The sequence below is a fragment of the Rhinolophus ferrumequinum genome, chromosome 16, assembly GCF_004115265.2.
Source record: "Rhinolophus ferrumequinum isolate MPI-CBG mRhiFer1 chromosome 16, mRhiFer1_v1.p, whole genome shotgun sequence".
NCBI lineage: Eukaryota > Metazoa > Chordata > Mammalia > Chiroptera > Rhinolophidae > Rhinolophus > Rhinolophus ferrumequinum.
Genome location: NC_046299.1, coordinates 56,134,513 through 56,248,400, shown reverse-complemented (window position 1 = coordinate 56,248,400; position 113,888 = coordinate 56,134,513). Strand labels below are relative to the sequence as shown.

At 46.3% G+C, this 113,888-nt stretch overlaps 5 protein-coding genes across 9 annotated transcripts; 4 read left to right on the top strand and 1 right to left on the bottom strand.

The window, feature by feature from the left end:
• The first annotated feature begins 7,364 nt into the window (after positions 1–7,364).
• Positions 7,365–24,559, top strand: MAT1A (methionine adenosyltransferase 1A). The gene is made up of 11 exons (XM_033130984.1): positions 7,365–7,601; positions 7,814–8,046; positions 11,227–11,304; positions 12,101–12,223; positions 15,050–15,162; positions 15,598–15,741; positions 19,901–20,119; positions 21,186–21,368; positions 21,709–21,842; positions 22,463–23,762; positions 23,863–24,559. The coding sequence occupies exons 2-10, from the start codon at positions 7,953–7,955 to the stop codon at positions 22,563–22,565; spliced, it is 1,191 nt and encodes a 396-aa protein (XP_032986875.1). The 5' UTR covers positions 7,365–7,601; positions 7,814–7,952; the 3' UTR covers positions 22,566–23,762; positions 23,863–24,559.
• Positions 24,560–33,734: 9,175 nt separating this feature from the next.
• Positions 33,735–40,119, top strand: LOC117036194 (pulmonary surfactant-associated protein A). 2 transcript variants are annotated; one of them, XM_033130926.1, is made up of 6 exons: positions 33,735–33,820; positions 35,995–36,213; positions 37,036–37,230; positions 37,519–37,638; positions 38,385–38,462; positions 39,661–40,119. In XM_033130926.1, the coding sequence occupies exons 2-6, from the start codon at positions 36,054–36,056 to the stop codon at positions 40,035–40,037; spliced, it is 930 nt and encodes a 309-aa protein (XP_032986817.1). In that variant the 5' UTR covers positions 33,735–33,820; positions 35,995–36,053; the 3' UTR covers positions 40,038–40,119. The 2 variants fall into 2 exon arrangements, with proteins under 2 accessions (XP_032986817.1, XP_032986818.1); XM_033130927.1 differs by having other exon boundaries at positions 33,756–33,830.
• Positions 40,120–47,080: 6,961 nt separating this feature from the next.
• LOC117035873 (mannose-binding protein A-like) lies at positions 47,081–51,489 on the top strand. The gene is given in 7 exon segments (XM_033129978.1): positions 47,081–47,146; positions 47,149–47,211; positions 47,213–47,357; positions 48,774–48,947; positions 49,359–49,475; positions 50,373–50,447; positions 51,104–51,489. Coding segments are annotated over 7 exon segments (1,014 nt in total). The 3' UTR covers positions 51,478–51,489.
• A 12,494-nt stretch (positions 51,490–63,983) lies between these two features.
• On the bottom strand, positions 63,984–78,617 carry SFTPD (surfactant protein D). 2 transcript variants are annotated; one of them, XM_033130755.1, is made up of 8 exons: positions 78,443–78,617; positions 74,825–75,026; positions 68,870–68,986; positions 68,481–68,597; positions 68,036–68,152; positions 67,525–67,641; positions 66,848–66,931; positions 63,984–64,511 (listed from the first exon to the last, which is right to left on the bottom strand). In XM_033130755.1, the coding sequence occupies exons 2-8, from the start codon at positions 75,021–75,023 to the stop codon at positions 64,141–64,143; spliced, it is 1,122 nt and encodes a 373-aa protein (XP_032986646.1). In that variant the 5' UTR covers positions 75,024–75,026; positions 78,443–78,617; the 3' UTR covers positions 63,984–64,140. The 2 variants fall into 2 exon arrangements, with proteins under 2 accessions (XP_032986646.1, XP_032986645.1); XM_033130754.1 differs by lacking the exon at positions 78,443–78,617 and adding an exon at positions 78,029–78,167.
• A 16,725-nt stretch (positions 78,618–95,342) lies between these two features.
• Positions 95,343–102,414, top strand: TMEM254 (transmembrane protein 254). Of its 3 annotated transcripts, none has more exons than XM_033131208.1 (4): positions 95,343–95,506; positions 97,383–97,486; positions 97,684–97,743; positions 101,889–102,414. In XM_033131208.1, exons 1-4 carry the CDS (start codon positions 95,417–95,419, stop codon positions 102,007–102,009), a joined length of 375 nt encoding a protein of 124 aa, XP_032987099.1. In that variant the 5' UTR covers positions 95,343–95,416; the 3' UTR covers positions 102,010–102,414. The 3 variants fall into 3 exon arrangements, with proteins under 3 accessions (XP_032987099.1, XP_032987097.1, XP_032987098.1); XM_033131207.1 differs by lacking the exon at positions 95,343–95,506 and adding an exon at positions 95,515–95,873; XM_033131206.1 differs by lacking the exon at positions 101,889–102,414 and having other exon boundaries at positions 97,684–98,255.
• The last annotated feature ends 11,474 nt before the right edge of the window (positions 102,415–113,888 follow it).

Genomic DNA, 113,888 nt, shown 5'->3' with positions numbered 1-113,888 from the left:
CCTTGACTATTTTGTAACTATCAGTTTGTACTTCTTAATCCCTTCACTTTTTCCCCCTACCCCTAACCCCCTCTCATCTATCAACCCAACAAATCTAGTAACCATCTGCACCATACATAGTTACTACAATATTATTGACTGTATTCCTTATGCTATACCCTACATCCCCATGATTACTGGGTAACAACTAATTTGTACTTCCCAGTCCCTTCCCCTTTTTCACTCACTCCCAACCCCCCTCCCAGCTGCCAACCATCAATATGTTCTCTGTATGTATCAGTTTTTTCCTGTTTTGTCTGTTTATTTTTTTCTTTAGATTCCACATATAAGCGAAATCGCATTGCATCTGTCTTTCTCTAACACTCCACTCAGTGCAATACCCTCTAGGTCTATCCATGCCATATGGCAAGAACCCATTTCCTTCCCTGGCTGAGCAATATTACATTGTATATATGTACTACCTTCTCTTTATCCATTCTTCCTTCGATAGACAACCAGGACGCCACCACATCTTGGCCATTGTAAACAATGCTGCAGTGAACATATGGATGCACTTGTCCCCTCAAAGTAGCATTTGGGTTTCTTCAGGTGAATACCCAGAATTGGATTACTGGGTCCTTCTTTGTCTCTTGTTATAGCCTTTGTTTTAAAGTCTATTGTGTCTAGTATAAGTATTGCTACCCCAGATTTTTTGTTTTTCATTTCATTTTCATGAAATATCTTTTTCCGTCCCTTTACTTTCTATCCGTGTCTGTCTTTCTATCTAAAGTGAATCTCTTGTAGGCAGCATTGTAGGGTCTTGTTTTCTATCCATTCAGCCCTCCTTAATGCATTTAATCCATTTACATCGAAAGTAATTTTTGATAGCTATGTATCTATTGCCATTTTATTATTTATAATTTTGATATCTCTATCTCTCTGTCTCTCTGTCTCTCTGTCTCTCTGTCTCTCTGTCTCTCTCTCCCCCCCCCCCCCCGCTCTCTTTTCATCTTAAAGAAGTCCCTCTGACGTTCCTTGTAATACTGGTTTGGTGCTGATGAACTCCTTTAGTTTTTTCTTGTCTGGGAAGCTCTTTATCTGTCCTTTGATTCTAAATGATAGCCTTGCTGGGTAGAGTAATCTTGGTTGTAGGTCCTTGCTTTTCATCACTTTTAATATTTTGTGTCAATCCCTTCTGGCCTGCAACATTTCTGTTGAGAAATTAGCTGACAGGCTTATGGGAGCCCCGTTGCAGGTAACTGCTTTTCTCTTGCTGCTTTTAGGATTCTCTCTTTGTCTTTAACCTTTGCCAATTTAGTTATGATATGTCTTGGTGTGGGCCTCTTTGGATTCATCTTTTTTGGTACTCTCTGCACTTTCTGGATTTGTATGTCAATTTTTTGTCAGGTTAGGAAAGTTTTCAGTCACTATTTCTTCAAGTAGATTCTCAATCCCTTGCTTTTTCTCTTCTCCTTCTGGTACTCCTATGATGTGAATTTTGTTATGCTTGATGTTGTCCCAGAGGTCTCTTAAACTATCCTCATTTTTTTGGATTCTTTTTTTCTTTTTGCTGTTCTGGTTGAGTATTTTCTGCCACCTTGTCTTCCAAATCACTGATTCGATCCTCTGTTTCATCTAGTCTGTTGGTGATTTCCTTCTAGTGCATTCTTCATTTCAGTAACTGTATTCTTCACTTCTGACTGGTTCTTTTTTATGGTTTTTATGCTTGCTATCTTTGTTGAAGTTCTTACTAAGTTTCTTGAGCATCCTTATAACCATTGTTTTGAACTCTGTATCTGGTAGGTTGCTTCTCTCCATCTTATTTAGTGCTCTTTCTGGAGTTTTCTCCTGTTCTTTCACTTGGGATGTATTTCTTTGTTTCCTCATTTTGGCTGCCTCTCTGTTTCTATGCACAAGTATTAGGTCTGCTACATCCCCCAGTCTTGGCCGGGTGGCCTTATGTAGCAGGTGCCCTGTGGGGCCCAGTGGCACAGTCTTTCTGGTCACCTGCATCAGGTGCTCCAGGAGTATTTTTTGTGTGGGTTGTATGTGCCCTTTTGTTATAGTTGAGCCTCAGTTGCTATTGGCACGTCAGTAGGTGGGATTGACCCTCAGGCTAATTTGTTGTGGGGTTTGGCCACATCCACAGCTTACAGGCTTCTGTGCAGGAGGCTAACCCTACTGAATGGGATTGGCCCCAGCAGGTTCTGGTGACTGTGAGACTGCCCTTTGTGTGTGCTACTTGTGGGGCTAATTTGGTGGTGCTCTTCTGTGGTCTGAAGTCAACCTCCAAGTATGTAGGTTCTGCGGCCTCTTGTGAGAGGCTCCAGTGCAGATCCAAGTCTCCCACTGCCTGTGACTGGCCAGGACTACCTGGTAGGAGCTACAAAGTGATCCATGGTTTGTTCGCTGCCTGTGCTAACCCTGGAGTTGTGTGGGAGAGACCATGCTGGTAACTGAGGATGTCTGCAACCAGTATCAGGCCTAGGGTAGCTCAGCAAATGCCAGGACACCCCAAGGCCTTCTGCCACCTGCCAGTTCCTTTAAGGTTTAGCCACTGATAAAACCTTGTGCAGTACACAAGTCAGGTGAAGCAGGGTTAGGGAGTCACTAAAGTGGGAAGAGTTGTGGTCACCAGGTTAGTTTAAATTCTGGTTTGGTGCCAGCACTGAGCCTGAAATTACTCAGCAAAAGTCTCAGAGCCACACCGAAGCCAGTTGTTGCCCAGCTGGGGTCTGTAGGACTCTGATAGTTTTGCAATGCAGGTGGGACTGGCTGCTCTTGAAAAAAGTGCCTCGGGGGTTGGGGGAGTTGCATGGAGAGGTCCCAGTGAGTCAGCTGGGTGGAGCTGCGGAGTTCACCAGACCAATCAGATTCAGATTTGGCTGTGCTGGGGGTCCGCTCAACACAAGAAAGATGGTGCCCATCTGCCGGCTGCACAGGAGGAGGTCCCCCTCACAGGGAAATGGCGACTGTTTTCCTGCCTTCCACCCAAAGCAACACAACTCAGTCTGCCCCTTCCCACATATGTCTCTGACACCCCCTGATTTACTGTTCCTCCACTGGAGGTCAAGATGAGTTCTTGCGTGTGAGAGAATCTGTGCATGGGCCCTTTAAGAGGATGTCTGAGTTTCCTGCTATCTTCTGTCCCATACAGATGGTCGGAATTCCCACTGTTTTTCACAGCCAGGTGTTGTGAGGGCTCTTCTTCCTGGCACCAGTACTCTGGGCTGGGGAGGCTGGTGTGGGGCTGGGGTCCCCCGCTCCTCCGGGGGATGTCCTTCCTGATTTCAGTCGCCACACGAAGGTTTGGGAATAGCCAGTTCTGCATCTCCACCCCTTCTACCAGTCTTGATGTGGCTTCTTCTTTATATCCTTAGCTATAAATTTTCTGTTCAGCCAGTTTTCAGATGGTTCTCCAGGCTGATTGTTCTATTATTTAGTTGTAATGTTCTGTAATTTAGTTCATGAAGGAAAGAGGCACAGTATCTACTCAGCCATCTTGGATCTCCTGATTTCTCTTTTAATACTTTAAATATGTCATTCCATTGCCTTCTGGTTATGTTGGTGTGGGAGGCTGAACCCTAACTCATATGTGAGATGACAAGGAGGGGTGCACACGTGACTATCTGTGGACGTGGAAATGGAGGGGAGAATTCCAAGGCACCACTGATAAGGAATTGAGGACAGGCTTTGTGGGAAATTTGATATGGATGGTAAAGGATCAGAAATTGAAATAACCTCCAGGATGTCAAGCCTTGGAAGTCAGGTTATGTGTGTCTGGGGGAAGGGATGATTCGAATAAGTAAAGCTTTGGAAAATGACAATGCATCAAAGGATTTGCTATAGCGTGTGAGCATCTCAGAGTCTGTTCCTCTTCCGGTTATTCTAGGAGCAAGGCAGGAGCTTTAACTTCTCTCTGGTTTTGGAATCTTCTTCTGATGTAGCTTGGATTTTCCTGTCAGACAGAAACTCTGCAGGGCTGTGTACTGCTCTGGGTCCCAGCTCCTGGCTTGTCTGGCTTCTCAGCCCTCCACCTCCCTGTGTAGTTATCCCCGCACCCTGCACCGAGCCTCCCTGTCTCCCTGCTGCCTTTCAAGATTCTGTAATTCCTTTGGGCCCAGCTCCAGTTCTGCTTTTTCCATGAAGCCTTTTCATGTTTCTTTCTTCCTTTTCAGGACAGCTATTATAGATGGGATGCTATTTGGACTTTTTATTGAATGAGGATCACATATTGCTGAAATTACCTAAAATTTTTAAAGTGTACAGTCGGAATCGATTTTATATTTCTTTCATAAATAAATCATGTTCCAGGATGACATATAGGGGAAAGTCTGTGCTTAAATTAATGAGGGCAAAGAAGTAAGTCTTTAAAATAATCCATGTGGTTGTTACGCCATTTAAGTTAGGGAAGCTTCTCACCAAAGTTTAGAAAAGTGTGCAGTTAAACAGCATTTAAGAGGTGGATGCACACGCCACTTCTGCATCCAGAGTCTTAGGTCATCAAAACTGCCCTATCTTCTGCTTGTGGCATAGCAATCAGGCATGGCAATGCGGGCGCTGGAGAAAGGTGCCATCCAGCCAGGTGCTTCCCACTAGTTCTGCTGCCTCATGGTGTTACCTGGGATCAGGTACCCTCAGAGCTCCCTCATGAAACTGCTCAGTGTGGCTTACATACACTGTCTTTTGGAAACATAATCTTCCATCTGGTAATCTACATTCAGAAACCCATCAGAGGTAAATCTGACTGAAAGTGATTTATTTTCAAAGCCAAGTTTCTCCAAAGGTTTGTCAGTGAATATTCAGAGTCAAAGGTTGCTACGTGGAAGTGAGGTCAATTGCAGGCCTTTGACCATTGAATTGGACTGAGGTAGTCAGTGGGGCTGGCCGGTGGCTTAGGACAACTTACGCGTGAGGGAGAGTAGTCTGTGCGTAAGGGAGACTTTGAGTTTAGGATGGCAAATTAGGACAACAAAGTTCTTGTGTGCTCAACTCTCCCAGTCCATCTTTGCCAAGATCTGCCAGTCCTTTCTGAAGGGGTAGAGGGAAGCTATGATGCTCTTTCTTTTATCTAACTGGTAAAAATTTGTTACAAAATGCAAATCTTTTGGCTAGTTCAGCATTGTCAGGGCCTTGCATTTTATCTTTTCACAGAAGCGTGCCCATGACTAAGCATCTTCACTGCAGCGTGATAGTGATATTAAACAGAGAAGTTGAAAAGAGACATCAGGGAATGAATGGTTCAATAATTTATGGTGCATCCTAGTGTAGAATATTGTTTAAACACTAAAAAATGAGGTCTATTTGTATGTAGAGATGTGTAAAGAGGACTGGAGCATACTGTAAGGAAAAGGGCAAGATGCAAAATAACATATACAAGCAAACCTTGTTCTGTTATGTTTTGCTTTGTTGTGCTTCACCGTACACTGAGTTTTTTACAAACGGAAGGCAAGACCCTCCACCAGCAAAAAACATTAGGGCTCACTTTATTGTGGTGGTCTGGGGCTGAACCCACAATATCTCCCGGTCTGCCTGTATACTATGAGCTATTTTTGTTCAGAAAAAAAAATCATGTATATGTACATAGAATATGCTTAATAATGATAATAGCTGAGATTCATTAAACTCTTATTTTGTGCTGCCGCTATGCTTCTTACTCACATATCCAAATGATCTCATTTAGTCCTCACAACGATGGCTATGACGTAGGTACGCATTTGTTTAATTGCTTCACAGATGAGGAAACAATAGCCGGAAGAGGTTATAAACCTACCCCAGGGTGCACAGTAGATTAGACCCAAAACTGGGACTCCAGCCTGAAGCCTGCATCCAGCCGCTAGGTTTCGTGTGTTTCTTGTTAACAAGCCTCTGCTAAAGGAATATAAGGTGGCCTAGGATTTATTTAGTAGGGATGTCATATGAGACTCATACACAAGATCGGTACTGAACTAGGTGTCTGTCTTCCCAATCCTTCCCTCTCTCTGAATTTGTGTTTCTGAAAGTGCCACTTCTCTGTATAGGACACCCCCTCCCCCACCCAAGATGCTGCCATTCATTTTGGAATTCAGAGGGCAGTTAGGCTGCTTTGTTTTCCAACTTTTTGCTAGCTCTCTGAACCTTGACAAGTACTTGGTACTTAAACTTCACCTTGCTCTTGAAGCGAATTTAGAACATAAAGGCTACATACAGTCCTAACTGCTAGGGTAACCTAGGTCTGCAGTTCACATTAAACATTACCTCATACTGCCTCCAGGTTAGGAACCAATGTACCCAGAAGAAATTTATAAAGACACAGAGATGTTGAAATATTTTCAGTGCAAACAGGATTCCTGTGTGCTGGCAAGGACTCGGCTATATCGTCTAAAGTCCCTATTTGATTCCTTGTATTGCATCCCTTCCCAGGGGGCTTTTCCTCTAGGAATTTTCAGCAGTGTGTATCTGAGCATTCCAGCTCACTCGTAGTTAAATGCCACTGATTAAATACGTATATGTAAAATCTCTAACATTATCCCAGAAGAGGTCACTTCAATATAGCTTAATTGCGGAAGGAACAGTGCTGCTATGCTGATCAACTTGCAAAACACAAGATTTGGAGCCGCAGAAAAACATTTTAAATGTTCATGTTATAAGTACAGGGGGGATTTGGTCACCAGAATTGTTCACTGGGGCTATTACATCCTACCTTTTGCTTCCCACAGTCCAGTCTTTGATTCACCAGGTTTTGGTTGATTACTTTTTATTGCTTTCTAGTGGGAACTGGTTTCTCCACCCATTCTCATTCTCTGTGATCTCAATTCCCTATTGTTCCTTGGGCCTAAGGATGCAGCTAGATCTGGGAGTGGGAGAGAATGAAGTGCGAGTTACTGTCATTTAGTGCAGGAATTGGTTAAAGATATAATCCTGTCTACTTCTTTGCATGGTCAAAGCACAAATAATGCAGGAGTTATGTGAGCGGGATGTTTATCAAGTATATAGGACTGAATATGTACAAGTTTAATTTATCATCTGGAAGCTTTGGGAAAGTGAGCTCTGACAATTTCCCTGTAATGAATCTGTCTCTCAAGAGTCCTTTTCCAAAAAAACATTGTTCTCTGTAATCTTTCCAGGCACTTTTTTTTTTTTTTTAAACATTTTGCTTCTTAATGTGACTGCCAATGTCTTAGAGAAGTTGACAGTTTAGGTGATTTCTATTAGCAGAAAAATATGGACTCAAAAGCTTTTCCTCCACGAAGAATCTGTTGTGTAACATGTAAGTTGACTCAGAGTACATACAGGTACATAGTCTGACCGGGAGGGTGATAGAAGGGGAAAAGCAAATCCAGACAGCGTGTGGGCAGGGAGGGGGCGCCCAACAGCAGAGGCCACTCTGTGTTGCAATCTCAGCCCCAGCATCTTTCTGGAAAAGAGTTTTTTGCTGCCTGTTTATATTCCTGGGTAACCATCGCCCCCCTCACCCCCCATCGTAGGATGTTAACCTTGGAACAATATGGAGATTAGCTACAGAGCTGAAGCAAAAATCCCAACGGAGCTTCAGTTTCGCAGTCTATATAGCCTTCTTTCCCATACACTGACCAGATGCTTAGGGCTCGGGAAATCACAACTAAGGAGTAGAATTCCTCAAGGTAAGAAGACACTCCCCCTCACCCCCCAGCCCCCCACCCCACCCCCGCGAAATGGACTCCTCCAATTTTCTCACATGATTGTGCAGGCACTTTCACTTTTGCATATATAGGAGTCACTCAGGAGCAAGCTCTGACCAGTCAGAGGGAGTGACACATCTAGGTTCAGTCCCTCCCTTCTCACCCATCCTCACCTTACTCTTGAATGCTCACAGGCAGTTCGGCAGAAGTGATCCCTGTGGTTCTGCCAAAGACAAGCCTGTTGGGTTTAAAGAAAAAAGAACAAAAAAACAACGTGAAGTCCCAACATTAAAATTATTGCCTTGAAGAAACTGAGTGGAGAAGTGTGAAAAGATGAATGGACCCGTGGATGGCTTGTGTGACCATTCTCTAAGTGAAGATGGAGACTTCATGTTCACATCGGAATCGGTAGGAGAGGGGCACCCAGGTAAGTCCTGGCTCCATGGCGACCTGCGCCGAGGGAGTCACTTTTTCTAGACGTCTTAAAACAGTTTGTGTCCGTTACTGTAAGGGATCTCTGGAGGAACAGTGTGAAGTATTTTTTAGTCTATGTGTAGCTTTGTAGAACAATCTCTCATTATGCAAATGATAAATTGTAAGTTACTGAAGCCAAGGGTCCATGCTGCTGCCACCAGAGGGATCTCAGCATGGTGGGGCTGCAAAGAGAACATGCAACTGGTTGGCTGAATAGACCACGCATATAAAATGTGTCATCAGATACAAACATTTTATATATATTTTTTTTTTTGAGTAAAACTTTTATTTATTATCAATGAACAACTTAAGTCAACAGAGAATGTTCCCTCAAGACTGTGTGGGTCAGTAAGTTTTGCATGTAAAGTATGTATAGTTTAGAAATGGACAGCAGGACATTCTAATAGGTGCTGAGATGGATCTCTAGGTCCTGGAGGTCTCAGAAATGCTGTCTAAGAGATGACTTCCTGAGGAGATAGAAAAGGCAAGCACTTTTTTGGTACACTGTGATATGGGGAAATGAGAGAGGCTTCCGTGGTGACATGATCAGAACCTCAAGTTCTAGGACAGTGGTTCTCAGGCTTCAGGGTAAAACAGAGTGGTGGGCTCCACCCAAGCCCTAAGAATTTGCATTTTTAATAAGTTCCAGGAGCCACTGCTGCTACTCGTGTGGAAACCACATTTTGGGAACCACTGTTCTAGGAAAACCCTGGGGGCTAGTCACACTGGTTTATGTATTTAAAACCACTTCTTCAAAACTCATTTGAGTATTTGAAGTTTTGGGTAACTTATCACCAAGTCTACTGTTTTTCCACTGTCCTCATCCTTGTTCTTCTTCAAAGAGATTTAACTTTCATACCTTGTGACTCAGCGTTAGACAACACCAGGCACTATACCTTCCATATGCTTTAGCCAGTGGTTCTCAACTGGGGACGATTTTTCCCCTTTCCCCCAAAGGCATTTCATAATGTGTGGAGACATTTTTGTTTTCACAACTGGTGGGAAGGGGGTGGGTGGTGATACTGACGTTCAGTGGATAGGGGCCAGGCATGCTTCTCAACATCCTGAATACACAAGACCATCCATCTGCATCAAAGAATTTTCCAGTCCCAAATGTCAATAGTGCTGCTGTTGAGAAACCTTGGCTTAACCTGGATTTGTGTGTGACTTAACCCAATTCAATGTAAACCACCTCTTTCATTGTGCATAACTTTGTAAAGGTTCTAGGTTTACTGTACTTGTAATCTCAGATCCTTTGCTATGTCTGGAACATTCTGAAAAGCTCCATGGCTTATGAAGGCCATCTATAGGTTAGGATTTGCTCCACCTGGAGGAAGTGGGTACTTTGAGACACAGCAGCCAATAGACCCATGATACACACAGCAGTGAGCTCAATGGACAGAGCGTGGGCATTCCAGCCAATCAGTTGGATGTTTTGTCTACTTAATGGCAGACCTTCAGATTCTCCTTTCACTTCCACTGTAAATTAATTGTCCCAGTAAGTCAGTCAGTTTCCAATAAGGCTTTCTCCTTGTCACTTAAGGGCTGAATTCCTGTCCACCAGAAAGATAAAATTAATGCTTCTTTTTCAACTTCCAAGAAAACCAACTATTGGCGATCTTACGGCTACTAAGTGATCACGATAGAAATTTCGAAAACCTAAAGAAACAGTTCCGGAAGGGCCTTGTTAGATATTGTTGGAGTCTGCTGAGCAATCTTAATACCCTTGCTCAACTCCAGCTTCATCCCCAATATCTCTTATTCCATTTCCCTGTGTTGAGAACACGTGACGTGTGTCCTTTAACTAAGCAGAGTCATCCACAGTCAGAGCCTAATGTGGATATTGGAGCCGCAGGAGGCCTTCTTTGGGAGGGTTGTGCAGAGGCAACGGACGCACACAACGCATTTACAACCAGGCCTGCCGCTGGCAGGAGGAGCGATGGAAAAACTCAGATACGCGTTTAACAGCAGTTTCTGAAGGAAAGATTGAGGAGTTCACCTTTAAGGACGGATTAACATTTTTAACTACAGAACTTAATATGCACTTTTGAGAGCAAAACTGCTTGATTCTGGATCTGGATTCTTAATCCTAAAACTTAAAAAAAAATAAGAGGGACACAAGGAACCTTTTGGAGGTGACAGATATGTTTATTACCCTTATTTTTATTTTTGTGGTGATGGTAACACGAGTGTATACATATGTCCAAACTCACCAAATTGTGTGCATTACTTATAGGTAGATTGTTTTGTTTACCAATTATATCTCAATAAACTAGAAAAAAAACCTTTATTAACCTACTAAGAACAGACTCTCGGGATATTTTGAACACTACATAAAATATAATATGTGTACATAGATGTCACTTTTATTTCTGAATTTGCGAGCATTGACAGTTCCCATAACCCCAAAGCAAGAGTGGATTTTCCCACAATGACATGAATTGGTCCACGTGCACAACCGTGTAGAGTTTTTAAAGCAATATAGAATAAGGTCAAATGCCAGGTCATATTGAACTCTTGTCAGGCCCACCTTGACCGAGGAGGTCAAAATAGAACATCTAACCTTCAGGAGGCCGAGTGACTGCGGGATTCTCTGGGAGCTGCTTATGGAGATGTCCTGCAAACCAGCGATGATGTGTGGAGATTCCTAGAGAATCCTCTGGGCGGGGTCGTGGGACTGGGTGTGGTGTTTTATACACCCTGCACCTTGTGGAAGCTGCAGGACAATGCATCCTTTTGTCCCTTCTGATTTCACGTCTTGGCACCTAATCTTACTGACATTATTAGCTATTTTAACTTCTATATCCAGGACTTTTCTAGATATTAGGTTTAAAGGGAATATGTTGAGGAATGAGAGACTTTTTAGTTAGGAGAGAGAAAAATTGTTCTATACTCTTAGAACTGGTTTTGCAATATATTGCTTTTTTTAGGGACTTGTGTGACTTTATACAGCATCCAAAATGAGACAGAAGCAGGAAGAAATAAAATTTTCTAACTTCTTATATTTAAAAAAGTGTCTCTAATTGTTAGGTAGATTTGATATGTAAACTGACAAAATATCTAATTATTTTAACATTTCAGTTTGTTATACCTAATATCTCTGTGATTCTTACACATGTTTATTTTTGTCCAGATAAGATCTGTGACCAGATCAGTGACGCGGTGCTGGATGCCCATCTCAAGCAGGACCCCAATGCCAAGGTGGCCTGTGGTAAGAAACTCCCAAGCCCTTCCTACAGGAGACCTAAGCGGGCTGAGTTGAACCCTTTTCCTGTGTTGCAGCCCTCAGCACAGAAGAGGTGATTAGGTCTAGCTCTCTCACTTCACTGAGGGCTTCCTGGGTGCCGCTGAATCAGGGCCTTCGCCAAGGTCATGGGGTAGGGGTGCGTCCCTATTCTCACTGTCGGTACCCTGTCCTGTCTACTGCACAGACCAATCTTTTCCTCTCCAGTGGCACCCTAACGCCTGTATTGAGGACTATGGGGGCCCTTGCCCCCCTGAGGGTAGATGTCACCCTGAAATCTTTGTAAATAGCTGGAGAGAAGGTTGGCTTGCCTTGATTCTTTGTTCAGGACCGCGCTCCCGAAAGCCTCCAGTGGAGTTTCAGCAATAGGGGATGGGAGAGCTTCACATATGTTGACTGCACTCTTTGTGATAACTACCTACAACTGTTGTCTCATTTAATCTGGTCTCATTATTATCTTCATCTAACATTTGAGGAAACAGACAGAGGCTAAATAAGTTGTTCAAGATCACACAAGTAGTAAGTACTTGGTGTGAAAATTCAGGTGTGACTGGTTCTTTCCAAAGCGTAGTTCTCCAAGCAGCATTTGAAGGTGACCAGCAACTGTGCTGGAATTTACTCTTTTTATTAGCTTATTAGTTTCTGCCTGGAATCCATTCCTGGTAAGGTTCCTATGAGTCTCTTTACCGGCCCTGGGAGAGGTGTAGCCGTTGAGCTTCCCTGTGCTGGTGCGTGGCCACTGCCTTTTCTCCTTCCCTTCCAGAGACGGTGTGTAAGACAGGTATGGTGCTGCTGTGTGGGGAGATCACCTCCATGGCCATGGTGGACTACCAGCGGGTGGTGAGAGACACCATCAAGCACATTGGCTACGACGACTCTGCCAAGGGTGAGGGCTGGGCCCCGGGCCGGAAACGCATGCTGGTGTCCTGAGAGGGCCCTCAGTGCTGGGTCCCACCTGAGGCTCTCGGTCTTCTGGAAGCACTGGGGGCTGGGGGGGGAGGGGCATTCCCAGGCCCACCTATCAGGGACCAGGCGTCAAAGTCTCTGGAAACAGCATGGCAGCCCATATGACAGTGCCCGCTGCAACTGCCGGTCCATCCGTTGTTGACTCTGGTCTTAATTTAAAGTCCTGCCTTCCTGGTGCTTTGCAGATAAAGAAGCCGAGTAAAAGGAGCTACCCTCTGTTGGGGACATGTCCTCTGCCAGGCACTGGTGCTGGTCTCTTTGTTATGTGTCTTCTTCATCGGTTAAGGAACTCTGTTGTACTTATGCGGATGAGGAAATTGAGGCTTAGAGATGTAAATAATTTACATAAGGTGACACAGTCAGTAAGTGGCCCCTCCTTTTGGGACTCTTATGCTTTCTGCTCAACAGTGCTGCTTCCCATTGCAGACTAAAGGAGGACTCAGTCCAGAACCGGTAGCAGGTGACGGAGGCGGTCTGGCCCTGGTTCACCCCAGTGGCGGGCAATGTGGGAGCTTAGAACCCAGGGAAGGGGCGCAGGCCCTGGCAGGATTGCGGAGCATTGTGCTCAGGTGGGGGAGAGAGCTGGAAAGAACTGAGGGCCTGACATTGCAGGATTGTGTAACTTTCACGCAATCGTAATGTGCTGGCTGTGTGATATTTGTGCTATCGTCACACGTTTGCCGTAGGATGTTGGCACAATGGTCACGTGGTGCTTTGAGACATTGCCGCCAACGTCACATGCCAAGCTGATCCGTGTGCCTGTGCCAAAAGGCTCACCGTGCGCTGCGATGGCCGCAGTAGCAAGGACTCCAGCTCACCACTGCGCACTGCTCTTTGCTGTACACCTGAATTCACTGCCCTTTCCAAGCCCTGCCTCTCCCCGTAGTCCCCTAAACTCCATTTTTCCAAATCACTTGAAGCCCTTGATTGACTTTCAGCACTAAGAAGATTCATTATTTAGACAGGGTGATTAGGCAAAATGCAAAATGTTTAATGCAAAATGGGTGAGTCCTTGGCAACTGTCCAAAGATTGTTCATTGGTTTGTGCGTGTACAGGCGGTAGAGGACAGAGGTGACCTGATGCTCCTGGAGTAGGGTCATTTCCTGGCATCAAATGATGCAGCATGAGGTGCCCAACAGGGAGTTGGTGGCATAGTGTATAAAGAAGAGCTGCGGGATGGTCCAGGAACACTTACTGAAAGGGTCGGCTTGGAGTGTGGAGAAGAGGAGTCAGAGGAGGAGCTAGTAGGCAGAGACTTAGTGGAGGGAGAAGAGCATGTCACGTTTAAGGCCAAACCCAAGTTCTCATTGGCTGAAGGAGTCCAGCTCGCAGGGGCTGGGTGAAACTGAGGAGCTCAGTTTTGCTTCGTTTGGCTGTAGGACCCCACTTGAAGCATGTATGTAAACAATAGATTACATCTGGGTTTGTTTGCTCTGTTTGCTGTAGGAAGCCCACTCTGGCAGCACGGGTAAGAGAATAGACTAGAAGGAAGATGACAGTCAGCATGACAGTCATACTTGACCTTGTGAGGGGGATCTCTGTGCACTTTGGCTTCTTATTCACACAGTGCCTGCAGCTGAGCCCTGCACAGTTGGAGGACCGACAGGGAGAAGAATGTGCTCTCTGCGTAGCACTACCTCCTGGGACAACTTGGGCTGAGCTGCTGCGAGCCCAGATGCCCTAGCTGGTCCCCGGCCTGCTCCCCGGCCTGGGAGCACCAGCCTCCACCTGTGTGCCTGAGCTATGGGGATGGCAGCCCGGCGGTGGCCTCCAGAGCTCTGGCTTTTCCCTTTGGCTCCAGGCCCTCAGGATCACATCCCAGGAGCAGAGGACTCTGGCCTTGGGGGCCTCTCTGGATAGTTCGTGTTCAGTACATTTAGTACACAGGTTCCTTGACTTATGATGGGGTTACGTCCCCATAAGCCCATCATAAGCTGAAAGTATCCTAAGTCGAAAATGACTTAGTCCACCTGACCTACAAACACCACAGCTTCGCCTGGCCACTTAAACGTGACCACAACACTCACATTAGCCTGCAGTTGGCTAAAATCACCTCATACAGTGAATCCACGGTAGAGTATGTGTTGTTTACCCTCGTGACCGCGTAGCTGACCGGGAGCTGCGGCTCGCTGATGCTGCCCAGGATCACAAGAGAGGACCGACCATACTGAGTATCGATAGCCCAGGAAAAGAGCAAAATTCAAAATCTGAAATACAGTTTCTACTGAATGTGTATCACTTAGGCACCATTGTGAAGTCAAAAAGTCCTGAGTCAGACCATCGTGAGTTTGGTGCCGTCTGTACTTGGATTAGGCTGCCCCGGGGCTTCTGAATGGCAGTGTTAGAAGGACCCTGGGTTTTCAGTGCAGTGATTTTCAACCTGGCTGTTGGGAGGTGCCTCTGGGAGGGCCAAGAGTCACCCACCTGCTCTTCAGCCAGAGCAGCCATCCTGTTACCTGGTTTCTAGGCTGCAGTTCTGTGTAGGCTGTATATTTCTAATCAAGGTATAATGTAATACAGTGAAATGCGCGATGGAGGATTTTCTTTGACTGAAGAGTTCCAGATGGTGGTAAGGATGCATGGCATCCTGGGCCTGAGCTCTGGGTCCAGACAGAGCCCAGCTGGTTAGAGATCACGCACGCCACCACTAAATGCCATGTCAGGAATGAACAGGCCCCCAGGTAGCTCGCAGCCACCTCTGTCCTACATGTGCACCCACTCAGGCCTGCTTTCCCTTTTCCCTAGGATTTGACTTCAAGACTTGCAATGTGTTGGTGGCTCTGGAGCAGCAGTCCCCAGATATAGCACAGGGTGTCCATCTAGACAGAAACGAAACGGATGTTGGTGCTGGAGATCAGGTGCGTGGACACTAAGCATGGACGCTGGGCCCGGGCGCCAGTGCGGTGCCTCCTGGCTCTGACGTGCGCTGAGGAGCTAGCTGGGGCGGCACCTGAACAATGACTGAACCACACTGGAGGTGGCCCCTCCTCCTAGAGGAACGCCGGGGAGGGGGGGTGGTCGGGGTACGTACCAGAAGTGAGCCAGGTATCCCTGCTTCAGGGCAGCGACTTAGGGCTGTGGAAGGCTGTGGTCCTGATGCCAGTTTGGGCTCGTCTGCCCCTCCTGGAGCGTTGGGCGTGAGGGACCATGTCTTCCCTTCCACAAGTACCCAGCGCAAATGTTGCACGCAAGAGGCACCCAGTAAGGTTGGAGAGCAGCAGAGTTTTAGATCTGCAGAGCGTTGCCTGTGTCTAAAGCGGATGTTGCTCCCTCGGCCCTCTGCCCCGCTCCAGGGTTTGATGTTCGGCTACGCCACCGACGAGACAGAAGAGTGCATGCCCCTCACCATCATCCTCGCCCACAAGCTCAACGCCCGCATGGCGGACCTGAGACGCTCCGGGGCCCTCCCCTGGCTGAGGCCGGACTCGAAGACTCAGGTCAGCCTCTTGCTTTGCCCTCCTGTGTCTGGGAGCTGCAGGCACACGCTGTGAGCACCCCCAGATGCTCTTCGTCCTTGTTAGTGTCGAGATCGAAACGTTCAATCTGGGCACTCAAAGAATTGTTCATTTTGAAAAAAACTATTTATTTTAAAAATCTTCAGCTCTAGATGTTTTCTGCCCCCATTTTGTTATGAAAAATTTCAAAAATACCAAAAACTGGGAAGAACAGTTCTGGATTTTTTTTTTTTTTTTTGGCTTCCTTTGCATGTGTTGATGCTGGTAATGCGATTCCCCAATTCCTGCCACAAACTTACTTCTTAACTGGCCTCAGACTTTTGGTCACTGCCTTGCTGCATCCTGAGCACCGCGTAAACATGGACCATCTGCCTCTCAGCGGGGCCCTTCTTTGCTTCTCATGAACCCACTTTATCTATCCTGTTTCTGCCTCTCTGTCCCCTTGGGCCCTGACCTCTCTGCTCCCTGCGGTGTGGAAAGGCCGGCCGTGATGCAAGTGTTAGCACACCTGGGGTCCTGTCCGCCTTCACTGCCCACTGCCTGCCCTGTTTAATCCTGACTCTCTGATGGCCCCTTTCCTTGGGGCTTCCATCCCTGGCTCCTCTTCCACTCCTAACAGGTTCTTGGCACTTCTCAACACTCTGTCCCCTTCTATCCACGCTGGTGGATCCAGTTTTCACCTCCGCTCACGCAGCTCCCAAACTTTCCCCCTGCGGGCCTCTCCGGATCACCAGCCCCATTTCTCATTCACCCTACAAACAAGAGCCCACTGTGTGCCGCCCACTGTCACCTCCTCCTGGGCTGAAGGGAGTGTGCTGGAGTGCCACCTTTCACCCCGTCCCGCTCAGTGCCCCTGTCTCCACTCTGCCTGTGCCCCCCCCATGGAGCATCCCTCTGTTCCAACCCATTTCCCAGGCCAGGGCCAGGATCAGTGCCAGTCCCACGCAAGGGTTTTCCCTGTCGGGAAACTCCAGTTAATCCCTTTGGGCTTTACTTCTAATTTTCTAACGTCCGCACAGAATTTTCTGTAACTTTCTGCTTCCTGGGGGGCAGGGGAAGGAACCTCACTTGTGATTCTGGCATTCAGAGCCTTTTATGGTCTTCCAGCATTACCTTCCCCTGCCTCCCCTCCCTCAGGCTTTGCTTAATCTGTATTAGTTCGCTCGTGTTCCCCTTGTTTCTTGGTGCTTTGCCCCTGTGCTTACACCCTGAACCTCACTCGCACTCTCTCTGGTTCCTACCTGTCCATCAGTGGTCGGGGAAGTCCCCACCTCCTCATGGTTTCCTGGACACCACTGAAAAGGGCCTTCTTTGTCCCTGAACAGTGACAGTTCTGCTCATGTGGTTTTATAGCTCAGCACAATGCACGTGACTCATCCCTTGCCGCAGCCGCAGACATGCACCCTCCTCACCCCAAGTGTGAGGCCACACAGGGCGGAGTGTCCATGGTGGCTGAACCAGGGGCAAGGAAGCACACCTGTGGCCTGAAGGAAACCATTCCTTGGGGCTTCTGGTGTCATCCACGTGCCCCACACTGGGGTGGAATTGGCAGCATTCCTCAGCTGTTCTTTGAGGTCGTGGGGCAGGAGAGCTCAAACACAAAGGTTGTGACGGTGCCAGATCAAAGGGGCACGCAGATGTTGGCATGCCCTGCCCATCCTGTATCCAAGCTGTGCTGTGGGGCAGAGATTCACAGAAAAGGAAATCCCAGACAGAACAGGGATGGGAGAAAGTGATGGAGTGATTGAGCTTTTCTTTTCCTTCTGTGAGATGAGGACTGGAACCCACCTGTTGGCCCAGCTGAAACAGGAAAGATTCTCTTTTTGCTCTGTAATAGGTTTCCCAGTCTAAACGCAGCTAGGGGTGGGGTCGGCTCGCTCAGGGTTTCCCTTTCTGCAAGGATACACTGAATTCTCTTAAAAATGCTACTTTGGAGACCAGAGTCAGCCTCGCTCCCCTGCCACAGGTGGCCCTGAGCCGGCTGGCACAGCAGCAGAGAGGGTGAGAGGGTACGGGAGTGGGTCTGCTGACACACCCCTCGCAGCGCCTCCGCAGAGCAGCTCACTGTGGGAACAGGGGGCACCGTGCCAGGAGCAGCTGCTACGCCTTCTCTGCACCCTATTGGTAAAGGATTTTCCTCATCTAACCAGTGTTGACTGTGAACAGGATGAGTCTTTCCACCTGAACAAATTCTTGCTGCTGATATGGAGACCTGAGTGGCAGCACGATGGCTATTTTTGTACCTGGTCAGAGTTATGTTTTCTGTGGTATATTTTGCCCCATATTTTGCTGACACAATAAGATAAGAGTGATGCTTGGAGCCCCTGCTCGCCACAGCTCTGTGGTTCTGCATGGATGCTCCTTGGGCTTTGTGGCAGAGTGGGAGGTGAGGGAGCAGGGGGCGGTGCAGACGGGCCTCAGCAGCGGCTCAGAACGGGCAACCTTCCCCTGAGGCCTCACAGAGCAAATCTGGTCCTAGAGCCAGCCACAGGGCCGCAGCTCCCGCTCAAACAGCCCGGCCGTAAGGGTTGTTCTCAGTCCACAGATGTCGGTGTGCATCTGCCCGTCTCACTAGGACCAGGCACCATGTGGGCAGGGTTCTTTCCCCTCCTTCTCCTGACCCCACCCTGTTGCTCTTTGGACGAGGAAGTACACACAGTAGGAATTCTTACACAACTCCAGTGTTTGATGGCTATCTGAGGGGCCTTGGGCAGGCAGAGACCCTGCTGTAGGCACAGCTCCAGGAAGGCACGGCTTGCTGCCCTGTGGTCCTGTCGAGGCCCTGGGGTAGGGGGCAGTGCAGTGCCTGCCAGCCAGGGTCCCCACCAGGGCCACCAGCATGGCTGCACTCCTGCAGGCCCCACACACCCCATAGCCCCTCCAGGCGCTGCTCTTGTGGGTCCACACTGCCTTGAGTAGCAATGGGGCCCGTGGCTCCAGCATAGCCCTGAGGGTTTTAAGTGACAGCCTGCCGCTGGGCAGAGCCCCAGCTACCAGGCCACACAGCTCCAGGTCAGCCCAGCTTTACCGGCTATGTGACCTTGAGCAAGGCATTTATGTTCTCGAACTTCAGTCTCTCGTCTTTAACATGGGGGCAGTAACAGCTTCTCATAGCTTTTGGCCTGGTTTCTAGCATATAGCACTCAAGCAGTCAGTTTCTTTTCCCAGCCTCGCCTTCCTTCCTTCCCGTCTCCTTCCCCCTCACAATGCAAGCCCAGGGTGCCTAGGCTGCCCTTTTATGTTACAATCAGACCAGGCTGTGACATCGGGCTCTTACACTCATGGAGGTGTCAGTAAACGATGGGGGAGAAGCATTTTGTCTGTGCTGCTGTGGGAATGACACAAACTTTTGCATCAGGCAGAGCAGGGTTTGGCCCTTTGGCTTTTCACTGACCAGTTTGTGACTTCAGACAAGTTGTTTCTCTTCTCCTAGACTTGCTTTTCTCATTTATAAAGGTGGAGATTATAATACCTATCTTGCTGGGGTGGCTTAAACATTAATTGGCCGTGCATAGAATGGACACAGAACTTAACCCACGCTGGTGGAAATGATATTAGATCTGTCCCTGTAGCCTGATCTGCCAGGGTACTGCGGGCAGGTTCGAGCCCTCAAGATTCTCTCTGCTTTTCTTTCATTTACCAAAACTCCCAGAACTGGCAGCTCCCTCCCTCTCAGCCACCCTTGTCTCTGTCCTCTCACGCTGTCCCTATAGCCAGCAGGTCCTCTGGCCCAATGTGCTTCTAAACTCCTCCACTGAGGGGCTGGGACAGCTGGCATGTAGCCTGTAGACTCCTGGGTCCTTGGTAGGAGCCAGGATAGTTTGGCCCTGGGCCATAGAAGGTCAAAGGGGGCTTTGGCCAGGGGAGAAGGAGAGGAGTCTGGTGGGTCACAGAGAGAAAACCCCGAGGTTCGACGTGGCACTAATGGTGGTCACAGGTGGGAACAGCTTGTGTCATGCCCAGCTATCCCGTGGCACTGGACAACTATGCAAATACCAAAATGTCTCCGATTAACTTTCCTGAAGGCCCTTGGAGGACGCCTCCCCAACCCCGCAACTCCCCCACCCCCTGCCGGCCTCCTGGGTGTCTGTGACGGCAGCTCGGGGCAGGGCCTCACGGCATCTCCTCCGGCCTCTGACAGGTGACAGTTCAGTACATGCAGAACAATGGCGCTGTCATCCCCGTTCGTATCCACACCATCGTCATCTCCGTGCAGCACGACGAGGACGTGACACTGGAGGACATGCGGCAGGCCCTGAAGGAGCAGGTGATCAAGTCCGTGGTGCCGGCCAAGTACCTGGACGAACACACCATTTACCACCTGCAGCCCAGCGGGCGCTTTGTCATTGGCGGTCCCCAGGTACGCCCTGACCTCCTCTAGCACAAAGACTGCAGGAGGTGGCTTTGTGTGACTCAGCCATGTCTGGCCCTAGGTGACACGTGAAGTCAGCTCACTCTCTTTTGGGCCTGCTGTGTATCCGTCAGTCCCTGAGGAATTGGGGACATGCGCCCAGGATTCTCCCACTAGGGCTGCCTGGCCCTCCCACTCCAGACAGCTCACACTGGACGGCAGACTTGCCCAAGCAGCTGCTGCCTTACCATCGCAAATGCCTGACCTTCACCAGGCGGCGCTTACCAGGTCTTTGCCACAGGTTACCTTCAAGCCCTGTAGGCACCTGCTGCCCTTGCCCCTGTGCCACAGGAGTGAGGAAGTGGAGACTGGCATAGCACCTCTGAGAGGCTGCTGACCACTGCCAGGGGACCTCAGCTGTGTTGCCACAAAGCAAAGCCCCATAACAGGTCCTGTAACCAAATGTAGCACGGAAACACTGGATGAAGCAAAGGTCAAGCTTATTGTATTTTCTTGCAGGACCTCTTAAAGGCTGGACACATGAGTGTGAATTGTGAATCTCTAAACAGGGGTCTATACTATGCACTTTCCTCAAATCATTTAACATAGAGCCCCTGCCCCCGTTTAAAACATCTTTATTGACTGGTACTGCACAGACCAGACCCTTGAGGAAAAGGGCAATGTGGCGTTTCCTGGGTGGCACCAGTAAGGGCCACAGCTCAGGGAATATTGATCACAGTGCCGTTTCTTCCTGGAGTTGGATTTCCCTATTATGATTGACTCATAAAAACAAAGGCATTAGGAGCAGCTATGACCCCAGCTGGCCAGTCATTTGCACTTTCTGATGAGGCTCTGACAGGTTACCTGACTTCTGTAACTGGTCAATGATTGAACTGGGATTAGAGCTGACTCCTAGCCAAAGAGCCTTTGAAACATGTCCTCAGGCAGCTTCAGGGTACGTTTTCTAAGTAGTTGTCCAGCAGCCATCACAGTGCTTCAGCTGGCACCTCCTCCCAGCCCTGGGGTGAGGGGGCTCTGGTTTCCATCTCCCCACTCTGTTCCTTTCCCTCGGCAGGGGGATGCGGGCGTCACTGGCCGTAAGATCATCGTGGACACGTACGGCGGCTGGGGGGCGCACGGTGGTGGGGCCTTCTCCGGGAAGGACTACACCAAGGTGGACCGCTCTGCGGCTTACGCTGCCCGCTGGGTGGCCAAGTCCCTGGTGAAAGCAGGGCTCTGCCGGAGAGTGCTTGTGCAGGTGGGTGGGCCCCCACCCCCCACCCCACTCTGACCCCACCAGCGCTGCTGGCCAGGCCACGCACTTTGCCAAAGGATGTGACTCCGTATGTGTCGTGTTGGGAACGGTGGCCCTGGAAACCTGAGAGAGGGAAAACAAAATCCTTCCGGGAGAAGGGCATGTACAGAGACTGCCCACGACGACGACGACGACGGCAGGGATTTCTAGGCAGACAGGTGGGGGAGGGTGATGGGCAAGAGAAGGGTGGGTCCAGCTGCCCTTCCTGAGGATGTGAAGGTTTCTGTGAGGGGCAGAGCCCTGCACAGTGGCTTCAGTCCCTGACTCTGGTCTCTTCTGGAAGGTTTCCTACGCCATTGGTGTGGCTAAGCCCCTGTCCATTTCCATCTTCACTTACGGAACCTCTCAGAAGACAGAGCGAGAGCTGCTAGATGTGGTGCATAAAAACTTTGACCTTCGGCCTGGCGTCATTGTCAGGTAAAAGTAGGCAGAACATCCTTCCTCCCTCACCCCGATGCTCAGCCGAACGCAAGGGAAACAGGAAGGATTTTCAGCCTCCCTGAAGCACGAGGGTCTGCAAACTCTGGGCCCAGCACAGGGCACGCCCCAAATGCAGGATTCCAGTTTTCAGGTTGAAGGGGCTGCGTACTATCCCTGCTGGCCCAGCAGATGCTAACTCCAGGTGGGAAGGAAAATAATGATAAGGCCGAATGGCTGAGAATTGAGTCGGCAAGTCCACTCCCATTTCTTCTTGTTTCTAACACCATCTCTGCTTCCTGGAGCCTGGCCACTTGACGTTGGTCTGGGCCAGGTCCGTGGAATACAGAGGAGAAAGGCACCTCAAGTATAGAGTGCAGTCCTGGTTCCTGGTTTCTGTGTGATTAGGCTGTCCCTGAACCTCTGAGCCTGCATCACAAGAGCCAGTGATGGTCAACTTCTAAGACATGGTGTGGTATAGGCAGGAAATCTGGGGGAAAGTGATGACATTCCACATAGAAACGATCACAGTCTGTTAATTACTCCTGTGCCCAAAATTACAGATAAAAACTCAGCTCCTTTTCCATTAACAATGACCCTTTCTTCTGTTGGACACGCAGGGATTTGGATTTGAAGAAGCCAATGTACCAGAAGACGGCGTGCTATGGCCATTTCGGAAGAAGCGAGTTCCCGTGGGAGGTTCCCAAGAAGCTTGTGTTTTAGAGCTGGTGGAGCTGGGCCCGGCCTTGCCCCAGGGGCACCTGCGTGGCCACATCCCTCTTCCCCAGGATCCCAACTCTCTGCTCCCACAGACCCCAGGCTGCTGACGGCCCTCAGGGGCATGCCTTCTCCCCCACCCCCTAACCCCCTCCCACCCCAGGCAAAGCCGTCTGATTTAGCCCTCTGCTGTTGTCATCGTGAATGGCAGGAGGCAGGTGGCTTCCTGGTGCTGAGGGTCTGATCTCCTGAGGACAGTCACTGTGTCCCTCTGCCTCTCCCTTAGACCAAGGGATGTTAATGTGGTGGAAAAACCACCTGTCAGGAGTAAATCCCCTTACCTCCCCCATAGCCCGGACCCTGACCAGCTCCCCCCCGCCCCCCCCGTCCCTAGGCATGTGCCAAGGTCAGCGCGTCTCACAGATGTCAGGGTCTCACAGGGTCCCAGCCAGAGCCCTGAGCCAACGCCTTCACAAAGCCGCCCAGGCTGGGCTTCTGGCAAGGATAAGCACAGGGGCTTTCGTGGCCTAAGCATCCACAACGAGCGAGGGACAGAGCTAATCACTGATGTCATTTCTTCTTCACACAACATGCTGAGGTAACACCTTTGTTGTCCCCGTTTATAAATGGGAAGACTGAGGCACAGACCATCTAGGTAACGTCCACAGGGTCCTAGAGCCACATGTACTGGGGCCTAGACGTGAATCAAGGAGCTTTGACTCAGGAACCCAGACACCTCCCCCTTCCCCCTATCTCGTGCCAGAAACAAATCTGTGCCATGACAAAGCAGACTGAAGGGCGGCTGTGGCCTCTCTCCTAAAGACCTGAGGTTGCTTTGAATTAGGGGACTAACCCACCCGCTCTCGGTGAGCCCTAGGCAGTGAGCTGCAGCCAGGACAGAACCAAAGGGTTGTTCCATTTGCCTCATTTATTTCAGAAGACAGTTCAGGGTGACATGGCTCTCCTGGCTGGGCTGGAGTTTGGAATTCAGAAGCAACCATATAACCCTAGCCCCTGCCCACTCAGGCACATGCATGGCTAGGGTGTGGGGGCCTCTGGAGTAAGTGGTCCAAGTCTGGTCCATCTGGGCTTCCTGGAGCAGCTCATCCTAGCACAGGTGGCCAGCCCCTTAAACAAGGGACTGGAAGCCTGGTCCTTCAAGTCTCTCTCGCTCTTTGTCCCCTCTGTCCCCCCGTAGTCTGTGTGCTGTGGGACTGGCCTCTCTGGACAGGGATCTGAGGGGCTCACCTACTTTTTCCAACAGCATAATAAGTAGGTGAGCCCCTCAGATCCCTGTCCAGAGAGGCCAGTCCTAAGACATGATCTCTAATGTTCAGTGGTGACCCCGGTGGCAGGGCTTGACGCCCGCCTTTGCCGGGTGGCTTCTGCGGGACGGGTCTACTCCGGAGGGGCCTGAGGCATCCTCAGTGTGCCAGGGTCTCAGAAGCTGTACATCCGTCTGCCTTCCCATCCGTGTCCGGCACCACCTACCTCACCTGTCCTCAGCCTGGGCCTCTGACGGCAGCATCTCTACCTTCTCTCCTGCTCCCCAGACACAGGCTCAGGTGGGGGCCTCCATGGGCCTTGGAGAGCAGGGGGACTGGACTTCTTTGTGGGGCACATGGTGTTGGTTCTGGCTGGGACAGGAAGCTTCACCTGGGAGCAGAGCCTGCATCCGGGCTCTAGGCCTGAAGCACAGAGACCCTAGGGCTCCTCTTTCGATCAGGGGTGGAAAAAGAAGCCCAAATTACCATATGCTGTGGAAGCTCTGCTCTCTCCGGTTACCCAGGAAGTCTCAGGTTATTTTCAGGAGAGGTAGGCACAGCTTTCAGGTGGCTGAGTTCCTCTAACGCGGGCTATATTCTAAGTGAAAATTCAGAATTTAATACTTTCCCCACTCCTTGAGAAACGAGATCTTTTTTCTGTCCACATTGTTTGTATAGAGCCTTTATTGATTAATAGTTCCTGCTAGGACAGTGAATAAAGACTCAAGTTGCAAATCTCTGCGCTTTGTTTTTGTCTGCAAACCCTCTGAAACCTTCCCTCTGAGTGGTCTCACCTGGTTCTCCCTTCCTCCAGCAAAGTAGGTGTCCTCCCCTCAGCGGTCCCCCAAACGGGGGCCTTCTGTTCCCGTCCACATGGGGCCCACCCAGCATGGATTGAGGTTTTCTTCTACCAGCTGCTGTGCTGTCACTGCATTACCGTATTCATTCCTCACCATGCTCCATGCTCCGCTGAGGCAGACAGTCCTAGGAAGCCCCTGTGACGTGGAGAACCTGAGGCCCAAAGAGGCCAAGGAACGTGACCAAGGGCACCTGGCTGCCAAGCGTCTTCAGAGTGTGCTCTCTCGATCCCCATGCATGTTGCCCTCAGTCCACATCTATGTTTCATTCTTCTGCCCCGTCCTGTATATTCTCTGCAGTAAGACTGGCACGAGGTGGACGCTGAGGGAGTTGTTTGTCAAATGGCTGAGTAAGTGAAGTGAGTGAATAAAGGGGTTGGTGTGCAGAGAGATGAGCCAAGCCTTTGAATAGGTGCACACTTCTCTTTCACATGGTGGGGAAAGGCGTCAGCTCTGGAGGAATGGCCCCATCCAGGCTGAGGGCAAAGCCCGGGCAAGGAGGCTTTGGTGAGACCCTGACCCGAGAGGCTGACCTGAGGTGCCAGGGAGGGCAGGTGTATAGCAAAAAGCTTGGAAGGTGGCAAAGGGAAGAGGAGAGACCAAAGGCTGCAGGATCCTACAGTCTTGTTTGAGACAGAATCTACGCCTTGGCAAGCCACTACATGAACTGTGCAATGGGATATTTTTCCTAGAAAATAATACATATTTTGCAAGAACACATACAAACAAAAAGACACCCGTGAAACACTTTGGAATGCTTGCCTTTGGGGGAAGGTGGTGAACGGGTGGGTTCAGGTTTGGTGCTGGGTGGAACCCTGGTCTCCCCAGTGCCGTGGCCCAGCTGCCATGGGGGCCACAGGGTGCTTCACCAGCCTGGGGATCTAGGCTGTTACAGCAGTGAACCCAGAGGATGCTGCAGTTTAAGGCCAAGAACTTGACGATGTGAGACCAAGTTTCACTCTGGATTTCAATGGGGAGGTGGTGGAGGGTATCGTGGTAGGTGTCGTGGCCATAGTTCTCTTGTTTTTCATGGATGGGTTCAACCAGTGAAAGAAAGACATTCTACACGGTGAGACAAGGAACATGCCAGTAGCAGTTCAGCACCAGTTCTAGAGAACTGTAAAGCTCTCGTCGAACTTCTTCCTGGGATGGAAGAAGAAAAACGCCCAGAATTGCCCAATGACCCGGATATTGGATCTTTGCAAAGGGCAATGTCCTGGACAATGTCCAAAATGGATCTGCAGCTACAGAAAGTGATTCAAAGATCTTGAAGGAAGTCTAGAAAGAACTGTTTCTTCTCAGAACCAGATTCTGTCCCTTGAACTAAAAGTTCATGATTATTGGTTGAGGGTTCAGGAGGCTGAAACTACCTCACCTCCAGACAGGAGGTACAGGAGGTACAGGCCTGAGACAATAACAGAAACAGTGATTAAACCAGAGCTTCTGGACATGGATTCTCCCTCATGCGGCTGTGATCCAGATGGCGGATTTGTCAGGAAGCATGCGCTCCCCTCTGCTTCTCCCCAACTTGGCTGCCAGGCTCCCCGCCCCCGCCCCGCCCCTTCCTCCCCTCCATTCCCAAAGGCTGTTTCTCCAGTGAATCCAGATGTGAAGTTGTCACACCTGTAAGGGCAGTCACCACATTCCAGTCTCTTCCTGAAAGTCAAGGGGACATTAACCCCTGGGCAGGAGCCTATGTCCCTGCTGTTCCTGCGTGGTACTTGTGACATAATCGGGGAACAAAGTACTGACGCACAGGTTCAGATAGGGTAACAGCTTTATTTGGGAACAAGTGTTCCTCCAGAGGCCAATGCTCTGGTAAGCACAGAAGGTTACACAGAATGGAATTTATTAACGAACCAAGTCCCAGAGTCAATGAAGGTGGAAAAGGTCCCTGGTCCGGGAGAGACGACTGGGCCCACGCCGGGTCTGAGGCCAGCTGGTCTTGCAGGGAAGAGCTTCGGAGAGTCCCGGAGTATCGCGGCTTGCCCCTCGCAGGGGACTCTGTCGGATCGCCCAGACAAACGGACCCGGACGACCGTTCTGGAGTGTCTCCCTCAGAGCCTCGCAGGGGGTCTTAGCCGAGCCCCCAGTCAGACCACTCACAGCACTGCTCTGGAGTTCTGCTTCTTTCCTCTTTTTCTTGGGCTTGTTTACTTCTTAGGTGAGAACCAAAGTTGTTCTAGTGAACGAGTTTATCACTCAGTTTTGTTATGCTCAGTTTCCCACAAAAACATGTTTTTTACTTCACTCTTATCAGTCTCACACATGTGCGGCCATAGTCCTGTCCCTACAAGTAAACAACTTGTTTTGCAAACCTCAATCCAGCATCTATAATACATTTTATATGCTCTATACAGAAGTTCGTGGCAGGCAGATGTTCTCTTCCTCCAGGAAGCCTGGGGGAGCCCTGAGCTGGCGTCCCATGAAAGGGCCGTTGCCTTCTCCTCCCTCAGGGGCTGGGGTTTCCCTGGACAGCCTCATCCAGAAGATGGAAACGAGTGGCCTCCTGGCTCCTGCTAGTCCAAATCCCAAATCACCCCAAGGCCCAATGTAATCTCTCCTTTTGTTCAAACATGTTTTTGAGTTATCTATATGTTTTTAGTTTAAAAATCTTTCACAGAAGTGTTTTACTTTTTCTGATTTTCTCAGATTTTACTTTTTCTCAGTAATATAAAATTCTGGATAGCATTTAGTAAATAATGGTTAAATTATTATATTATAATTTCTAGAAAACTTAAATAGTTTAATTTGATGACACAATTCACTATTTCTTAAACAACATTCTATCATCTGGGAGCAGTTCAAACACCAGAGATATTAGAAATATCAGAACACTTCCTCTCTGCGGATGCTTCTCTGTTGCTTAGTGATAAGAGAACAGTGGAGGTTGCTTCATGGTCTCCGTGAACAGTGGTTGATTAAAGCATGGCTGGGCTCTGCTGATTGCATGAAGGGCAGGTATGTAGAATGAGGGGCCCCGGGGTGTCCTGGTAGTCTGGGCCCAGCAGAGCTGCTGCCGTCTGGTTGTCAGGTCTCTGGCCACGGCTGGACTGAGCTCAGCTACTCAGGGCAGGAGAAGGCAAGTACAGGCTGGGATTCTCAGCTCTGCTCCCCACCTTACCAGGGTATCTGGTCCATTGGGGCCCTCAGTCTCTTCATCTAGAGTGAAGAGCCTGCCCCAGTGTCACCCTTGTCTGTACACAATGCATGTGCCAAGGGCCTTGGGGCAGCCTGTGCCAAGCTCTGGCGCATCTGCAGCCTTGGGACTGGGGGTTGAAGTGTGAATCACTGTGCCCAACCATCCAGCTGAGCCAAGATCGATCGTGTCCAGGGCTGGATATGGGTTACAGCCAAAGAGCAAGGCTTGAGCTTCTGGGTGATAGATGGCAAGCAATCCTGGGACCTGAGACTTAAAAGAGGTCCAGCTTGCAGAGTGACGGCCTGGGAGGAGCCTTCCAGGACTTGACCCATGGCTGTGGGCATTGTGGGCAGAAAATGCACTGGGCTCTTCAGGGAAACTATGCCTAAGATACTCGGGGTCAGCTGGAAAAAGGTTTGAACCAGGTTCTGGCGCCTGCAGCCTGTGCCACCTTTGCTAAGTTGTGGAACCTCAGTGAGTCTCTGTTACAAGGGAGTAAGTCTCCCTGTGAGTCTGGGAGAGAGATGGTAGACGTAAAGGAGATGGCTAGTGCCTGGTACCCGGCAGGGGCTCAGGAATGGAGAGTGGTTAACATTAGGCTTCTCCAGGGGTAACACTGAGCCAGCCTCTGTAGACAAACAGGGATGGGACAATTAGTCAAAAGAGCCCTGACAAGGGGAGGCACATAGGGCAGACTGTATCTATCAGACTAGTCATGCTTGAGCAGGAGAAGCAGGGGGAGATTCTTGTGGATACAGCCTTTGGGGGGGGCACGATTTCAGACGATTAAACTGTGTCTCCTCTCCTATCATGGCACCTGATGAGAGGAGCCCTCATGAAGGTGGAATGAATGAATGAACAGGGAGGGTGATGTGTCACCTTCCACGGCACAGCCCCTCAGGTGGCTGCAGTTTTTTGTGCAGCCACCAGAGGGCAGAACTGACACACACATTCCCTGCGGAATAGAGGGGCTCCCTTTTGGGAGTTCTGCGTGCTCCACTGGGATGATGATGAGCCTCAGAGCTCAGGGACCCCCATCCCTCATCATGGGTACAAGAGGCCATTCAGAGCCCCTGAAAAGTCAGGACTCATTCCCCAATATTCCATCTCTTCGGAACAGGAAAGTACAGTTAAGACAAATGTTCACATATCAGTCTGACCAGATTTCTCAGCGTTTTGTGAGCCTGCGCCCCCTCTTGTTCCAGGAGTGCTCCCTCTTTCTCCTTTATTAGGGGAGTACTTTTCTCAGGGGGGAAGGATCATGTACATGAATGCTGTCCCATGAGGTCCTTTGCAGCCAGTGTCTATCAGCTAGGAGCTGTCCTTATGCCCATATTACAGGTGTAAAAACTGAGGCCCATTGAGGGTCACTGCTATCAATGAGGAGCAAAGCCCCAGTTGAGCATGGAGTGGAATTTGTTGTGTATGTGCATTCTCTGTGCACCCCTCACCCTGGTGTGATAATGGCTGGTGCCCTTGATGGCAGAGGGGGAGGATGGCTGGGTTTCTCTGGGGTAAGGAGAAGAGGTGGCTGGCATCAGGCTCTACTGGCCTGGGAAAAGGTATTTTTGAGTCTAAAATAATCCTCTTGTGGGGAAGGGTTGCAGGTTTGGGAAGCAATCCTTGCGTGGGGCCCAAGACCCTTTGGCTTGAGGTGCCAACCCATGTCCCCACCACGGCATGGCTTCTCACTTTTCAGGGCTCTGTAATCTTCAGTTCAGGACTGACCTGTCCACTTTGATCACAGTGGGCTGACAGGTGGATGTGGTCCCTATGACACATACGGCAAGGCTGCCACTGCTCTCTCGTTTGCTCCTGGGCACGGGAGGCTCAGAGTAGCCAGGTGGCACCACTTTCCCAACGCTAGCGGCCCTCCCTAGCAAACTGACCCCTACACACACACACACACACACACACACACACACACACACTTGGATAGGACACACATCCAGACACTCCTATATTGACACAGGCAGAGACGCATGTGGACACACACAGAGGTGATATACACACATGCTGCCCACCCATCCCCTCCTCCCAGACACGAAAGTCGCACAGGCATCAACAGACCTGTCGATGGGACATGTCCCAGGGACAGTGCAGCTGGGTTGCCTGGACAAGGCTTTTTGGTAGAAGCAGTCGTGGCTAGTGGCCACTGTCTCTGCATCCCTATAGTAGTCACCTGCCATCGTTGCACTCCTGAAGGCTCTGCCGGCTCTGGAAGACCCTCCAGGCCTGGCTCCTGACCTTGGGCAATGTGGGGTCCGTGGCCCAGTGTGTCCCCTCATGTCTCGAGCAGGGACGTGGCCATGGCTGGCTGTCTCTATCCCTGATTCTCTCTTTCTCTGTCTCTCTCCACGAGGGAATAGTGGGCTCTGCAGGGATGCAGTCAAGATGCTGGGACTCTGACTGGAGAGGAGGCTGGTGGTGGCGGGAGGACAGTCTGTGTGCCTGGGAGATGCTGCACCTCCGTCTCAGGGAGGCAGAGGGCACCTCAGACTGCACTGCAGTGCTCTCCATTGTGAAGAGTTTGGCAGATGAGGGAGAACCAGGAGACCAGGAGGCTAAGAAGGCATGGCCAGTGGGCAGGAGGATCAGGGAGAGTCTGGTGCCCTGGATGAAGTGAGGACAGAGTTTCCAGAAAAGAGGGGCCTGGGGCCCAATGTGAAATGATGCTCGTGGTCCTTGATGGGCGGCCTGGACGTGGCCCGTTGGATTCATCAGTGGGACGTCACTGATGACCTGGGAAGGAGTGGAGCCGTGAAAAATGGGTGTAAATCTGATCACTCTCATATCTGATACAATAAACTCAGGGTTTGTTTGTTTGTTTTTTCAGAATAACATTCATGGCCTCATATGCCTGCCCAGTGCCCATGTCTCCACTCTCATTCTGGGTTCCTTTGCCCCTCACTTACCACACTCAAGCCTCCTTGGTCTTCTTTTGTCCTGTTCCAGGACCTTTGCACACGTCGTTCTGTTTGCCCGTGAAGTTCATCTGCTCTCTCCAAATGGCTGCCTCCCTCTCATCCTGCAGGTCTCAGTTAAAATATCACCTGTGCTGAGGGGACTCCTTTCCAGGCACCCTTCCTACAATTGGTCCCTTAGGGTTATTTTCTTCCCCAGGACATTTAGCTTCTTCCTGAGCGGCCAACACAACCTGGGCCAAGGCTTGCTCGACAGACCTGTGCTGTTCAGCCCTGTAGCCACCAACCACTTGTGCTGAGGGAGGACTTGAAACATGGCTCCTCCAAACCAAGATGAGCTACAGGTGTGACATACACCCCATATCTTGAAGACCTAGTAAGAAAAAAATGAATGAAAAAACTAGGTAACAAATGCTTTTATAATGATGACATGCTAAAGTGATATTTTGAATAGGTTGGGTTAAATATCATTAAAATAAATTTCACCTGTTTTTTTTTTTTTAATTTTAATGTGGATACCAGCAAAATGTAAATTATATGCATGGCTTGTGTTTTATTTCTAATAGTGATGCCCAAAAATCTAGGTAGCCCTGGGCATCTGCTGCCTGCGGAGCGTGGGTGGTCCTACTGCATCTCAGCCGAGGATGGGAGCAGCCTCCTTGCCGAGGTCAGGAACCTCATGCCTGTGGTCCAGCCGCCCGTCAGGATGCCGGAGTGAGTGGTGCCGGGACCACCTGCTCTGCCCTGTTGTTCAGCCCCTTTAAGCTGAAAGCTCCAGAGGACTTCCTCTCTTCTTGGTCATTCAGGTCATTTAGAAAATGAAACCCGGACTGTAGCCAATATTAGGCCCCAAATCTCAGCGTAAGGAGATAGTGCTGCAACATCCCAGAATATGGGGGCTGAGCATTATAGGCCTGTATGAAGAGAGGCTTTTGTCCCTTCTGAAATGCCATCAATCAAAAGTCCAGGAAGAATGCACTCAGGTATTATTCTGTAATCTGTGTTAATTACATACAGGATGCACAGAAGGGCACAGCACACAGAAGGAATGGAACATATCCAGGACATAGGACCAGGAAGAGCAAGCCTCTCTAGAAAGTTCTGTGGAGACTCACACAGCTGACTCAATGGCGTTGAGGGCCCTCACACCCCCCGACCCCCAAGCTGGATGGGCCTCTCCGTTCTCTGAGTCATCTGTCCCCACTGCCATAGCCACTCGCACTCACACCTGAGGACAGGGCCTCTGGGCCAGTCCCCTTCTGGTCCTCCCAGCTCCAAGCCCAGAGCTGCACCACAGCGGGAGCCAGTGGGCGAGGATGTGGGAGGGACTGAGCTAGGGACCCCTACTTCCCGCACCCCGGGAATTACTTCCTCCTGCGTGCTCCTCCCCCTGCGACTGGAACTCTCCTGGACTTTCTCTGTGGCCTTCTCTCTTATCCCGTCTGCCACGAAGCCTTCAGTGAGGATGATGAGTCGGAAGCGACATGGTGGCTGCAGAAAACCAAACCCTTGTGAACACAGGAAGATTTGTCTTTTTCCTTAGTGGAAACAGGAAACTCTGGAAGGATATTTGACTTCAAGCCTGACCTTGTCGTATTTTTTTCAGAGAATGATCACATTCCTTGATACACCAAAGATGGGCTTGAGGACAGCAGAGCTGGGTGTGAGTGACTGCCCAGGGCAGCCGAACTAGTCTAATGGTCCAGGGAAGGAAGTGAAAACAGGGTCTCAAACAAACATCTACACTCCCATGTTCACTGCAGCATGATTCACGATAGACAAGCTATGGAAACAACCTAAATGTCTGTCTCTGTGGGAATGGATAAAGAAGATGTGACATATACACAATTATTCAGCCACGAGAAAGAAGGCACTCTTGCCATTTGCAACAACATGAATGGACCTGGAGGGCATTATGCTACATGAAATGAGTCAGACAGAGAAAGACAAATATCATATGATCTCACTTACATGTGGAATCTAAAAAAAATCCCGAAACGTAGAAACAGAGTAGTGGTTACCAGGGCCTAGGAGACGGGGCACAGGGGGAGAGGCTTGTCAAACAGTACAAACAAACCTCCAGTTAAAAGATAAATAAGTTCTGGGGACGTAACGTACGGCATGGTGACTATAGTTAACAGCACTGCATTATACACCTGAAAATTGCTGAGAGAGTAGATCTTAACTGTTTTCACCACAAAAAAGAAATGGTAATTATGTGCGGCGATGGACCTGTTAACTAATGCTACTGTGTTATCATATGTATTAAGTCGACACGTTGTACGCCTTAAACCTACACAACGTTATGTCAAGTATACGTCAATAAAGGTTAAAAGAAAAAGCCTACTGCTTCTCTGGAGTGTGGAAGGCACGCAGTGTTAGTATTGAAAATGCTGAGGCGGAGAGAAAGATAAGAGGGCTATGTTGGTAAAAAAAAAAATTAAAAGGAAAACCAGTGACGTGAATTTTTAAACAAATTGTCATGCTTCGGTAATAAAAATAGATTTATTTATTATGTGAGTCTTTTTTTAATGACATGACATTTATTGGAGAGGCACCGACGTCATACGTATTTATTTATTGAATGTGTTCACTGCATCAGGGAATAACAGGCTCAATTCTCTCTTTTCCTTCATGTTGTTGAGCTGCCCCCGAGATTCCTGAAATTAGACCTGGATCTATGAATACGTAGAAAATTGACTTGTTTATCCCTTTGTCTTTGGGTACAAGTAGAATGAGCACTCGTCTATGACTGTGGGAATATTAATTATGGTAGAGAATTTAAAGTGGATTGCAGGAGACCTGGATAATTATTCTCTCTCTCTCTCTCTCTCTCTCTCTCTCTCTCTCTCTCTCTCTCTCTCTCTCTCTCTCTCCCTGCCTCCGTCTCCCTCTTTCTTTTTCTTTTTTTCTGTGGCAGAAAGGACAGTCAGAACACTCCAGACAAAAGAAAACTCATGATAAAAAAAAAAAGAGAGAGACATGAAAAGCACCACTCAGTTCTGTGTGCTTGGATCATTCTCTTTTTCGAGGTTGCAGAGGGAGAGTGGTGGGACCCAGGATGCAGAAGGCGGTAAGGCCAGGTAGCTAATGGCATAGTTATTTTATTAGAATTTCACATGACACGTTGTTATATATTGCCATTAAGCTACACGAGCGCCTTAAATGATTAGATAAACAGGTGACTTAAGGGAATAATAAAATACCTCATGATACTCCATCACTTTTTAATAAAGATAATATCAGAATCAGAGCTAATGTCTTGGGTTTTAGCATACTGTGCTTGTATAGAACAATAAATTTGTGTAAAAGATAAATTTCAGTATTTGGAGTGATAGAGTATCATGTTGGCAACCTACTCTCACAAGGTTCAGAAAAAATCTGCACTGTACTTGCAACCTTTCTATAAGTTTGATGTTGCTTCCAAATAATAATAAAAAGAGAAAACCAAGGCTGAAAAGATTACCTGATCTGACCAAGGCCGCGTGGATAATAAGTGTCAGCGAGACACTGCAACTTGGGAGTGTCTGACTCCTAAATCCACACCCTCCCCACAAGCCACATGGCCCTGGACATCCGAGGTGGTGGCCTCCCCTCCCCCACCACCCTTCAAAATCTGCCCAAGAACACCTCTGTTCCTGCTCCTTCGTCTGCTGACCGGGCCTCCCTCCCTCCCCTAAGCCAAGCTGAAGTCCCTTTGATGGAACTGCTCCCTGACTTACCCCAGCCCTGCCCTGGCCCTGGCCCTGGCACCCCAATCCCGCCGGGCCCAACACCCACATCAGACCACGTGGCAGGCAGCAGCAGGGCAGCTGAAAGCACTCAGCACGCCAAGTAGGCTCTGGCTGGCTTCCTGCTCCTCAAAGTGGGGTTCCATCCGCTGAGCTCACATTCCCCCCCACCCCAAATCCCCCCACACTTCCTAAGGATCTCAAGATTTTTCAAACCTCTTACAGGTAAGCATGGCAATGTTTTCTTGTCTTGGTTCCCCGTTGTTACCATGCCTACAGCTTGAGATTCCCTCCTAATCAAGTGCTTGAACAGGGGATCTCATCTATTAGAGGCGCATACGAAAGTCTGACAATTAAGTTCACGAACTTGCTGCAACGACGTTGCTAACCTTTTTTGATATCAGAGGGATTATTCATGATGAATTTGTACCAACTGGACAAACAGTTAACCAAGTTTACTATTTGGAAGTGCTGAAAAGGCTGCATGAAAAAGTTCAACAACCTGAACTTTTTGCCAACAATTCATGGCTCTTGCATCACGACAATGCACCAGCTCACACAGCACTGTCTGTGAGGGAGTTTTTAGCCAGTAAACAAATAACTGTATTAGAACACCGTCCCTACTCACCTGATCTGGCCCCAGTGACTTCCTTCTTTACCCGAAGATAAAGGAAATATTGAAAGGAAGACATTTTGATGACATTCAGGACATCAAGGGAAATACGATGACAGCTCTGATGGCCATTCCAGAAAAAGAGTTCCAAAGTTGCTTTGAAGGGTGAACTAGGCACTGGTGTTGGTGCATAGCTTCCCAAGGGGAGTACTTCAAATAGTGATATTCAGCAATGAAGTATGTAGCACTTTTTCTAGGATGAGTTCACGAACTTAATTGTCAGACGTCACCCAGGCCAAAGACAGAAACTGCTGCTTTCCTGCGACATTCCAGGCCCGGCCCTGCCTTCCCACAGCTGAGTCCACTGTGCAGAGCAAAGGGGGACATGCATTGCCTGTCCACAGTCATTACCTGTGACTCTGAGCCATGTGCCCACCCAACTCTGCGGCAAGCTCCAGAAGCAGGAGCTGGGAAGCCAGGGGGCTCAGTGCTGAGGTATATCCCATGATCCCATGAGAGACAGTTTGTTCCAGATCAACCTGACCACCCTCAGCTTGAGCCAGGGCCTCTGCACTGTGTGAAACCACATGGACCCTTTCAAGAGCTAAAGAGGCTCTGCAGCTGGAATGGAAGGAGTCACGTGGACATATCTCTCTATGTTGCTGATCTGTCTCTTTGCTCTCCTGGGAAAAGAGTCCCTGCCTTCATATGTTCTCTCCTGGTGGTGGGCGTTTGGGGTTGGTGGCCCTGGACTGAGAATGTGCCACCAGCCAGGACTAGGGGCCGAGGCCTAGAAAGGGAAGGATTCCCCTGCCAGGTCCCTCCATGGGGCCCTGCACTGCTTGGGAAGCTGGTTGGGGACAGTGGGAGACATTCAGCCCACAGGAAATTTCTCTTCCGCAGGTTTGCTAAGTGCCCCTCCAGCCTGAGTGCTCTGTGAGGAAACCTGCTGTGTAAACAAGATGGCTGCTTCCTGCCTGGAACTCCTCGGAGCAGAGGTCCTCGTGACAGGAGCCTCTCCAGGGTGGAGAGGGAGCCTGGTAGCCTGCATTCATATAAATGGTGCTGTCCTCCTCTCCACTCTGACCCGGACGCAGACATCCATAGGCTCTGTTTGTATGGGTGAGTTTAGCCCCAGCCCCTGGGTCTTCCCCAGTGCGTGAGTTGCAGACAGGGAGAACCAACCCCGCGGTCACAGGCTTAACTAAGGGCCAGACTGGGAAGGAGGGGGCCTCCCCACCCACCACTGAGAGTTGTTCCATAGTCTCATAACTATGGGTGCAGGCAAGTGGGCTTGAAAATATCCTCATGCTTTGCTGGGCTCCTTGGCCAGGTCCATTCCCACCAGGAACTCAGCAGGGCCTGCCAGGGGAAGGGAACAACTGACCAATGAGAAGGGAACACCCCAGCAGGGGCAGGGGTCTCCCCATCATTGACCACCTTGGAGTGGCCAGGCTCTGGACCCTGGTTATCTTCATCCACCCTCAGGAACATGATTGCTTAGAGCCTGAAAAGAGGGTGGCTGAGAGTATGAGGGACAGATGGAGTGAGTGAGTGACCACATCCCTCGTCCCAACAGCCTGGGGAACGGGTCAGGATTGTCTCCAGGGCACAGAAGTTACAGCTGAAGTTAAGAGTGGTGAAGTTAGTACCCCCCGGTCACACAAACAGAGGCTCTACTAGAAAGGTCCTCTGACTCTCCAGAGCTCTTTCCTCCATACTCTTCACTTGCCTCAAGCTAGAGCGATGGGGCATGAGAACACGTTAGACGCCAGGTGATGCCAGAAGTTTCCCAGGATAGTTTGGGTCTTTCTAGAGTTCTCATCTGTGCTGTCACTGGCCTTCAGGCCCTGCTATGTGCCTGAATCTTGACAAAGCACAGCAAACGGAAGGGAAGACTTTTGCAAAAGCTTCAGTTGGGCTGACAGCCCTTCCTTTCTGCAGGAGGAGCAGCTGGAGTAAGAGCCATGTTGCTGTGCTCTCTGGTCCTCACCCTCATCCTGCTGATGGTCTCTGGCATGGAGTGCGATGTGAAGGAAGTTTGTGTTGGAAGCGCAGGCATCCCTGGTACTCCGGGATCCCACGGCCTGCCAGGCAGAGATGGGAGAGATGGTGTCAAAGGAGACCCTGGACCTCCAGGTACTGGCTGGGAGACCCTACCCTCAGCTGAGGGACAGTGACCTGTTTTCAGAAGACCCATGTGTTCAGGGCTCTGGTCTGGGCCCAAGGGTCAGCTGGATGGTGGGACAGGGCAGGAGTTTCCGGGGGCCTTAGCCTTCTGGGGGAGCAGCATTGGAGGGTCACTCCTCAAAGTGCCCATGAAGTGACAGATGAGTCAGCCCAGCTGGCAATACAGGTCCAGTCACATGAGTCTAATCCAGTTGTGAGTGATAGATACCATACATCCATGTCCCCTTCTCTCTGCAGGCCCCATGGGCCCCCCCGGAGGAATGCCAGGTCTCCCTGGGCGTGATGGGCTGACTGGAGCCCCTGGAACCCCTGGTGAACGTGGAGATAAAGGAGAACCTGGAGAGAGGGGCCCTCCAGGTGAGCAGGGTACGGCAGGTGGGCAGTGGCAACACAGGCATTGCTACATGAGGGATGATGGGGACCAGATAAATCCGTGGAGGCCAAAAGGGGCGTATTGCTCAACCTAAGTAGAATATGAGGTTGAGCAGAAATCAAAAAGGTCTGGGTAGTAAGCCACATTGCAGGGACTGATGGGTATTAAAAGTGCTCCACGTATCACGGCGGCTGTGGGGAGACACAGGGTGTCAGAGGTAGGAAACAAAGCAGCATGGGGAGACAGGGCAGGCCCTTCTAAGGGCTGAAGTGCTGGAAGCGTTCAGAAATGTGTACGGGCTTATGTGAACCAAGGATCCAGGCAGACGTTTGATTGGGAGCCCCACAAGCAGAGGCTCCGAGTAGTGAACAAGGTCCATCAGGAGAGTGCCGAGAGAACCACACTTGGCCTTGGGCGCGGGTGAAAGAGGGGGCCCTGCCCAGAAACCAGCAAACCCCACAGAAATGGGCAGACAGAGCCAGTAAAACATATGGCAGGAGAGGAAAGTAGGGAAGGGCTCAGCAAGTGCTAGGCTCTGTGAAAGGACAAGGGTGGGAAGATCTAGAAACACACTCCAATATCATGGACCCTTACCACGTGGGGCGTGGGCAGTGGGTGTGGGCAAGTAGAGGGCAGAATGTCAGGCTTGCGGCTCCCATCACATCTGCGTGGCAGGAAGTGGGAGTCTCTGTTGGTTTTCCCCTTATCCTGCCTGCGGTTCTCTCTACAGGGCTTCCAGCTCATCTAGATGAGGAGCTCCAAAACATATTCCATGACTCCAGACGTCAAATCTTGCAGTCATTGGGAGGTAAGGGAACCTCTTAGGACATTATAGGATAGGGGATCACCCATATATTCTCCTCATCCTTAGTACCAGGCCCCAGGACCTAGAGACTTGACAAACAGGTGTGGACAAGCAGGTCTTGGGGTAACGAATAAGTGCTTCCCTTTTCTGATGACACTGATGGCCAAGAGACGACAGAGGAGACGCAGACTAGCATTCTATGTCATGGGAAAGCAAGTTCTCTGCCTGTCTTGCTTTCTTTAGAATCCCAGGAAATTGCAGATTCTGGCACATACTAAGACAGTTAATAGATAGTTGTTAAATGGATGAATGAATTAATAGAATTTAGAAAGATAACACTGGAAGAGGGAGGGAAGACACACAGAGAGGCGGAGATGAAGAGATTGGAGAGAGCATAAAGGCTGAGAGCGCAAGTGAGGTAAAGGGACTTAGAGAATAAACGTGTGCCTGGCTCTCACCCTTCTCTTGAGGGCGCTCTAGGTTTACAGGAGGGTGGGAGAGAACAAACATTTGTGAACACTTATTGTATAGCAAGGCCTGTGCTAGATTGGCACTTTCTCATAATATAGTTTCATTCAATCTCTCACCAACACTATGTGTGCGTATTATACCTATTTTATTTACAGATGAGTGAACACAGGTCCAGGAATTGTAGATATTCACTCATTGGCACACAGCTGGCAAGTAGCAGGGGAAGCATTGCATGCCGGTCTGCTGGCTCCAGAATCTTTGCTCCTTTCTCAGCATCCACTGTTCTCAGATGGTTGTCCGTACCTCTTTCTTGTCCTGGTGCCAAGCCTGAAGTGGGGCCCAAGCATGTTTCCCTATGTCCACCTGCACTGGGACAGTGGGTCACAGATGATTGTTTTGAGGCTGGGATGTCCCGGGAAAGGCCAGGCTCTCCTTCAGGGCCTTGCTCGACAGCAGACGAGTGCTTCCTTACTAGGAGCGGGCCTCAGGTGGTTGAGCAGGGGCTGTTTTCCAGAGCCCTCAGTTCCCAGACAAGGGTGTTTTTCCTACTGCCCTGAGCTGGGATCCAAGCCAAGTCAACCTCACCCACCATTTGTGATTTCAATGCTAACCTTCTGCTTAGGCCGAAAGTCTGGGAAGAGGCTATGAGCAATGGGGAAAGGCATCATAAAAGGATGCCTTTCACCTGCCAAAGAGGTCAGTGGCCTGAGCCGCATTCCTCTGCTCTCAGTTCTCAGTTTGCAGGGCTCCATGCTGGTAGTGGGAGAGAAGGTCTTCTCCACCAATGGGCAGTCGGTCAACTTTGATGCCATTAGAGAGTCATGTGCCAGAGCAGGAGGCCACATTGCTGTCCCGAAGAGTCCAGAGGAGAATGAGGCCATTGCAAGCATCGTGAAGAAGCACAACACTTATGCCTACCTGGGCCTGGCCGAGGGCCCCACCCCAGGAGACTTCTACTACCTGGATGGGGCCCCTGTGAATTACACCAACTGGTACAAAGGGGAGCCCAGGGGTCGGGGCAAAGAGAAGTGTGTGGAGATGTACACAGATGGGCAGTGGAATGACAGGAACTGCCTGCAGTACCGATTGGCCATCTGTGAGTTTTGAACAGGCGCCAAGGCCACAGGGTCGATATGGTCCTGCCTTGCCTTTCAGCCTCCCAATAAATGCAGATCCACCCGATCTGTGAAATACTATCATTGCTTTCAACCAAATTTATTTCTGGCTGTTCCAGTTGGAGGCATTCTCAGCCACTCCGCTCCCAAAAGGGCCCTGACGCCTTTGCCTGATGTCTCATTCGTCTGACACGCCTCCTGGAGCCCCTTCTCAGCACTGTTCTCTAGGCAGCCACTTCTACCTTTGCCCTTTGCCAAGACATGAAGACTTCCTTCTTCCTCTTATTGTCCAGTTCCTTCATTTATAGCTGGCAACAGTGAGGTTCTGGGATTGAAGGTCCCTCCCTAATCACACACAGGGTGCCGGTTTCCAGGAGCCCTCTACTTTTTCTTTGCAACCCTCTGCCTCCCCAGTCTCATCAAGACATAGCAGTTCTGGCCAAGCAAAATGATAGAAGCAGGCAAACTTCTGGGAAATTCCAAATGTATGAAGCTAAGGGAGCATTTGCGATTATCTGGCAACCCTGGTCAGTCTCCCCCTATGAGATCAGAGGGCAGCTTGTGCCCCAACCTGGTAGAGACCAACCCAACCACAATGACTGGCATGCATTACTCACTTCCTTGAGTCTTGGGTGGCCAAATAACTCCCAGACCTAAAAGCAGCTAGCTTATTCCTCTGGGGATGATCCCACCCACCCACCCCAGAAATAACTCAAGTAACTTCCTGCTGGTGGCCGTATATCCCCATACCACGTCAGATCTCAGTGATGTGTTCACACCCCTGACTATTTATTGAGCACATACTATGTACCAGGCACCTTGACAAGCACTTCTAATACATCTTATAAAATATGATTTTATCTTTACACAATGCCAAGGAACCAACCAGCATGACTTTCCCTGGTTTTCATATGAGAACATTGAAACTTAGAGCAGTTCATTGTTTGAGTTTTAGTACATGAAGAAGTGGCGGAGACTGGACTCAAACCCCTCTGAACCTCACCCTGAAGCTTACACTCATGCCCACCCTACCATCTAGCTGAACAGGAATGATTTAAGGGTAATAAATCGTGAATGTGCTAACGTCAGTTTCCATTGCTTTGATTCCAAGAAACATCACATTTCTGTAATTGTGTGCATATGCTGAATCCTAGCTCGGAGCGCTCACTTACCTAAAAAAAGGAAAATTCAATCTCAGATTGTGCTTCCTTTTTTCATGGAAGGGACTGCCTGCCCTTCACCCTCAGATTGCATAGGCAAATGGGGAGCTACAGACAACATCTAGAAGAACATATGGAAGAACATCCGTGTTGATAGCTGGCATTAATACACTCCTGCTCCAAGTCCACGTGGTCCATTTATGGGTGGTGATGTCATGCCTGCCACTCCCCACTCAGCCACCTGGATGTTTTCCATAATCAGGGCTCTGTCGAAGGCCTCTGTGAACCATCTCAGTCTCAGGTCTGCATGGAATGGGACCGTGCCCCCATGCCCCAGGGCTCTGTGGAAATCAGATCATGTTCCTACTTGCACGAGGAGGCAACCACATATTTGTCCCATCTGCAGAAAAGTCCCCACTTCTCTCAACTTCACGTCTTTGAACGCTCTTCCACAATGCATATAATCCTTTTGTTGGACAAGAGTAGACTGTGGATTAAAACCCATAAATCCAGATGGGAATGAGCAGAAATACTCATTCTTTCACGAATGGTAATTTTTAATCTGATCCCTTGCCATATGTGTTTAGGGTCCAGCACAGAAATTATTCATCCTTCCCCAAAACTCAAAACAGCAAGAAGGAGAAGCATCTTTTCCCCGTTTTGTAGATGAACAGTCAAAGCCTCCAAAAATGGATGTTTTCTCATTTCTTGATAGGTTTATTTTTACTTACTTTATAGTTTTATTTGCTATTATTACTATATTATTTTATCACACTTAAATTAATTATAGCTGATTTATAAGAAAACTATTGATTATTTTTTGTTGAGCTCACATCCAGCCATCTTTTTGGAATCTCATTTATGGCCTAATATTTCTAATATAATTGATTCTCTTATGTTTTATAAATATATGATTATATTTACATAATGACAGAAATTGTTGAACACACTCAATAATTCATGTCTTTTGGGGGCTCTGAATGTATAGTGGGAAGACTTCTAATAATTCACCATTGAAAATGTTGCTTGTTTTAGGTTTCTGATAGATACCTTCTTTTTTTTGTAGGGGAACAGGACTTTTTTGGGGAACACTGTGTATTTCCAGGACTTTTATTCCAAGTCAAGTTGTTGTCCTTTCAATCTTAGTTGTGGAGGGTGCAGCTCAGCTCCAGGTCCAGTTGCCATTGCTAGTTGCAGAGGGCACAGCCCACCATCCCTTGCGGGACTCGAGGAATTGAACCGGCAACCTTGTAATTGAGAGCCCACTGGCCCATGTGGGAATCGAACCGGCAACCTTCGGAATTAGGAGTACGGAGCTCCAACCGCCTGAGCCACCAGGCCGGCCCCTCTGATAGATACCTTTTATCAAGGTAAAGAAGTTCCCCCTCTTTCCTAGTCTGCTGAGATTCATTTTAATCATAAATCTGTAATGAAATTTATCCGACGATTTTTTTTTAATTTCCTTAGTCTGTTTACCCCAAAATGGTGTCAAATGTGGATTGAGTCATTAGCATTCCTGGGTGCTGGCATCTGGAGCCCACAGGAGAGAACAAGAGGCTTTAAGTGCCTTATCTTTTAAGATTGGAGAAATGCTGCAGAGACCCCACCATGGAACCTGCAAGGAGCGGACTGTTCAGCATGAGTGGTCTAATAATTCCCACGCCTTTGGTCAGTATAAGGAGGATGGAAGAGGAGAAAGGAGACTGAAGCGCGTGGGTAGAAATGATCCCTTCCTCTCCTCTCCCTGTGGGGTGGGAGAGGAGGCTGGTCTATTCCCCGCGTAAACTCTGCAGGTGGGAATACCCCAGCTACTTTGCCTTTCCCATTAAGTGCCCCAATGCAGGAATAGGGGGATTGTCTCTGTTCTGTAATTGCTGAGGTACCTAACCAGCAGAGGGCCTGATCTTGTTGAGGCATGGGGACATGGAGAAAGGGGAGAATACGACTGGGGGCAGGAATGTTTTGAGGGCTGTGTGGATCTCCAACACGTGCATGGAGTTTCCCAAGGTCTGTATAAATGTCATTGTCATGGAAGCTAGCTGGGATTTAAAGCCTACTCATGAGCAGGTTGCTCCCTGGAACACAGGGACTCGAAGAACGAGAGACTAAGAACTGAAATGTCCACTGACGTGATGTTGAGGGTAAGGGATGTGCAGCTGAAGGCTTTTACAGAGTCCCTTGTCTGAAGAACCAGCTTCTGAGAGGGACTGTCAGTTGTAATCAGTCATACAAAGGGCCCCAACAACCTGTCCAGGGGGGCTGAGAAGCAGCAGTGTCCTCGCTGACGTGTGGTTCCTCCTGTGAGCAGGTACGGTCCACCCTTGGCGCCATCATTATTTCTACCCCCACATATGCACATAAGTAAGAGAGAAGGCCTCTGCCCTCCCTGCGCTTCAAGAAGACACCACTCTATGGCCAAGGTGGTGATGAATCAGAGATGAAGCTGAGATCTCAGTGACAAACAAAGGAGGACAATAATTATTCATTTGGGCTATGTTTTTATTCAACCCTAGAAAGTTTGCATCGCAGTGGTCTTGGAAGAAAATATATGAACAACTTTAAGACCATGTTTAGTTTTGAGAACAGGGTGAGTTTCAAGATTGCATATGTCTGCATTCATACTTTTAAACTTTTATATATTAAATTAGTTAATTACACAAGTTTGTTTGCTGTTTTTTTGTGTGTTTTTTTTTTCCATATTGAAGCATCTTTGCATTCCCGGGATATACCCTTCTTGGTCTAATGGCTGATACTCTCATCACACTTACTGTGCAGCAGGCACTATACTTGTATTAACTCATGTTATCCTCGTTAACCCTATTATGTAGATGCTATAATTATCCCCAACCTACAAATAAGAATATCCATGCAGGGGCCGGCCCGGTGGCTCAGGCGGTTAGAGCTCCATGCTCCTAACTCCGAAGGCTGCCGGTTCGATTCCCACATGGGCCAGTGGGCTCTCAACAACAAGGTTGCCGGTTCAATTCCTCGACTCCCTCAAGGGATGGTGGGCAGCGCCCCCTGCAACTAAGATTGAACACGACACCTTGGGCTGAGCTGCCGCTGAGCTCCCGGATGGCTCAGTTGGTTGGAGTGCGTCCTCTCAACCACAAGCCTGCCTGTTCGACTCCTGCAAGGGATGGTGAGCTGCGCCCCCCGCAATTACCTGCAATTAGCAACGGCAACTGGACCTGCAGCTGAGCTGCGCCCTTCACAACTAAGATTGAAAGGACAACAATTTGACTTGGAAAAAAGTCCTGGAAGTGCACACTGTTCCTCAATAAAGTTCTGTTCCCCTACCCCAATAAAATCTTAAAAAAAAAAAAAAAAGAATATCGATGCAAATAGAATTAGAGTATTGGTCAAAGTTCAAGCAGCCATTTGATCGTAGAACTGTGCTGTGAATACAGGAAGTCGGATTCCAGAGACTGTTATTAACCATTAATGCATGGCTGGACTTTAATAGCTATTTGTTACTTCAGGCTTTCAGGTGGGTGAATGTGAGGTCCACGTCATATACTTATTCTGATGTTAGTGGTTGCCAGGAACATAGCCTTCCCATGATTGGAAAAAGACAAGAAGAGGCCAGATTAAACCTGCAAGTACGTTTAAAGCGGCCGCTCCCCGCATGTCTCTTCACTGCCACACGGCCAAGCCAAATATAAAAGGAGTTGGGGTGTTTACTCCATATACTCTAGTGCAAAATTCTGCAAAGTATCATGGCAAAGGCCTTGGATGTAAAATTCTATGAAAAGGAGAAGTTAAAATGAGGAAACTAATTCAAACTATCATGGTCGTATTTGCCAAATTTATTATTTTTGGCAAAGAACCAGTTTTTTAAAATTATTATTAGCTCTATAGTTATTTCCTTACTCATTTCATTATGTAATTTTTATTTTATTTATATATTATTTCATTTCCTTGTTTGTTTATTTATTTCTTCCTTATTTATACTACCTTTTGAAAATATCAATTTATCTGTTTTGTAGTGTCAACAGTATTGAAAGTCTGTTTTTGAGGCTTCTCATATCAGTCAATTTTCCCTCCGCTTATTTCCTCCTGGGTTTAGTAATTTTACAAGGTGAACTTTGATTGATCTCCATCTGAGCAAATCCTGAGATGCCTGGGAAAAGAATAAGGTCCTCCGTTGCTTTTACGTCCCCACAGTGTACTACGTTGCAATGATCTGGGACACTTCAAAAACAATTTTGTATCGTGGCATAAACAGCAAAATGTATCAGTAATAATCACAGTAAATCATAATAATAGCATACATTCAGACCCCAGATCTATGAGAAGACAGACTTGCAGACATGCCTGCTCAAGGGAGGGTCTTTTCCCCGCCAGAGTCCAGGCTTTCTTATAGGCGCTTTGCTCACCGTGCACAACTCTTCCTCCTTCTGCCTTATCCTCTCCCTCCATCCCAGCCACTCTTCCTCTAAATCTGAGCATATATAGGGTCCTGGTTTTATGTACATCACTCACTTTCAGATGTCCACCTTTCTGGGAACTCTGCCCATTTGCTGTATGGGTTGAATTCCCTTGTCCTCTGAGCCTATGGGTCCTTGAAAGTTGTGTTGATGGCATCAGAAAAGAGAGCCTGAGAGGTATCTTCTTTACAAGGGGCCCCTCATGGTGCCTGGCAAGCCCTTTCTCAACAGGAACCTGGGAGGGCTGCTGAGCAGGACATGGGAACTTGAATACACAGGACTGAAAACCTTTGAGAAGTCAAAACACCAATCACACAGCAGAGTGAAAGACAAGTGGCCCGGTATTCACTCCCCACCAGGGAAAAAGCAAACCTCTTGAGTTGCTGGATGAGACCAAGTGTTTCAAAGAGTGAGTGTAAGTTATGAGGAGGACAGGATTCAAAAGCCACGTCAGGGACTTGAAAAAGGTCACTTGATCAGGCTCTGACGGTAAGAACTGGACAACCCTGGAAACCCAGGCTTGGAGGAGCCACAGACTGCTCTGGTATTTGCCCAACTCATGGTCTCTGCTTCTCTCTGCACTCTGTCAGTGGGTCCTTCCCCTGTGCCCAGCCCTGGGTTGCACCCTGAAAACAAGGTGGTGAGTCAAACGCAGCTCCTGCCCTGGAAAAGTAAAAACACTGGGCAAGTGGGTCCAGATGTTCGCTCTAGCTGGAGACAAATCAAGAAGGCTGCTTAGAGAAATGACGCTGGAGGAGTCGTTTGTTCCATTAATGTCTATTGAGCTTTGACTCTGTTTCCAGCCACTCTTCTCGGTGGGGATACAATAAGTGGGGAACAAGACCTCTGTTCTGATGAAGTTCTGTTCTAAAGGAGTGGGTTGGTCAATAAGTATGCAATCAAATAAAGAAGACATTGTCACATAGAGATCTATTATAGGCAGAGAATTCAGACAGAGAACTCCCATTTCATGATAGAGTGGCTGCTGAAAATTAAATGGTTAGAGGAAGCGCTTTTGCCAGAGATAACATTCCAGCTGAAAAGTGAATGACAACAAACAACGATGCAGAAACAGAGGGGCATGTCTCAGTTGGTGCAAATGACCACATTCAGCCTTGAATGTAAGATATCTACAAATACTTCTCCTGGTGCCTCGCTAGCCCTGTGACATGCCCAAAGAAGACATTTGAGAAAAGTTCTGAATGAGAAGGAGGAATGAGGTGACTTCGGGTTGTCAGTGTTGCGTTGAATCAACTACACGATAATAGAGGGGTGAACTAGTCAGAACTATGGATACAGAAGTGGGTCCTATGCATAGATCTATGTGGGAGTGTGTGTGACCTGTGTTTTCTGGTAGAATGTCTATACATTTCTCTTCTAGAAATAAATATCTGCAGAGACCTGAGAATCTGTGATTCTGGAGGATCAAGGGCCTGTCGCTAGAGATGGATGCACAGACGGAGGCAGTAGAAGGAGGAGTCCAGAGCATTAAAGTTGAGAGCTGCCCAGTGCTATGCTGGAGAGCCCACCAGCAGCCAGGGAGAACTGCCTCGCAGACAGCAGTTCCAAAGATGGTGGGTTGTTCATTAACCTGGGGTTAAAGGCCAGTCCAGCACTGCCCCTGGTCCCACATTGCTGAGGAATCTGCCAGAGGCCTGGGCTGGAGGACAGCTTCCCTGCTACAGCTTCTGTGCTCTGAGGAGGCCCTAGTAAGCCATTTCTGGAGGACAGAAATGGGTTACTGGGCCAAAACTCTGGTTACTTGGCTTGATCCTGGTGAGGTCCACGCAAGGGCTTTGGTGGGCTTGTCAGGCCCACTTAGGACCTCCGTATCTCTTTGACCTGTGACATTTGCATCCTTCCTTGACCCGCTTGACCATCTGAAAACTGAAGGGTGGTCGTTTTAGCCGCAGAGAAGTATAGCAGTGGGGTGTGTATGCCAGCAACAAGTTCAAGTTTGACCTTGGACTCAAGCATAATCAGAGAAGGGGAAAGGAAGAAGGAGAAGGAGGAGGACATAGAAAGAGGAAAAGTGGAGAAGATAGTGATCCGGAAAGTTCCCCTCCAACTTACTACTTCCCACTGAGTCCTGGAGAATGGGAGTGATTAAGGGAGCTGAGAGGCCAGGGTAGGCAAGGGCAGATGAGTAGTTACGCAACAAGGGCCAATGACATTGGGATTAGTGGCCAGAGAAAAGCACAGGAAGAGGCCCATGGGGGCTGGGCTGCCAGGGCTTCCTGGAAGAGGGACCAGCTTGAGCAAAGGCTGGAGAGGAATCTGACAGCTGGTTGGGGGCACAGAGCTGGGGAAGCCTCTAGGCAGTGTGCAGAGAATCCTGTCAGAGAAGAAGCATGAGCTGAAATCCTGCCAGGCCCAGATGGAACAGATTTTTAGGAGCTTGGGTTCTGGCTGGCAGAAATGGCCTCTCAGTGGAAAATCGCAAACTAAGGGTAGGAGGCAAATTTAAGTGTCACGTGGCCAGGATCGATGACCAAAGAGGTCCCATTTGAGGGTCAGAGCCCTGCCTCAGGGCACTCTGGGTCGTAAGTGCCTGTCACAAAGTAGAGACTTTATACAAAATGGCTGACAGGCTCTCAGGGAAACAGCTGTGGCTCTGATGGTGGTTGGAGCCCCAGAGTATGAAACAGGGATTTTTATGTCAAACGAGTGAATGGATGTCATAAACTAGGTCCCACCAACAAATGGGCCTTTGGGGACATGAGGTCACCTCCTAGAGCTTGAGTCTAGCTCTAGGGCCCAGAGGAAGGGAAAGAAAGGGGAAACTGAGGCTCACTTGGCCTTCAAGAAATGGAGGTGAGAAAGGGAGGATGAAAGCTCACATTGGCAATGAGCTTGTCTTTGTTCCAGGCCACCAGGAAAAGGCCTAGTTTGTCATTTCCAGACCCTGTGGGCTGTCATGCATAGGGTCTGCCTAGCCCCCTAAGCCTTGTCCCCACAGGGGCACTGGAGGCCCCAGGAGAACGGGCCCCTATTACAGTCCTCCTGTGAATTCCCCCCTGTGTGCACTGTCCTGAGCACAGGGTACAACACACTAGAGGTGGTAGAAATGTTGACTAAACAAGATGAGATGGAATTATTTTCCTTGACTTTCTTCACTTTAAGGTAAGAACCATGTCCGGTTTTCACTGCTTCCTGTCCTTCTGTGTGTGGTGACAGTGTCCTGCTCAGAAATGAAAACCTGTGACGATGCCCAGAAGACCTGTTCTGTGATTACCTGTGGCATCCCTGTCACCAATGGCACCCCAGGCAGAGATGGGAGAGATGGACCCAAGGGAGAAAAGGGAGAACCAGGTACAGGACAGGCTGGTCTGCCTTCTTGGATCTTTTTACCCCCAAGAGGAGACTGTTCCCTATAAGAAATCTAGCACAGAGCCATGAGCAGGCTCACCTTTCGTTATGATGGGTGGTGAATCTCAAACTAATTTTTGTATGCGTATATGTCATTCTCTGAAAAACAAAGATGCTTCTGTGGTTCTTCAGGATCCCACATTTCCACACAGGAATTGATGATGTGTGGTTGTCCACAGAGTGGGAGCTGGCCCTTGGGACAGGCTGTCCCTTGGGATGCAGGAAGATCTTTCTTCTCTGGGTCACCCGTAGTTCACTGGTGGTTTCTGGGGTCAATGTGAATCGCGTATTGAGCTTTTGGAGAAAGAGAACGATCGATAGACACTGGGTCACATTTCTTCCGTCTTTCAACAGGACAAGGGCTCAGAGGTATGCAGGGCCCTCCAGGGAAATTGGGGCCTCCAGGAAATGCATGTCCTCGTGGGTTGCATGGACCAAAGGGCCAAAAAGGAGATCGCGGAGACAGTTCAGGTAAGGCCCTCCCCCCAGCATGGTGTGGGCTGAGGGGACCGAGGGCCCTGAGCACTCTAGGGCCAGGTGAAAGGCGACCCTTCTCCTGCTGCCCCACTGCCAGACGCTCACCTCCGCCTCCTGCCCTAGCACTCTTGTTCCTCTCAGTCTTACCTGGGGCCTGAGGGGACTCCCACGGGTACCTGAGTGCAGACTTCCCAACCCTGCCGGGGCACCCCCTCCACAGGCCTCTGCAGGAGATGGGCCCCTCTTCAACTGGAACAGTCCAATGTGAGGTCCCAGGCTGCAGGCAGGAAATGGAATGGGTCCTCTCGGGTGTCGGGTATTGTGTATTGTCACAAGAGTGGCATGAAAAAGGTCTGCCTCATAGAACCTCTGGATAACGCTGACCATCATAGCAATTTATTCAGGGTGAAATGAAGTAATTCAGTAACAACAAAAGAAAAATGGTGACCTCATATTAATATTTGTCCACTGGCCCAACAAAAAAAATGGAAACATTAAAGAGGTCGTCTAGAATAAGAAGTGAAAGAGAATGATGAAGGAAATTTTTCAAGAAGGGAAAAATGACTCGAGCCCATTCTCATAAATAATTACAATATTTCAATATTTAAGCAGTATGTGAAGAAAAGGATCCAGAACTATAGTTTACAAGTCATTATTATTATTATTAATATTGTTATTATTATTAGTTTCAGAGTTATAATTCACAAGAGTTATGAAGTATATCTGGGAAGGGAGAAATAAGGTTGTAGTTTTTTTGTTTTTGCTTCTTTTTGTTTTCTTATTTTTCTGGCATAAGTATACTTTTTAGTAAGCTATATTTTTTTCAAAATACCATGTCTCCTGTTTGGGGTCTTCTTCTCAATAAACGTCTTTCTCCCTATTGCTTTGTAGTAGCTGAGACTAAGCTGGCTAACTTAGAGAGAGAAATAAGGAGTTTGAAGTCAGAACTGGACCACACCAAAAAGTGTAAGCCTTCTTTCTGTCCCATGTACACCTGGCTCTCACCCTTTTCTTCAGGGCGCTCTAGGTTTACAGGAGGGTGGGAGAGAACAAACATTTGTGAACACTTATTGTATAGCAAGGCCTGTGCTAGATTGGCACTTTCTCATAATATAGTTTCATTCAATCTCTCACCAACACTATGTGTGGGTATTATACCTATTTTATTTACAGGTGAGTGAACACAGGTCCAGGAATTGTAGATATTCACTCATTGGCACACAGCTGGCAAGTAGCAGGGGAAGCATTGCATGCCGGTCTGCTGGCTCCAGAATCTTTGCTCCTTTCTCAGCATCCACTGTTCTCAGATGGTTGTCCGTACCTATTTCTTGTCCTGGTGCCAAGCCTGAAGTGGGGCCCAAGCATGTTTCCCTATGTCCACCTGCACTGGGACAGTGGGTCACAGATGATTGTTTTGAGACTGGGATGTCCCGGGAAAGGCCAGGCTCTCCCTCAGGGCCTTGCTCGACAGCAGACGAGTGCTTCCTTACTAGCAGCGGGCCTCAGGTGGTTGAGCAGGGGCTGTTTTCCAGAGCCCTCAGTTCCCAGACAAGGGTGTTTTTCCTACTGCCCTGAGCTGGGATCCAAGCCAAGTCAATCTCACCCACCATTTGTGATTTCAGTGCTAACCTTCTCCTTGGGCAGAAAGTCTGGGAAGAAGCTGTATGTGACCAATGGTGAAAAGATGCCGTTTTCCAAAGTGAAGGCTCTGTGTACTGAGCTCCAGGCCACCGTGGCCACCCCCAAGAATGCCGAAGAGAACAAAGCCATCCAAGATGTGGCCAAGGACGATGCTTTCCTGGGCATTACAGCTGAGGTGACTGAAGGCACATTTGAGTATGTGACAGGAGGGAGACTGGCCTACAGTAACTGGAAGAAGAGTGAGCCTAATGACTATGACTCAAAGGAGGATTGTGTGAGCCTTCCAAAGGAAGGGCCCTGGAATGAGGTCTCCTGCTCTTCCTCCTACCTGGCCGTCTGTGAATTCCCAGCCTGAAGAAGTAGGCTCCTCAGCCCGTTCCTTGACTCTCCGCTGAGCTCTCTGCTACTCTTAAAGAGAAGTCAATGATGCTGTCCCTATGCCCAGTGTTGTCTCATTCCTTCATGGGAATCAGAGAAAAACGAAGGGGATGTGTTTGATTGTGGGATGAAGACGTGAGAAGAGGCCGATGGTGGGGCATGAGGGTTTCGGGTCCAGTTCATCTCAAAGGACATGCTCTGTCTTGCATAAGAGCATAGCATGGGCTACAGTCAACCCTGGACAGGGCCAAGTCAAGCCCTTTCCTTTTTCAGTGAGGAGAGGACACTGCAGCCCACCGGAGGGACCAGTGGGGGGCCATTTCTGTGTCAGAGTTGGCAGCAGGTCTCAGCCTCCAAAAGAGCCAATTCCTTTTTGTTCAAGCATTGCCACTACATGATGCTGAATTCTCCTGCCCTCAATTCCTTCCCGTGGTTAGCCCAGCCCTGTTTATGGCATGGAGATTGTGTTTAGTTGTTCATAAGCCTCACCAGAAAAACCTTTCACCAACTGACTGTAACACCTGGCGATACCTAATGTTGATGTTAGAACGTCCAAACCAGTAGAGAATTTTTATAAAAATTTATTCAAGCCAAACTGAGGATACACCTGAGAGCAAAGTCTCAACAGACAGAGAAAGCGCTTCTCAGAAAGACAGTTGCAGCTTCTTTTATGCATTTGGAATTCAGGGAATGTAGGGAAGATTACATAAAGGTGGAAGAAAGCAAGGGGAGGGGATGGATTACAGGATAGTGAACAAGATAATGTGCTCTCTTAGTGTGGTTTCTCTTGAGGGGTCTGAAAAGAGGCATTTCAAAGATACATAAACTAAATGCCCAGAAACAATGGACAGGCCTTGCTTAAGGCAAAGATAAACTTTTTACAGAAGAAGTTATAGGCCTGGAGCACGACTACCCACCACGACCTGCCCAGTTAGGAATTTATGAGCAGATCACCCTGTGAAGTTACTTTCTGTAGAACTCTTTTTTGTCCACACAAGCACAGGTAACAATGATTAATCCTAGGAATCCCCTCACCCTGCCCAAGTGGCTGTGGCCTCCTGAGAGTCACTGAGGTGATCTTGAGACGAAGGGCAGCTGTGGGGACAGAGCCCCAAAAAGCAGTTTCCAGGCACTCAGCCTCACATAGAAAGGTGCTGGCTCAGGTAGATGGCCATCGACTGTGATCAAATGGCCATCAGCTGTGGCTAGTTGGCCGTCAGCTGTAACCAGTGAGCCATTGGCCACTAATATAACTGCCGTGCCTAGGCTAGCAGCAAATGGGGGCTAGCAAGAAGATGGTGGCTGAGCCTGCAAGCGGCACAGTGAGGGTTGAGAATTGTGTTGCTCCTGGTTCCTGTGTCTCCAACCCAGCCGCCAGTGAGAATATAGTGGTGTGACTCCCCTACCTATGGCTCCGTGGGTGTTCCTTTTTGGCCTCACCATGTCCTGCGTTCTTGTGTGGGGAGCGGGAGCAGAGACCCCGCCTAACACCCCGCACGACAGCAGCCTTTCCTTCCTGCGCGCTTTTAGCAGACTGATTTGATTCTGTGGCACATGCCAGCACCGCTGGGAAAAGCAAACGGTCAGGCAGGCTCCTGACCTCCCTCTCTGGAGGACACCAGTGGACTCAGTCCCTCCATGTTTCATATCCCCTTCCTTTTGTGACATCCTTATCCCATCATAGGTCAACGGGTCCATTACTGGTAGAGGCAAGAGGAAAAGCTCCCCAAAGGTGAGTTTCACACCCTTTGGGGCAAATTACGCAGCGTCATCCAGTCAGCAAATCACACCTCCCTCTGAACAGAGTTCGGATGCTGTGTTGGCCCACAGTCTTGTCCACAACTGGGCATGATTTTTAGCCATCTCAGGGTCGGTGGAGCTGAGATTCTATAGGGCCCTTGCAGCAAACTGGGAGAAGAGAGTGAATGCCAGCTCCAACTCTATGCCATTCACAAAATGAGATTGGAAAATATTTCGTGAATGGACCAAGGGCCACTTTAACTTAATGAAGTATTTTTGTGAAAATCAATTTTTTGTTGTATTTTTCTTTGTATCTGAACTACCAGAGCGAGCACTTCATACTTAGTGCTTGATGAGTATTTGCTGAATGGGTACACCAAAATAATTCCCAAATGGCTGAGTAGGTTGTATACTGAGAAATGAATATAGGGAAGAGCTCTCTCCCAGGTGAGCTCCTTCTGCTGGACCGTCAGGGCAGGGCTGACAGTTGGGCTGGGACATGCTAAAGGCATTGGGGCTGGTAGGGTGAGGGTGACAGGACCTTTGTCCTCGGTCTCCTGCACACCTAGACTGTCACATCACTGACCTTTCAATCCCACGTGGCTCTTATTTAAGCACTGCCCTTGGGGGCAATGCAAAGAGTATTTTTGTGATGTAGAGCAGGACAATTCACTATTTTCAATTCAAATCCAGATTGCTTGCCAAAGGAGCAGGAAACTGCTTAAAATTTAGAGGCACATATGAAACCCTAAGTTATGGCAAGTAGAAAAAGGAAAGACCAGAAACTTCAGAAGAAAAGAAGATACACATGAGATGACTCAAAACAAAACAATTACTGTAACCAAGCATGAAAGTTACGCCTGAATTTTCTCAAAGCCAAGTCAACCATGAGAAAATGAACAGGTAACCATTATATAACTCTTTCTATTTTATGTAAGAGGGGCAGGGATCATGGTCTACCCTGAGAGGTATGTCTCCTTTGTTTATATGGTGCACAAAGGACAGTATCTTTAGCTGTAAAACTGAAGAAGACAAAGTCATGTGCTTCACCTGGATTGTTTCCCAGTATGTAATGATTGCCCCTCATCAGGAAAACATAATAAAAACCTACAGGACAAGCTCAGATTCTTCCATTCCCCTCTCCAGCTTCTCCTTTGCTTGTTCTTCCCCGATCTCATACCTGATCATCTTTTCAGAGCTCCTCTAGCTGGACCCATTTGACACCATTCTTCCCTCGATCTAGAATTGAGGCCACCTCCTTCCTACATTCACTTCCTGATTCTGATCAGCAGGCAGTGGGGCCTACGTAAGTGAGCTTAAGAGAAGGAGGCGTTAATCTAAAGATACAGGATTCTCCTGAGAGATAAGAAGATAGAAAGAGAGAAACTGCAGTTCATCCAGGCTGTCCAAGACCTGAAACAAAAGGCAAATTATAGATTCAAGGTCACTCTCCGGATAGTCTCTCACTCTCTCAAGAACTGAGGGCAGGCAGTTTCCTTCAATCAATGGACACACGACGATTGCCATCTCTTGCACAGGGGACCTTATGAAGCTAGGGGCTCCCAGGACAGACCTTTGGGACCTCAGGCAGCACATTCCCCTTGGCACTTCAGGAATGGGGATGACTCTGAGTGACCTCTTGAGCCATATCATTTCCCAGGATGTCTTTTGGAACAGAAACTGGCAGACATATCTGAGCTGCAATCTTCCTTTGCTGCCTCCTGCGAAGAGTGAGAACCTGAAGGTCATACCTCGGAGCATTGCTGGAAAGGCAGCTGGTGTTTAGACCTCTGTGGAGCCCAGGCTCTGACTCCAGGGTTCTGCCCAGGGGAGAACAAGGTCCAGGGCTGTGTGTGCCATGTGAGGGCTGACAGAGAGGCAGGTTGGTGGGTGGGAAATTCAGGATTTGGAAGCGTCTCCCTGACTAATACACTGAGTGACAGGCGGACCCCCTGGGCCTCCATCTCCCTATCTGTAAATTGGTCTGCCAAGTCTTCCCCCTTCTAAAGCTGGATGACTCAATGGTCTCACACAGATTCAGACCTGCAGGGCCCATTTCAGGAGCAAAAGCTGCAGGATCTCAGAACTGCTTTCAGGTTTTGTTACCAGTTTTTGTTTTCAGTTTTGTCAATTTTGTCCAAGGTAATTGTGGCCTCAACACTTGTCACCTGTCTTCCAAGTCCGTAGAAAGCCCGTCTGACTGAGTTAGAATGGCAAATGCACCTTGCTCTCCAGGTGGGAATTTTGAATTTAAATTGCGTCTGTAAGTCAACAGTCTCCTGTAGGAGTATAGACACAGCCAATGTGATTTGCTTCCTCTGCCAGAGTGAACACAGGTACCAAAGCTCGCAACATTCAAAGCCCAGGCTCCAGCCTGGGTTCTGGATCCTGGAATTGCAGGGCCTTGTTCCTGCAGGACAATCTTCCTTTGGAGTCCTGCAGCTCTGCTAGTGTCACTTTTAGCCATGCCCGATCCAGAATCTGGGGGCTTCGGGTACCAGCTGAAGGCCTGGTATTCACATCCCTCATCCTCCTTCCTCCCAGGACCAGCCTGCCTCCCTTCCCTGTGGCTGCCAGAGATCACCCAGCACCAGGGGACACAGTCAGACCCTGAACTACGAATATGTGCGTAACAGAGAGCCTCTGACCTGGAAGGTTGTTTGCTCACAATTGTGTAACTGACCTGTGCTTTGGAACCTGCCAGGAATCAGGGATTTTTTGATTTTTCATTAACCAGGAAGTCATCAAATGTCATCCTGGGGCCTGGGCTGGAAATGTCAGGAAGTAGACTTTGTAATGTTGTCCTAGTAACCCTGGGTGGCTGAAGGAGTGCTGGGAAGAGAGGAGGAGGAGCTCAGGGCAGGGGTCCATCTGGGAAGACATGCTTCCAACCCTGGTGGCCACCTGTGTACGGAGGAGACAGTGTCTCCAGCCATGGACCAGTGGTTTGTCCAGGTCAACACACGTGTCACGCTCAATAGAAGCTGGGTGCAAGTAGCCATTTATTAGTTAAATAAATGCCTTGGGTTAAGCTAGCCATTGCCAACCCAAGGTCCTGCCTGCCGTGTCCTGCCAAGCAGAGTGTTTGTGCCACCTTGTGTGGCTCTTCAGAGTAGTGACCAGCAGAATTGCCTGGAAAGTTGGACAAAATCATAGGATCTTGATTCCACACTGGACCCAGTGCATCAAAATATCAGAAATCTGTCATCTTTGGGAGCCTCCTAGGTGATCGGATGTTGGGCCAGTTTTGGAAACCACTGTTCCAAAAACTAGTCACCATAGCTGCTTTCTGCCTGCTTCTCACTTCTGCAGGGAGGCCCTGGAGCCAGAAAGCCACAGCTTCTCCAACGTTGTAGGCCCTTGAGGTCAAGGCGGTCCTGCTTAACTCTGTAGTAGCCGACCCCAAATAATCTCCTTCAGCTGATCAGTGCCCCTGCGAGTAAAAAGCAACTGCTAGCCCAAATTCTTCCCTCTGCATTTGCAGGGTCTTACTGTCTCCTGTGACTTCAGGCCAGGGGTCTGGGCCTGGTACAGCTCTGGGGAGTGTCAGAGAAGATGAGGCCCTGGACAGGGGAGCCCCTGAGTGGGGAGTTGTGTATACATGGATTTGAGGGTCTCTGTACAGGTGTGACTATGTGACTTTCTGTAGACCCAGTGCTTGAAATTCCCAGCACCCTGTGTTAGGGAGCTCGGCGCCTATCTTTCCCCAGCCTGTGTCCAGGCCTCTCTCTCTGCACATCCCTCACTGAGCAGCACTGGATTCGGGTGGTTCCAAGGGCTCTGGTATGTGGGTGCTTGGTCATGGACAAAAGGGTCCACAAGTGGCCCTGAGCTGTGTGCTGAGACCCCTAGGGCTCAACAGAGATTGAGTGATAGATAATATGATACCCTCCTGTGCCAGGTCTTGGCTCATATGTCACCATTTTCCTTCCTTCTAAAGTCCACTGACCACTGAATCTAAGGTTGCCCCAACCCTCGTCACCATCACAAAATCCTGTTTTATTGTCTTATTAGCAGTTATCGTCATCGGAAATCATCTTGACCATTCACTTGTTTAAGTTATGTCAGTGTGGCAAAGTCCTTAAGAGGACTCCAGAGCCAGACTGGCTCCACCACTTTGCAGCTGTGTGGCCCTAAGCAATTCACACACACTATCTGTGCTTTAGTCCCCTTCTTGGTAAAATTGGGCCACTCACAGTGCCCACCTCAAAGGACTGATACAAGTAAGGCACTTGGGACAGCGCCGGCCTGCAGTAAGTGCCATGCAGGCATTCGCTCTCGCTGTCGTTGTGATTAGGATGACAGGACCATGCCATTCACCTCTGCAGTCCCTAGAAAAGGACTGGGAATCACTTCACATTGAATAACTGGTGAATGAATGAATGAATGGATGAATGAATGAATGAATGAATGACAGTCCCCTCCAAAATGTGTGACCTGACTCCATTCAGCTCCAAGCTGGATTCAAGAGAGAAGCAGCTAGACTTATTTTGGAGCATGGCTCTAGGTACAGCCTCTTTTCTTCGGTAATTGGGTTTAGTTGTGCGGCCGGAGCCGTGGCCTCATGCTGCCCTCTGCTGGCTGTCTCTGAGGAAAGGCAAACTCAGACTCACAGTGACCGCCAGGGGGGCGGTGGTGTCCCATGAGCCCCTTGTCTGCAGCTTCAGCTGTTCCTGCTTTCCTCCTCTCCCCTTCTGCTCTGGTTGTACACTCACTTGGAATGCCTTTCCTAAATGTCCCTACCCTGTCAAGCCAGATCCAGACTCACGCTCCCACCGGGTGATCAGACAGCCCTCACTGTCCAGCAAGCCCTGGTACTAGCAGAATTCTCTGCTCCTTATCTGTGTGTCTGTCTCATTTCCAAACCCTCACTCTGAGCTCTTCAGGGCAAGACCCACGTGCCACCGCCCCACACACACTTTGTCTGCCCCTCCTCAGATCTCTGTGTCCAGGACAATTTCAGAATCCCTACAAGGACAGGACTGGGCCTGTGGAAGCCGGTGTGTGGGCATCTCCTTGGGCTCCCCTCTGTGCACTTTTGGGGTCTCTCTCTGAAGTCCAATCAGAATCAAGCCCCAGCCCCCTGCGTCCCCCGACACTCTGTCCCTCAGCAGGGACAGATTCTGGACTTTTCTCTGAATCAGTTTACTGTTTACTTGTGATCTTTGTGGTGACCCTACATTGTCTCAAAAGTTCAGGCTGAGGGCCTGCTCGAGAGACTGCCTTGGAACCCATGAAGGCACCAGGAGAGGGCCCAGGCCACAGAAGGATAGAGGACCCCTTCCAGTCTCAAATGGAGATGACATTGTTGTCCCACCAGCTGTCGATCTATTATAACTCTGCCCTTGGGCTTCCTGTAAGCTCAGCTGATGGAAGCGCCAGGATTCTTGCAGAGGTCCCAGAAGGTACCTTCACGCGGTTCACTGAGGAAGCTCAGGGGGCCTCCGGGTTGGGTTCCCGCAGGTCCCACACGGCAGTGCCCTCGTAAGCCCAGAACGGCAAACACTAGCTCACATGTTGCCCCTTTTGCCCCCACATCACTTGCAGACAAAGCTAATCGACTACCTCCTACCCAGACTGGATGAGACCCTGGGAGCCATTTAACTCTGCAGGTATAACCAAGGGATTTGAGACGATGTGCGGAAACAATCTTATTGTCCAACCCTGCCTGGTTCTTCGACAAGTGCAGCTTCCTGTTCATATAAGGACCCATGGCCTCGGCAATCATGGAAGTCTTATCAGATCCCATATGGAGAGCTGCACACGTGACCCTTTTCCCCAGCGAGAACATCCTCTGGAGAGCAAAGCTTGCCCACCTGAGCTGACACTTTCCCAGTTCCTGGGCGATCATCTCCCCTGACACTAATGAGGTCTGATTCCCGAGCACCCCAAGGGCAGGAATCAGAAAAGGGGGTGTGCAGTTTGGATTCACTATGTAAAAGGGATCTGCAGAGTCCAGAGGTGGAACCACTCACTGGGTCTGAGATGCAGGATGGATGGCTGCATCGGAGATGGCTTAGCACCACACTCGATGCTCATGCTTTTATTTTATTTTTTAATTTTAAATAATGAAAGTAAAGTATATTTTGCTTTGAGAATGGTTTTAATTCTAGCCCATAGATTTTGGGATATTTATTGCTGTTTAACTTGAGTTTCTTTAATTACTATTAAGACTGTACATTTTTCATCTTTCAATACTATTTCTTATAAATTTTCTGGCCATCAGTTTCCTTATAAATTTTCTCTTCTCATTCTTATCCCATTTTTCCTTAGACATTCATCATTTTCTTATTGATTTATCTGTTATGTACTTTGCAAATAAATCAGTATTTTAATTTTAATCGTATGCTGTTTTACTTTTTGGCAGAGAAGTTTTACATATTTGTGTGTGTCTGTGTAGTCAAATGTATCAATATTACTGTTTTCGGTTTTCTTCTCTGATATTATTCTTTGGTAGCTCTTTTCTCCTCCAAAGCTACATAAATCGTTACTTATATTTTCTTCTGATTTTGCATTTTATGTGTAACGAAAAGAATCTGGTGTTATTTTTCCTCTAAACGCCTAACCATTTAACTGAGCATTATTAATTGAACAATTCATTATTTTCCTATAATCTTGGTAATCCATTTTTACCATGCATGTGTGATGTATATTGTATATATACATACTTGGGCCTGTTTTTGGTGGCTTTTACATTGTACTGTCTATTCCTGTAATACACTATTATAATTATGTTAGTTGTATAAAACTCTTTAACACGAGATGGCCAAGTCCATTCTCATTATGCTTTTTAAAGTAATTTTTCTGACTGTTCTAGGCTGTTTTTCATAAAATCTTCTGATGAGGTCTTCACAGCCTCACTCATTTGGGGGATTGAGTTTCTGGGGATTTCACATCCCTCTCATCCTCTTCCTATCCTGTCAAGTCCTCTGTAGCCAGGGCCAGGCATCCCAGGCTTGCTCAAAACCCAGAACCAAGGGTACCTTTCCTTTCCTGCCCTGATCCAGCTCTCTGGTCACATAATGTATTTGCTTGACCTGAAGTTGTCATCTGACTTTTCAGCCCTGGCCTGGCCCCAGCTACTTACACCTGAAATGAAGTATTCAGGAAATTAATAAAAGTGCAGAAAGGCTAGCAGTGAGGTCACAGTGCTATTTCCTCAGATCTAAGGACCTGGAAACATCTTGAAAACACTTTATTCAGCCCTACAAACAGACTTAGAAGTAGAAATTAAGGATTTAATTCACTCAACTCTTTCATGTATTCACTCTATCTACTTACTAAATAAATATGGAAAGTGCCATTTTGCTCAGGTAGGGCCCTCATCAGTCCCCCTGTAGCTCAAAGTTGTTTGAGCCAAGCAGCCTGAGAGAGACTGTATTGCTTAAGTAAATGGAATTCAAACAGGTTAATATTCAAAATGTATCTAGTAAGGATGGGCTAAATATGCTGCAGAGATAAGCCCCAAATCTCACTCAAGGTTCCAGGTAGACCCATCCACGTGATCGCCAAAGGCAGTTGTTTGTCATGCATTTGCTCAGCTTTCCAGAATGCTGGATTATACAATAACTCTGTATCCACCAAAGCTTCTGTTATCACCATGACAGCAGAAAAGAGGGCATTTCAGAAATGCAATGACCCTTACCTGCTCCCACCCAGAAGTGACACAGGTCGCAGGTCTGCCTTCATAAGGTCTCTCTTATTGAAATATTGACAAAAAACAGTAATATCTAGCACAAGATACCTGCTATTAGCCATGGAGAGGACTAATTGTCACAATTAGCTTGAACAATAATGTGTGTCTTGGTTTCTGAGTAGCTTGGTGATTGCACAAGGAGATGGATCTCTATTCTCCTGGTTAAAAGATTTTATAATCATCTGCTCATTCTGAGTCTACTTGTTGATCACCTCTATAGTGTGCAGGAACATAATTCTACAGTTTATCTCTAGGAACATGTATCGCTGTAGCATCTATGAGGGCACAACCAGTCGTTTCCACTTTATCTGGTGCCCGGATAAAGACTCGACTTATGAATTAATATTTTGTTCCCTGTAATAGATACTGCTTTCTTGGCTCTAGTATATAAAACAAAGGTAACTTGAAAAGGTCAAGCACACCATTAAACTTGAATTAAGGACATCCGGAAGGTAAGAGGGATTGAGAATGCCCTGAACTTAAGCAACTTAGTTGTCAGTGTTTTATATCAAGGGAATTCAGAGCAAAGACAGACTCCTAAAAGAGCAAACATCAGAGGGCTCCTCGCTGTCTGTTCATTTTGGGATGTGGGCTGGGTTAGTGGTAGGAGGGTTGAGAACCAGGAGGTACTTTAAGAATATACTGGTAAAATGAACAGGGGCTTCCCTATAAAATCGCTATGGTCGTCACCCTCCAGACATGGAAGGATCCCAATCTGCTCTCATGATGTCACCTAGCATTGTGAGAGTCATAACATCTGAGAATGTTAGAGTCACACAATCCTGGCTTCACTTGGCACCAAGGCCCCCAAACTAGAGGCCATAGCTACTATGGTTGGGGTGGGGCTGACAGTGTTTAATATCTGTGTTGACCTGAGCTCATGAATGTTAGTACAGTAGAGGCCGCCATGCTGAAGAATGGGGTGAGACCTGAATTTTCTGAACTACTTGCCTCAGTCCCCTGCTTTAGTCGGACTGCGTCTACAGAGGCCACATGACCTTCCTTACTGGTTTCTGTGCTGGAGAGCAAACCAGATCCCATGACGCAGGTAGATCTGAAGCTCCTTCCTCGGGCTTGGGGGCTCAACATTCCCAGTCTTCAACACCCCAGGAGATGTTTGTTCTTCCTACTGACTCACATAGGCTGCCACTCTTTCCTTCCGTCTCGTCAAGAAACAGGCTTGACTTAAGTACTGGTATGGCTGGTGGTCACTTTTAGAGGGTCTGCCAAGACCACCATGATCTTGCATGGGTCCCAGTGGCCACACTGTCCTATATGGTCAACCCCCCAGGTTTAGTTGATTGGACCAGAGATGTATCTTGGGGATGCACTGAGACAGCTAGATTCGTTTCTACAGGAATTTTGAATTGATATCAAGCAAGAGTTTTTGATCTTTGTGTGACACATAATTCCCTATGCTCAGGCCCTCAAGAAACCGGAAGGAGAAGAAGGTGGTGTGTAGAAGAGGAGAAGAGGTGAGGATACACAGATGTAGAAGCAGGGAGACAGCACTGTGTTGCCTGTGCAACCCATCTTTCTTGAGCCAATTCATAACTTTGTTCTTAGAAAAAAATGCTTCTATTTGGCTTAAACTAGATCCAGTTTTGTTTTGTTTTGTTTTGTTTTCTTGTAGTGAAAAAGTCCTTTCTAAGCTCCCTGGTTGAGTAAGTCCATGTGTGGCCTCTGTACTGAAGACTGTTTGCTCACTATTGCATAACAACCTTATATTTCAGAAGCTTCCGGAAATTGGGGATTTTTTTTTTTCAGTTAATAGGAAAAAGATCATAGCAGAGAGCTGGAGCTGTGTGTGGCTTTTTGTTTTCAGACGTGCTGTCCTATATATGAGGTGTAGCTGCAGGACTGTTGGGAAGAGGGCTGGGGTTTGTGGGTTCTATTCAGGAGGAGCCAGAAAGGGCAGTCCTCCTCGTCCCTGGGAAAAAAGGAAAGAGAGGTAGGTTTCTTGTCTGGGGGAGGCATATGTGTTGCTCCCTCCTATGAGCCTGTGGTTCATTCAGGTGTCATTCCGATTTCTTAAGCACAGGTGCGATTCAAATCATTTTTGCCTCAGTATGTCAATAAAACCAAGTAACATACAGAGGCCTTTAGCCTAAAAATGTATAGGCCAAAAGTATAAACTTTGGGGTCAGGTGACCTTTTCCATGACAGAGCTGCTGCACTGATACCACCCATGGTCTTGGGCAAGTCCCCTCCCCTCTCTGTATCTTGGTTTCCATATCTGTAAAATGAGGAGGATTCGACTCGATTATCGCTGAGGCAGAGTGGGGAGTAAACATTGCTGGCAAGAGGAGGGTTGGGGATGGATTTGAGCACGGCTGGACACCCTCTGTGCCTGAGGTTTCAGATGGAATTAGGATTGTGAAGACGGTACTCCCTCCCATGAGCCAAGAGACAGTCATATTGATGTGGTTAGAAAGAGACCCTGAGTGTGCGAGGATGAGGTGTCTGCTGGCCATGAAGCCACACAGTCTGGCTGGGGAGGCAGGTGACCTGCCAGGTCATCCCACTCTGCTGTGCAGCATCCAGGGCTCAGGCAGCACTGAGGCCTCCCAGCGCTGGGGCTCCAGCTGCAACGGCTAGAGGAGTCTGAGGCTCAGGGAGAGGTCCTGAGCAGGGATATACAGGTGGGAGCCACCGGTAGAAGGAATCTGAAGCCGTGGACAGAATGAGCTCACCCTGTAATGAGGTGAGACGAGAAGGGGACCGAGAGTGAAGGCTTGAGCACATAGCCATTAAGTGGTCAAGAAGAGAAGGAGGAACCAGCAAATGGAGCTGAGGAGCAGCCATAGGATAAAACCAGCAAGATTGTCCTGGGGCAAGAAGAGGATTGATGAAGAGGGAGCTTACTAGCTGAATCAAATGTGGCTGAGAAGGGCTGAGGAAGAGCCATTGGATTTTTGAAACAGGGAGGTCTTGGAGGCCTAATTGGATCCTTTGCAACTGGGGAAACAGGCTGGCCCCTTTCTCCTCCGACAGGTCTGCCAGTGCGTGAAGCTAGTTCTGCATTTTATTCTGAGAGAGGCATTCCATAGGAGCGCTAGCTCTGTCCTCAGCCCTCGGCTCTGTGGAGAAGCCTTGGGCAGCAGAGGTGTCAGCTTTTTATTGTGATGTTGGCAGTACACAGGTGTGGGCCCAGGCTCGCTGGCCAGGCTCCTGGGTCACGATTGCCCTGCCCACCGAGGGGGCTCAGAACTCGCAGACCACAAGGCGGTTTTCACCGCACTTCTTGTCGTTCCACTTGCCGTTGGTGTAGAGCTCCACACATTGCTCTGCCCCACTATCGTTGTTGGGCTCCCCTGGGGCCCAGTTTGAGTAGACCAGGGGCTGCCCCGTGGGGTAGGTGAACTTGCCATTTGTGTAGGTCATGCCTAGGAACACATTCTTGTTCTGAGCTATGGCCAGCTGTTGCACGGCCGCGTTCTCAGCTGCAGAGCGTGGGGAGGCCATCTCTCCCCCAGCCTGTCGGCATATCTGCTGTGCCTCCGCAAAAGTTTTTTCAAAGCCTCCTGTCTTGAAGATCTTCTCCCCAACACTTCGGCCGTCAGGGAACATCTCCACTAGGAGAAGAGGAGAGTCAGGTTGTGGTTGTGGCATTACCTGGCCAAAACTTAGGGGCTCTGACACCTTTGTCCTCCAACTGGAGCCCCCAGGCCTCCCGTACTGGGTATGGTGGCACGCGATAGGACAAAAGCGGGACACTTGGTTCCAGAGCGGCCCCAGCTCCACGACGCACCCTGTGAGGTGGTACTGAGGTCTCTAGTTACAGATGAGAACACTGGACTCAGAGAAGTTAAGAGGCCCAACGTCACGTAATTATCAAATGTAGAGTTAGCAACTAAACCTTGTTTGATCTGACACTGAAGTTTGGACACGCTCTGTCTATTTCACCCTCGTTGCCTACCAGAATCAGTTTTCCAATTACGGGGTAGAATTGCACTGAATTTGGCCAGGGAAAGGGCACTGTGCAGGCTGGGACAGTCTCCGAGAGTAGGGACAGCACAGCCCCGGGCCCATTCTGATCTCACTCTGACCCCTTCATAACAGCAGGGTGTGTGGGGTTGTCAGAGAGGATCTGTGCTGTGTGTGGGGTGAGAGAAAGGGGAGGAGAGGGTGGGCCACCTGAGAGCAAGATGTGCTGATCTCTGCACTGGGTACAGCCCAATGCTGGCCTCTCGGTGTACATGTGGGGAGGGCAACAGCAGTCATCCTCCCCCAGAGTGCTAGGTGAGAACATAAAGGTGTGCAGGGGAATGGTGGGCAGGGGCGGGATCAGTGCTGGACAGAGCCCTGTCTGTCAATCAAGCCCCATCCTAGTAGGGACAGTCCAGGTGGGCCAGGGAAAGTCACTTCTCTTTTCAGATTTTCCAATTCCTCATTTCTAAAGTGGGGTACACTTTATAAAAGCATCACATGTGTGACATGTCAACTATCTCTTTTTATTCCATCTCATTCCCCATTCTTTTGATTTCAGGGCTCATGCATGGAAACTTTCAGGGCTCCATAGAGGGCTCTAGCCTCACAGGGCTAGTTAGGAGCCCAGGCTGCACCCTGACTCACTTCTTTTCTCCTCTCAGCTTCAATAAGGGCTCAGAAGGCAGATTCTCCACAGGCCCAGGCTGGCACTCAGAGCAGACCTGGACAAGGTCAGTGCAAGAGTCCATGTGCCATTACTGGGCTTGTGGCCATGCATCTGAGACGGTACACATGTGCACACATGAACATGTCCATGTGTCCATCTGAAGGTACAGGGAGTACTTGAAGTCCATCTGGATGTGTGTGAATATTTTGTATGTGCCTGCATATGTGTGTGTGCTCATGTACGTAGATGGCATGAAGTGAGTGCCTATGTAAGAACACGTGTGGCAGGTGCATGTGCACAAGTTCTCCCGTGTTTGCATCACTGTGCATATGGAGTGACTGAATACATATGCAAATATGTTTGTGGATGAAGGAAGACACACCAAATTCTTGAAACTCCTCTCATCCTTGGTACTTAGGTACTGCATTGGCTTAAGTACTTAGGAGCCAACTCTATGTCTCACCCAGACAAGCCCCTTTACGCCTTCCTCCTGCAGAAAACTCTTCTATTTTTGGATCAATGAGATTTGCTGAATGATGTGACTCAAAGCTGACATCAGGGAGGGGGAATTAGGGACTGAGGTGGAGATTCCCAAAGGCACAGGGCACTCGGGTGCGTGCTCCTGCAGGCCTCTGACTGCTCAGCATTCCAGAGTTAGGGAAGAATCTGTACTTTGAACACCCAGGAAGGGGCAGGGGGTGCCCAGCACTGATTAGAGCCCAGAGGCAGCCTGCCCCCTGCCAGACCCTGGGCATGTCTCAGGTGAGACTCTCAGTCACACACCGAAATCAGGCCCCCACAAGCCTTGGATCTGAAGGGCAGCATCCCAGGCCAGCTCTCAGAGCAGTGTCTGGAGTCTCAGCTCCTGTGGGCTGGGCACTTGTATACCTGGCCCCACAGATCAGAAATGCATCCTGGGTGGCTGGGTGTCCCCATGTCTGTCACAGGGACCAGCACAGGGTTGGCAGGAGTGAAGGTGTGCCGAACTGCGTTGAGGACGGGGCATTGACCTGGCTCAGGTGACAGGTGGCTGTGATGTCAGGGGTGTTCCGGAACCTGACAGCCCCGACCATGCTTCCTGCAGCCCATATCCTGCTACTTGTCCCTTGCATCTACCGCCAGGCCCTGGAGCATGTGGCTGCAGTGCTCTGTCCCATCCCTATCCTTAGCCCCACACCAGTTCCAGCTCTAGCCCTAAACATGGTCCCAGCTCACACAATCCCAGGCCTTGGCCCAGCCAACTCCACACCAAGGTTCAGACCCAGTCTGGGGCTTAGCCTCAGTGTCTGATCCAGTTCAGGCCCAGGAACTCACCTTTCTTGTACTGAGACAAGGTGCTCTGGAGGCCTTGTAGCTGTGTCTGTAAGGCTGCCACCTGCTGCCTCAGAGCAGTGATGTCTGCAGGAGAGAGAGGCCAAGTGAAGGCATAGCTGGGACTGGCTTAGAGCCTGAGCACACTGGGAGTGGGTGTAAGGAGCTGGGGCTGACCCCCAGGAAGCCCACATCTGCTGAAACAACTGGCTCCTGTGCCCATGGGATGTGCCCTGTGCCCATGTGGTTCTGCTGTGAACAAACTGCCCCCTGAGCAGATCCTTGCACCCGACTGACACTGAAAGATGACATTTTCACTCCAAATTCTGAGAATCTGATAACACTTCCTGTGGAGTGGAGAGACAGGAATACACATTTCTCAAGTACTTCCCATCCATTGGGCTGTTGGATGCTCAAAGCTATCTGCTGGCTTGTGAAGGGAGATGAGCTTGTCCCCATGATCAAATGGAAAAACTGCTCCAGGTTGCCCTCCACTGAGTAATAGAGTCTAAAACCAGACAGAGCCTTCCGGCTTGTTAGTCTCTCCTGCTTTCACACCCTCCTGTAATTACTGGGGCTGACACCAAGAGGAGGGCCCGCCCTGAGTTGAAGAGGGCCCTCCCCCTCTTTTCCCTCCCCACCCTGGGGGGAGCTCCCAGAGCTAGGGAAGCCTACCTTACCTGGAAGTCCACTCTCTCCTTTTTCTCCTTTGTCCCCAGGAGCACCTCTGTCCCCCTTTGGTCCTGGGGTGCCCCTGGCACCTGGAGGTCCCTGTGGACCTATGGGTCCAGGAGGCCCTGAAAATGGAAAAGAGTTGGGTGAGCTCTGTGTACATTTTCCAGCATTTTCACCTTCTCAGTATATGGACTGTGCTATTGCCTAGCAATGCACCCACCCCATATGCAGTCTGTTCCCAGAACCCAGCCAGGCACCGTCTCTGCGCACTGACCATCCCCATCCCCCAGCAACCAACCTTCCTTGTACTGACTGTCCCTGTTCCTCACTTCGCACTCCCCTAGATACAGTGCTCCCCGAGTCCATCGATGTACCCTCCTTGTATATGCTCACCCTACCACCCGTTAATGTCAGCTCTGACCTAATGGGTGGAGTGACGGTGGAGGGGTAGGTGTTAGCAGCTCCAGGTGGACACAGGAAAACTGAAGCCCCACCCCAGCTTCTTCCATCACTCACCTGCTATCCCCGCAATCCCAGGGACTCCACGCGCACCAGGGTCACCTCTCTCTCCCTTAAGACCTGGGGGGCCTGTTGCTCCTGCAGAGCCTTCCATGCCTGGGGCACCCATTTCTCCTGAGGAAGGAACAAATTGGGACAAATGCTGCTGAGAGTGTGAGCAGTATGTATGATTCCCTCAGTAGTGGAGCTTTTCACCCACAGCTCCAGGGTGAGAGAGAGAACTGGGGAGACTGTGTTCCTTGCTGCCTGGGCTCCTCCATGGAGGCTAACAGAAAAGTACTGTCAATATGGGAATGTGGGGAGAAGGGGCCATAGCACGGCGTATCAGTGCTGATGGTCTGGGCTTTTCCTGGCGCTCTGAACATGCCTTCGGTCATAGCAAGGACCGCCACTGTCATTCTTCCCTAATCTCTCCCAGACCAGCCACATACCAACCACCTACCTTTGGGTCCAGCCTCTCCTCTTGGGCCTGGTTTGCCTTGAGGTCCTACATTCCCCTGCATTCCTGCGGGACCCTCTCTTCCAGCTGGACCAGGCGAACCTGGAGGTCCTGGAGGTCCTGGGGAAAAGGACCAGCCCAGTCAGTGACACTAACTCTTTTTGGAAGTGGGAGTGCATGAAAAGATGAGAGCAATAATAGAAGTCTGAGAGGCAAAATCATCCTAGAAATGAAGCCCAACAGTATTTCCAGCCTCCCCCAAAATAACCCAGTGCCACCTTCAGAACAACCTTCTTCCTTCTTCCTTAGATGAGATACATGCATGCCTATTGGCATATCTTAATGGCAGCAGTACCACTTGCAGACATTGCATTCCATGCCCAGCTGCTCACCACGTGGTCCAATGTCTCCCTTTGGTCCGGGTTCTCCAACAGTACCATTGTCCCCTTTGGCCCCAGCTGGGCCACGTGATCCACGCATCCCCATTCGCCCTGCAGGTCCTGGCAAACCTGTAGCAGCAGAAGAAATGGTCACAAACCTGGCCCGAGGCCCAGGAGGAGCCAGCACCCTGACATTCCTTCAGGGATCTACAGGGTGTAGACATTCCACCTCCACACGCCTCAGTCCAGGGGTGATCCTGGATATGGGTGTCCACATCCCCATTTTACAGATAAGGAAACAGGTTTGCCAGAGTTTGAGGTGGCTTCAAGCCATGACCTGTCTGACTTTCCATGCATTGCATCTTCCCCTGTCCCAAGGCCACAGTATTTAGGGCAGGAAATCTGACAGCATTTACCCTGGATTGTGAACTCCTTGCTCTCCCCTTCCTAGAACCAAAATTTATATCAGAAACGACACCTGACAGTAATCATCAGGGAAATGCAAATCAAACTCGTGAGATTTCACTTCACACCTGTTAGAATGGCGATCATAAAAAAGACAAGAGATAACAAGTGTTGACAAGGATATGCAGAAAAAGGAACACTGTGAACTATTGGTGGGAATGTAAATTGGTACAGCTGTTATGCAGATGAGTACAGAAAATACTCATCTCAAAAATTAAAAATAGAATTACCGTACAATCCAGCAATTTGTCTTTTGGGTATTTATCCAAAGGAAAAGAAAACACTAATTCAAAAAGACATCTTCATCCCCATGTTCATTGCAACATTATTTATCATAGCAAGAAATGGAAACAACCTAAGTGTTCATGATGGATGAATGGAAAAAGAAGATGTGAGATATATGTATATATATATATCAGGGGTGCTAAAAAAAATGTATACACATTTTAAGAGATGTGTATGCTCAAGCAGTAGTTTGCCGTCATCAGAAGTATTTGGACGCTGATGGTCACCACTTTGAGCACCTCTTGTAATGGCAGAAGTCAAACGTGACTTGTGTTCATCTTTTGTTATCGGTATATATTGAATATTATAATTAATACAATTTTTTCCTTTCTTAAAATGTATATACACTTTTTTGGCACTGTGTGTGTGTGTGTGTGTGTGTGTGTGTGTGTGTGTGTATTGCAATATTATTCAGCCATTAAAAAGAAAAAAATCTAAGGCTGGCCAGATGGCTCAGTTGGTTAGAGCACGAGCTCTTAACAACAAGGTTGCCGGTTCGATTCCCACATGGGATGGTGGGCTGTGCCCCCTGCAACTAAGATTGAAAACAGCCAACTGTACTTGGAGCTGAGCTGCTCCCTCCACAACTAGATTGAAGGACAACGACTTGGAGCTGATGGGCCCTGGAGAAACACACAGTTCCCCAATATTCCCCAATAAAAATTTTAAAAAAGAAGAAGAGAAAAATCCTACCATTAGCAACAATATGGATGGACCTTGAGGGTATTATGCTAAGTGAAATAAGTCAGACAAAGAAAGACAAATATCATATGATCTCACGTATATGTGGATTCTAAAAAAACAAAACAAGAAACTCGAACTCATAGATACAGAGATCAGATTATTGGTGGTTTCAAGAGGTGGGAGCTGAGGGGCAGGCAAAATGAGTGAAGGTGGTCAAACAGTACAAACTTCAAGTTATAAAATAAATAAGTCCTGGGGTAACATACAGAATGGTGTATTGTATATTTGAAAGTTGCCAAGAGAATGCATCTTAAAAGCTCTCATCAAAAGGAAAAATAAATTGTAGCTATGTTTGGTGATGGATGTTAACTAAACTTATTGTGGTGATTGTTTCACAATATACACAAATATTGAATCATTATGTTGTATACCTGAAACTAATATCATGTTATATGTCAATTATATCTCAATGAAAAAAAAAGGAAAAGCTTTGTAACATGCCCTTCAAACTATAGGAAACAGCCCAAATTGTTATCTATTATATCACTAAGTGATAAAAGTATGTTATAAATACTATGTTCAATATAATTCTGTTTCATAAATATGTACATACATTGTAGGGTGTGTGTACATGTAATACACATTGGAAAAATCACAGGAAAGGCATACACAAAAGTGTTAACACTTGTTTTTCCTAAGTGGCACAATTAAGGCACTTTAAATTGTCTTCTTTTTGTCTATTGGTGACCACATAATATTTTCTATTGGAAAATAACCAAACATTTGAAAAAAGGGCATGTTACCTCAAGAAAGGCTGCCTAAGCCTGAAATTACAGAAGATTTACCCAAAAAAGACTAAAAAGAGCAAATGGCTATCAATATTTAAGAATTTTACACTCAATTCTGTGAGTTTGGTTATTCTTTTTTTTTTTTTTTAGGTGAAATTCATGTAACATAAAACTAACGTTTTTAAAATATACAGTTCAATGGCATTTAGCACCTTCACAACGTTATACAACTACCACCTCTATTTAGTTCAAAAACATTCCATCACCCCAAAAGCAAACCTCATAGCCATTAAACAGGCACTCCCTATCCCCTTCCTTCCCCCCAACCCCCGGCTATCACTATTCTACTGTCTCTGTTACGTATTCTGGATATTTCATATCAATGGGCTCATGCAATATATGACCTTTCGGGTCTGGCTTTTTTAACTTGGAGTGACATTCTCAAGGTGTATCCACTATGTGGCATTTCTCAGTACTTCATTCTTTGGCATGGACGAACAATGCACCGCTGTGTGGGCAGACCACATTTCCTTTATTCATTCATCAGTTGATGGACATTTGGCTTATTTCCATCTTTTGGCTGTTGTGAATAAAGCTACTATAAACATTCATGTGCAAAAAGAAGAGAAGGGAAATGACACCTGACAGGTAGTGCCCACTGGCTATTCATTCACTTATTTGTCCATTTGCTCATTATTTCATGTCTCTGTTCACTAAGAAACCAACTATGGAACATGACTTTATGCTGAGCACTGAGCAAGATGAAAAGGTTAGCGCCAGGTCCTGTTCTGCAAGGGATTTGTAGCAGGATGTTAAATATGAGTGAGGAAGACAGTGCATGAGAAGCTCCTCAGCCCATCCCAGCACCCCAACCCTAGCACACACACATATACTCAGAGCTGTTTTCCTAAAGGAAGAAATGCGACTTCAAGGGTGAGGAGGATTTAGAGAGACTTGTAGAGGACAGGTCACATTTCAGACATGGAAACCATGTTTCCAGGGCAAGAGGGGCCAGGCCTGCCTGGGGCAAGACTGTGCTGGTGATGGGGGGAGAACTGGTGCCTTTGAGAGGTTCTGTGCTGTGCGTTGTGTCCTGATTTTGGTTAGGATCCTCACTAGGAATGAAATGGAAGCACAAAGGGTTACAGGATGAGCCCCACATCCATATCCAACAGTGCACTATGCTAGGGGTAGAGATGCCCTGACCCCAGGCTGAGCCTCACTTGGGCTCCATCCTAGCCAGGATGGAGGCACGTAGAAGGGCCAAAGGGAAAATTCACTCCCTGGAAGGGAGAGTTCAAGGTTGCCCATCCTTGACACACAATGGTGAAGGCCGTGAGAGCACTGGGGTGGGGGAAGGAACACCTTCAACAACAAGCACCGTGCCTCCCAAAGCACTAATCTGGCATCTAGGATTCCCCCAAAGATCTCGCTCTGAACCCTAATGCCACCTGAAGTGAAGCTTTACGGACCAGCAGTTTGGCCAATCTTAGTTGTACTAAAATTTCTCCTCTCCTTGCATCTCAAATTCATTCATTCCATAAGTAGTCACTGAGCTTCTGCTATTTGTAAGGCACTGTCTTAAATGGGATACAGTAGTGAGAGAAACAGAGAACAAATTAAGTCCCTTCCTCCTGGAGCATAAACTCAACGGCATAGAAACAGATAATACAAATTAAAATGTATACCATTTGGTTTATTAGATCACAATAAGTGTCACAGAGGAAAGAAAGCATAGAGAGTGTTGGTGCGGGTGTCTTCTAAGTGGGGGAGGTGATCAGAGAGGGACTCACAGAGCAGGTGGTCTACGAGTAAAGCTGGGAGGGTGACAAACAAGCACAGCGACCTCTATGGGAAGAGCAGTGGCAGGACCCTGAGCAGGTGGGGGGGGGCAGAGCGTATTGAGGGACCAGGGAGAAGCCAGAGTGGAGATGAGGAGAAGGAGGTGAGATCAGAGAAGTAAGCAAAGGTAGAGAGGGGCCCTGTGGGCTGCAATGAGGGGTGTGGCTTTACTCCTGAAGGTACTGTCTCACTAAATCCTTCTGAGCAGGAATCTTGGAGGTGCTGAGGAGTACGGGAATTGGCTCTGGAAATACAATCCCCCAAAGCAGGGTCCTTGTCTTACTGGCCCTCCAGGACACGTCTGGGCATCACCACAGTGACCGTGGCACCAGCCTCCACCTCTACTTAAGGGTCTCTCTTCTCAGGCCCATCTGTCCTTTATAGCAGGTCCTTGGGACCATGTGCTTCAGAATGTACAGGGGAGGTTGTCACAAATGCAGACTCTCCCACCCAGACCTACTTGGGTCACGATTCTGAGGATGTTCCAAGCTCTTCAGTAAATTCTCCGACCCAAAACAGTCGAGTGACTAAAGTGCCTGGAATTCAGGAGCCAGTGTGGAGCCTGGTCCGCCGGCCCGACTACGGCTGTTCTCTCTCCAATCACCAACCAGGAGAGAGCGGGGGTTCCCTGAGAGCTGGCACCTGGAATACCACCCTTCTTCTGAGTCCACTTCCAGGCAGCTTTCCCAAGCCCCACCCCATTTCTGCTGGGAGCCACTTTCTGTCTGTAAAGGACAGATAGACACTTGTTTGCTTGTCCCTAGTCCTACAAAGCCTGGCAATGTTTCCTATTCCTTCCAGCTTAAATGTTGTTAGTTTCCTTCCTCCTTCAACCAAAATGGAAATTCCAGAAAGAGAAAGACCACAGTGGATCCCGCGATAGGCCCAGCCCAGACCCACGGTGGTCTCTTCATCCTCGTTACTGGTTCACTGAATTCTCCTTTCTTGCCAATGAGACCCAGATCCTCCCCTGTGGGGCAGTACTACTTGGCTAATACCCTTAATAACAGTACCTTTGGAAAGCTCAGAAGAATTCACCTGATGGGTACAAAAGGAAGATGCAACTTTATCCTGAAGTCTTAACAAAGGATAAAGCCTTGGCTCAATTATTTGTCACTGTGTAGTAGATGTTATTCCCATTACAGATGATCAACCTGAGATTCAGGGACACTGAGTGACTTGTCTCAGAGGGGATCGTGCTGTGGAGATGGAGCTAGCAATCAAGCAGACTGTCTGATGCAGAACTCTACGTCCTTTTTACCTTCCTGATTGGGTGTCATTTAGCCACCCTGCATCACAATTTTCTTACCTGTCAAATGAGATTAATATGTTCCTTATAAGTAGGATTCAATGAATTTCTCAAGAGAACACCCAAACACAGGGCTAAACAAAGAAATGTGAGTTCCTGCTCCTGCTCCTCTTAATGTACTAGTGTTTAGGGCAAATCCTTTTGATCAGGCTTGAGTCTAGGGCCACAGAGCCTCATCCTTTCCTTCCCTTCATGCAGTAGAGTTTAGTTAGATATTTAAAATATTTAATACCCTGCACAGGAACCATCTAATCAAAATGTACAACTGCTAAGAGCCAGACCATGGTCCTAAAGGGCTCCAAATGCCAGTCATTTACCCATTCTTGGGATGAAAAAAAAAATCAGAAAATCCTAGGGGAGGAATCAGGGCAGCTGGGTGACAGAGGCAGGCACCTGGCGGCTCAGAGCAGTCAGTCGTTTGCCAACTGGGAAAGCAGTGTTTTAGGTAGACTGAATGTCTGGGGGATTCCTCCTTCCCAAGGAAGTAGGTTTCCATCTCCAAGCCTTCCACAGCAGAATATCCAGTTAGTGGGTCGGTTACAATTCCAATGCCCACCCCTTCCCACCAGGACAAACCCATGGTCCCAGCTCTACCTGGATCCCCCTTCTCGCCCCGGGGGCCGTCTCTGCCATCCCGTCCGTCACGACCAGGCAGGCCATTCTGCGCGGGGCTACATATGACCAGAGAGCAGGCATGGGTCATTATTTTCTGGGACTCATTCTTCATTTCCACATCCTGTGACCTCAGAGGTCCTATGAGCAGGATCAGCATGAAGAGGGGGAGGAGAATCATGACCTAGGCAGTGAACAGAAAAAGAAAAACATGCTCTTGGTTCTGCAACATGGCTTAGGATGTGGTCCAGCTGCTGGAGGTCAGGAGAGGCACTTCCCTACCTCCTCTCCCCTCCTGTGGGGTGAGAGCAGCAGGACTCTGAAGGCAATTTAGGGACAAGGTGGGCATACAGTCTGGCAGGAAGAGCATGAGTGACCTCGGTGGAACTCTCATGGGTTCACAGCATCGTCTAACCGTTCTCAAATGCACCATTTTGTCCCTTCTAGTGCCTTTCCTGGACACTGTCATCAGCACACTGGCTAGGATGTAGAAGTCCTCACCAAGGCCATCTGTCACATCAGAAGGATTCACTGAGTGCCTTTGGGCAGGACCTTTCCCCTCTTTGAACTTCCCTCTCCCTGTCTGTATCATTAAAGTGGTTGGTTTAGCTCCAACAAAGCAAACCCGTTGCCTCTCACTTGTTGCCCTGGATAGACTAGCACTGGCGGTCTACAGTGCTGGTCTGAAAAGCAGCCAGAGTCCTGAATGCTGAGTAACATTTGTCCTGAGCACAAGATGGGTACTTGACTGCATGTTTGCCAGGAGATTTGTCATTCCTGGACTAGACGCTGTCTCCATGTAGAAAGTTCCAGATGGAACCCAGGTGAAAGTTCTCAGAGATCCTAAATTAGCAGCTGGAGAGAAACTGGGACACCAAAGTCCTGCCCAGATCACCTGAGAGGACTTGAAGAGGGGTCTCATGGAGGAGGGGGCATGTGAGATGGGCTCAGTCAGGGTAAGCATAGAAAGAACAGATGTCCACTAGGGTACCCAGTTACCATCTGAGACGGACTTCGGAATTAAGTGAGACTGGTGAGTGTGGGAACCTGGTCACTCCTGTGTTGGGCTTCTTTCCTCTCTGAGAGAAATTGTAAAGTTATGAGCATGGAAAGAGCTCACAGGAGTTGCAGAGACTGGGAACAAAGTCCAAGGGACCTGTGCAAAGGAGAAGGGGGTCACCAGGCAGGCTGAGGTGGTGGCAGGGGAGGGACTTCCTGGACAAAGAAGTGCCTTCTTCTCCAGTTTCTGGTGATTCTGGGCAATGGAGGACCATATTTTGCACTAGCCTTTTTCCATTTTGAATTTATGAGGTGTGATCCAACAAGACAGTGAATGTTTAAATTTTAAAAAATTTATTATAGCAAGAGACACATTGTCATTAATCTCCCTCAAAATACTTCCCCTCACTTCAAACACACTTATCCCATCGTTCTTGCCACTTTCTGAAGTAGTTCTGGAAGGTCTTCTTTTGTGAGTGTCTTTAGTTGCACTGTCATGGCTGCCTCCATGTCCTGAATCATTTTGACTTTGGGGAAGAGCCAGAAGTCACACGGTGCCAGATCCGGTGAATAAGGTGAATGAGGACACACCATAAAGCTTTTATTTGACAGAAATTGCCATATACCAGAAGCGATGTGTGACACGGAGCGTTGTCATGATGGAGGATGATTTACGGCACACTTTAAAACACACTTTCTCTGAACCATAGCTCACACCTGACTGACGGCACCAAACAAGTTGAAACTTGTCACACACTGTTACTAAGGTTCCATGTGCCGCTTCCCATATTAAAGATCCCTGCCTTTCCATTGGATGGTACTCGGCCACAGCGCTCACCATATGATCACAACGGAAAGACTCCATGTCACACATTGCTCCTGGTACAGCAATTTCTGTCAAATAAAACATTACAGTGTGTTCTCATCCACTTTATTCACCAAATCTGGCACCGTGCAACTTCTGGCTCTTCCCCAAAGTCAAAATGACCATGAAAGGTAAATGTTTTAAATCGATTCAGGACATCAAAGTAGCCACGACAGCGCAACCAAAGACACTCACAAAAGAAGACTTTCCAGTACTGCTTCAGAAAGTAGCAAGAATGATGGATCAAATGTGTTAGAAGTGAGGGGAGTATTTTGAGGGGGATTAATGTCAATGTGTCTTTTACTGTAATACATTTTTTAAAACTGTAAACATATACCTTACTTTTTGATCACACCTAGTACCACTTCCTCGGATATCGTGGGAGTCTCTAGAAACACCCAGATGAGCTCACAGGCCAGCAGCAGCTGTTTCACAGCACTTGCTGTGGCAGAGACTCAGTAATGAGCACTGAAGGACCCAGGCCAGAGCAAGAGCATTGTCCCCTGGTCTGCTGCTGCCTCAATTCTGGGGCCCGGCACCCAAAGCTAGGGAACAATAAAAAGCAATACATACTATGCTCAAGATAGCACAGAAGGCTCCAGCCCATTGTAGCACGAAGAGACCTTGGAGAGAGCTAACTTACAGGTTTTCAGAACTAAGATTCGGATGAGTCATCTTAGCTGTGACTATAGAAGGAGTGGGCAGAGCCAAAGCCCCTCAATCCACGTAGTGTTCAGTTTATGCCGAGCTTTCAGACTAAGATTTCATTGATAAAACCAAAACAGACTCCTTTGAAGACTGGTTGGAAAAATCAGTGACCTAGTCTAATAAGTATATGTTTTAAGTAAAACTTTGAGGCTAATAGAAAAGCATGTTTATCCATGTCCCACAGGCAATTGGTACTAGGATGGGCTTAGAACCCAGGCCTGTGAATGTCTGGTCTGTTTCTCCTCCACCACACTTCCTCCTGAAGAAATAGCGGATGGAGAGGAACCGAGAGAGAGAAGGAATTGCATTTCCCACTGGGGCTTCCAGACAATGGCATCTGGGGTCTGGGTGGGTATCACATCCTATCATCCACCCTCTCTCAACCCAGAAAGCAAATCTCCCACTGAGCAAAGCAAGCAGAGTGAGGCGCAGAAGAACGCTCCTTATCACCCCGCTATGCCCCCCACCTCCCACACCCATACCTCCTAGACCAGAACAGCTACATAGACCCTTCCTTCCTCAACACCAGTAAAATATACCACCTATAGTGGGGCAGGGGGCTATGCACTGGACATTGGGAAAACAACATGAGAGGCAAGGACAGATAAACTCACAGCTGCTTCTTCTAAGACTCCAGGTTCTCCAGGCAAATTAGCCTTTCCTTGGCAGGCACTGTCTATTTATGCGGCCCTGTAATCTGAGCCACCTGTCCTGGTCTTCTGAAGAACTCTTTAAGAACCGGCAGTTTTCTTCCTTATTGACTCAGTTACTCTCACCCCACCTGGGTTCTGGAAACCTGCCACTGATATTCCTAACACTACACATATTATCGCCTTAGATCCACAGAGCACCCTCAGTCCATGGTCTTATCTGCACCTCACTGCTGCTCTGTGAATTAAGGGGCATCATCAGTTGTCTGCATTTTACAGATATCCAGAAACCCAAGGTACTGAGAAGACCAGCAAGTTGCACAACGACTTGCAACGATTGCAAAAGCAACCTGCAACTAGAGATTTCAAGAGCCATACCTGCTATGCCCGCTTTTCTTCCTCCTTCACCCCAACAATACCACCCAGATCTTGGGAAAGAGCTGGGAGCTTCTTGGCATTTCTGGGCAGGGCTGGGGCTGGTGGAGGGGCTGCAGAGGCAGCAGCCTGTGGGGGACGTAGCCGGGGGGCTACCACCTCCTGCACCTCCTCCAGAGGTCACTCTTTTGCTTCCTGCTCCAGATCTTGGAGAGCTCTCCACTTGCCTTTTGTGGGATGGACTTCCCTTAACTTCCTTGCCCTCATCTCTCCACCTCCTTAACTACTGTTGGTCCTGTGTATTGCTCTAATGTCCACTTTGCACCCCTGAGCTGCTGATACACTATTGCAGGCATCCCCAAGGCAACTCTTAACCTCCAGTGACGGTGGGGCAGCTGCCTGCCCTACAATCCTTGCTGTCATGTCTGCTTGCTTCTGGATCCCTGTGACTCCATCTCTTGCAATAACAACCCTTTGCTCAGGTCCACATAACAGCAGCCCCAGGCCTCCAATCCTCTCCTTTGCCCATCCCTTTGGTGATGCTTCCTTGCTCCTGGCTTTTGATGCTGCTTGTGGCATCTTGTGTATACTGTAGAATCTGTAATGCCAGATTTCCTCAGCTAGTAGGAAAAGGTCTTCTGTTTCCCATATCGCAAATTTTGAAGCACGATCCCTAATGATAAGGCTATTTCATTATTGACACAGAGCCATCCCCATTCTAGGATGTTCATGAGCCACCTAGAGATCAAGATCAGCATGGAGGCTGAACTAAACCATTGCTCTCCCCTCCCCACAAAGCCTGCATATCAAGTCTTAAATGGTGATCACAGTGGCTTTCACGCAGAGGACCACTAGACCACCCTATCTTCCCAAGATAAGGTCCAGGATGGCCAAACAGTTGCTTTGGGAGCTGGACACTGATGCTACTGCAGCTTCAGTGATATCTGCAGACCATGGTGGACTTCATTAGCTGCACTTTTGTCAGAGCTAAGCTGTGGCCTCTGATATTTGGCTCACTGGCTGCTCACCCACATTGCTGTTGAAACTCCCAGCTCTGCGGGCCCGTTACATGTCTTATTTCACTGTTAGACCGTAATGGGAATTTTGGACACTAGTCCAAAGACAATAGGATTCAAGACAATAGTTCTAGACTCCCCACCTTAATCTGATTTGCTTTAGTTTGACACTTGACCCATGACTTTGACTTCAATTCTTGACCCATGGGTGCCACAGTATTGTTTTTCTCAGTTCCTCTCCCTGGTTTATGGACCTTGATGCTTCTGTTTCTGGCTTGATAACTCCCTCTGACTTCTAAGCTTATCCAGTTTTCTTGGAGAATTTCTGGTCTCTATTCACGGCCTGCACTATGGGCCTGAAACCCAGTCCAGACCTTCACCTGAGTTTGAACTCAGCCAGTATATCCTAGCTGTGTGTTTAATGATTAGACAAGGAAATGGGAATGGATATGCAGCATGATGAAAACCTGTCCAGCCTGCCTTCTTGGAAATAGATATCTCAATCTACATGTTCTAAAGTCACCAACAATTGTGTTAACATTAATCCACTCCTTTTCGCTACCCTTGATGTAAATTTCACTGAATTGCATACTGACGTATCCATTTCTTATCCCCCGTACAGGAGAGAGTCCCCAACAATTCCGGTCCAAGATGACCACACTGCCTCATTTTCAGTCACTCTATGCTATCTTCTTTTGTGACTTGTGTTCTCATGTTCTTTCCCTGCCTCCTCAGTGAGACTATAAGGTCATTTTTTAAACCACTTTGTTGATGTATGATTGACATACAAAAAGCTGCACATTTTTAACATAAAACAACTTGATGAGTATGAAATAAGTATACACCTGTGAAACCAACATGACAACCAAGGCTGTAAACTTGTCTATCATCTCCAAATTTTTATTTTAATGTTTTTATGGTAAGAACACTGAAGATTTACCTTCTTAGCGAACTTTAACTATACAATCTTAACTGTTGTTAACTGCAGGCCCTATGCTGTACAGGCCTCCAGAAGTTATTCATCTTGCATAATTGAAACTTTGAACCCTTTGAACAATACCTCTCCTTTTCCTCCTCTACTCAGCCCCTAGGAACCACTATGTACTCTCTGATTTTGTTTATCACAGATTTGTGAATTTATAAATCTATGATTCATAAATCATAGTTTTATGAGCTTGACCGTTACAGAGTTATCATAAAAGTGGGATCAGGAAGTATTTGTCCTTCTGTGTTGGGCTTATTTAACTTAGCATGGTGTCCTCCAGTCCATCCATGTTGTTAATGGCAGAATTGCCTTCTCTTTTTAAACCTGAATAATCATTTTATATATATATATATATATATATATATATATATATATATATATATATATATATATATATATATATCTCACATTTTCTTTTTTATCCAGCTTTATTGAAGTACTGCATAATTGAGAAATATGATTGTAATATATTTTAAATGTACAATGTGATGATCTGATACATACATTATGAAAGGATTCCTATAATCAAATTAATTAACACAAACATTGCCTCACATTGTCACTGGTTTTGTTTTTGTGAGAATACTTAAGATCTACTCTCAGCAAATTTTTCAATTATACAACACATTATTAATTATAGTCACCATGTTATATACTAGAGCCTTAGAACTTATTCATTTTATAACTAAAGGTGTGTCCCCTTTAACCAATCTCTCCCCTTTTACCTCACCCTCAGGCCCTGGCAACAACCGTTGTACTCTCTATGGTTCAGCTTTTTTCTTTTTTTTAGATTACACATATAAGTGATGCCATTTATATTTGTTTTTCTCTCCCTGGCTTATTTCACTTAGGCTGATGCCCTCCAGTTTCATTCATGTGATCACAAATGGCAGAATTTACTTTTCTATGTCTGTATATTATACATAACATATACAAATTTATATATATATATACATATGCAGCCCACATTTTCTTTATCTGTTCGTCTGTCAGAGGACATTTAGGTTGTTCCCATATCTTGCCTATTGGGAATAACGCTGCAATGATCACGGGTGTGCAGATATCTCTTCAGGATATTTGGACATATATACAGATGTCAGATTGTTGGATAATATAGGAGTCCTATTTTTTAAATTTTTTGAGGAACTTCCATACTGGTTTCCATATGGCTGTGCCAATTACATTCCCACAAACAGTGTACAAAGTTCCCTTTCTCCATCTCCTCACCAATATTTGCTATTTCTTATCTTTTTTTTTTTATTGGGGAAGGGGAACAGGACTTTATTGGGGAACAGTGTGTACTTCCAAGACTTTTTTCCAAGTCAAGTTGTTGTCCTTTCAGTCTTAGCTGTGGAGGGCGCAGCTCAGCTCCAGGTCCAGTTGCTGTTTCTAGTTGCAGGGGTCGCTGCCCATCATCCCTTGCAGGAGTCGAAACCGGCAACCTTGTGGTTGAGAGGACGCTCTCCAACCAACTGAGCCATCCAGGAGCTCAGTGGCAGCTCAGCTCAAGGTGTCGTGTTCAATCTTAGTTGCAGGGGGCAGAGACCACCATCCCCTGCGGGAGTCGAGGAATCGAACAGGCAACCTTGTGGTTGAGAGCCCACTGGCCCATGTGGGAATTGAACCAGCAGCCTTCAGAGTTAGGAGCATGGAGCTCCAACCGCTGAGCCACCGGGCCAGCCCTTCTTATCTTTTTTTAAAAAATATTTTTCCAATTTTATCAAGTAATACTTGAGAAATTGTATATATTTAAAGTGTAAGATGTAATGATTTGGTATAATACATATTGTAAATGATTATCAAGATTAAAATAATATATCACCTCACATAGTTAACTCGTTTTTGTGTGTGAAAACACTTAAGATCCACCCTCAGCAAATTTCAAAGTACACAATACTGTATTTATAACCATAGTCACCATGCTGTACATTAGATCCTCAAAACATATTTATCTTTTCTTTTAGTACTAACAGGTAAAAGACCTAGCTTTAAATTTATGAGGCAACAATGAGATTTATGACCTCCAGGGTAGGAAAGGACTTCTTTAGTCCAACAAAAAGCCACACACTCTAAAGGAAAAGACTGATAGAAAAATGCTCAGCTTCGTTAGTAATTGAATAGGTACAAATAAACCAGTACACACCCACATGATAACCAACAATTTAAATGTATGGAGGTGGAGAGGGGGAGAATAATAAAAATTAAAGAATATAGAAAGTCGGCATCAGGTTAGTATAATCATCAATTGTTAGAACCACTTTGGAAGTGATTTTATTATTTACAATCAAATTGAAAATTCACATAACCTTCAATACAGCAATCAAATAAAGGACACTTGAAAACAGTAGGAGGTTTTATAATGAGTTTACATGAATGGCTTTAAAGAAACAGGATTCAACTACATGCTGTCTACAAAAGATTCATTTTAGATCTAAGGACAGACATAGACTGAAAGTGAAAGATGGGAAGAGACATTTCATGCAAATGGTGACCAAAAGAGAGCAAGGGTGACTATACTAGTATCAGGCAAAATGTACTTTAAGTTGAAAACTGTTATAAGGGAAAAAGAAGGACATTATATAATGATAAAAGGGTCAATTCACCAAGGAGAAATAACAAGTCTTAACAAACTCAAGAATATTGAAATCATGCAAAGTACATTTTCTGATCAAAATGAAATGAAACTAGAAATCAATAGCAGAAGGAAAATTGAAAAATGCACAAATCTGTGGAAATAGATTTTAACTCTTGTTTAACTCTTAAACAACCAATGGGGGGGTGGGGAGGAAGGTAGCTGGTTAGCTCAGTTGGTTAGAGCGTGGAGCTACTAACACCAAGGTTGCCAGTTTGATCCTGCATGGGCCCTATGTGCTGTGCCCTCCTTAAAAACAAAACAACAACAACAAAACAATGGATCAAAGAAATTACAAGATAAATTAGAAAACACCTTGAGACAAATGAAAATGAGAAACATGACAGCAACACTAATGAGAAGCAGTGCTGAGAGCAGTGCTAAGAGAGATGTTTATAGCTATAAATGAGTACATTTAAAAAGATCCTAAATCAACAATCTAACTGTATATCTCAAGTGACTAGAAAAAGAACAAACTAAACCCAATCTTAGAAGATGAAGATTAGAGCAAAGATAAACAAAATAGAAAATAGGAAACAAAATTAAAAGATCAACAAAACTGATAGTTGATTTTTTGAAAGGATCAATAAAATTGAGAAATCCTTGGATAGATTTATGAAGGAAAAAAGAAGATTCAAATAAAAATCAGAAATGAGAGCATTACAACTAATGCTATAGAGATAAAAGTGACTATAATACTATGAACAATTGTATACCAACAAATTGGATAAGCTAGAAGAAATGGATACGTCTCCAGAATCATACAACCTACCAATACTGAATCATGAAGGAAAAGAAAATCTGAGCAGACCAATAACAAATAAGGAAATTATTGACTCAATCAAAAACCTCCCAATAAAGAAAAGCCCAGAACCAGATAGCTTTGCTGAAGAATTCTACTGAACATTTTAAGAAGAATCAAAGCCAATTCTTCTCAAGCTCTTCCAAAAAATTGAAGAGAACACTTCCAAACTCATTTTATGAGGTCAGCATTACCATGATGCCAAAGCCAGACAAAAATACTATAAGAAAGCTACAGAACAATATCCTTGATGAATATTGATGCAAAAATCCTTAACAAAATACTAGCAAACCAAATTCAACAGTGTACTAAAAGGTTTATACACCATAACAAAGTGGGATTTATACCTGGAATGCAAGGATGTCTCGACATACAAAAAAAAAAAAAAAATCAATGTAATATGCCACATTAACAGAAAGAATAAAAACCACATTATCATTTCTATTGATGCCGACAAAGCATGTGACAAATTTCAGCACTCACTCATGATAAAAACATTCAACAAACTAGGAGTAGAAGGAAACTACCTGCACATAAATAACCCACAGTTAACTGAAAGTTTTTTCTCTAAGATCAGGAGCAAGGCAAGAACGTCTGCTTTCACCAGTTCTACTCAACATTGTACTGGAAGTTCTAGCCAGAGCAAGTAGGTAAGAAAAAGAAATAAAAGGCATCCAAATCAGAAAGGAAAAAGTAAAATTATCTCTGTTCACAGATGAATGATATAATCTCATATGTAGAAAAACCTAAAGATTACACACACACACACACACACACACACACACACTCACCTGTGAGAACTAATTAACAAATTCAACAAAGTTGCAGGATACAAAATCAACACACAAAAATCAATTGCATTTCAATGCACTAACAATGAACAATCCAAAAAGAAAATTAAGAAAACAATTCCATTTACAATAGCATCAAAAAAATAAGATTGTTATGAATAAACCTAACCAACTTGTTATGAATAAACCTAACCAAGGAAGTTAAAGACCTATGCACTTATAATTACCAAACATTGCTGAACAAAATTAAAGAAGACACAAATAAATAGAAAGATATCCATGTTCATGGATTGAAAGACTAAATACTGTTAGGACGTCCATACTATCCAAGTGATCTACAGATTCAATGCAAACACTATAAAAATCCCAATGGTATTGTTTTTGCAGAAATAGAAAAATTCATATGAAAATTCATTTGGAATCTCATGGGACCCTGAATAGCCAAAACAATCTTGAAAAAGAAAAACAAATTGGAGATCTCACACTTCCTGGATTTCAAAACTTACTACAAAGCTACAGTGATGAAAACTGCAGTGCTGGCATAAAGACAAACATGTATACCAATGGAATGGAATAGAGAGCCCAGAACTAAACCCTCACATATATTTCAAATAGTTGTGACAAGGGTGCCAAGACCACTCAATGGAGAAAGAATAGTCTTTTCAACAAATGGTGCTGGTGAAACGGGAACGATATTGGACCTTACGCATACACAAAGAATAACTCAAAATGGATTAAAGATCTAAATGTAAGAACTAAAACTATAAAATTGCTGGGGGGAAAAACCGGGCAAAATCTTCATGATATTAGATTTGGCAATGATTTCTTGGATATGACATCAAAAGCACAGGTGACAAAAGAAAAAAATAAGTTGGACTACATCAAAATTTTAAACTACATCAAAAGACACAATCAACAGCTTGAAAAGGCAACCTGTGGAATGGGAGAAAATATCTACATAGCATATCTGATAAGGGGTTAATATCCAGGATATAAACAGAACTCCTACAATTCAACAACACTAGAACAAGCAACTTGATTTTCTTTTCTTGTCTTTTTTTTCTGGGGGAGCCCTATACACCAAGAAAAACAGCAGACTGGAAATCAAAATACCATTGTATTTACAGCTGAGTGAGTAGCGGAAAGCCGTGTTTAATCGAACCTGACCTATATCATGGGACCTGGAGGCAAGTTCAAGATCATCTAAAAAGAGAGAACATGAGTGAACAAGAAATTCAGAAGAGATCCTAGAAAAAGAAAAGAAGAAAAATAGAGGAAGGTAGTTGGATTTACCAACCAACTTGATTTTTAAAATTGGCAAAGGACTTGAATAAATATTTCTCCAAAGAAGGTATACAAATGGCTATTAAGCACATGAAAAGATGTTTAATATTACTAATCATTAGGAAAACACAAATCCACCACGAGATACCACCTCATACTCATTACGATGGCTATTATTAAAAAATAGGAAAAAACTAGTGTTGGCAAGAATGTGAAGAAAAATTGGCATTCGTGTGCACTGTTGGTGGGACTTCAACCATGGGGTGTTTTCATAGGGTGTAACCACTATGAAAAACAGCATGGCGGTTTCTCAAAAATTAAAAAAAGAATTACCATAAGACCTGCAATTCCACTTTGGGGCATATGCCCAAAAGAAGTGAAAGCAGGGACGTGAACAGAAACTTGTATGCCCACGTCCATAGCAGCATTATTCACAGCAGCCAATTGATGGAAGCAACCCAAGTGTCCCTCAGTGGATGAATGGACAAACAAAAGGTGGTGATACATACAATGGAATATTATTCAGCCTGAAAAAGAAAGAAAATTCTGACACATACTACAACACAGATAAACCTTGAGGATATTATGCTAAGTGAAATAAACCAGTCACAAAAAACAAATATTGTATAATTCCACTTATCTAGAGTAGTCAAATCCATAGAGACGAAGTAGACTGGTGGTTGACAGGAGCACAGAGGATAGGAGGATGAGGAGCTGGTGTTTGATGGGAACAAACTTTCAGTTTTGCGAGATGAAAAGAGTTCTGTGGCTGGACGGTGATGATGGCTGCACAACAACGTGAAGGTACCTAACGCCACTGAACTGTATACTTAAAAATGGTTAGGATGGAAATTTTTCTGTTATGTGTGTTTTACCACAATAAAATAATCCAAGAAAATATTCCAGAAACAGAAGACCTGAATATAGACACTGAATGAATTCACAGTGTACTGGAGAAAACTGATGCAAAATGATTAACTCCAAGATATATCCTAGTAAAACTATTTGACTAAAGATAAAATTTCCTCAGGGCCTTCAGGAAAGGGAAAAAAAAAAGGAATAACTTACAAGCAAGGGAATTAGAATATCAGATTTATCAAGAACACATAAATTAAGGCAACATCAGTGCAGAATTTAAAAAGTTTAAGGAAAGAATATATGAACTAAAGAAACTATAAGTCAAGCCGTGGGAATCGGCCTCCTTCCTTATCTGAGACCCTGGCAGGTACAGGGCAGAGAATCGCCTGTCTGGCCTGAAGGTTAGATATGACCTCCAGCCTCTGCCTCTTTCCGTTCGTGCCCTTGGGTCTTCCATCTTCTGCTACTTCCTAAGGTAAAAGGTAAATAATAACTTCGCTACTCCCCTATATGGAAATTATGACCCTTGGAGCAAATAATGTACGGGAGAGCCCTCTGTCTCCAAGGGGTGAAATCACATGTTCATGGTCACAAGAAATGAAAAGGTTTCTCCTAGAAAGGTGAATTTTGCAAAACTGGGGCTTCTTTGCCTAATTACCTCCTGACCTGTTCTGATGATTGTGGGGTTGGGCTCAGCAAAAATGAGATTAACATTTGCTGAGGGTTAATTTGTCTCGTTTGTGCAAGGATCACTCCATACTGTGCTCATTTCCTAATCTTCATTGAGGAGACATTTAGGGGAACAGGAAGGAAATTACCATTATTTGTGTTCACAGGACATGCCTTGCCCACATAGTAGCTAATCTAATCTTCAAACGCCAGCACTTTGGAGCATCTGAGTCTTATTACAGGTTGGAAGCTATTCACACTGGGCAACCCCCTCACTGCCGACGGAGAGGCTCTGAATCTGTCTGGTCGCTTGCAAAATGAAGAGGAGCTCTTAACAAAGTAGATTTAGAAATTCCAGGATAATTTTTTCCCTTTAAACAGTCCTTATTCTTTGTCAATTGCTTTGGGATTACTTCAGACCCAGTTAGGGAAGCCACGGTCTTCTTCCACAATACTGAGCTGAAATGAGTACAGACACAGCGGGGTCACGTCTCTTCCATATCCCAGTCTTGGAAAGTTCCAAATTATTTCTGAATTTCACGGAATAGCAGATCATTTGTGAACTAGGAAAAAAAAAATCCCAGGGCCACTTCAGCAATCTTCCAGTATAGCACTTTTCATTTGCGAAAAGTTTTTGTTTTGTTTTCTTTTACTTTTTAATCCTGTTAATTTAAAAACATACTCAAAAGTAACAGAGAAAAGTATAATGAACCTGATGATTCTATCACTCAACTCTAATATATAGCAATACATGGCTAATCTTATTTCATCCACCTACCCAGTCTACTCATCTCAGCACCCCCTCTTTATTCTGAAGTGAATTCCAGACATATTGTTTCACCCAAAAATACTTCCCTATACAGTAAGTTCTCACTTAAAGTTGTCAATAGGTTTTGTGACTTTCAGTGAAACTATGTTTAAGGAAGCCAATTTTAACATAGACTAATTGATATAAACAAGAATTAAGTTCCTACAGCATCTCATCAACGTTATAACCAAACTACATTGAATGAAATGATATTATTCAAGGAGCTGATGTATATCGCTAAAATATAAGAACTCTTTTTTCTTTTTTAACTTTTTTATGCATTTTAAGTGTGTTTTTCCAGGACCCATCAGCTCCAAGTCAAGTAGTTGTTTTCAATCTGGTTGTGGAGGGTGCAGCTCACGGTAGCCCATGTGGGATTCGAGCAGGCAACCTTGTTGTTAAGAGCACCAGTCTAACCAACTGAGCTAACCGGCCGCCCCAGAACTCTTTCTTTTAACCAATTCCATATTATTGGAGATTTATTTAGGATGGTTCTACTTTTTCTCTCCCGCGCCCAGTTTTATTGAAATAAAATTGATTTAAAAATCCCTTTAAATGTAAACAAAAATTCATTTTTAAATTCCTGAGCCCCTCAGAAATCCTACAGAAGCCACAGACAATTACATCAGTGACACGAGTTCTCCCCAGCCTATAAAGCTGCTCTATTAAGAAATGAAAGCTGTGGGGACAGAGTCCCAGAGAGCAGTTTCCAGGCTCTCGGCCTCACATGGAAAGGTGCTCACTCGGGTAGTAAATGGCCGTCAACTGTGATTCAATGGCCATCAGCTGTGGCTAGTTGGCCGTCAGCTGAAACCAGTGAGCCATTGGCCACTAATATAACTGCCGTGGCTACACTAGCAGAAAATGGGGGCTAGCAAGAAGAGGGTGGCTGAGCTAGCAAGAGCAGATTGCAGTTAGCACGGCAGATTGCAGTTAGCAGGTGAGGTTGGTTGGCAGAGAGAAGTGGACGGCAGGTTGTGGAGAGTGTGGCTCCTGTTTCGCGTGTCTCCAACCCAGCTGCCAGCGAGACAATAGCCGTATGACTCCCCTATCTATGGCTCCATGGGTGCTCCTTTTTGGCCTAGCCATATCCTGCATTCTTATGTGGGGAGCGGGACCAGAGACCCCACAGGCCACCTCACATGACAAATGGCACAGCGAGCAGGGTCTCCTGCATGACACCAACCCAGCCACCAGTGAGAATATGGTAGTATGACTCCCCTATCTTTGGCTCCATGGGTGTTCCTTTTTGGCCTCATCATGTCCTGCGTTCTTATGTGGGGAGCGGGACTAGAGACCCCGCATGCCACCCCGCGTGACAGCAATTGAGGTGGATTGGCAGAGAGAAGTGGACAGCAGGTTGCGGATCCTGTGGCTCCTACTTCCTGTGTCTCCAACCCAGCTGCCAGCGAGACTATAGTGGTATGACTCCCCTATCTATGGCTCCGTGTGTGTTCCTTTTTGGCCTCATCATATCCTGCGTTCTTAAGTGGGGAGCAGGACCAGAGACCCCACATGACAGCCTGCATGACAAGCCCTTTGGAGTTTTTCCACAACTGTAGGACTTTTTACCTTCCCATTTGTGGGAGAAGGGTTTTTTATGCTCCACATATGGAAAATACAACACATGCTTGATAGCTATTTCAGATGAATTCATCTGAATTCAGAGGGATCCACATATCCCCTTTCTATTTAAACAAATTGCTACAAATTTATGTGACAGGCCCAAAGAAAAGATCATTCATATATTACCTTACTTAAATCTTGTAGTGGCCCTATGTGGATATATATTACTTACACTCATTATACGTATGTAGACACCGAAACACAGAGAAATTAAGTAATTTGCCTGAGGTTAAACTCTAAGAGGAAAATGCCTAGAGGAACACAAAGCAGGTGAAAGTAAGGTTTTTGACTGGGGAAGTTAATGGCTGAGGTGAAGATGACAGGAGAGCCCATGATTCTGATTTGATTCCAGCATAGATGATGCCTCACCATTGAAAATGGAGGAAAACAAATGAGGAACAGACTTAATGTGCAGATGAAATCATAGGACGTCATGTTCATGAATGTTGACTGTAGAGGGTCCTATGCTATCAGCTTAGGGTCAGAGTCTTGATAGCTTAACAAGTCTTTTGGGCAGTACCAGGTGCTTTGAGGTAGTCGAGGGGAATATTTGCAGAGCTGGAAGTGTTGGAGGAGTTTGGAAATGAAAAGAGCGGAGTAAACCAAAATACGGTTGAACCTAAAAACTAATTTCCCTAGCTTTTTATTCCCCCACAGTAATCCAAAATTCAGATATACTTTTTTGGTTTTATTTTTTTCTCAGTACATTTAATTCACACTAGGTGGCGACCTTCTCTGTTCCTCCTCTTTCAAGCTGCTTTCAAAAACCCTTTTTAGCAGACCTTCACTTCCTTGCTTTACGTTCTTTTCTCAACTCCAGTCAGTCTTGCCTCTGTTCCCACTACATTGTCTAGACGTCACTGACAAAGGTCCACAAATCAGCCCTTAAATTGCCCAGTCTTATGGTTAATCTTTCTCCCTAAGTCACCAAACTCATTTTTTTCTTGAAAACTCGTACTTCAGATTCTTTATATTAAGCTTGGCTTCAAGGGATATAGACTAAACCCTTTATGCTTTTTAAAAATACTTCATAACAGTAAGAGCCCAGTATATACCAGATGTGTATTGAGCCCTGTGATACAGCTGTGAACAGTAAAATTCAGCCTCTGCTCTCAGAAAACCAACATGACATGAACTTTAAGAAAGAAGTTCTTAACTCCGGACAATCATCGGCAAGAAAAAGTTAGAACTTACTAGAATGCCTAACAGGGAGTTTCATGACCTGGCTACCACTTCCCTTTTAGCTTCACCTTTGAGACTCTCTACCCTCCTGCAAACTCTTAGCTCCAATTAGGCTATGCCATTTCCAGGTACTAAGATACTCTCTGCCTTCCTGGTCTATACGTCTGCTTCAGGTGCTACAAAGAAGAGTTCCAGGTGACTTTAGAAGAAAATCATTTAGTCAAAAACAAGCTGATCAACACGGCAATTTGATTAAAATGATCTGGTTAAAAAGAAAAAGGCGGGCCAGCCCGGTGGCTCAGGTAGTTGGAGCACAGTGCTCCTAACGACAAGATGGGCAGTTCGATTCCCACATGGGCCAGTGAGCTGCACCCTCTATAGCTAAAATTGTGAACAACAGCTCTCCCTGGAGCTGGGTTGGCATGAGCTGCCATGAACAGTAGGAGGTTGGCGTGAGCAGCCAGAGATTGGCGTGGGCTGCCGCGGGCCGCCGCGGGCTGCTGTGGACTACCGTGTGCCACCATGAGTGGCTGGCAACTGGTGAGAGCTGCCGTGAGCGGCCAACTGATGACCGGTGACCCAACCCCTGGGGAGGGTAGTAGGGAGCAAGGCTCATAATAATACCAGCCTGGGCCAGGGAGCTGTGTCCTACACAACTAGACTGAGAAACAACAGCTTGAACCAGAATGGTGGAGGGGAGGCAGAAGAAGGGGGGAAAGAAAAAAAAAAGGCAGCAATAACAACAGGTGAGTTTAAGAATTTGATGTTCTGTAGTTTTGTTTTGCTTTAAGTGTTTTTCTCTGAGTCCCCCCGACCCAACCAAGAATTTTGGAACATGTCCTCCACGTTTTGGACTCCATGAATTTCTTTATTCATTTTTTCCATTGTGATGTTAAAAGTTAAACTTAAATTCCCCCCATATATGGTTAGTCCTCAGTTTACTTCAAAAATGTAACATTTTCCTTCTATACAGATGTTTGAAACAGAATATTTCTTTCATTCATTCATTTATTCAATAAATATTTCTAAGCCCCTACCGTGTGCTATAATTGTTCTATGCAGAGATTAGCAATAACATGTCTATTATATCCAAATTTGGGTCGTTTTATCCTTGTTTTTTATTTTTACAAAGATGTTGCATTTTCCTCTATGTGATACTCTTTTCTTTTTCTCTCCCGATGTATATGTTCAATGGAAAACTATTAGGCATTTTCACTTCCTTCCATCCCTTCCTGTAGGGACCTGGCCCACAGGCAAATGAGCTTCTTGGGACACTGTGTACATGACAGCAGGCCTCCAAGGCCTGCCAGATGATTTCTCCCACGAAATGCTCTTTGTTTGCTGGACCTAAATAACCTTGGTTCTTCTCTGCCTGCATGTGGATCACTACCCCTCCAGCTGGCCACCACCAGAGACTCTCCCCGGTCTGTAAGTCTCAATAAACCTATGTCTCGCACTCAGCCACCTGGTACGTTCTTTGGGCTTGCGGCTTCTCAGGCACAAATCCTGGAACAACTCACTCAGTCCAAACACTTACCCTATGCTGAAATATTGGTTATTCATGAGAAGTCGATCTCTTTTGAGTTGTATGCAATGTGCAGCAGTATTCTATAAGAAAGAGTAAAATTATTCATGCAAGCATTAGAATGTCTGGGAGGCACAAGCTTGCCTCCCCTGTCATAAGGCACAAGCTTAGTGGGGGTAAACCAAGACCAGGCTGAAGCACCCTATGGGAGCCCCCAAACTAGCGCTGGAAGTCAACACCTGGATTTGTGGGAGTAAAATAAGGGTTTACTTTTTCACAGCTATCTCTAATCCTAACTAATACAATATACATACTACCTGAGAAATTGGCTAAAACACCTTTAAACATTCTAAAAGTCAACAAAACAGGAAATGACATGTTAAAAGAATCACAAAATATAAACAGTAAAGTCACCCGAGGACCAAAAGTAAACATGTCTGACAAAGCTATTTAACATCCCTACTGAAGCATTAAAGCCACACTCCATCAATTTGATGATTTTGGCAAACAGATGATTTAGCAAATGGGTTTTGTACACGTTGGTTTTGTTGAGATGATTTTATGTTATTGCTCATTCAATGACTTGTATTTTCTCAAACTGAATTTTAGTAATCGGTTAGTCCTTTTCTCCCATATCACAGCACTTAATTCAGTAACGTGTAACATCAGTAAGAAGAATAGCTAACATTTACTTATACTTTATGCCACCTCTAAATTAATCACTTCTCAAGCACAAATAAAAAAAAATCAGTGCCCTAAAATCTTGCACAAAATCTAATCATCATAATTTGAAGATTTTTAGGCAGAACACCCTGTTTCCGCAGAGTTTCACCCCTACTGGATTATCTCTGCCCCTTTCACTCATTTGTTCATTCAATGCACTGAGGACATTTCTGTCTGTAACCCCTGAATGCAGGATCTCATACTCTAAGGTCAAAAGGGTCAGTGCATTAAAACATTGTTATGCTGTCTCTAGTCAATCCCTATTGATTTGCCCGTCATCAGAACTACACTGTGCCCAACCTGAAGCCTGGACTGCATGTCTTATTTACCGTTGTATCTCCGGGTCCTAGCAGTGCACCTGACACTAAATGTGTCCTCAGAAATATTTTTGAATATTTGAATGAATGACCTAACCTTTGCTCCTTTCCTATACTACTTTATCAGCCTTCCGCCTTCCCTGCTTCCAATTTTACCTCCATCCAACATACATCAGGCATTTTCACTCCACTGATTAAAAAAGAAAAGAAAAACTCTTCACTGACTCACCTGGGCTAAGGGAGCAAATCAAAACGCCTTAGTCTGACACCTAATGCCATTCATGACCGGGACACTACCTACCTTTTCAGCCTCAACTTCCTTCACTAATTTTCAGTGTTCCTTCTTGCAACAAGAAGTTGCTCCTAATTCTCTGGACACCCGATGCTATCCACATTTTCATAAATTTGTTTAGATTGCTCTCCTCCCACACGCATGATCCTAGAAAAGTGTGGGGGTTTTTGCTGCAGCAGCACCTGCCCCTCCCATGCTAGTCATTAGAACTTCCCTAGGGGGACTATTATCTCTGTACCTCATGATACTGTATTATTTTTTTGTGTGTTGAGTAGAGGGTAGAATTTAAAATATTTTTTTCCAAACAGATAACCAATCATCCTAAAATAATTTAACAAATAGTTCATTCTTTCCTCAATTTGAAATGTTAGCTGTATCAAAATAAATGCTTGGGTGCATGAAAGATCTACCTCTGGAGTATCATTTTCCATTGACTTGTGTGTCAAATACCACATGCTTTTAATTATAGTTCTTCATAGTGTCTTGATACCTTGTAGGCCAAAACAGAATCTTATTTTTGCTCTATTTTGCACATCCCAAATTGCCATTAAGGTTGAACATCTTTTCATGTTTCTCGGCCATTCAAGCTTCCTCTTTTAAGGATGTTCCACTCATATCCTTTACTCATTTGTCTATTACGTATACTGAAGAATTACTTTTTCCAAGTCCCTCAACTTTATGGTACCTTTCATAAAAATGAAGTTTTAAATTTGTTATTTCAGATGCAGTTAAATTGTCAATCTTTCCCCTCTATGGCTTTTAATTTTAATAGCTTGCTAAGTTTCTTTCCCCTCTGTCAAAGGTTGTAAAACTCTTCTTCCGTATTTTCTTCATTGTTTTCAATGTTTAGGTGATTAATCCATCTAGAGGGGAGAGAGATAAAGTATAATGGGGTGAGAGATTTCTCTGCCAATCCAGAAGGGATGGCAATACGGATACCTAGAGGGTAAAGAAGTTAGCCACTCCTGTCACAGGTGGAGAGGGTGTTAGATAGAAGAGAAATTAGGGCCCAGACAGGTTAGGTTAACCAGTCTAAGCGTACGCAAAAAGTTGGAGGTAGCCCATGGCTTAAACCCGGGCAATGTATTCCACAGCCCCTGTTCCTAACTGCTGTGCCCCATGGTGCGATACATCTAATGAAGAGGAAGAGCATTATTTCTCAGAGCACAGCCGAGCTGAAGTTCAAAAATTAGACTCGCGGTTATTAGACTAGTGCGTAAACCACCACCTGTTTCCAACACCTTTATCTTAAACCCGGGAAAGTGACACTCAGAGGGGGTATCGCTTGCAAGAGGATGTCCAGCCCACCAGCCCACGGTCCAGCAGGTGTCGCTCTCCGGGTTTTGCAGCCGGAAGAATCTCCCCCCCCCCCCCGCTGAAGGTGAAAGGGAGCAGCGCCCGCCGAGGCCCCGCCCCCCTCCGCGCGAAGGGGTGCCCTGCGCACTGGCCGAGGAGTGCGCCACCGCGATGGGGTCGACGGGAAGCGATAAGGATTACTTCCAGAGGGGAAGTCTGCTCTGGTTCGCCGTCATCACCCTCTCCTTCGGCTATTACACGGTAAAGGCGGGGAGGGGAGGGAGCGCTCCTTTCAGCGCAGGATTGGCGCCCGCCAGCGGGGACGGGTCGCGCAGGCGCAGTTCCAGCACCCGCGCGCTCTGAATCGCGGGAGAGGGGGCCAGACCCAGGAAGATGCCGGCGCATTGGTCGGCCCGCGCCCTTCGCCTGTGCCCACGTCCTGAGAAACCGGCTACTCAGGCTTTCCCTGGATGGGGGCGGGGACGGCTCCCCACCCGACGACTCTGTGTCTAGGTCTCTCAAGATGGTGGTGGCGAAGTCGGAGGCCGGCAAGGCTGGCACCGCCTACTTCCGTACAGCCAGACCCTTGCCCTCGCTTGTCACGGTGCTGGGACTGGGGTATTTGACGGTGAGGCGATGGAGAGGGCGGGGCGCTGCTTTTGGCCCGCCAGGCCCTCGTAGGCCGAGGGGCGCTGTGGGGCGAGGTGTTGCGCTTGCGCGCCTGGCGATTGCCTAGGTTACTCGTGTAAACGGAAGTTCGATGGCCGCACGGGCCAGTTTCTGCTTTACAGTGTTCCTGCCATTGGGTTCTCGCCCCTGCACGGTTACCACGACTTAACCGAGTCTGAGTAGAGCTCACCCAGGAGAAAGCCAAGTTGACAGACTTTTGTAGGCCTTCGAAATCAGGATAGGGCTTCCGAAGCAGCATGTTTAGAATTGCTTGGAAAACGGGGATAAACCTAAAGGATGGGTAGGGTTTAATTGGTAAGGGCTAGAGAGGATCTAAATGTTGTGGCATAGATGTGGAATCAAGAAGGTAGAGGGTTCTCTCCTGAGAGGAGGAGCTACTTTTCGTCTGGCTGACAGAGTTCGTTTAAAGGATAACGGGAAAGACTCCCGGAAAAGTCGGGGGACTAAGTTGGTGTGATTTTGAACGAAGGCAAAGCTATTTAGATATTTGCCTCGGAGATCCTGGAGATGGGGTATTAGAAGTGTATTTGTCCTGTCCACAATGCTGTTTGTCGTTGTGAAATCTGGCCTGATTTCCTTTGTCCTGATTTCCCCATATATAAACTGGAAGTGTTGAGCTGAAAAAGTGCATTTCTGTTCTGTGATTCTGCGTCTCTGATTAGTTGGAATATAGATGGAGGAAAGCTTCAGTGGCTTCAGGTTGGGATACTGTGCAGTTGGTAGATGGTGCCCCTCCCGTTCCCCTTGCTTCTGGAGGATGCTGTGAAATGTTATGCTATATTTAAATGTTAGGTGTGTAACAACATAATGACAGAGATAATACTGTTCCTGGCTGAGATCTGAATGGGACAACAAATTTTGCACCTGTTGGGTCTTAATTATTCTCAGAAAAGCCTAAACTGACACAGGTTACAACACAGAGACTGAGGGAAAGTTGGTAAAATTACAAAAACCTTATATGATTAAGTAGTTGCTATTAGCACTTCACGAACCTGATCTCACTTATTTTCCAATTTTGTGCCGTGGATCAGACCCAGTTTTAGAGGTAGGAAAAGTGAAAGAAGAGAAGGGGGTTCTAAATTAAATGGGGGTTTGGCCCAAAACCGTAGTTTCTGCAGTAAAGAAGCTAGCCAGGCTAAACATAAACTCTTAAAATTTGTTAATAACTTATATAAAATAATGTTTTGGTAGAATTCATTAAGAATAGAAGTCATCTAACCTGGGCACTGAGTCTGAAAACCACAGTTTCCTCAGCATAAATCTCCCACCAGAATAGCTTTTAGAAAATAGAAGTTGAAAGTGGAAGCCCGGATGATTTAGTTCAGAGTTTCTTTGGTCTGTTCTTATTCTTGTAGAATCAGGATTATTTCATAGCCTCTCTCAAAAACAAACATTTTCTGATTTAAGTGACCCTAATAGGTATTCTGTGCCTCTGCTTCTCTTTCAGTGGGTTGTCTTCTGGCCTCAGAGTATTCCTTATCAGAGCCTAGGGCCCCTGGGCCCCTTCACGCAGTACTTGGTGGACCATCATCATGCCCTCCTACACAATGGGTAAGGAGCGCTGCAGGATGCGCAGTGGACACTGCCGCTCCAGTCTCACTGGAGACCCGGGAGGCCTGCACTTGCCTTTATATATCTAAGAGTGGTTGGTGCTAGTTCACATTCGAGCACCTTTCTTTTTGAGGTTTCTGTGTTAGATTTCATCAGCAGATAACCATCACCTTAAACTAGATTGCCCTTTGTTTCAGGTATTGGATTGCTTGGCTGATTCACATTGGAGAGTCATTGTATGCCATGGCATTGTGCAAGTAAGTGTTTTTAATAGGTCTTTGTCTCTTTTCTCTTGGTATCTGATATAAGTTGAGAGTAGCCACGTTTAAATAATTCATGCACTTGTAGGCTGAGAGCACATTCAGGGTAGAGTTGAATCCCCACGCCTAATACGGAACCTAACCCAAAGGAGTACCCAATAAATATTTAATGAATGAATTCATTTCATTGGTGTTAGTTAATCAGTTATTTAGTTACTTAACTCAGATGATTTTCCTTATTTTTTTAAAAAAATTCTCTGCCTAGTCCCAACTAGAACAAAAGATTAGGAGGCTGTCATCTAGTTTGAAAAAGAGCTGAGTTATAGACTGAGGCCATTGATTCTCAATTCTAGTTTCACAAATGAATCGCGTGAGGAGCTTTTTCAAAATACACAAGTCTGGTTTCCAGACCCACAGATCCTGATCTGGTAGGCCTTGTTTTAGAAGTGGGAATATGTTATTTTTACAGGCTCCACAGATAATTCTGGGATGCAGTGCAAGTTAAAAACCCCTTGACTAGAAGCTACTCAGCAGACGCCAGTGTAGGTGAATACTGTGTGAGAGTGCTAGAAAGATTCTCTTTACATTTGCACCTGTGTAGCATACACAGAAAGTGTGGTGTAATGAAAGAGTTGGTTATAGTAATGCCAAATTGCTTTGCATTTTTTTTCTGGTCAAGATTAACTGTCACTTCTATTGTTGCATTACTTCTAAAAATAGAAAATGAGGTAGTTTATTACTAAAAGTTTTAATAAAAACAATTAATGTATATTGGGTGTACAGTATGCCAGACACTGCTAAGTGCTTTAAATAGATTATGTTACTCTATTTTCTGGTTGATTAAACAAGCTGGACTTTCCAGGAGAGGAGCAGAAAGCAGCTTTGGTCTTTCTCACCCCTCTCCAAGTACCCTGTTTCCCCAAAAATAAGACCTAGCCGGACAATCAGCTCTACGTCTTTTGGAGCAAAAGCCAGTTTTATATAATATAAGACCCGATCTTACAGTAAAATAAGACCGGTCTTATATAAATTTTTGCTCCAAAAGACACATTAGAGCTGATTATCCGGCTAGGTCTTATTTTTGGGGAAACACGGTAAATTCACCCTGTGGGTTGTTGTCTGCGTCCCACCCCAGCCCTGGATGAAAAGAAATCTTAAGCACTTCCTGTGCTATTATCCAGCTAGTCCAATCTAGTCATTGAAACTATTAACTGACCTAATTCAGAAAGTCTGTTCTCATCCGGCTGGGACTCTGGAGCCTGCTGTGGGGAAGAGAGCACATTTAATGTCTTCTCTCTCATTCCACCTTTTTCCCTACTAGCTAGCAGCTGCTTGTGGCCCCTTGGGATGGTGAGAGTGGTTAGGGGAAACAGGGTACAGTCTTGCCTTGTGAACAGGCAGCTGGGTGCTGTGGATGCTGCATACCCAGTGTTGGCTCTTCTCTCCAGAAGAGAATTTGGGGAAAACGGCCCATCACTAGGGATCTCCCTTCTGCACTTCCCCTGAGGACGCCTCCTCCATCATACCGCTTGCAGTTTCCCCTCAGGATCAGTTATTGGTGTGGGGGGAAGCCCCTTTATTGAGGTCTTTTCTACCCTTCGGTTAGGCCTCTGGGGTGGGGTCCCTTTTACGCCCACCATGCCAGTGCACTTCCACAGGATCTGTATGGCTCACAATAACAGCTTTTTGTCCCTCCATGGGATAAACCTGCAAGCGTGTGCAGTACAGCCATGTATCTTTGCTCTCCCATCAGGCAAGCAGACCAGTCTTTAAACTTTTGAAACAGATGTTATTCCCTTCCCCAAATTCCAGAGGACTCCTGTCAAGCTCTCTAACTGGTTCTGTTGAAGCTGTTCTTTGGCCTTGACTTGTGATAGGAAATGCCGCAGCATTAGTCGTTTACTAAAATGACCTCTTTCCAATGTCCCCTTCAGCCTCTCAGTGAAATCTCAGCTTGGAGGGGTGTGGTCCAGCCCCTCAACTTACAGTGTTGGGCTGCCTGACACCTGTTTTGTTACTGGTATTTGGAGCCTCTAATGAAAACCAAATGACTCAAATTTAATATCCTGCTATCCAGTTTTTGAAGGGCAGAGGGCGAGCAGGCATGTAGAGGTTAGGTCACTATTATCATGTCCTTGAAATCATTTCTTTATGGTCTAACATGTTGCAGTGTAACATTGGTCACTATAAAACAGAAGCAATATTCCTTTTGAATCACGAATGAATAAATTTAAGTGAGTGATGACTACACAAAGACATGTAGTACATTTGTAACCTCCCAAATCCCACTATGCAGCAGCAAAAAGGAACTGGTGAATTCCATTTAGCCAGAGATAAGATTGGACTATATGTTTGACTTTATAGTCACCATAATATATATATATATATATATATACACACACACACACACATACATATAGATATAAAATATGCCTATTTCTCCATGTCTGTACCGATAAGATGACTCATTCATTTTATTAGTGCATAGTATTTTGTCCTGTGGATGTGCCTTAATTATACAAAGTCCCTTCTGATGGGCTTTTAAGCCTAATTTTTACTATTTAAAGTAGCACTGTGAACGTGAATTTCTCATACATCCTGGCCCACTTTGATATATATTTCATTTTTTTATTTGCTGGTAGAATGTATGAATGTAGTCGATTTTTATCTATTAGCTTTACACCCAGTGGCCTTGCTAAATTCATTTGTGAATTCTAATAGTTCATCTGTCGATTTTTTTAGTTTCTAGGTATATAATTGTGTCTAGAAAGAAAGACAGTTTTATTTCTTCCTTTCAATTCTGTGTATCCTTTAATTATGTGTGTTTCTTATTGCACTGGCTAGTGCCTCCAGCATGGTGTTTACTAGAAGTGGTGAGACTAGGCATCCTTGCCTTACTCTTGATCAAAGGGAAAGCTTTCAACATTTTGCATCATGTTTTTTCCTAGAGTTGTGTAGATCTCCTCTATCGGAATAAGGAAGTTCCATTCTATTTCTAAGTTTGCTGAGAACCTTGATTCAGTATGAATGTTGAAATTTATCAGTGCTTATGCATACTTAAGATGATCATAGAATTTTTCTCCTTTAATTTGTTAGTGTGGAAAATTACAGTTGATGGGTCCACTTATAGGCTACTTTTTTTCAGTGAATGCAGTCGGCCCTCCATATCCACGGGTTTTGCATCCATGGATTCAACCAACTGCTAATTGAAAATAGCATCTTCAGTCCGCAGTTGAGAATCCGCAGATGTGGAAGGCCGACTGTATGCATTGTTCTACGTCATTTTATATAAGGGACTTGAGCATTCTTTGATTTTTTTTTTTTCGTATTTGCAGGGGGTCCTGGAATCAATCCCTTGCAGATACTAAGGGCTGGCTGTACTTAAGTTTTGGGGGAGTTGAAAAGTTAAACGCAGATTTTCAATTGTGTGGAGGGTCACTACCCGTAGCCCCCACATTCTTCAAGGGTCAACTGTATATCGTTTTTACCTATGTTGTGTTTAAATTTTGTTTTAAATTAAAAGTCATCCACATGAGGCTTATTTATATACAGATGAGACTGTAAAAATCCATTCACTTCAATTGGGTCATTTTCTTTTGAGCTTTGTTTTAAGCAGTTGAGTTACAGGTGTTTATTATTACTATATGCCAGGCCCTTTACTAAGTATTTTCTGTATGTTATTTTATAAATCATCTCAAAACTTGATGAGATAAATATTATTATTCCTATTTTTCAGACAAGGAAACTCGTTCTGAGAGACAGTGAGTGATTTGCCCAAGGTCACAGCTGTCCACGCTGGGATTTACATTGGTCTATCTTTAAAACACTTGCTCTAAAGCCATACCACTGCTTTTTTAACCCTATCCGCTCATCAAAATCACGCGAGAAACAGCTTTATAATACAATGCTCCGGGCAGTAGCCGGACTGCTTCTCAGGGACGAGTGTGCCATTCTAAATGCACACACAAAAAATGAAAATAAATGAACTAACCATTCGCGTTAAGAAGCTGGAAGAAAATGGCAAAATAAACTCAATGAAAGTAGATAGAAGCAGGATATTTTTTTAAAAATTGAAGACAATAACTCTTCTGAGGACATAACATTCAAATTCTGGTGGTTACATTTTTCTTTTTGTTTTTTAGGTCTAAAGGCATCACGGATGGTCGGGCTCAATTCCTCTGGTTCCTGCAGACTTTCCTCTTTGGGATAGCCTCCCTCTCCATCTTGATTGCTTATCGACCAAAACGCCAAAAACGAACTTAAAGAAGATACACAAAAGCTTTCTCTACTCTTTGATATCCAATCTCACCTTTTTTTTTGCGGGGGGTGGGGGGGTGCTGTATTTATTCCATCTTTCTATTTTCTAGAAAGTTAAGATCCTCTAGTTATTCATTATATCATATGCTCTGGTTGAACTTTAGTAGATAACAGGAAAAGATTTTAGCTTTTCAAATCTGCCCACTAACCTATTTGGCAGAGGGCTTCCAGCTACCTTCCTGGGCTGTGTTGGTGCTCTCTCCCTATCATCTGTTTTAAGCCGTCTACTAAATTTGCTTGTTAGTAGACCTCTGCTCCCACCTTCTGACTAGAACATGGTACCCTTCCCGCCACCATCTTAGCTCTCCTTTCCCAAAATGTTTTCTACCTTTTTGGACCCAGGTGGAGTGACCCGTCCACCACACATCAATTCCACACACATTTATTATTAGCACCTGTGAGGCAGGGTCTTATCCTCTCAATCTTCCATTTCTCACACTGCCGAGAAAGACGAGGAAGATAAGCAAGTGCCTGGAGTGGGGTGGGCTGAGCATTTACGTACAGGCACGAAGGAGGCGCTGACACCCAGGAGGAGAGGACTGGGGAATGCCTTTCCTGATCCTACCAGCCAGAGTGATCCTTCCCTCCACATGGCCCCTGGGACAAAGTGCTGTGTAGTGTTCGGGGCTCTGGTGGCCACTGCTGGATTGCCGCTTCAAGCCAGCACCACATCTCAGACAGCTTTCTTTTTCCTCTAGCACCTGCCCCATGGCCTTGCACACAGGTGTTCTATCAGTGTTTACTGAACAAAGGAGGGAAACTCTGATTTCACTTTCCAGGATCATTCCAATTTTTATGTGAAAACTGCAGAACCCACTCAGGGTACCTTCATCTCAAAGAAAAGCAGGGGACAGCTCACGAATGGTAGCACCAAGTTTCTTTGGGTTCCCTGGTGGGATACCTGTATCTCTTTCACACTTTCCTATTCTTGGTCCCTTTCTCCAGACTCTGTAGCTGTCTCCCTCCAGCTTTGTCTTACTCCAACTCAGACATTCCTGTCCTAGGGATTCTAGCCCCTGGGAGATCGAGCTGGTTACTGTCTCTCCCATTTACCTCATTATACCTTATTACTACTGATTGGTTGGGGCAGGACGTTCATTGACTCTGTCCCCTGACCCTGGTAGAATGACTGTCACCTCTAGGACCCATGAGGGCTCCTTTCCTGGAGAACCACCTGCTTGTTCACTAGGGACTAGAACTTTTCCTTCCATGATGCAACAGGGTGTGTTATTTTCTTAAGCAAAATTTATGAGAAACAACCCCCTCCCGGTAAAAAGAGCCCCCAAGAAAAAGCACAATCCTGAAAGATTATGGACTAGAATTGTTTCTGGTGGAGATCAATTTCTACAAATCTCAGTCTTTCTCTGTTTCTCTTCTGATGAAGGGGTTGCTTGTTGGTAAGGAAAAAGATTTTAGAGTTAAACATCATGGAAGTCCAACCCAGATTTTTTAAAAGTATGGTCCTCTCCAAGGGAAATAATGACAATAATATTAATGGTTCCAGGAACAATAAGGCCGATTATTGACTGAAATTGATTAACTTGAATAAAATGCTCTTCAATCAATGCTGTTTTTGTATGTCAGTTTGAATATATTGTCACACATCCGATTCTTTTCTCAAATAGACACTATTATGGAACTGTTAGTCCAGTTTAGATACCAAGGATTTTTTGTTCACTGATAAATGCAGAATGCCCTAGCTGTGGGGCATACACTCCTCATGCTTATAGAGCTGCCCGCAGCCCACTTAAGTCCTCCACACACACACAGCTACAGGTGGACGTGAACGTCCCCTTTCATTGTAGGATTGTCCTCTAGTTTCCATTTAAAATTTCATTCAGCATTTGATACAGTCTAGCAGCAAGTGAGAGGAGTAGTCTTGACTTTATAAATGCCAGAAGTATAAAATCCTGTAATCTCATTTGGGGTCATGGCTTACAGCAAGAAGGAATCGTGAGGGAGCAAATGGTGCAGGTCATTCATTTTTATTGTCCCATGAACTGCATCCCATCAGGTAAAAGAACATCACAGAGACAGCCCAGTCCCTAGCTGATCGTGTGTTTCTCCCCTCCGTCATAGCTCAAGAGTTTAGAAATAAGTCTGTGAAGCAAGAAATAAACAGAAAAGTGGAGACATCTTGGCTTCGTGTTGCATCACAGTGGTGATACAGTAGAAACATCTTTATGTTGAGTTTGGATGAGAAAAGGCCGGAGGCATTTTGGTGGAAGCAACCATGGAGGCCAAACAAACTAGACTGTTTTGTTTCCCATCTCTTTCCCCCACCCCAAAGATGTCAAGAGCATGTATAGTTTGGAAGAACAAAAAAGGTCCCATGGAAGAAAAGCAACCAAAAAACTAATGATCTCACTAAAATAACAGGCCAGATTTATAAACTATTTTCCTATATTCCACGTGTTTGTGACTATGCAATCAGTCTAAATATGTTTCATAAGCCATGGTTTTAAAACAAGTCTTGGGTTTAAGAGGCTATATTCCTATTGAAGAGGTTATACATTTTGCTAAAGAGGTTCTTTAGCAAAACAACTTGCTGTTTGAGAGCCGGTATTTACATGGGGAGCCTGAAAACAGAAGTTGGAGAACCTGCATTGAGGTTAAAAAACAAAGTGCAGTCACAGTTTTATCTTTGCCCCAGCCCTTCCTGGAGCCTTATTAATTAAAGCTCTTAGTTTAGCAGCCTGGGTTGTAAGTATCATTTATCCTTCTCTATCTTATCAGCACAGACAATAAAGGAAAGAAATGCCAGTGGGGCAACTGAGTAATAATATTTGAAATCCGTGAGACCCTTCTCTCTGCAGGGTCCCTTGTCCACATCAAATTGGGAATTGTGGTTCCCTTTTCATTAAGGTTGGACAATGAGAGTCATTTCATGTTTTTCTTTATAAAGAGGAAATCTATACTCTGATCCCACAGTGGACACTTGAAAATCCTATTCAAAATACTGTATTTGCAATTTCTATCAACAAACATTTTAAGCTGGTTCCTAAACTTTCTTAATAGGGTTGAGTATACCAATTGCCTCGTTTCTGTTTATAGTAAGTCATAAAGTGGGATTAGGGAATACCTTTGGCATACTAATACTGTTCAGGGAAATATTCATGAAAGAATTCTTCCTTTTTCCTTGTACCAACACATGGCACAGGATGTTCCTAAAAATAAAAATTACTCAATAAAAATTGCCACTAAAATTGAAATTTTGACACGCGAGAAATGAGAGGAATGGCACCTATGATATAAAGTAGGGAAATATTCCCAAAACTCAGGTATGTAGGGACCACCCCCACAACTAGTCATGTCTACACTACACCTGAATTCACTTAAAAAAAAATTATCCTAAGTAAGAATAGCTATGAAATGCCAGGTCTAGTTCATTATAGTTTTCTCTAATACATGTGAGAATAAAGCATAATGATTACCTAAAGTCACCACGCATACTAATGATACATTCAGGACACTATTGATAATAAAAAAGTATTACACTACTAAGACCGAAGTGGGGGGTTTAACCTGGCTCTAGGATTTTAGGCAAGTTCCTTACCTTCCTGGACCTCAGTTTCATCATTAGAAAGAGTATGAATAATTTCACATCGTGGCTGGAATGAACACAGGATGGCAAATTTAAATAAAATCATCTAGATAGGGCAACTTTGTAAACTGTAACAGGAGTAGAGTTTTACTGGAAGGTTGGTAATTGCTGATGACGCATCTTGTGCTGCCCAGACTTGACCACGCAGGAGGATCACTTGAGATCTGGTGAAAATGCAGGTTCCAGTGAGTGTGGAGAGGGTGAAAGAGTCTGCATGTCCAGCAGGCTCTCGGGTGATAATGCTGCTGGCCTGCGGACCCCTTTGAGTTTTAGAGAAAATTTAGGAATCCAACTGTTCGGCTCCGATTTCATGAGGCTTGGGGTTGATTTCTGTATGTGCCAACATGTTTTTGTCAATAAGAAAAACGGCTAAACACCCTCACTGGGAGCTCAGCATGCAATGCAAACAACAATTGGTATAGAGCAGTGGTGGGACTAAAAATGCTGATGAAATTAGCCAACTGCCATAGCTGCTTGCTCCTCCCTCCTTGAAAATAAAAGTTTGGGACTGAGGTCTTTGAAAGTAAAAAGAATCTGATAGTTTTCAAATACTGATTTTGATCTAGACACTGATCCTTGAGCATAGAAGTGGGCGGCAACAGTGGCCAGGGCAGTGTCCTGTCAATATCAGCAACACAAAAGCCCCACGGGGGTGTGGGGGGGTGGGGGGAGAGTTCATGAAAATACTAGACACAGGCATTCACTTCACCACTGTGGGGACAGAGCCCCAAAAAGCAGTTTCCAGGCTCTCGGCCTCACATAGAAAGGTGCTGGCTCAGGTAGTAAATGGCCGTCGACTGTAATCAAATGGCCAGCAGCTGTGGCTAGTTGGCCGTCAGCTGTAACCAGTGAGCCATTGGCCACTAATATAACTGCCGTGGCTAGGCTAGCAGAAAAAGGGGGGCTAGCAATGAGATGGTGGCTGAGCCTGCAAGCGGCACAGTGAGGGTTGAGAATTGTGTTGCTCCTGGTTCCTGTTTCTCCAACCCAGCCGCCAGCGAGAGTATAGAGATATGACTCCCCTACTTATGGCTCCGTGGGTGTTCCTTTTTGGCCTCACCATGTCGTGCGTTCTTGTGTGGGGAGTGGGACCAGAGACCCTGCCTGACACCCCGCATGACAACTGGTCCAGCGAGCAGAGTCTCCTGCATGACAACCATGGTCCTGACCAAATCACCAGGATTTTAGATTATGTTGTTATTTCTTCCTAAAGTTTTAAAGTGAAACTTGAGGCAAAAGAGTGACCAGTGGGAGGCAGCTGGACGGCTCAGTTGGTTAGACCACGAGCTCTCAACAACAAGATTGCTGGTTCAATTCCCACATGGGATGGTGGCTGTGCCCCCTGGAACTAAAGACTGAAAATGGCGACTGGACTTGGAGCTGAGCTGCGCCCTCCACAACTAGATTGAGGAACAATGACTTGACTTGGAGCTGATGAGCCCTGGAGAAACACACTGTCCCCCAATATTCCCCAATTAATAAAAAAAAAAAAAAAAAAGAGTGACCAGCGGATTGGCATCAAACAGATTCATTAAGGGTTCTGTGGTTCCTGGATTCTCATCTCTAAATCACTGATTCCAACACAGACTGCACCTGGCCTCAGCCCTCCCCCACTGCATATTACCAGACATGCTGGTTTGATGCCCCAGGGAAAAACGAGCTCACAGCCGAATAACTGGACAGCCGAGGACAATGAGTATGTGCTGAGCCACACACATTATCTGAAAGAGAAGTGTCAGAACAGAAGGCTGGGAATCTAAAAACGTTCCTTAAGTAGGAGATAATAGAGTTAATAAGAGAAAATATTAGCAATATGAAATAAGAAAAAGAAGTCATTTTTAAAAGCTAAGTGAAAATATTAGGCATGAAAAATATAATAGTTGAAATAAAGAATCTAGTAAATGAAAATAGAACGAGTGAAATAAAATGGATGGAGTTGAAGAAAGAACTAGCGAACACAAGATTGAGGAAGTCTCACAGTAGGAAAATATAAAATATGGAAGAAAAACTTGGAAATGTGATTGATTAATATAGAAATGCAACGCCTGGGCAATAGTCCCAGATGGAGAGAAAGGTAAATGGAGTAAAAATATTTGAAGAAATAATGGAAATAAATTTCCCTTAAATGACCTCATTTGAAAGGGCTTAAAAAGGGCCAAACAAATGAGATAAGGAAAAATCCATTCCTAAACAATAAAATTTAAGAATAATAAGGACAAGAGAAAACTCTAAAAGCTTCTGAAGAGAAAGAGCAGATCACCTCTAAAGGAATGACAATGAGATGGATGTCACACAACGGTGACCGGAGAGTGGGCCCTTCTCAGTGCCATGTCCTGGTTCTTGGCGTCTCGAGCAAAGACTTGAACGAGATACAGAAATACAGTGGTGAAAGAGCAGTTTATTAGAAGTGAAAGTACACTCCAAAGAGATAGGAGTGGGCCCGAGCACAAGACGATGGCTCAAGGGCCGTCGTTATTAGAACAAAGTGTACTCCAAAGGGACAGGACCAAGCCTGAGCAAAAGCGTGGCTCAAGAGGCACTGACTGGTGAGGACTAGGAGTTTTTATTTCCTTTCTTTCTAGAATGGACTACTCCTGCCTAGGTGTGGAGCCACTTGATCGATGCCTGTGATTGACAAGAGGCTATTACCTCATCTTTTTAGACTGTGCACGTTCCTTCCCAGAATTCAGTCTGTTATAATGATATTAATGAACTTCTGGTCATATGCATGATATTATAATGATGGTATAATGAGGCCCAGGTGAAATGAAGGTCATTGTAGCCTTCACTGCTCATGTGTGAGTGACTGGTCTAATCTAGTCAGGTAGTTGTGCTTTCTGGTGTCCTCATAGTGGTTAATGATTATGGTAGATAAGGGGAAAATTTGGGCATAGAGGGGAGGTTTTGGGAGGTCTTTGGGCGGTCGCTGTCTGCGGGCCGTGTTGAACGTGCAGGAATGTCTGGAGACCCCATTCCTATCTCTAACTGCCTGCTTCATTTTCCCCTGAGAGGCGTGATCCCCATAAATCTCTATGGGAAGTTGAGGGACAGGAGGTCTCTTCTTCTGTATCTGCTTCCTGCTGAATGTGCTCGTTGTCCCTGCCTATCGGGGATTCATGGGACTCTCGGCCTATCTGATCTTAGATGACATGAAGGGGTCTTGGGATCTGTCTGGGAAGACCACATTGGCCTCTGTGGGGACAGAGCCAGGAGTGCATTTCCAGGCTCTCGGCATCACATGGAAAGGTGCTGGCTCAGGTAGTAAATGGCCATCAACTGTGATGGGATGGCCATCAGCTGTGGCTAGGTGGCCGTCAGCTGTCACCAGTGAGCCACTGGCCACTAATATAACTGCCGTGGCTACGCTAGCAGCAAATGGGGGCCAGCAAGAAGATGGTGACTGAGCTAGCAAGAGCGATTGCAGTTAGCATGGCGGGTTGCAGATCCTGTGGCTCCTGCTTCCTGTGTCTCCAACCCAGCCGCCAGCGAGATTATAATGGTATGACTCCCCTATCTATGGCTCCGTGGGTGTTCCTTTTTGGCCTCCCCATATCCTGCGTTCTTTTGTGGGGAGCGGGACCAGAGACCCCGCATGACACCCCACGTGACAGCCTCCTTGGTCAGGGTGTACTGGAAGCCTTGTTGGGGCATCACTTTTATCCCGAGGGCCCCTAGATGAAGAGTGATAGATTTTGGTTTATAGATTAAAAGCGCTGGCCCGAGGAGCAGGACTCAGAGTCCACTTAGCTTCAGTTCAGGTGGTATTATTTACCCAGGAGTTGGGTCTGGAATGGCCTGGGGAGAATGCTGGGCTGCACTGATTACAATCAACAAGCGTAAGTCACAGGCTTCTAGTAGTTATTTGAAGCGGGAGTGAGAGACATTCTGTGATTCAGGCTAGGAGCAATAAACCGATTTAAAAAGTGATTAAGACCAGGGGCTAGGGAGCTAAGAAACTAGGGAAAAGGAGACTTAAATTTTCTATAGTGAGGGGGCTCTCCTGTGTCAGAATGTTTGCCACACAAAGACCAAATTAAAAACAATTTTGGAAGAAGTCCTCACATAATAAAAGGATAAAAAGGCAGGCAATGCTGCAAGAGATATGGAGCAAAGGCATCAAAAATAATCAATAAAAGGAGATAATGTTATCAAAACAACCCTGAATTTAAATGATCTACATCGTAGACAATTTCCATGGTGGTATATGGGGTGGGGTGGGTTGCAATAGGATAAGTTAACTGGGCGTAAGAAAGGTTGAAGTGGTTGCCTTATGAATTTAAGAAAACAATTGGGATAAGTAAATATGAACTGAAGACTCAAGCACAAATGGACAAAAGTAGAATATATAATCGTTTTTATTTGAAAAATTTCAAACCTTCAAGGAAGTTACAAGATTGTAGGGAGCATCCATGTACCTTTTACCTCCTAGGTTCACCAGTTGTTAACGTTTTGCCACATTTGCTTTACCACTCTCTTTTTCTCCCTCCATGTATATATTTTTTCTTATTCTCTCGTGAATCATTTGAGAGCACTTGCACACCATGACATTTCACCTTCAGTGTGCATGTCCTGAGAAGATAGGCATTGTGGTACATAAACCCAACATAATATTACACCTGGGAAACAACATTATTGTATTCACAGTTCAGATCCCAACTTCCCCCGTTGTGCTGCTGCTGTCTTTAAGAATCTTATGGCGGGTGGGGAGGGAGAGTCCAGGATCCCATCCAGGATCACCCAGAGCATATAGTTATCGGGTCTTTTGAGTCTCTTCTAATCTAGAAGGATTCCTCTGCCTTTTTTTTTGTTTTTGTTTTTTTTTCGCTTTTGTTTTTGCCTTTAATGACTGACGTTTTTTGAAGAGTCCAGGCCAGTTATGTTGCAGAATGTCCCTCAATTTTGTCTGCTTCTTGGTGATCAGACTGAACTTAAATACTCTAGTAGGTGTAGTACCCAGTCACGCTGTGTCCCTTTCAGTGTATCACATCAAGAGACATATGATGATGTTTGTCCCATTATTGATGATCTCAGATTTCATCACTTGGTTAAGCCAGTGTTCACGGTTTTCTCCATGTTAAAGCTGTCTCCCGTCCCTTTGAATTAATAAGGGATCTGTGGGGTGATATTTCAATACGACATGGCCACATGTTCCCCACCAAAGCATCCACTGATGATTCTTGCCTCAGCCAATCTTCACCATGTTTGTAAACTGGTGATTTTCCTATTTCTATCATTTCTTCCACATTTATTTGTTGGCATTCTTCTGCAAAGAAGACTTTTCCTTCCCCACTTCCTATTTTTATTTGTTTGTTTAATATTGGAGGTATCAGTATGAACTTATGAATTCTTCTTTTAAATTCAATGTTATAAACCATTTACGAGTATATCATTATTTATTTCAATGCTCAAATTTGGCCAGTGGGAGGACCCCCTCCAAGGTGGTTCCTGTATCCTTTTGAAATGCCCGCATCAGTTTTTCAGTACTTTTAACAAGACGTAATTTTCGTACCCTACCCCTAGAATCAGCCATTTCTCCAAACAATTTGACTTACTTTTATTGGAGAAAAGTATTTAGAAACCAAGATCTGGTGTGTTCCTTGCTGCCAAGGGTGTCATTGCTTTAGAACTGTGTGGTGGACAGAGCTAAGGACGTAGGTTTTTGGGTTTTTTTAATCATGAATTAATACTGATACCTCGGAATTCCTGTTGTTCCCACAGGAGATTTTTCCTCTCCTGTGCCTCCTTCTCCCACAGTGAGAACCATAGTTAGAATAACATCAACGTATTTAATTAATTGCTCAATCCTACAACACAGAATCATTTCAGAATAGCACCGTTGTCAGCCAATATTACTGAGAACAACAGACTATCTTTGTAGTTCTTTTAATCCTTACAATATATGTCATAGGAGTTATATTTTTTCCCTATGAGTATGCTATTAATTGGTATTTAGTTAAGTTTCAGTTTCATTTGCTAAATTGTATTCAATTTTAGGGCTTTCTTTATTCCCCATCCTCGTTAAATTTCCCTTACGTCCTTTAATGTATAAGACAAAGTTCAAAAGGCAAAACTATATAAAAAGGTAACTCAGAGAAGTCTATTCCCTCCTCCGTCCCTTTCAGCTCATTCACATTCATCCCTACAGATACTGTATTTATTAATATTTTAAAGTCCCTTGCAAACCCAGAAAATCCTCTCCACATATGTAGAAAAGAAAGAAAACAGTTTTATTATTGAATAAGCACTAAATCAGACTGCTCTGTGTGTCAGGCAATCTGCTACTGAGATTGCAAAGACAGAAATCTCACCCTTTCTCATGGCCCAGCAGATACAATCCATTACATCTATGTGCTCAAGATAACCGATAGCTAGTCCTCATGCAAGAGGACTTGACAGCACCGTTTGCTGTATATGCTTTCCTGCTTTCTCCTAAATTCACCTAGTAATTGTGGTGGCCATCTGTATTAATTGCCTTCATATCCTAAGGAAAGACACACCTTCTGTCTGTAAGACAAGCAGATAGTTACTGCTTGGAGCAAGGCACCGAGGCTAACCTCCCTGGGTGACAAGGAGTCAGGGTGCTGCCTTACTTGATATTTACATTTCAAAGCGATGGCTCCCAGGCCTTTAAAAACATTCCTTGGGTAGTAAGGTGGTCAAGAGGCTTATTAAGCTTTTATATGTATATAGCACTTAGATGTATGTAAATGACAGGGAAAGTACTCATAAATATAGTTTACTCATAAATACAATTATATTATAATCAGTGACCTATTATACATATATTATTATATTAATTATACAGTCATAAATACAGTTTCTCAAGGACATTTTCTAAGAAAAGAGAGGGGAAGATCTCCTTTTCCCTTTAGGCAATAGGGAAAATTCTATCTTATTTTCATTTACCTTTATATAACAAATATCATTAATTTCTGGTTTATCCTTTCTGTGTGTAATTTTGCAACTTAAAGCAAATACCTCGGAATATTCTTATTTTGCCTTTTTCCCCAGGCGTTAATTCCTATGGTAGGTGCCATGATAGTGTAGATTCTCTAGATAAAAATAGGCAGAGTCTCTTTCACAAAATACCTGATGTAATGTTTTCAGTTCCCATCCCTGGGAGAGTGATATACCAGGTTAAGAAACAAATTTTGAAACGTTTTCCACTTTCTAACGCTCTAGAGTCCTCTAAAATCTCCATGAGCTGGAATAATTTACTCTGAAACGGTTTCAGAAAACCTGAGTTGAATTAATTTACCTTATCTTTTGTGCTACTGGAAAATGAAATTACCCCCAAAATATGACCTGATGGAGAAAGCTCCCTAAGAGGGAATCTTGCAGGTACTTTACTTTCCAAGGAAAAAGTAAAAACATAGATACTCTCTGAGAGAATTGATAAATAACAATTCATATCTCCATCGTTTGTTATTGTCGTTGTTTCCATTAAGAGCAAAAGGCAGCCGTGTAATGGAATAGGGTCCTTGGCTTTTGAGTGGCAGCTCTATTCAAATTCTTACCCACTACTTACTATTAGATTGGTGCAAAAGTAATTGCAGTTTAAAAGGTTGAAAATAATGGTAAAAACCACAATTACTTTTTTTTTTTTTTTTAAGATTTTATTGGAGAAGGGGAACAGGACTTTATTGGGGAACAGTGTGTACTTCCAGGACTTTTTTCCAAGTCAAGTTGTTGTCCTGTCAATCTTAGTTGCTCAGCTCCAGGTCCAGTTGCTGTTTTCTAGTTGCAGGGGGCACAGCCCACCGGCAACCTTGTGGTTGAGAGGACGCGCTCCAACCAACTGAGCCATCCGGGAGCTCAGCGGCAGCTCAGCTCAAGGTGCCGTGTTCAATTTTAGTTGCAGGGGGTGGGGCCCACCATCCCTTGTGGGACTCGCGAAGTTGAACCGACAACCTTGTGGTTGAGAGCCCACTGGCCCATGTGGGAATCAAACTGGCAGCCTTCGGAGTTAGGAGCATGGAGCTCTAACCACCTGAACCACCGGGCCGGCCCAAACCACAATTACTTTTGCACCAACCTAATGGTTATATTGATGTAGGTAATGTTGGATCTGTCGACAGTTTCTGGGTGTGGACCAGGATCGTGTCTCGTGAAGCCGAAGAATGGACACACGGACCAGGGAGAGGCAAAAAGTTGTAAAAAGCAAAGGGTCAGAGCTCCCGAGAGGGAGGGGTCCCGAATGGGGGTGCCCAGTGACAGAGGC

What these genes read in the sequence shown, in the direction of transcription:
- TMEM254 (XM_033131207.1), top strand. Translation starts at nt 95,769, where the DNA reads ATGGTGGTGGCGAAGTCGGAGGCCGGCAAGGCTGGCACCGCCTACTTC. An exon ending in TGGGACTGGGGTATTTGACG is followed by an intron (nt 95,874 to 97,382) that starts GTGAGGCGATGG and finishes CTTCTCTTTCAG; the next exon opens with TGGGTTGTCTTCTGGCCTCA. An exon ending in CATGCCCTCCTACACAATGG is followed by an intron (nt 97,487 to 97,683) that starts GTAAGGAGCGCT and finishes CCTTTGTTTCAG; the next exon opens with GTATTGGATTGCTTGGCTGA.
- LOC117036194 (XM_033130926.1), top strand. Translation starts at nt 36,054, where the DNA reads ATGGCTGCTTCCTGCCTGGAACTCCTCGGAGCAGAGGTCCTCGTGACA. An exon ending in CATAGGCTCTGTTTGTATGG is followed by an intron (nt 36,214 to 37,035) that starts GTGAGTTTAGCC and finishes TCCTTTCTGCAG; the next exon opens with GAGGAGCAGCTGGAGTAAGA. An exon ending in AATCTTGCAGTCATTGGGAG is followed by an intron (nt 38,463 to 39,660) that starts GTAAGGGAACCT and finishes CTCTGCTCTCAG; the next exon opens with TTCTCAGTTTGCAGGGCTCC.
- MAT1A (XM_033130984.1), top strand. Translation starts at nt 7,953, where the DNA reads ATGAATGGACCCGTGGATGGCTTGTGTGACCATTCTCTAAGTGAAGAT. An exon ending in ATGTTGGTGCTGGAGATCAG is followed by an intron (nt 15,163 to 15,597) that starts GTGCGTGGACAC and finishes GCCCCGCTCCAG; the next exon opens with GGTTTGATGTTCGGCTACGC. An exon ending in TTGTCATTGGCGGTCCCCAG is followed by an intron (nt 20,120 to 21,185) that starts GTACGCCCTGAC and finishes TTCCCTCGGCAG; the next exon opens with GGGGATGCGGGCGTCACTGG.
- SFTPD (XM_033130755.1), bottom strand. Translation starts at nt 75,023, where the DNA reads ATGATTCTCCTCCCCCTCTTCATGCTGATCCTGCTCATAGGACCTCTG. An exon ending in GGGCGAGAAGGGGGATCCAG is followed by an intron (nt 68,987 to 74,824) that starts GTAGAGCTGGGA and finishes CTGCTGCTACAG; the next exon opens with GTTTGCCAGGACCTGCAGGG. An exon ending in AGGAGAGGCTGGACCCAAAG is followed by an intron (nt 68,153 to 68,480) that starts GTAGGTGGTTGG and finishes TTCCTTCCTCAG; the next exon opens with GAGAAATGGGTGCCCCAGGC.